The 144,179-nt window shown below is 32.1% G+C and overlaps 9 protein-coding genes and 3 long non-coding RNA genes across 17 annotated transcripts; 4 read left to right on the top strand and 8 right to left on the bottom strand.

The window, feature by feature from the left end:
* Nucleotides 1-15,465: 15,465 nt before the first annotated feature.
* LOC139907146 (uncharacterized) lies at nt 15,466-17,707 on the bottom strand. 2 transcript variants are annotated; one of them, XR_011783547.1, is made up of 3 exons: nt 16,540-17,637; nt 16,347-16,486; nt 15,466-16,283 (listed from the first exon to the last, which is right to left on the bottom strand). It is a non-coding gene; the product is annotated as an uncharacterized lncRNA (long non-coding RNA). The 2 variants fall into 2 exon arrangements; XR_011783546.1 differs by having other exon boundaries at nt 16,347-17,707.
* A 2,548-nt stretch (nt 17,708-20,255) lies between these two features.
* Nucleotides 20,256-22,269, bottom strand: LOC121129501 (uncharacterized). The gene is made up of 3 exons (XM_040725225.2): nt 22,017-22,269; nt 21,136-21,945; nt 20,256-20,972 (listed from the first exon to the last, which is right to left on the bottom strand). Exons 2-3 carry the CDS (start codon nt 21,851-21,853, stop codon nt 20,725-20,727), a joined length of 966 nt encoding a protein of 321 aa, XP_040581159.1. The 5' UTR covers nt 21,854-21,945; nt 22,017-22,269; the 3' UTR covers nt 20,256-20,724.
* Nucleotides 22,270-23,245: 976 nt separating this feature from the next.
* Nucleotides 23,246-25,281, bottom strand: LOC121129395 (protein CLP1 homolog). 4 transcript variants are annotated; one of them, XM_071893296.1, is made up of 4 exons: nt 25,089-25,281; nt 24,829-24,951; nt 23,599-24,624; nt 23,246-23,538 (listed from the first exon to the last, which is right to left on the bottom strand). In XM_071893296.1, the coding sequence occupies exons 3-4, from the start codon at nt 24,529-24,531 to the stop codon at nt 23,323-23,325; spliced, it is 1,149 nt and encodes a 382-aa protein (XP_071749397.1). In that variant the 5' UTR covers nt 24,532-24,624; nt 24,829-24,951; nt 25,089-25,281; the 3' UTR covers nt 23,246-23,322. The 4 variants fall into 4 exon arrangements, with proteins under 4 accessions (XP_071749397.1, XP_040581050.1, XP_040581051.1 ...); XM_040725116.2 differs by having other exon boundaries at nt 23,599-24,660; XM_040725117.2 differs by having other exon boundaries at nt 23,599-24,660; nt 24,772-24,951.
* Nucleotides 25,282-27,635: 2,354 nt separating this feature from the next.
* On the top strand, nt 27,636-28,803 carry mRpS18A (mitochondrial ribosomal protein S18A). The gene is made up of 2 exons (XM_040725417.2): nt 27,636-27,955; nt 28,024-28,803. Exons 1-2 carry the CDS (start codon nt 27,721-27,723, stop codon nt 28,290-28,292), a joined length of 504 nt encoding a protein of 167 aa, XP_040581351.1. The 5' UTR covers nt 27,636-27,720; the 3' UTR covers nt 28,293-28,803.
* Nucleotides 28,571-30,952, bottom strand: Edc3 (Enhancer of mRNA-decapping protein 3). The gene is made up of 4 exons (XM_040725416.2): nt 30,463-30,952; nt 29,792-30,416; nt 29,312-29,529; nt 28,571-29,244 (listed from the first exon to the last, which is right to left on the bottom strand). Exons 1-4 carry the CDS (start codon nt 30,647-30,649, stop codon nt 28,877-28,879), a joined length of 1,398 nt encoding a protein of 465 aa, XP_040581350.1. The 5' UTR covers nt 30,650-30,952; the 3' UTR covers nt 28,571-28,876.
* LOC121129690 (gastrulation defective protein 1 homolog) lies at nt 30,920-33,019 on the top strand. The gene has a single exon (XM_040725415.2). The coding sequence runs from the start codon at nt 31,013-31,015 to the stop codon at nt 32,942-32,944; it is 1,932 nt and encodes a 643-aa protein (XP_040581349.1). The 5' UTR covers nt 30,920-31,012; the 3' UTR covers nt 32,945-33,019.
* Nucleotides 33,020-33,172: 153 nt separating this feature from the next.
* On the top strand, nt 33,173-36,313 carry LOC121129689 (gamma-tubulin complex component 2). Its single transcript, XM_040725414.2, has one exon. It carries the CDS (start codon nt 33,716-33,718, stop codon nt 36,143-36,145), a length of 2,430 nt encoding a protein of 809 aa, XP_040581348.1. The 5' UTR covers nt 33,173-33,715; the 3' UTR covers nt 36,146-36,313.
* A 5,104-nt stretch (nt 36,314-41,417) lies between these two features.
* LOC139907182 (uncharacterized) lies at nt 41,418-42,412 on the bottom strand. The gene is made up of 3 exons (XR_011783623.1): nt 41,831-42,412; nt 41,640-41,779; nt 41,418-41,577 (listed from the first exon to the last, which is right to left on the bottom strand). It is a non-coding gene; the product is annotated as an uncharacterized lncRNA (long non-coding RNA).
* Nucleotides 42,413-46,076: 3,664 nt separating this feature from the next.
* Nucleotides 46,077-47,070, top strand: LOC139907194 (uncharacterized). The gene is made up of 2 exons (XR_011783646.1): nt 46,077-46,538; nt 46,595-47,070. It is a non-coding gene; the product is annotated as an uncharacterized lncRNA (long non-coding RNA).
* A 27,986-nt stretch (nt 47,071-75,056) lies between these two features.
* On the bottom strand, nt 75,057-91,830 carry LOC121129713 (uncharacterized). 2 transcript variants are annotated; one of them, XM_040725432.2, is made up of 8 exons: nt 91,595-91,830; nt 90,689-90,862; nt 90,486-90,629; nt 90,190-90,426; nt 89,626-90,130; nt 82,356-82,584; nt 82,096-82,291; nt 75,057-75,328 (listed from the first exon to the last, which is right to left on the bottom strand). In XM_040725432.2, the coding sequence occupies exons 1-8, from the start codon at nt 91,730-91,732 to the stop codon at nt 75,299-75,301; spliced, it is 1,653 nt and encodes a 550-aa protein (XP_040581366.1). In that variant the 5' UTR covers nt 91,733-91,830; the 3' UTR covers nt 75,057-75,298. The 2 variants fall into 2 exon arrangements, with proteins under 2 accessions (XP_040581366.1, XP_040581367.1); XM_040725433.2 differs by having other exon boundaries at nt 90,199-90,426; nt 91,595-91,829.
* Nucleotides 91,831-118,244: 26,414 nt separating this feature from the next.
* Nucleotides 118,245-119,544, bottom strand: LOC121129654 (uncharacterized). The gene is made up of 2 exons (XM_040725378.2): nt 119,333-119,544; nt 118,245-119,258 (listed from the first exon to the last, which is right to left on the bottom strand). Exons 1-2 carry the CDS (start codon nt 119,336-119,338, stop codon nt 118,380-118,382), a joined length of 885 nt encoding a protein of 294 aa, XP_040581312.1. The 5' UTR covers nt 119,339-119,544; the 3' UTR covers nt 118,245-118,379.
* A 14,417-nt stretch (nt 119,545-133,961) lies between these two features.
* LOC121128847 (THAP domain-containing protein 1-like) lies at nt 133,962-134,378 on the bottom strand. The gene has a single exon (XM_040724448.1). The coding sequence runs from the start codon at nt 134,376-134,378 to the stop codon at nt 133,962-133,964; it is 417 nt and encodes a 138-aa protein (XP_040580382.1).
* Nucleotides 134,379-144,179: the final 9,801 nt, after the last annotated feature.

The raw sequence follows: 144,179 nt of genomic DNA on the forward strand, positions 1-144,179 counted from the left end.
CTGCATACCAAAATGTGTTGCATGGCTTAGTAAGTCTCTTTGTGACCACCCTGTATCGGAACCAATATATTAAAAATTCGAATTAATTGTTTGATAGAGCCCTAAAAATGATCTAAATTGGAGCTGTCTCTCTGGATGAATCCCTTTTTCTATTAATCTCGTTTAGAAATTGACTTTTAACATTGTAGTTGTTCTGTAGAAGTCAAATTGATTTTTTGGTCATTCCTTTCATAAAATTAGAAAAGGAATCCCTTTGAGCCAATTTATCTTTTACAGAATGTACTATTATTTCCTCATCAAACTCAGCCTGAATTATATTTTACTCTATAAGAAACAAAATACGGCAAAACTATTTTCAATCGAATTCCCATTTCAAATTTCAAATGCTAAAAAAAAATAAGGCAAACTCAATGTAATTCGAAAACCTTCTATTGGACATTAAAATCTACAGTTATAAATTAGTCATATTAATAGATTAAAATGAAATGATAGTATCAATTAATGGGTGGTACTGTTGAATTCGTCTTTGGACTGCATTCTTGATCGGGCTTTCTTTCTTACCCTTTCAGTTGTTGTTTTTTTCGAATTGGTCCGGTCTTTTTTAACATTCCTCAGTTTTAAGGAGCGATAAGTTGGTCTTTCATTCATATCGTTGGAGGAATCATTTTATTTCTTCACTCCTACCCAGGATTGAAACAAATAAAAACGAAGAAATGAATTAATGAATAACTACGTTGAAGCCAAAAGGTATCTCGTCTCTTTGAAAGAATTTATGATACCCCTTCAACAGCTGAAATGAAATAGTGACTAATTACAACATTTCATCAGTTGTAGTTACCATAAAAGACGGATCCTAGGAGTGCCAAAATGAACTGCAGTTTTTTTTTTAGAGCGATACAACACCAATATCTTTAAAATTAAATGAATCTATATGAAATATAAGTTGCAAACCTATATAAAATCCTAAATGATACACGACATAATTAGATTTATACAAATTGAGACCAACTCAAATAACATTGAAAATATAAATATATCTTTAGTTATTTTCCTCAAAAGAAAATATACGTTCCACGTTTAACATACATATAGTTCAGAATAGTTATTGGACCATGAATAGCAGACATTATTGTATAAAAATACATAATTTTCAATGGCAATGCAATAAACTTATTGAAACATATGAGTAAGGGTTTTCGTAGGGGAAAGGCTGAAGGGGCTGTAGTTCCCTGGCCAAAATAAGGAATTTTTGTTTCTTAATAGAACATTTAAAATTTGAGTTTTTTTTTCAAGAAATTGAATATTTAAAATTTGAGTTTTTTTTTCAAGAAATTGAATATTTGAAATTTAATTTTTCAAATTTTCTTCCAAAAAAATTAATTTTCTGTAAATAACTATAGATTTTTGAATTTTTCTCCAAAAAATTTAATGAATCAATTTTTTTTTTGCAAATAATTTAATATTAGAAATTATTTTCAAAAAATTTAATTTTATGTGAACAGCTGTGGATTTTTGAATTTTTTTTCTCAAAAATATATTTTTTGTTAAGGGTTATGGATTTTTTGTATAGTCTTGCAGACTCCCCTGACGAGATATGATTGAAATCTTGAAGAATTAAAAGTTATTTGTGCAAGAAAGAGATGGCCTTCTGAAGTTTAAAGATAATAAATATTCTTTATAATGTTGTACCAATGGCTTATGATTAGTTCAACAACAAAAATAGGACACATGCTTCTCCAAAATAGATTCATCATCCGAAGACGAAGTGGGCAGGTTAGTAGTTGCAGTACAGAGTGAAAACCTTTGAGTTTTTTTAAGAAAGGTTTGAACTTTTCTCTTTGCGTTTGTAAGGGTTCCATCGTATAAACAACTATATGTTGTAATAGTCCTTTGTGAAAAATTTGACCAACTGATATCATTGTAAATTGTTGTTTGTTTGGTTGGATATGTTGAAGAGGCAGCCGCATTAAAGGGCTTTAAGTTGGCGCCCTCGCCATCCGGACAAACTTCCTCATGAGATTGGTAGTGATCAATAACAATTTTTGGTATGGGTCTTTTTATTGATGTCTCTGGTTTTACATTTGGATCACATTCTGGAAGCTGTTCACAAATGTTTTCTTTTACAAGGAAAAAGTCATGAAGTACTTTTTTGTGATCTTCTTTTGAGAGCTTTGACTTTCTTCTGTCTTTCTTTACATTACTCTTCAGATGAAAAAAATCATCGAGTGATGGGGGGAGGTTTTTAAATTTTGGAATCAAATTGACTTCCGGTAAGTTTAGGCTAGTCGTCTCATAAGGCGAATGACTTATTTGTCGAAAATTTATATATGCTCTTGTGGGAGTATGATCTATCTTTTTCTCCCCTCCATCCTCCTGAATTTGTTCATTTTGTCCAATTTTCCAATTTTCAGCCTGGTGAACAAGTGTTTCCTTTTTCTTCTCATCTTCAAGTGATGTATTTTTGTCCACTATTGGGATCATCCAATCGAATATTGAGTCTTCCTGAAGTTCAAGTCTCTTTAAACAGTTTCGAAATAAATTTCGCAAGTAGTTGTAGTCTGGGGTTTGAGAAAATTTTAAGGATCGACAATATTGTAGGAAAACAGTGAATTCCCAAGGGAAGTCCTTTCCTAGCTTAACAGTAGAAGTCTCCTCCTTTATAAGCCCGATGATTTGATATTTCTTCGTAATATTTTCCAAAACGATCCCTTGCCAAGGAAGGTTCCCTTTGGTTAAAAAATAGAAAAATACATATGATAAAGACTCCATGTCATCTCGGCGACTTTGTTCCTTTCCATGTTGTGCATTGATACTCATATAACGAACAGTTCCAGTTAATAGTTTATTTTCTGCATAGGCAATATGTCTTTGAGTCTCAGGATCGATATACTTCTTGGCGAGTCCAAAATCAACAATATGTATTTGATTACTCTTAAAATTACAGGATCGACCCACAACAATGTTTTCGGGTTTCACATCTCTATAAATAATGCCATGCGAGTGAATTACCTCCATTCTAGTGATGAGTTGAATACCAATTTGAAGAATGGTTGATAAACTAAAGGATCGGTTGCAGGCTATAAAAAGCTCCTCTAAGTTGGGTCCCAAAAGCTCCATAACAAGTGCATTGTACCTTCCAAAAGATCCGTAGTGGTATATTTTAGGAAAACCTATTTCGTCAATAAGAACTTGATAGAATCGATATTCAAAAAATACATGGGCATTTTGGCTTGTTGATGTTCTAATTTAATGGCCACTGTTTTTTTGTTTGCAATGCAAATACCAAGTCGGATCTGACCAAAAGATCCATTTGCTATTTTTCTCCCAACACAGAATTTATTAAATATAAGTTGCTGAGCGGGGGCTTTCGCAGACTGAGTATTTGCAAGGCTTATAAATTTTCTTACGGCAAATAATTTTTTCCATCGTGTCTTTGGGCTATTTGAAGATTCGTTTTTATCCATCCTTATCACTTATATGCTCTTAGGGTATGTGATACTTCCTCCTACCTTTCATTAATAATTTCCAATAGGATTTTTCATCGATCACTCCTCTCTCTATGTTTTTTTTGTTTTTCTTCTTTTCTCTTCTGCTCTCATCACTTGAATCAAAATATATAACGTTACTTATAGGTAAATCCAAAGCTTTTTAAAGGTAAGAATTAGAAACTTGTTCATCTTTAAAAAAAAAAAAAAAAAAGAAGATGTACTCTGTACATTGTATATCGTTTTACTCTTTATTTTTTACATGTTATCCAGATAGGGATAACTCATTTGCAAATACAAATACAATTATTTGATTTACGGAATTTCTTGAAGAATATCAGTAACCATTTATTTTTTTTTGTACCCAAGTACAACTATATATTTTACTACATATATGGGCAAAACAAAACAAAAAAGAAAATTACATTCTAATTTGAAAAAAAAAAAATATATATATCAATAATTTGGATATAATTATCAGTCAATGTCGTTTCAGTGGATCTGAATTTGTAACAAGATGCTCTGAACTTTTGCACAAATAAAATTAATTTATTTTTGATTAGGCCCTATATAATATTTGATAATATTTTAAAATTCAAATAAAAAACACACAATAAATCATCCTGAAGACATTTATTATATGCTCACGTTCAAATAAAAAATGCATAACCCTTTCCCTTGACGCATTAGAAAAGAAACAAATTCTCTCATCCTCAGTCTTCCAATACGCATTATCCAGAGACAAAGTGTTGATAACTATTTTATATTCCATCCAAAATTGTGAATAATACAACAAACAGTTCTTTATGACTTTCACTATTTCTACTATAGGGAAACATCTACTCCAAACCTAGTTTTCCTCCTGTTGATTTGATTCAAAAACTCCCGTCTTATCCAATCTCAACTAATTAAGATTGTTATTATTAACAATGCTCAAAAAAATTGTAAAAAAAGTACCTTGGTCGGGTTTCTCTTTCTTTTAAAACCTATCTTCTTGTTAAAGATTTGCCCTAAAAATCTACTTTTCTTTTAACCCATTCTCTCATAGTGATCTCGTATGGAATCACAAAATATTTTAAAATGAAGAAATGTTCAGAATTAAAATAATTTATATATATAAAAGCCTACGGACACACCTGCCTAAACTAATCTCTTTTGAAACATACTTTTAATTTTTCGAGCGCTAACTCATGTGTTTCGATTTCTATGTAAATACCTTTTATATTATCAATCGCCTACTATTTACCAATTGGTGATAGATATGACTAAATTATGGTGGTCTTGACGTTGGAATATGTCTTAAATATCAGAGCCAACGGGAGTAAAAATACTTATTAAATTATAAACTGCGAGTCCAAATCGAGTTGCAAGTCTTTGAATATATTTATCGAATTCAAAAGAACCCCGGCATCAAATCCTTTTCCTTGTGAAGATTTCTCATAAAAAAATTATCCATTAAAACAATAAATGATTTAGTGAGATGTATAGGTCACTTGCCCAATACCATGCACTTTAACATAAAAGCGCATGACAATTTCTATATATATATATATATTTTTTTTTTTGTTAAAGCACACGTTTGAATTTGTAAAAAGCAAGATTTAGATTGAGCCAAAGCTTGATTTTTGCACAGGCAATAAGAAACTATTGATTGTGGTGTGTCAATACATATCTTTTTTTTAAATTCAAAATATCAAGTCCCCCAAAAAAAAAAAAAAAAAAAAGAAGCCTAATCATGCGGACGCCCTGGTATAGACATAGGCCATTTTATTATAAATATTATTAAATTTTGGCCATTATATATTGTATAATTAATGGTGAGTTATCCAAATCATTTTAGTCCCTCTATTGATTTGAACTCTTTAAATACGGGACCATACTGTATCAGCTGAATTAAAAAATATCGTACCTACAACAGTATATTTAATTTTTTCCCAGTTTTTAAAATAATAAAAAAAAATTGGAGAAAGGTTTCATTGGTGGGTTAGATAGATACGCAAATATTTTATTTTTGGCGAGGAGTTCCTTCGGTTTAATTACTTTTGACAAGTTTTTTGGATAGTTTTCAGAGAATTTTAGCATATTTCTTCAAAAAATCCCTTATATCCTGAGATAACTTGATTATTTTGTTGTGATCTTTATCTCTGGCTTCATCTATTTTAATCCCATTTTTTTCCTATCCATCCTTTTCTAATATTTCTGACTAAACTGCACCTGTTTCAAATATTCTTTTGTTATATTTATAAAGCATAGTCTCCCAAAAAAATAACCAACGATAATTCTAGACCACCGAATTTTCATGGACAAGTAATGCGTTTCCAAGAGATTTTTCATTTAAATTATTAATGAAGTCTTCTGAAAGGGGGTCAGTTTCAAAACATGTGATTTTTTTTTACTTACTAATATAATATTCTAGAACTTAATGTACTCGTACTTAACAAAAAAAAACCAAACAACTCAAACAAAGAAAGAAAAGAAAACTAAATCCGTAGTTTATTTCTTATACTTTTTATATCGATGAATAACTAGCCTAAAGCACTTTCATAGCAAAGTGATCTCGATGGAAAATATTTATTTAATTAGGCGGGGTAATTCCACGAGGAGTCTTGTGGTTGGGGAATCCTTACAGATTAAAGCCGTGTATCCAGTGGCAGCTGATTTCAAGATAGTCATCAGATGTCTTCCTCAATCACACTATTTTATTTGAGCTGTTCAGCAATAAATGCTAAACAGTTAATGATATCAGCACTAATTGGTTTTTCCTCATCTGAACTCTCCTTCTTGTTGGACGGAATGCCAAATAGCACAAAGGCTTCCCAATATTTTGACTCAATATCTACTGTAAATTTAGAATTAAGTGATATAAATAATTTTATAGTTTTCAGAACTAGGACCACAGACGTTGCAATATAGTGAAATACTAATCAAACTAGTCGATATCGTAAATTGGGAGGTGAACTTTCAAAGAACGCATAATCGTCCTCGCCCATGTTTGAAGACTATATAAGTTCCATATAAAGTCCTTAGCGATAAGATATACATCAAAAGATTTTGAAACTTCAGAATTAGATTTTAGATACGAAGGAATACGATCAAGATGGCATTTTGCTGAATCCTACAGAGTGTAGTAAAATCTTCCAGATTTAGGAATCGATTTGTGTTCTATATGAAGAAAAGTATGAATATCCTCGCGTATGGCAAGGGTTTCCAGCTCTCTTGGTTGTTTTTGTAGTTTCTTAAAGAACGGTTTCTTGTTTTCATTTTGTTGGATGGCATCTATTGTGCTATAAGACAGGCGATTTACTCCATATAAAACTTTGTGTAGCGGCCCAGTCCATGGAATGTATTGCTACTGCATCGTCGAAATAATATGTACCAAACATCAACATTTTATAGATGGATGACTCGGTGATGAATCACTTTCATTCCAATTGAGGTTCGAACATGAGTGCCGCAAAAAAAACAATGGATAAATTTTTGGTAATATATTCGAGAGTAATACTAAGGCTCCTCCTACCAGAGACCAAGGTCTCTTCAGGGCAGGGACGTATCTCTTATCGAACAATGTAACCTTTCTTTAAGAGACTCTTGCCAAATAGAGCGATGGATTAAGAGTTTTTACAAGTCTACTATCTTTTGAAAGATAAATCATAAATCATTTGAGCTTCACGATTAATTTCTCTGGCTAGAACAATAGGCTGGATCATTTGCCGAACGGAAATTTGGCTAAAGGATCATTTGGGACATTTGGCCAAAAATAAAAATATATTTTTCTGAAAAAGAACATTCATTAATTTACCACATATATGGACATGTATAGTATGTAAATGGGCAATACCTACTTATCATACAATCATTTCAAATTGAATTAAAATATACAATCCCTTATATCAATAAATAAAATATCGTTTTTCAGCCAAAATGTCTCAAATTCTCCTTTGGCAAAATGTTTTCGTCCAAAAGCCCACTCACGGATTTATCTCCCATTCATTTCCCAAAATCTTTACGCACTCTCCTACTTTATATCCTCGCATCATTATGGGAGGCACATTTACTTATTTTTCACCTTGATTTATATCCTCGAAAATAGAAAAAAAAATCATCAAAATAGGAGAGTAAAATTTCGATTCTTTTCATTTCTTGTCTGTACGAATTTCCCTTTAGCACCAGTGCAAGGTCATCTACATAAAGATCAATCAAATGCCTTTTACTTCCTAGGGACCAACACCAAAACCTCCATATTTCGGCATAAGTGTACAACTTAATTGTTCCATTGCAACTACAAATAGTAACGGAGATACGAGACACCATTGTCTACAGCTTTTTTATATACTATATGGTTACTATGCAATTTATCAATCACTATAGTTGAAGTTACATTGAATATGACAGCACAGATTGGATTTAAAAAACGTCTTAAAAGATATTTCTTTACAGCACTTAGGATAAAATTATGAATTACAGAGTCAAAAGCCTTGCTAAAGTAAATTGGAATAATTGCTCCAAAAAAATTCTTATTTACGAAATTTATACTTGTCTTAATATTTCGGGAAATACCGGCAGTATATGGTGTTTTTTTTAAATCCTTTTTGTTCGGAAACCAACTTTTTGTGATATACATATAGGGTCGATTTTTTTTTTATAAAACACCCTCTAAAATTATGTATGACTCATTAAACACTGTCAAAGGCCTCCAATGACTAAGTAATGAATCAAAGGATCAGCTTCACTTATAAAATTTATACTTTCTCTCTTAAGATTAGTTTATTTCATGTACTCTTATAATAAGATGATTTTACTGTTTCCGATGATTTGATTTTTTTTCTTCCACTTCTTCCACCACGTTCTCTGAAACAATATTTACATCTTTCCCCCTCAGAATTAATCTCAGTTGCTGCCTTTGAACTTTTATTTTGGATCATGTCAATATGATCATACCATTTTGCAAATCGGCTTGCAAGGTCCCTTGCAATGTGTCCCGTCTTGTAAAATTTAGTACAGGTGATATTTTGCTCTGCATAAGTTGTTCTGGTTTTGAAACCCTTAATGGGGATAAAACCAGGTATTTAATATTCATTCCTCACACCTTTAAGTCTCCCGTTATGGAAGAAAAATTCCCTTAGCAGGTACAACTATCACTCCCACTTCCTTGATGAAGTCTTAAATGGACTAAAATTTAATTTCCTTATTTTCAAATTTATACAGATTTGATAGTTATAACACTTTTTGTTTTTGGTTCAATTACCCGAAGCTACCCCAAGCTATAGTTTCAATAGTTTAAAAAAATTGAATGGGAGTTTCAAATTAAGAAAATTAAATTAAATAGTATTCTTTTATGAATAAATCATCCTTAGAGTGATCAAACTTTGGTTTTAATAATATAGAAAATTGCCCTGGAGAAAATAGCCATTGGGAAAATTTAAAAACAAAATCAGAATACCTCTCCCCAAAGACTTGTTTTGTAAATGGTAGTCCCACCAAGAATGTTAAGAATCACTGCCGCCACTTCACAAAGCATTTAAGCCCCTTCAAAATACTTAAAAAGGAGCCCCGAGCCCATGGATCGTTTAAGACTACGACAGGGACACCATTCAGATTAAAACCACCGCCACCCCTTTACAAAGCAATTAGGGTTCCTCCAAATACTTCAAAATGAACCCCAGATCCATGAGTTGATTAATGCTACAGAAAAACCATTGATCAGGTTAAAAACTACTGCTGCTACTTGACAAAGCATATAGGCCCCTTCTAAATACTCCAAAATAACCCCCAGACCTATACGTTGATGAAGACTACGGTAGGGCCACCAAGCAGGTTAAAAAAACCTGGATACTGCTAAATAAACTCCTGGTCCCTGTAAATTGTGTATATTTTACTTTTTATACGGTTTATAGTAGGTTGGCCAGACTGTCCCAAATATTTTGCACTGGAAATTTTCTCCAGGGTAACTTTCAGTGCACAATTTTTTTTATTACATCTCATTCACTTGGATACTCTAAAGTTACCTTTGAAGCCCCAAATATAAATGTTATCTTTATTCATGGTAGATAAAAGAAAATGTCGTAGGGTCTACATAATGAGTTGTTATCTCCTCCGGATCCACGGATAGGCTTCAATTCCCTTTCTAAAGAAACAAGTTCAATCGATTAATAGAATGATAGACGCCAAGAAAAAGGGATCATTAGCCACCACGTTTTGAGTGATAATAAAAATGATGAGATGCATGTCATTATTTGACCTTTTGTAGTTGAAATTCTGATAACTTTTAAATCCGTTTAATTTAATTTTTATGAATTTCCCCCTGGAAGTGTTATATAATATAACATTATAATTATAATTAAAAAATATCAGAGTTTCATGGATTAAATTATTTTCCTTGTATAATATGAAAAAGATTATAACAAATATTGATTTCGATTTATTTATCATGTATATATACGTGATTACTGATTAGAGAAAAATTATAGCTCCTCTCTTGACATGAAGTTTTATTCATGTAGAATGATAAGATCTATCATAAGACCCTCACAAAAAATAATAAAATAGATAATTAGGACATCATGGGGTGTATTAGGAGATACCATAGGTGGAGACTTGGGCTCTAGATTTGCAACACTACTTGATTTAAGTATCAAAGACTTGCGACTTGATTTGAGCTCGATTCCTAAGATTCGTGAGTCGACTTGTACAGGAAAGCTATTTAATACTGAGCTCAGGAGAAGCCTTTATACTATTAACTCTATACTATAATTATGGACTTGAAGTGAGCTCAAAAGAAATATGAGGGAGTGATAAAAATATTGAAAGTCTTGAATTAGACTTGTGAGCAAATGTTTAAATGAATGAATACTTTTTTATTCGATCTCTATGTACCGAGTGCTCTATTAAAATCTGAACACTATTAAGTTTAAACTTCAACAAGATATAATTTATTAATTAACAATAGACTTTCAACAAAATCTCTTGATCATTAATGTAGCCGCCTGAAGCGGTAATGATGACTTCCAGGCGGCGGAATTCCGGGCAGCTGCTGCAGATGTAGTTTTTTCAGTATTTCCATCCTTGATGATAACAACGTTATTAAAAATAACTTAAATCTAGCAGGCATTTAGGTGAACTCATATTTTGTACAAGCCTGGCTTTACTATACATAGAGATTGTTTTTTTGTAAGAGTGTAAGGAGATGCAGGAGGAAGATAAATGGTATCCTAGAATTAAGACCTATCAGCTACCTGTTTTATGATTTTGGAGGGAGAAGAAAGAGCACACGCATCCACCTTTTTTTCCTTTTCTAATGGGTAAACTTAGTTTTTTCTTTACACAGATCCCCTATTTAATCATTGCTAGATAAAGATTGCAGTGTGCAGTTATATACTCGTAATTTTCGGTTTCCTTTTTTAAAATAACGGTGGATAATATAATTTACATCTATGGCTCTTATACAACTCTATAAGAGGGTAGTTTGAAAAGTTAGTGCAAAGTCCAATAGATGGCACTATTGGCAAGTATTGAGGTTATGTTTAGTTAGTAGCATCTCCTGGAAGAACACAGACCAATTATCAGGCAGATAAGATATTTCATTACTATGACTGCATTGTTATTGTTTAGATCAACAATGTCTTAACATACATACTCGTACACACAGAAAGAAAGACAGACAAAATTTGCATTATTAATACACTTAAATAAAAATTTGCATTTGGATTTTCCTGTCAGAAATCTATTTTTCTTTTTCTTTGCTCTTTATGAGTGTTCTAAACGTTGATTGGTTGAAATCAAAGGATCTCTTGTTAAACGGTGATTAATTACCAATTTTTTAGTTTCTTTTAAGAGAAAAGGTTGCGACATAAAATAAAATGAATGACTTGTAAATTGGCAAAACTTCAGAACACCTTTTTACTCCAATAAAGAACATTTTTTACGCTCTTAGCATTTCATAGAAGACAGTCCAAAAGTCAATTATTATTATTTTTCATAGAACTATGAAACAAAACTTACCTAAATAAGCAACCAAGAAAATACAACTTTATTTTGATTCATTAATGAAGTATTTGAAGTAACCAATTTGATCAAATAATTAATTATAAGGCTTTATAAAACTCTGACATTAATTATGACGTCAATTAAGGGGGAAAATCATTTTTTTACTAATGAGATGATTCATTATTTTGAATAATATATTCTCGGATTAGTATTAGCATATAACTAACCTTTCATTATAACAATATATTATATATTCTTCTGAAAAACATCAAATATATAGTCAATTTTGTAAAAGTAATCATCTTATAATAAATATAGCTAGAGCTGATATATTTGTAATTTGAAAAAACGGACAAGGAGAAGGCGGCAGCGAAATTATGGTACTACAGAATATTAATATCAGCTACCTGTTATATGAATTCTTTGGTGGAACAAGGGTATCCGTAGGGGGTAGGCTGGAGGGGCTGGAGCCCTCCCCAAAATTAAAGAATTTTTGATTTTTAAAGGAAAATTTAATATTATAAATTATAAATATTATTGAAATTTAATATACAAATTGTTTCACAAAAAAGTTTTATTTTTAGTGAATAGTGGCGAAGTGTTGGGCCCCAAGGCAGTTTAAACTCCGCCTCCGCTGCGTTTCTTAGCACCAAAGAACCCGTCTAATGTGATTGATGCTCAGGGAAGTGGTGGCGGATAAATTTAACTTGCCTCGGGGCCCAGCTGTTCACCTACACAACCTGTGGGTCAGGGTGGATTATAGCATATTAGAAGGTTTCTATGTTGCTTGGAAACTCGGCGGCGGTGGATTTCGGACTGCCTTGGGGGCCAGCACTTCACTTGGACAACCTATGGGTCTTTGTGTATTTGGGAATATTTAAAGGGTTCATTGATGCTCAGGGAAGTGGCGTCGAATAAACTTAACTTGCCTCAGTCCCAGCAGTTCACCTACACAACATTTGGGTCAAGGTGTATTATAGTGATGTGTATTTACTATTTACCTATTTAAGAGTAATAAACCACTTATTAATTATAATATAGGCCCAAAAAGGCACAAGGCACTCTAGTGACACACAAAGGAGGATGAGGAATTCCCAAAGGGAAACACGGGAATACTGAATCAAGGATAATAGACACTGATTAGAGGTCTTACTACATTAGTAGAACGAGTTACTTTATTCTAATATATATATTTACAATGTGCATAAAGGAACCAGTAAATAAGTAAGGGTTAGAACGACTACTTAAGTAATACAATATAATCACGACCCCCAATCAACCCGAACGGCGAGGACGGAGTTGATTGATGTGATGTTTTACGATCTTGCCATCAACTTGTACTCTGAATGTACGTTTCCTTTTGTATCCACAATCTTTCCTTCTAGCCATGTCGGTTTTCTATTCCATAAATTCCGGCACCAGAAATTTTTCATCATTGACGTTTTACTATTAGCTTTGATGCACGGCGATTCATGAGGGAGCATTGCGTCAAGTCGAATTCGTATTTTAAAAGAGAACAAAAGCTCAGATGGCGTCTTTCCACACACCAAGGGAGTAGAGCAATACGAGAATAAAAGCTCCTCTAGTGAAAGTCCAGGGGTGTTCTTCACAAGAGACTTGATAATACGAACGGCTCTCTCGGCGGACCATTCGACTGGGGATGGTACGGCGGAGAAAGTGTGTGTTTCAACCCCTATTCCGAAAGTTTCGACTTGAATTGATCATTTGCGAACTGAAATCCGTTGTCTGAGTGAAGAGTATGAGGGCAACCAAAACGGGTAAACCATAGGAATAGTTGTTTAAAGTAGCAAGAGTCGATATATTGTTCATTCTTGCAGCTTCTATCCAGTTGGATTCTGCATCGATCATCACGAAGACATCCTTAAATTGGACTTTGGCATAGTCAACGTGGACTCGCTCCCATTCCTTCGAAGGAGCAAAGAAAACAAATTAAGAAGGTGGATCTCTTCTGACAAGTACGACACGCAGAAACAAAATCTTCAATGTCTTGATCTAAACCAGTCCACCATAGTCTACTACGTGCTAACACTGTCATTTTCACCATTGTAGCATGATTGATGTGGAGTTCTTGAAGGAGTTGGGTACGTAATTTCTTTGGGACAGCGAATCTTATCCCTCTAAAAGAGAAGACCATTCTTCACGGATAGCATGTTACGTTTGGAACGGAACCTCTTATCTTGGAAATACGTCAAATCATCCGACTTATCTGCAGCGATGACTGAGGGAAATACAAGATCTACTACCATTGTAGCATCCAATAGTTCAGACTCTTTCATTATAGAGAATTCAATTGAGTTGCACATCACGAGACAGTGCGTCGGCATTGGATATACGCACAGGTTTGGCATATTTGATGTTGTAATTATAGAGACGGACTGTTCATGATCTTCACCAAGCCAAGATCAACACAAGAACGAAATCCCAATATGGGTTGGTTGAACGCAGTGCAAATGAAGTTTAAATTGCATGACTTCGAGTCATCAAATTTGACATCGAGAGAAAAAGAAAACTTTTTTCGATTGCCTCGATCAGGAACCATAGATAGGGGCACGAGATTTGCATTAGCTCCTAACCCCAGAAGAAATCCAGCTCCCTTCCCATGTATGGTTAAATATATGTGCGGTCGATCGCCTTCATCTTGTTTAGAAAGGCTAAAGACGGTTGAGCAGGAAGGAATAGGAATCCCCTTACAACAGGAAACGAAATGGTTCGTAAAGAAGTAAGGGTTAGAACGACTACTTAAGTAATAAAATATATAACATATAGCATATTAGAAGGGTTCTAATATGGCATGTTTCTTAATCATTCAATAGTTATATCGTCCGAATATAATATATCTTGCAACGAAATTACACGCGATCATATAGTCTTGCAGTGAAATTACTCAGAATCATATTGCTTACAATGATACCACCCACAACGTAATATTTCAAAAATTAAATTTCAAATAATAATTTTTTTTTCAAAAACCACAGCTGTTCACAGAAAAAATAAATTAAAAAAATTTCCTAAATTCCCAACTCTGCACATAAAAGTTAAATTTTTGGGGGGGAAAAATTCAAAAATCTACTCTTGTTCGCAAAAAATCAAATCTTTTGGGGAAAAAAATTGAAAAATTTAGTTAAATTTCAAATATTAAATTTTCTAGTAAAAAGCAAAAATTCCTTAATTTAGGGGGAGGGAGGGTTACCGCCCTTGCAGACACCCCTGAAATGATCAAACTAGGTATAACTCCCAAAATATTGAATTACTAAACCATTTTAGATAACGTTTGAAGTATTAATGTCTTTGTTTTCAATTCTTTCTAGGAACATTTATTTCTACATCTTATACATAATATATTAAGATGAAGCAAAGAAAATGTATTAATAGAGTTCACAAATAAATAAGACATTTTAATTTTACATAGATTCCTAATATATTTAATATTGAAGGCAATATTTATTATAGATTTAAATTTCTTCGTCGTAATACTTACTTCTTAATGTTCATGGATAATTCTTTTGTATATTTTTTGCTTTTCAATGATAAAATTCACATTTCTCAAAAGAAATTTGATTAATATATTAATAATTTAGTTAGTTTAATGCAAGGTTAATAGAAATTCAAGGTTAGACCATCATGTGATCGGGCTTGCTAGAATTTTCAATTTGATGTATCGTTATAGTTGATAATATTGTAGAGAAAACCGCGTGCGAGGAGACAGGGGGGAGAAAGACACATGGTATCATTGTTTAAAATACTGATGTGATTATCACTGATAATCACATCAGTATTTATCAGTTGCCTGCTTTATTATGATTTTTGAGGGTGTAACGAAAGTATTTATTAGCAAAATGTTTAATAAAGATATAATACATATAATTGACTTAGACGATTTTTATCCGTTACAGTAGATTTAGCAACGTCACACTCCATGAAATAGTAATTTATTGTGAACCATATTCTCAGAAAAATAACTAATAAAACGACAAAATAAGAGTATTTCGAAATATATTTGAAGTTCCAAATTTAAAATAGAAGGCTTAAATTAAATATAATCTACATACTAAAAAATAAACCATCATACATTTAAGTTAAATATACAAAATTAAACAATTAGAATCATATAACTAATAATAACAATAAATTATAAATACAGAATATTGAAATAATAGATTGATCCAAATAATATCTTCTTGTTCTAACATCGGAATTCAGTTCAATATGTCATAACTTGAGGTTGCAAAATACAAGCCAGACGTGGAGTTTAATCAAAAAGATCATCACCTTTTTCCTTATGTGCAAGTTGCATATACAATTGTGCACAGGATAGATATATTTCTACCGATGAGATTTTAATAATTATTAATAATAAAGTAAATCATAAAATAATGTTAGATTTCAATCCATATCTTCTTCCAATCTTAGTAAGAACAGCTTTAGAATCCCACTTTCATTTATTTCAAATTTATCTAAAAAAGAAAAGTTAATCCATGCAGTCAAATTTAACTGATAAGACAATTCAGGCAACCATTCTTGACTTATTTTAGTTTTCTAACATGACATCGTAAAGATTTAGAGCAAAAGCTAATTATGTAGTAATGTCCGGCGATATTACTCCTTATTAAGAGCATCAAAAAGATTTTTTTCTCCGCTATTTATGCTTATATAACAACATATATACACAATTGGTAATTATAATGCTACACCCAATGCAACTTCCCCCATTGTTGTGACCATTTAAGCAGTTGTTTTTGCCTTTTATGAGTTTTCCGAACACCACTTTTTGAAGCCTATGATCCATAGCTAATCCTTAAGTTATAAAAAAAGCAATATTTATTGACTATGTTATATTGGAAAACCTAATGATCATACCCAAGTCTTTAAGTGAAGAAACTAGTCTCAGACAAACTAGTTGCGAACCATCCAAAGCTACTACCCCCGTTGTTGTGACCATTTAAGCAGTTGTTTTTACTATTTAATGAGTTGTGTATCATAATTCTTGATATGTTTAGCTAAAATAGAATCATATTTTAGAGTTAGATTTAAAAAAAGATTGAATACTTACTGTTAGATAGTACAAAATTCAGAGTTCAATTTCGAAATTAGTAAATATTTTATACTTTTTACTGATAACTTGATCGTCTTTTGGTGTGAACGACTCAAAACATTTTTATATGTATTTCTATAAATGACATCAGTACCAACATCCTCCATTAATTTAATGATGGCTCCTCGGGAAGGGATAGGTTTACCCGTGTATTTCTCCATAAATTTTTTGAACATAAATGATTAGCAATTGATAAGGTTATATTACATGCAATAAGCATCTTTGTGAGATCAGAGTTAAAGTCTGACTTGATGTATTCACCATTAACTTGATTTTTTAGATGAATATCCATTCTCTTGATATGAGATGAGAATAATGAGTGGCGTGTAATTCTAGATAGGAGACCAAAGGCACATTTATTTCGACAAATCCGACAAACCATCTGTTTCTCATCTGGTAAGTAATTCCCAAATTCCTGGGCCTCCATTTTCAGAAATCCAGACAGAAGGCGACGTTATTTTAGACATTTTATTCAGTTCTCTATCGACTATCACCATCTAATATTATATTAATATTGAAAAATAAAGGCGGGAATGATGACGTTCTTGATTGATAGAAGAAGATGTATATTATTTAATCAATGATGCCAGAAGTATTTCTTCTCTTCTGCTCGCACGCTTTTCTATTCTTACCAAAATTATCACCCTTATGTATCGTACCGACGGCTGGGTAAGATTTTGACAAAAAATGCAACCCCTCATAGTGCATGACGTCACTATTGCTACAATTTTTAATTTAATGTATCATACCGACTGCTGGGAAAGAAAAACAGATTTTGATAAAACACGCAACCACTCATCTACTATGACGTCAATATTAAAAGCGTGGTGGAAGTCAAACATCAGTCGTACAAGTGTTATGGTATAACCTTGTATTTCCATTAACCTTGGTTTAATAAATTTTTTGTTCTCGATTATTGCAACTTCTTTTGTTAAAGGAATTTGTATGGGAAAAGGTTGTGTGAGTTTAAATAATTTTTAAAGTTTGTACTAGGGATAAAATACATTTATAGTAAATTTGTTGTTATACATATATTAATAGAATATCGTGTTATTTATATTATTATTTCTATCTTTAATAAATTACCTTATATACAAATTAATTTCGCATTGTGTCGAATTTTATATCTTTTTCAAATAAAGTACAGGGAAGTCTGTAAAAAGGTGGAAAAGATACTAAAAGACCATTTAATGTAATATGTCCATTATTCATTGTATAAAGAATAACGGAAATATTTAAAAATACTTTTCTTGCCCTGATGTGAATAATTGTATTGCTAAATAAGGATCTAGCTTTTAATAAAATTTATAATAACGTTAACTAAAAATGTAATACATAATGTTCATGGATAAAAATTCCTGTTCATTGTTAAAGACTTGATACTTATGTGGAAGGGAATCTTTAGTAATGATCAGGAATTTTTTTTAAGACAGCAAATATATTTCGACTAAATCTAAAAAAATCCAAAAGCTCTTTGTTTTTAATTGATGGTATTATGATAATTTTTGATAAGTAATTGTAATTGAGTAATTAATCTGTGTGCTTTACAATATCATTAAATTTCCATCGTTGTGAAGAAGAATTTTGCGTTACTTACAAATGATAAAATATTTAACATTATCCAGACAACAAAATAAACCTTGCCAAACTTCATTCAACTTAACAGATGAGTGTACTTCAAATATAGTATTTTTATCATTACATAACAAATATAAACTATTATTTAAACTAATGTAAAAATAGAAGATAATTTTCCAAATGAATATCTATAGTATATATATGATGTTGTAATTTGTTTGGTTATAACATGAAACTATTAAGGTAAGGGATAAATATTATTTAGCATAAGATAAGTAATCGATTAATTAAGATCGTGAGACATTTTTACGAGTCGGATAAATTTATCAATCAATGCTCATTCTAGTAGTCATTTCTTATTTTTTTAGTTATAGGAAAAGAAGGAGACGGCCTCTGTGAGTTGGCACAATATTTTTCTTTCCTTTTCAGGTGTTATACCCCATTTGTAGCGGGCGCGCTTGAGCCTTCTGTTACAGGTTTCTAGTATTATATGCAGTGATGCAAATCCTGTGTATAATGGGGATGTTTAAAAAAAACCCGAAAATCGAAATTGTAACTTAGACCATTTAAAGAATGTTTTGGAGGAGATCAAGTACACTCAGAAGTGACAAGGGAGGAGGAAGTGTAGGAAATAAACAATGATATTTGCAAGAATGAACCCATTGTCGATCTCGAATTCAACTTTGAGTCCAACAAGGACTTACAATTATAACTCTACAACAAATCATCAACGTTGCTCTCCGTCTTTTATCAGTACACACGAACGTTCAATTAGGTTTTGAATATAGTTAAATCTATTTAGGTTCACTACTCAGGTATTAAATAATAATGACTACACCTGAGGAATAGTAGATTAATTCTTCGGATTACCAACACCGACTAAAAAAAAAAAAAAAAACACCTAAAAAAATGACACGATTTGGATCACTAGATATTGAAAAAGAGTATATGCTCAACAAATTATTAAAAATGAAAAAACAATAAATAAAAATGTTAAATTACTTATTCTTTAAAAAAATATAATACCGAAGTACCTATATCTACAATAAAAAGTTAATTAAAAATTGAATTTGAAAAAAATAAAAATATACAAGAATGTAAGGGAGATAAGAGACAATTACACAGGGTGGTTGCAACAAAACCTTTTTCTAGAGCATCAAAACATGCTCATCCACAAAAGTTACAACACAATTGTAACATAAAATGCTGATTAATCTGAATATATACAACTTTATTTTTGAATTTTTTTTAATTCAAAAAATTTAATATTTGACATTTAAATTTTGATTTTTTTTTCCCAAAAAATTTAATTACAATAACCAAGCCGTATTATTTTTCCCTGCTGATTTGTTAGTGTAGAGCAGGGGTCACCAAACTTTTTTTACTGTGGGCCTATGAATTGAAAGAATGACGAGTGCAGGCCGCATAATCATTTTGTTCAATAGTTCAATAGCCAGAACGAAAGCTCGAGAAAAAAGAAGAAAAACTAATTTTAAAAAAATATTAATTTTTTTTATAAAATTAGACTTAGAGTATAAGTTTGAATAGATAGAATAATTTATAATTATTTCATCTCCAATTTGTGGATATTTTAATAGAATATAAAGTCTAAAATTATATCAAATGGTGACTGTTTAATACTATTCCAAAATGTTGGTAAGGTTAATAACCATACAGCTATATCCAAAATAGAGTGACTACTGCCGCTGTTGTATCATTATATTGCGGTAAATATTGTCCCTAGATCTTGGAGGGAAACCTTTTATATATATTTAACTTAAAAAAAGAAATGAAATTTCTACACAATGTTATGAAATGTTCAACTTACCTAACTTTATTTATTTCCGTCTCTACAAAACTCACCATAACTTCTAATAACTAAGTGTTTAGATTTCAGTGTCGCACTTGAAATATTATTATCAAATTCTTAGAAAATTCAATTTAAAAGTGGGGGAAAAACCATATTTTTCCACTTTTGTATACGAAAAAAATATTGGAAAAATACAAAGATAGTTTCTTTTTGAAACCCCATAACGTTGTATTTAAATATTTTTGTATATTGTATCGTTGTTTTCTTAAAAAATTCTACTTAAAAGTGAAAATGAGTTATGAGTGTATTTCTTATTTAAATAAATACCTATTCAAACTACATATTGACTATTACATTTGTTTTGTATAATTTGGTCTTAAATAATGACAAACAATTCATGTCAAACGCGGAATAGAACAAATCTATTTTCATATGGATTTCTGATTTTTTTTCTAACTCAAAAACTTTCGTAACCCTAAAAAAATATTAAAAATGATTCTACATTTTTTTAAATGTGCAACAACACAATTTCCTTTAAAAAAAAACTAACGAAATACTTGTGATAATTGACAGCGGATAGATAGATAATGTACTACTAGAATTAGATAAGAGTCAAAAAGATTTCAAAAAAAAAGTAAAATTTTGTTAATTTTGGGATTTTTTGGTCTATTACTAAAGAGTTAATAAATTAAATAATAAATAAATACAATTTCATAAACATTTATCAAAATTTAATAAATAGCTAAAAATCTTCTTTATATTGTTGAGAAATATTCAGGATCTTTTTTGTGGACTCGAAATTTGTGCATGGTCAGTGAACGTCTTGTTTTACACCTCCGAGAACATTTATCGCATTCAAAACCATCCGTAATAAAATGTTTTGCCTCTACATGGAATTTTGCAACTTGCTTGGATCTGAATGTGAGAGAACATTTGAGACACTTAAATTTCTTATCTTCATCGCGCTTTGAAACAAATTTGAGGAGTTCTTCATCTAATAATTCTGAAAAAAGTTATAAATATTTTAATAAGGGAGCGAATCAATATAATTTTACATAACGCAATGTTGTTGTGTTTTTTTTTTTTTTTATCCTTAGTTTTAGTTGTTTATTTGGAAACAAAGAAATACGAATTGAATTAAGAATTTGATGGTATGTAAGTAATACCATTCATTTTATGGGATGAGTCTGATGCATTCATTAAAGATTCTTCCTCAGTATATTCCGGTTCCATTTCATCATTTTCATCTTCCTCATTAGGCACGTCATTTAATTCTTCCTGAGATGAAACGTGCATCATTGTACTTGATCCTGAAGGCGGAATAACCTCAATGTCAGAATCTTCATCATCAGGCAGCTCAGTAGAAATCCTTTTACTTGGATTGGAGATAGGAGAAGGTTCCTTTTTTAATTTAATAATATTTGAAGCATTCAAAGATCTTTTTGGAGCAGTCGGTTCGAAAATTGGCTCAATTTTTTTAACTTCATTAAATAATGTTGGTTCAGACTTTACTACTTCAGACGAGGATTGATCTTGCATTAAACCGTTAACTTGGAGTTCTTGTGCAAGAGATAAGAATTGATCTAAATCCTCAGGATTCACACGTACTTCTCCACTGTACATAAAACAAAGTACTGATTCTAAATTATTGAAATCTACTCCACGTAGATATAAAAGAGGATGCTGATGAGGCACGGATTTGATCAAGGTTCGAAAAAAGGCGGAACAAGTACTTAGTATTAATTTGTGAGCCTTAATTTGATGGGATCCACATGCCAAGGTAACGTCAAAGAAATCCTTGTCACTTCGTAGTACCGAAAAGCCATGTTTTATACTTGATTCAAACTCGTTCCAACGAAGACAAAGTGTCTCGGTTGAGCCCATTTTCTTCTTTTTTATCAATTGATGATATCGCAAAGAATTCTCGTAGCAATAATGAACGTTCTCAGAGATCGGATAAGTCGAGAATTGTAAAACTAAAAGGCAAAGTCAGAATATAAAGTATAAACTAAGGAAGACTCACAACATTATCATAATAATACTCAACTGCGAGTGCTGTTTACTTTTGTCTCATGCCCAAACCTTTTCTTCTCTCATTCAGTCATGAACGACGTACAAATACCAAACATTTACGTACATTTTCAAACACTAGTATGAAAAAATGATTCCATTATTTATAATGTATCATTTATCCAACAATATTTTTTTAGAATTGAAGATATTTCATGTATATGAAAATAATAGATTGAAGGATGAATAGCCGAATGAATTTATAGGCCCTAAACTAGAGATGTACGTATCGATATCAAAATTTCAGCTAATTCCGATTCCTTATCATATAAAAAGAATTATTTAAACTTATAATGCAATGATATACTTGTTTAATGTTTAACTGTTTATTAATCAGAACTAGACAAGGAATGACATAAAGATATCAATTCTAAAGTTATGTGAGGTTATGTTATTGATCAAACTTTAATCATTTTTATTTTCCTCTATATCGTTCTATCACGACACAATATCGCTTTGAATTGTAAAAATGTCCTAAAAATGTGATTTTTAATACTTTAAAGGCCAACCCTGGATCTGTTAACGGTGTGATCCTCACTTCCTTTTATTGGTTGACCATTTGAAATAATAAGATTTTTTTCTTCTTCTTAATAATGTAAATAAATAAGTAAATACATGTATTGGGGGAATTGGCATTATTGAGCCGATTCCGATACTTCACAGAAAAAGTCAATTGTTGCCGCTTCCAAATGCATCGGTATATCCCTACCTAAACCTATTAATATACTAGAAATTATTGTTTAAAATAGTTTTATCATATCATGAAATTAAAAATACCTTTCTTTGCCAATATGTAATTATAACCAAATAATGCTGAAATATTAATTCCATAATTGATGGAGAATTAATCTAGTTTTGAGTGATAAAATATCATAGTTATGAGAAAATCCGCTAAGAAATTGTCTCTTAATAAGGATTTCATTTTTTATAGGACGATATATAATAATCATTCAATGCATTCGAATAAATTACATTTGAAAAAAAAACCTCATTTTAATAGAAAAATGCAATATGATAAGTGTATATATTTTTAGGATATGTAGACATAATCATTATATGCATATTTATTAACTACCTCTATGCCATTTGTTTGTTAGTAGGATAAATCACATTGAAAGAATATCACAAAAAATAGTAGTAAATATCATGTCTGCTATTCTAACTTTTCTAATTGGGATTCATTTTTTGGAGAAAAACATTTGAATGTGAACTTATGTCAATTTTATTTTTTCATACATTAATATATATTTATGTTCAGAATCGTAATAACAATCAATTAATTATTAATCTGAGTCAATATACTTTATATCTGAGAGAAGAAGAATCGTATTTGGAAGTGGCTTGGGTTGTGGCGATAAAATAGTCAATTTATTTTCATCAACATTCACATTTGTAATGCATATAAGACCGGCAATGTTGGATAAAATAGCATCATCCTCATGGGTTGAAAATGATACAGAAAGAATATGATTTAAAAGATCCTTAGGAGCAAGAGGGACCTAAAAATGAAACGGATACATTTTAAAAAAGATACATGGTAAATATTGAAGTTAATTTACGGGAATGAGCTTGGTTTTATAATTAGGTTCAGGTATTGCGCCAAGAGGTAAGCAACTATTAGGTAGCCTAGGTCCACCTACTCTATAAATTCTATTTTTCAAGTCTGATAGGCTCATATCAAAAGAATGTGGAAATAAATCCAGATAACGACCATAGAAATATCGCTTTATATGCAAATCTCTTCCCTGAATTCTGAAGGATTGACTTCTGTTCACAACTCCTCCTGATTTGGGCTGCAACATGATTTTAACAAAATCTGGCATATCCTTTTTCAAATCATTGTAAACCCTTTCTTGATCTAAAACTGTTATCACATCCACTTCAAAGGCTTTAGCAATATGTTTAATCAAATCATAGCCCTCTCCTCGAATCCAACCACATGTATTGATAATAATTCCAGATGCATCTGCCTTTTTGTTTGAATCAAGTCTTTGTCTTACGACTTGGGATAATTTTGATACTAAAAGTTTGTATAATTTTGTATTTTGCCCGGGAGACTTTTGACCAAAATGATATACCAATGGAGCATTTTGAGAGAAACCATTCTCGTCAATGGATGCTGGACGTTCTACAAGAATGGAGCCGATAGTACCTGGTAATGAAATAGATCCTTGACCAACATCAAGATCTACGTAAATTGGACGTCTCCCCATCCTTACCGCATAATTTAAAAATAGTCGACACAGCGTGGATTTACCAACGTCTGTTGGGCCCACAACCATAAATACTGGACCCCTCTTGCCCTTTCTTTCAGCATCCTTTCGCATTTCTTCAAGAGCAGCATGTGTATTCAAATACATGATCATTGGAGTTTCTTTTGAGGCGTAGGGTGAAGTCTCGAAATTCCCCAAAATCAATACTTGACATCCATGATAGGTGAAAATAGAGAAATTGGTACCAGGCAGGAATTTGTACTTAGTGTTCATCACCATTTCAGTTCCAAATATTTCGGCAGTCCCTGATTTAAGTTCTATCGTGATTGTCTCATTTTTTGGACACTCCACTTCTATTCGTAGTTCTTCATCCTGTTTCAAAGTATACAAGTGCCCGTTAGTCTCCATCTGGAAGAAATTTTTTTAATAAATAAGGATAACTCCGATGATTGAATATATCGAATATTAGCAACAGAGCAAATTTATATTAAACTAATTAATCAACGTATAAAAAATTACAATAAATGATGATATTATTAGCACAATGCAAATAAGTTATTTTTGTAATCAAATTACATTTATAAAGATTAAAGAAACGTTGATAGTTCTCGTATTTTGTATCAAATCAACTATCAAGTGATCAGGCTTCAAATTTTAATGTATAGTCTACTGATAGCAACAACTCGCGTCCAATAAAACCTGCAATTTGAAAAAAAGTAACATAAATATATGCATTTTTAAATTTTTAGACATACTTTATCACACAAAAATGCAAAATATAAACTTGATCACACTTTTTAAAACTAATTAATTTTTAATAGAAATAAAATACTTACCTATTTATTTATATAATAAACTATAATTCCGGCAAGATAATTCCAAACGAATAATAAATGCATATTACATAGCATAATAAACTACTAGTGATACTTAAAAAATTTATTTGCAAGGATGTAATTTTCATTTTTAAATAATAAAAAGTAAAAACTGCTGCAAAAACACATGATGAATTAGAGTTATGTTCCGATCCATTAATTCAAAATTGAGTTCGAACAGAGCCGTTACAACCGTTGTATTCAAAAACAAATATTTTTATGTAGCTCGGTCATAGATATATTAAAGATTTACCATATATATATAATATTGTACTTCCTTTGCCAAAAAAAGGATTCCTAACTTTAAAGGATTAATGTTTTGATCTAAACTTCATTTTGGTAATATTTTTGAATTTAACTTGTAGAAAAATATTGAAATAATATCTGTAACACTCTTAGATTAAGACACTTACTCTACGCAAGTTTTTTTGATCAAAACCTTTTTTATTTCAATTCAAAAATGTTGTCTACGTAGAAGAGATATTAATTATAGCACGTGACTTCATATAGATTCTCTCATGTTGATGAAATAAAAAGGGGTTAATATTGTACAAAGACAATTAGGTATTGCCATTTAATTTATAACCATAAAAATACACTTCTCTCTACATGAGGTTAAGTGATTGAACCTTGGTCCACTCCAGATATTAGTAGAAACAATGAGTTCTAATACTATCTGGATGAGCAAAAGCTCCAATCACGTAACTTGTTTTGGTGAAAAATATCATTTCTGATGAGAAATTCTACTTGGTAAACTTATATAAATTTGTATAATTATAGGACTATAATATTTGCCGTAGTTTAATAGGAAGGATCCAAGAGGGCTACTTTTTATCTTAAAATCAAGTGGTATTTTTAGTTGCTCTTCTATTTTGGGATAATATTTGAAATCCATAAAAATATTTTTGGGTAAAAAATGATGGATTAAGGTAATGCATTCAACTAAAAATGAAACTAGATATATGTTAAAGAGTTTTCTAAAAAAACCTATAATCAGCTAATAATTTAACCTTATGAATTTGCCCTTCAAAAATTAAGTGTCGACTTCAAATCGTGTTTCTACAAGATAATCTTATAAGTTTCATCCATTTAATATAAAATATTATATCCTCCATTGATTTTTGAATAATAATATAATTAATTCATAACGATGATTGTTTATTTATTTCTTAGTTACCAAACAAAAAATAATAGAAAACTTTATACAGACTGTATCGATTGCTCATATCCCCGATTCACGAGTTTACAAGGCTCAAAATAATGTAATTTTAAATAATTACATTTAATTGAGCACTAAGTAAGTAGAATTGCATGTATTTACGCACGAAATTGATTAAATTTGGAATTAGAATAAGATTTATTAAAATATTAGGAAATAGTCTCCCATTATTGTTGCATTAATAATCTATTTAATTCATTGGGATGGACAAGATTCTTATATTTGGTGCCGAAATGGAACCAATTGGGAACATCAGTCAGATTGTATTCATTTCCTATATCCCCACTCATGAGCTTAAAAGGAAGAAAATAATTTAAGGGTTAGTAATTATGTACAGGTAATTCCCATAAAGCAATAATTATGGCTGATGAGTGAGCCAGGAGTCAGCAGAGTTACCTGTATTTATTCAAAGGAGTCGGTTTGAAACACGGAGAATATGTATATTTATCCATGATTTAGAGTTACAAATTTTAAAATAGGATACATATTATACATATTGGGAGCCGGGATCTCTACATGTTTTAAATCCAACCTCAATAAACTATTCGATCATACTTTAGAAATTTAAATTAAATTATCAGTCCTAAAATAATAAATTTCAAAAACAATTTCATTAAAACACATCTCACATCTTCATTTCACATCTAAGAATCAATTATTTTTAATTTATATTTTGGAATAATATTTTGTGATCTTGCTTCCGAATCCAAACATTCGAATTATGCAACTCCAAATCCATTTGACTAATTTTGCAATTACACTTGACTATACCGACTTTATGAATTAATCACATCTGTATTGAAAGACGAATCGAAGAATAATATTTCTTATTAATTAATTATTTGAATGAAACTTATTACATAATGATCTTGTACAGACACAAACGGAAGTTTATACTTTATATTTGAAGGACAAATTTATAGTTTAAATAATTTGTTGAACATTTACGTTAGAAAACCCTTTAGCATAAATCTACTTTTATCTTGAATTGTATACATTTAGTAAAGCTATCATTTTTGCTCAAGAACAATTTTTTTAATTTCAAATATTATCCTTAAATTGAAGATTTGCTTAAAATACAACGTGATGTTGAGATAAAATTACAACTAGGATAATTATATTATAATTGTAAAAAGTTCATATTAGTTCACCAAGTGGAATTTATCAAAAAAGATATGTTTTTCGTCGCAAGGGGTTGCGTGATTTGAGATTGTGCTCCTCCATATAGTATAAAAACTCATTGTTTTTATCTTTAATTACAATGCAAACAAAATATCTCTTTATTTTATCCCATGCAACAGCTGATTTTGGTTTAACAAAAAAAAGGCCAAATATAGGCATCAATTATATATATATAATATTCTAATTATCAGCATGTACTGGAATCGCTTATTATTCCGTAGGAATATCCTCCCTAATCCATCATTCATTCGGGGACTTAAAGAAATCAAAGTATGCAACAACAAAGAGAAGAATACACGAACGATTGAAGGAGTCTTTATGGACTCTTCTCGAAAGGCAAAACTCTTGGAGCTTCCTCAAGCCTGTGGAAATGAGAATTGTCACCCATTTTGTAAATTTTCAGAATCTCATAATGTGAAACATACAGGTATATTCCATTTAAGCTGCCATTAATGAATCAATCAGAGAGCAATTTACTTTATTTTCTCTTTTTAGATGTACTCATACTCAATCAGTTTGTAGACTCGAGGGGTAAAATGTTGAATCGTATAGACACGGGACTTTGTAATAGACAATATTTGCGACTTCTCAAGTTAATTAAAATGTCACAAAAAGCAGGGATCATGGATGACCCAAAGAACTACTATGTTAAAAATGACAATAATCCTTGGGATAAAAACAACACCTACTGGGATGAAAGAACCATCGATATACAGTGGACGGAAAACGAGCGCATTAGAAGAATTAAGGATCTTCAGAAATAATTATTAAAATGATAATATACTCATGGGACAATAATTTATACGTCTATCATCGTTCCACAAAATTATTTTTATATACGTGGTACAAAACGAGTATTCTTATCGTTTTTTATATGATCTGTTTGTATACTGTATGTTACAATTTGCTAATTATATATTAACTTGGATATCCCTCGTGTTTAGCGCAATAGTAACTATATATCATATTTTGTTAACGAGAGTATGTAGAGATGTCCAGCACTGATTTCTCAAAATTTAACTTCAGAACACAAATAACAAACTTAATGATGTTAGATTTATTCAACGATATAGTTCTTCAAAAGTTAAAATTTATCTTATTTTCTATCACATTGTGAAACTAAAAAGAATACAATTTTGAAACTCTACTCTTTCTTCACTTGATAAATTTTGGATGCTCAAAAAAAAAAGAAGAAGGGTATGTCAATATAATGTGTCACAATTATAGTAATACTTTGGGGTGTTTATCATGTCAAAATAAATATATATATATAGATTGTTTGGTTGTTAAAAATTGTGCCAAAGAGGAAGATAAAAAAAAGGAGCATTTAAAAGTAAATGAATTTTCATCATTTCCGATACAATTGAATAGCAGACTTAGCTCCATAGGGAGAGGAAAACTTGATGCCTGCATTTTTAAAAATAAGATCTGGTATTCCAATGTTAACCATGTACAATTTTCCACCTTCTTTATCTAAAAAGGGGAAGGGAAGAAAACCGGGTACGATTGTTATTTTAGATGAGTGTTTGAATGAAGGTCCTCTTTGCTGTTGTGGAGGGGGATCAATGGATACGATTGGAGTTCGGGGATCCACTTTACTGTTGACCCATTGACAGGCTTTTTTATACCATGTTTGATGTTTTTCCTCAGATGAGGTATCAAAGCTTTCTAAAGCATTTATCACAACATCAATTTCTGAATGCTCCTGAGGTAAATCTAGAATTAGGGGATGGAGGATTAAGAAACGAAATGAAAGCGTCCTTAGGAATAATATAAGAGATACCTTTTGTACTTAAAGTGCATTGTTGGTCAAATAGTTCGTATAGTTTTAACTCAGAATTGAAGTTGGGCTGATCCGAATACATGTAAGGTACGTAAACTATTGTCTTGACACCATGTGAACACAGGAGTCGAGCTATTGCTAGTCCATAGCTGCCAATTTTTCCTCTACCACAAAGAATGACTGCAGTAGGGATCTGATGAGTGTTGGAGGGAACTAACCTAGAAGTAGTAAAAGAGTCATGGGTGTCTGTTTTCGATGTGGTCGTTCCAAAAAAAGTGAAAGATAGATAATGAAATGAATGAATGCATCTGTAGGCATTGGCTTAAATATTATCGTCAAGGCATTTTTAAGACGTAACATTCTGAACAATGACATTTTCCTTTTTGACATCATATAAATGAAATAAGACTGCAACTCAAGTCCATTTCAATTGATTTTGAGTCAATTAAATTCTAAAAGTGAATTCAATTCTATGAATACCTGTGAGATGCTCCCAGAGTCTGCAAAACAATGTCTGCAGTTGCTCTCGAAAAGAGTTCGATGATTTTCTCCCAGGATATTTTGAAATTGTCGAGACTCTCATGGAGACGAATTCTATTTTCCAAATTAATGGAAGGGATCATGATGCCAGAGTCAGTTACATATTCGGAAGTTGAGTTTTTGGTTTTAATTATTCGATACTGAGGAGGGGAAGAGGGAAGAACGTTTTCATCATTTCGATACTTCGAAGAATCTCCATTATTGGTTTTAGGGGATGAGCGGAGCTTTTCATCCAATTCATTGAATATCATGCGTTTATCGAATAAAGCGAGATTCTTTTCGAAATCAAATTCTTCATCCATGTCGAAGGAGTTATTCCCAAAGCATTCTTCATCACGAGACTTGCGTAAATTATGGTATCTACTGCTATTATTACTGCCGTTATTATTGATGCTTCGAGCCATGAGATTATCTGCAACAAAACTCCGATGATTACTACTAGTATTATTGTTATTGCGGATAGTTTGTGGAGGCTTTTTCGTCGTGGTGACGGTGACAACGGATTTGGAGAGTTCATCCTTTACGGAACTGTGACTATTGGAGCATTCCGTAGTTGACTTGAGAACTAAAGAGAAAATCAATCATTGGATCCTTATTAGAGCAACACGTACCTTTGATGTTCTTAATATCTTGGGAACGAAGCGTGACATGCGCCTGAGTGGAGGACACTCCATTTTGGAACACGTCCCGAATCGTGATCGTGCTCTCACCCAACTGAATGCTCTTCACAATCCCCTGATAAAATCCAAGAGGCCCACAGTTCAAAGATACCCTTCTACCAATCCAGGCACTGTCCATTTCCTAATAGGCTTATTCTCAATCACAATAGTCAATAGACAATCAAAAAGGATCCAAATCTCAAATCTCAAGATTTAAGCATAAATTGATAATATTTAGTATTTACGTTTCTACGACAGATTAAATTCCCTCCGAGTGGCAGCATTGAACAAGGGAATAATATTGTACAAACTCAATTAAGTTTTGCCTTTTATTTTTAAGTATAGAAATACACTGCCCCCATAGACGAGGCTGAGTGACTAGACCTTATAACACTCCAGGCAGTAGTAGTCCTCACTGGATCATGTTACGTCATTACTCATTAGTATCACAACAAACAAAAAAAGAAGCAAAACATTTTTATTGTTTTCTTAATAAAAAACAATGAATTTAGGGAATTTGAAGAATCTAAAGATTGGGGCTCAGTCAGAGTCCAGCACTATTATTGTCGAGGGATTCGGTAAGTTTGGTGGAGAAGTCTCGAAGGAGAACTTTAAGGATGTTAAAGAGGACGAAAAAGAATCTCCTGCTAAGGAGAGTAAGGAACCTGTTTCATCCGCATCAGAGACTTCGGATTTGGATAAAGCTGTTGAAGAGGCTAGACGCTTAGCTCAGACTCGTAATGCAGAGTCCAATGCCATGTTGGATGCCAAAGGTCAGAAGCTTGTCACAGAAGTGCCTCGTATTTCGGAAAAGGTTAAACTTGATTCCGAGATATTTAAAAAACCCGCCTCCGCCCCTCACCTAGAAACTAAAAAGACAGCAAGAAAACCTGCTACTGAAACCAATGACTCAGATGAAGAGGAAGACAGTGATGAGGATGAAGAAGAGACTCTGGAGTCTAAAATCCCTCGTTCTCATGAAATAATTTTATCCCATGGTGACAAAGCCGTGACGTCCCTCTCAATTGACCCCTCTGGCTCGCGCTGTGTGTCAGGGAGTATTGACTATGAAGTTAAATTCTGGGATTTCGCAGGCATGGACTCATCCCTCAAGAATTTTCGATGTATACGTCCTTGTGAAAGACATATTATCAATAATTTAGAATATTCTTCATCCGGAGATAAAGTTCTTGTTGTAAGTGGTCATTCACAAGCCAAAGTTTTGGATAGAGATGGAAGAGAACTCCTTGAATGTATCAAAGGAGATCCTTATGTCATGGATTCAAGACGAAATAAAGGTCATGTGTCAGCTTTAAGGGGTGGTGCTTGGCATCCAAAGATAAAAGATGAGTTTCTAACCTGCTCTGAAGATGCATCACTTCGAATATGGCGCACTGAAGATAAAGGAAGGAATTCAAGACATGTTATTAAAGTTAAAGCAACTTCCGGACTTAAATGTATTCCATCAGCCTGTGGTTATTCCAGAGATGGTCTTCTTGTCCTAGCTGGATGTATGGACGGATCGCTGCAACTATGGGATCACAGGAAAAATTTTGTCAATGTTGCCATGTGTCGCCGTGCCTGCCATGAAAAAGGTGCAACTATTTCCAGTGTCGTTTTTGGTTATGATAATCATCATCTTGCGTCAAGATCAAGTGATTCTACGCTTAAACTTTGGGATATTCGTGCATTCAAAGAACCCGTGCATGTTGCAAAAAATCTTTATAATCGTTTTGATAATACAGATTGCTGTTTTTCACCCAACGATAGAATTATTGCGACGGGTTGTTCCATAGCACAAGAAGGTTCCTCTGGGAAATTGCACTTCTTCGAAAGAGACTCTTTTAATGAAATATGTGTTATGGATTTGGGGAAGACTCATGTTATTCGATCAAATTGGCATCCCAAACTTAATCAAATCATTGTGGGATGTGGCGACGGTAATGTAAGAGTATTTTATGATCCAGATCGATCTATTAATGGGGCAAAGCTTTGTGTTGTAAAAAAGAAGTCATCTGCCAATGCTAGATCTGCTGCATTTGTAGAAGATCAGCAAATCATTACCCCTTATGCTCTTCCTTTGTTCCGACAAGAGAGACAAAAATCCACAAGAAAACAAGCAGAAAAGGCTCGTAAAGATCCTGTCAAGTCCAGACGTCCTGATTTACCTTTAGGAATGAAAGGTACTGGAGGTAGAGTCACGTCTGGAGGAAGTACGCTTCACTCTTGGATGGCAAAACAGATTTCCGTAAAAAATAAAGATGATCATATTGACCCGAGAGAACGAATTCTTAGGCATGCTAAGGAAAGTGAGGATAATCCATATTGGATCTCTCCAGCTTATACAAAGACTCAACCCAACCCCATTTTTCGAGAAGAAGATCAAGATGAAGATCCTCCAGAAAAAAAAACCAAGACAGAAACATTTGGTTAAATTTTGTGTTTTTTTTTAAATATATGACAGAATAGATTTATTATAACAAATTAAAAAATACATACATACACCTACAAGTTCGAGTACGGCTTAATTTTTTGGGTTTATGATATATATTTTTTAAATGAGACCCAAAAAGGCGATGAGGCAAAAAGTAATTCTAGCAGTTGTACCTAAAATATGGGGTGAGTACATTATTTTATGATCGGAATGTTTTTGTGAAACATTATCCATTTAAATTTACTTTAAAAAAAATATTACAATGATCTTTGATGAGATATTTCATGTTAGAGATGAATGATGAACGGTACTTTTAATGGAAGTAGTGGAGTTTATTGAATATATTATCCTTATCAGCTACAAAAAAAAGTCATAATTAGATGCGAATACTTAAAATAAATTATTTGAAAGCAAGATAAGACAATGATATTTTGATAATAGAGGAGTGAAGTCTCAGTGGCAATAGAATATTGTTTAATTTATGAAATATGTAGAGGCAGCAAGAGCCTGCTCTGAGAATGAAGTTCCCTCCAAGAGAAGAATGACGTCATGACTCATGTTCAACATTGTTTGGTTTTCATGAACTGCAGATTGACACTGAGCTAGTTTACTTGGAGCCACGGCACTGTGGACAATACTCCACGGTCGTACAAACAGCAGTGAGCACACACGTCTGACGGTTAGAGGCTGGAACTGTATTGTTTTCTTTGTAAATCGGCGTGTCCCAGGGTTGAACACTGTTGGAAGTAAGAAGAGTCTATATTTACAAATATGGATCCTATCGCAGATTTATGTTCTTTGTTGCATCGCCTACCTCAGGACCTCGCCGCTGAGTACATTGAGGATTTAGAGAATTGTAATGAATTTGGGAATTTAGGAAGGATCATGAAGGATATTCTGCACTACTCTTCTTCTCCAAGTGAGTTTCTGAACCGATTCAATGAATTGACACGGGGCTCATCAACAAGTGAAAATGTGGTTTTGTTACAAATCCTGAGGAACCTCCGTCATTTCTCGAGTTCTCCAACAGCTTCCTTCAAGAGTTCCACCAAGTCGGATTTGAAAGTATTAAAAGAAAGACTGGAACAGCAATTCAACGCCTCTCATCTCCATAAATCCGATCTTGGAAGTGAGAAATGCCAGAAATTCTTTAGTGGGAGACCTCACCTCACTCATGACTTTGTGCCCTCCAATACCTCCGATTCTCTTAGTTTTGGCTCATTGAGTTCTATTCCTATTGAATCTCAAGATAATGCCATAGTAAAAGATTTACTTTGTTGTTTAGTAGGCATTCCAGGAATTCACATCGTTCCTAAATTCCATCCAAGAAATGGACGTGTTGAATTCTTTAGCATAAATGAATCATGTGATACAACATTGAGGGAGCTCGTGAATCGAATCACTCCATTGTGTCTTCATTATTCAACAGTGGTTAGATTTGCTGAAAATAAGTCTACGGCTAACTCTGGAAGAGTGAATCAAGCCCTCAGTGGTGCCATTAATTCCTTTCTCAAAGATTATTATATATTTATAGCCCAATTGGAATCACAAGTGGATTTAACACTCAATAAACTTTGGTTTCACCTCCAGTCTACGATGCAAACGCTCTCCACACTAGCTGAGGTATGTGATATGATTGAAAGTTCAAATGCAAGAGGGGGTAAAACTCTATCACTTCTTCACGAACAAGTTGTCATTCACAATGGTCGTGGGGATGCCTTGAAAAACATAGGAGAATTCTTGGTTGAACGAGCCTCTAAGCCCTTTTTCGAAACATTGAGTCTGTGGATACAAAAAGGAATTATTTCAGATCCAGGCAAGGATTTTTTTGTTGAAGATAATGAAGTTATTGAGCGATTAATGCTTCCATTAGAATACTCGGATGATTATTGGGAAAAAAGATATTCCTTAAACGTAAATTATGCTCCTAATTTCCTTCATCAGCACATAGATAAAATACTTAGAACTGGAAAGTATCTTAATGTCATTCAACAGTGTGACCGCACAACTCAATGGCCGGAAAAAATTAAGACCATCGAATATAGAAGTAGCCCCGAATACTATATTACACCTTTAGAATCGGCGTATGCATTTGCTTCTAAAACTTTACTAGACTTACTCGTCAAAGATCGAGATCTTATTGGGCATTTGCGGTCAGTCAAGCATTATTTTCTACTCGATCAAGGGGACTTCATCGTTCAATTTATGGATTTATGTGAAGACGAGCTCCTTCAAAATGTAAATCAAGTTGAACCAGCCAGACTTGAGTCTCTGTTGGAACTTGCTCTCCGAACTTCTGGTGCTAATGCTGATCCATACAAGGATAATGTGGTGATTGAGCTGCTTCCTTATGATCTTATTTATCAAATGTGTCGCATATTATCAATTGACACAGAGTCCGAAATTGAATTCAAGGAGCCAGTGCCAACAGAGGAATTAACGGGATTAGAAGCATTTGCATTTGGGTACGATGTACAATGGCCAATTTCCTTAGTTTTAAATCGAAAGTCTTTAGCATGCTATCAAATGCTTTTGAGGCATATTTTCTATTGTAAGCATGTAGAAAGGCAATTATGTAATGTCTGGGTTCTAACCAAAGTTACTAAAGAACTCCCTGTCGAGGAATTTACAATCTATGGCCCCTGCTTTGCACTTAAGCAAAAAATGCTGAATTTCTTGCAAAATTTAGAATATTACATGACGTTTGAAGTCCTGGAACCCAATTGGGAAGATCTCATTTCCAAGATAAAAAGTGGAAAAGTGACCAACGTCGATCAAGTCCTTCAGATTCATTCAGACTTCCTCACTACGTGTCTAAACGATTGTCTGTTATCAAGTCCTACTCTTTTAACAACCATTAAGAAATTGCTCGGAATTTGTGTATCATTTTCCAAATTTATGAATGCCATTTCCGATCCAGAGGATTTGGAAGTAGATGTTCGAAATTTTGAAGATGATGTCAATAAATTCGACTTGGGATTTACTTCTATGCTCCTCTCCTTACTCGATAAAATTGCCCATATTGGACGTAAAAACTATAATGAGCGAATTTTAAACAATATCTTATATCGGTTGGACTTTAATGGCTTTTACTCAAATGCACTTAATCGTTTTGGTTCAGAAAATTCTACTAGTACGCTGGCAGACTCAAATCTATGCTTAAGCAACGATCACTATGATATGAAAAGACATGATACTTGAAGATGTCCATTAATTATTATTTATTTATTCTTTATGCCGACTAGGTTTCGAAACTAATAGTTATTAACGTTATTAATAATAATTCTTATAATCTAAATTATTAATTAAAAAAAGATGAAAAATAAATCATTTGAGCCGTACTTAATATAAATAAATTATTACCCTTTATTTTCTATCTGTGTTTTTTTAATTTATAAATTGTTATCGTATGGTTATCAATTATCATTAGTATTGGAGCTTAATCTCTAAAACTTCGACTGCTCCGAGACCATTATAACTTTTGCAATACCGAACTAATTTGTTCCCATTTCGAAAAAACATTCTATTCTTCTTCTAGCTGAGTGTCCGCTCTTGCTCTTGAGCCCATTAGTTTCTAAATAGTTATTCTTTTTATAAAGTCACGTTCACTATATATATATAGATGGCCCGTCAAAATAAAAGCAAGCTAGAAAGAATTTTCTCAAAATTGACTGTGGGTTTTATTTATATTTATTGACAAATTATCGTCAATTTCTATCAACAAGTTATTCATATTAACTCTTTGAGTGTGCTGCAAATTGTACTTAAAGTGGCCTAAATTGATTGTCATAATGAAGGAGTGAAAAATTGATGGATTTTATTTGAAAGGCCATATCGGGGCCAAATAAGTCTTTTAAATCAAATTTTTTGATATTTTAACTCATACCACAAATTTGAATACAAAGCCTATAATTTATTTTAATATGTCTATGAAATATTGGGGTTTGTGTATATATGATGTAAAAATAACTTTGGGATTTTTTTCCTTTTCTTGATTTTTGTTCAAGATTGTTGACGCACCAAATATACACATCCCTTTTCTTTATTAATATAAGGCCCTGAGCTTTAGCTACACATGTGTCCTCCGCAGTTAGAGAGGCAGACAAAATTTGCTTAATTTTAATATAGATGACATTAGAATTAAAGATATAACCCTTGTTATAGGTTTTCCCTAAAAATATTTATATTTGCGTTCTGTAAATACCAATGATTATAATTGCCAAAGAGGAAACTTTCCTCTAACCTCAACTTTTTGACTGATTAGGGTTCCCTTGTTTAAAAATAAAATCATGCTTTATAAGCTATCACTGATGCCAAATCATTATCAACTCAAAAAAAGTTAATGAAATGCATGATATCAATTTTGTTTTTTATTTATTTTTATTATTATGAAAAACTCGATTTAAATCAGCCGATCCAACGATAAAGGTTTCTTAAGACTAAGTTTTTTCAAGGGAGAAAACAGGGTTCTTTATTAAAAATTGTACTTACCTTTGGAAAAAGTATTCATATAACGACCCCTTAGAAACAATACAAAATGAACGCCGTTCATTTTTTTCCCGAAAAAAAAAAAAAAGTTAATAAAATGGGTTTTTTTTTTTTTTTTCATATATCATTCATTTTTCTGTTCAATCTCCAAGCTTGCATATAAATAGTTATTGTGAACTGTTTAGGGATTATATGTTTTTAAAAATAACTTCGTAACTTTTGTTTACCCCTATTTGAATATTCAAATCCAAACTTATTGAGTCGGAAATCCTCTTTTAAACAGCTAAATTGAACCGTCGCCATGTTGGAATACCAACCTTTTAATATTTACGTCAGTATATCTCTTAAAATATACTTACTCAAGGCATCACATTTGGTTCTGTTAGCGAGATAATTACATTTAACTCTACATATTATATTCAAGGTAACTGACAAATTAAGATACTATTGTTAATTTATATTTTTCACATAATCGTTTTATGTTTATTACATATTCTAAATATTACAATTTATTGCCAATGACCGCTTCAGTACATCACTTAATATTGGGAGACTGGTTTCAGTTGACACATTAGAATTTAGTTGGCTAAAAAGAATCATGAAAAGGGAAGACGTTTGGGCAAATATAATCAAATACGCGTTTGAAAATCAACTGGATATGGATTATCAGACAGAATATTTTCTGGACTGAATCAAGTTTTTAAAGTAATAAAGACCGTGTGTAATTATTGGTAAAGAATGACAATTTTTTGGGTAAATTTCCATCGTTGTTACTCTTATTGCCTTAGGTCCTTATGAACAACTCAACTATAGCGCTTGCCTTGGAACTGTCGATCAGTAATATAAAGAACATGACCTAACATCAACAGGAGAGCTGAAAAGATTCACAGGAAATAGCTCGGGTTCTTCATGCAGGGATCACTTCCTTGACTTGTGCTGCTAATTTCGTACAACAAGGCCCACTAATCCCATTCTTTATAGGAATTATTTCAGTGGAAAGCAAGAAAGAAAAAAAAATAATGACCAAGTTTTTTAGTGGCAATGCGTTGGTAGAACCTTAATATGGAAGAAGAAGCAGTTAACCCTAAAATAATTCACTCCAAAACCTTTACTATATGGTCACATAAGTGGTTTTAGTACAAGTTAGCGACATCCTCGAATAAAACGGATTATGAATGTTTTTTCTGCAAAGAAGCTATGGAATCTCCGTTCCATTTGTTTTATTCTTGTGATCGAGTGAGACCTCTAATATCTACGGTGGAGAGTATCATGACTGATATGTTTGGTATAAGTCTGAAGGCGTCAGATTGGCTCATTGCTTTTACAATGAGAGGAGAAAATGACTTTAAAATAGAGGCGATAATAGCAGAGACTATCACGATAATGTATGCATGCAAATCAAAAAGGATTCCTCTTCCTGTAGGTTTGAACACGACAATCGTGAGATATATGGACTCAAGTGACATTTAAACTATATTAGATTTAATATTTTTATTGTATAAAAGGGGACTTCTCCCCATTTTTTAAGAACTCCGAAATATTTCATGCGTTTTTAAATAACTGGAGAAACTTCCATTCTTTATTAATTTATTTTTAGTAATTTTAAACAACTGTAAAGTTCTATGCATTTTTCCGATTATATAATTTAAAAAAAAAAAAAGAATCTCCCAAGGTTAATAGAAATACAAGGTTACACTGTACATAAGTCATAACGCTTTTCCCAATTATGTTTGACTTCCACCACGCTTTTTAATAGTGACGTCAAAGAGTATATATTATTACAATTAATAATATAATTTCTAGTATTACATTGTGTTAATATATCCTTGTTATTCTCTATGACGTCAGAATATCTCTGTCTTACTCAGTACGGTACATAAACTTGAAAATTCTAGCAAGCCATAAAGCCGATTACATGGTGATTTAACCTTGTATTTCTATTAGAATTCGATCTTCCTTTACTCAAGGACAACTAGAAGGTCCTAGCTTCTACCACATTATATCTCAATGTATTAAATTAATTTTGCCAACATTAACATTCCGATTCCTTGATAGATTTTGAATATCTTTAATTAGTGTTTCTAATGGATATAGGTGAAAATTAAATTCATTTACACTTTTAATCCATTTTATTCTATAAATTCAAAAAAATGATAATAATAATTTATAAATAAATAAGTAAAGTATTTTAGCTGTGTTACAATTATGATGTACAGAAAAGGCAAGAACTTATCTGGTAGTTGGGCAAATAAGTCAATCATAAAAACGTCAGTTTATCTCTTAAGTACTACCTAAAGCTTTATACCTAGTAGCGAAACGAGGACCCACGTGCTCAATAGTTGAAAAATGTCTTGAGTGTAGAGAAACTTTATTTCTCCGATAGAAATACTGTTTAGTTATTATTTGGAGATATAATTAGGAGTTATGATTATCTAATGCATTTTAATTTTTAGAAGATGCTCATTCGAGTTCTGGAAGGCGGACTTAACGTAGCTAGTGAAGATTTTTATAATATGGAGTTTTCTTAACCCACTAATTTGTTTATTCGAGTTCAAAGATGATTATGTTTATTCCGCATTATTTTTTCATATATCATTAAAGTGAAATATATATTTTATAATTAAACTATGGAGCCCATGGCCCCACTTCTGACAATAATTGATCTTAAATTATACATTTACTATCAGGGGCGTCCGTAAGATTTTTTTTTTTTGGGGGGTGGGAGGCTTGGTTTTTTCTTCATAACAAAAGACATTTTTAGAAAACAACTCCTTAAATTGATTTTTTTTTTTTTATGGGGGTTGTAATTTTTTTTCATAAAAGTGATTTTTTTAAATTTCTCCATGTGGACACACCCCTGACTATTCTAATAAAAATTAATAAATCATAAATGTATAATTGAAAAAAACTCGAGCCTCTTCTATTTGTTAAGAAATTCAAAAAAGGAAAAATCAAAGTATAAAATAATTTCTTCTTTTCCCACAGCAATTTTAGAGTGTGAGTGAGGCATGCTTATAGTTGATAATATTGTAGAGAAAAACGCGTGCGAGGAGACAGGGGGGAGAAAGACACATGGCATCATTGTTTAAAATACTGATGTGATTATCACTGATAATCACATCAGTATTTATCAGTTGCCTGCTTTATTATGATTTTTGAGGGTGTAACGAAAGTATTTATTAGCAAAATGTTTAATAAAGATATAATACATATAATTGACTTAGACGATTTTTATCCATTACAGTAGATTTGGAAACGTCACACTCCATGAAATAGTAATTTATTGTGAACCATATTCTCAGAAGAATAACTAATAAAACGACAAAATAAGAGTATTTCGAAATATATTTGAAGTTCCAAATTTAAAATAGAAGGCTTAAATTAAATATAATCTACATACTAAAAAATAAACCATCATACATTTAAGTTAAATATACAAAATTAAACAATTAGAATCATATAACTAATAATAACAATAAATTATAAATACAGAATATTGAAATAATAGATTGATCCAAATAATATCTTCTTGTTCTAACATCGGAATTCAGTTCAATATGTCATAACTTGAGGTTGCAAAATACAAGCCAGACGTGGAGTTTAATCAAAAGATCATCACCCTTTTTCCTTATGTGCAAGTTGCATATACAATTGTGCACAGGATAGATATATTTCTACCGATGAGGTTTTAATAATTATTAATAATAAAGTAAATCATAAAATAATGTTGATTTCAATCCATATCTTCTTCCAATCTTAGTAAGAACAGCTTTTAGAATCCCACTTTCATTTATTTCATATTTATCTAAAAAAGAAAAGTTAATCCATGCAGTCAAATTTAACTGATAAGACAATTCAGGCAACCATTCTTGACTTATTGTAGTTTTCTAACATGACATCGTAAAGATTTAGAGCAAAAGCTAATTATGTAGTAATGTCCGGCGATATTACTCCCTATTAAGAGCATCAAAAAAGATTTTCTCTCCGCTATTTATGCTTATATAACAACATATATACACAATTGGTAATTATAATGCTACACCCAATGCAACTACCCCCGTTGTTGTGACCATTTAAGCAGTTGTTTTTCCCTTTTATGAGTTTTCTGAACACCATTTCTTGGAGCCTATCAACCATAGCTAAGCCTTAAGTGATAAAGAAGTAATATTTATTGACTATGTAATATTGGAAAACCTAATGATCATACCCAAGTCTTAAAGTGAAGAAACTAGTCTCAGACAAACTAGTTACGAACCATCCAAAGCTACTACCCCCGTTGTTGTGACCATTTAAGCAGTTGTTTTTACTATTTAATGAGTTGTGTATCATAATTCTTGATATGTTTAGCTAAAATAGAATCATATTTTAGGGTTAGATTTAAAAAAAAAAATTACTTACTGTTAGATAGTACAAAATTCAGAGTTTCATTTCGAAATTAGTAAATATTTTATACTTTTACTGATAACTTGATCGTCATTTGGTGTGGACGACTCAAAACATTTTTATATGTATTTCTATAAATGACATCAGTAGCAACATCCTCCATTAATTTAATGATGGTTCCTCGGGAAGGGATAGGTTTACTCGTGTATTTCTCCATAAATTTTTTGAACATAGATGATTAGCAATGTATAAGGTTATATTACATGCAATAAGCATCTTTGTGAGATCAGAGTTTAAGTCTGACTTGATGTATTCATCATTAACTTGATTTTTTAGATGAATATCCATTCTCTTGATATGAGATGAGAATAATGAGTGGCGTGTAATTCTAGATAGGAGACCAAAGGCACATTTATTTCGACAAATCATCTGTTTCTCATCTGGTAAGTAATTCCCAAATTCCTGGGCCTCCATTTTCAGAAATCCAGACAGAAGGCGACGTTATTTTAGGCATTTTATTCAGTTCTCTATCGACTATCACCATCTCATATTATATTAATATTGAATAATAAAGGCGGAAACGATGACGTTCTTGATTGATAGAAGAAGATGTATATTATTTAATCAATGATGCCATAAGTATTTCTTCTTTTCACCTCGCACGCTTTTCTATTCTTACCAAAATTATCACCCTTAGGCATGCTTCATCAATCAGTATAACTCTCTTTATTACATCCCAGCCTACGTCAATAGTAAGAAAAATGCCAGAGTGACGTCATATAAAAAGCGACATCTTCCGAAAAAGTGTTAAAACGCAAGACTATTGTATCTCCTCAGGCTAACGGTTGCGTTTCGCTACTTGATTTAAAGCTTTAGTACTACCATCCTATCACTCATATTATTTCTCCAAAAAAAAATTAATGAATTACATATATGTGTATATATTTCATAGTATTACAATCCTACATAGTATTTTATTCAATACTGCATTATTATAATATTACTTTGCATCATTTTAATAAAAGCGTTGCTACAAATTTTGATACATTGTACATTTTAAAATTTATTCATAGAAATAATAAGATGGCCAATATATATATAGGCAAAACACGCTAGTACAAATAGTCTATGACGTCACTATTGCTAGAATTAACAATTTTATGTATCGTACCGGCTGTTGGGCAGGAATAACAAATTTTGACAAAACACACAACCACTCGTCTGCTTTGACGTCAATATTAAAAGCGTGGTGGAACTCAAACATCAGTCGTACAAGGGTTATGAGTGACCAGGGCCGTACGTCAGTATTGCGCTTTGTCCGCTTCAGCGGACCAAAAAAAAAAAACCTTACTCAACCGTCCACCAATCATATAGGTATGTAAATATAGATGAATTAAGTCATAATTAATTATTAAAATCTATTATATATATGTAACTTATGACCAACTCATAATAGTACTGAGTCATTATAATAAAATTACATATTTGTAGCACGTCCACCCAAAAGGAAGGTAGATAATTTTTCTCAAAATTGAACATGGAATACATTTTCCAACAAATTATAGTTCATTTAAATGAAAAAATGATTCTGATTAATCCTTTGGAGGCACCACAAATTGTACTTAAAGTAGCCAAAATTCACCGGCACATTTATAAAATTAGTAAATTATATCTCTAAGACAATATTGGGGCCAAATTAAGTCAGATAGATAAAACGGAGGTTTTAAACTACAGTTAAAACTCTCGGGTATCTCAATTCATCGCAGAAATTTGAATTCAAATCCTGTAATTTACCGTAATATCTCTTTCAAATATTGCCTGTCATTTTATAAATATAAATGATTGAACCTTTGAGTATATAACGCGTTTTCCGCTTCCCGTGATACATTTCTGATAATTAATAAATTACTGCAATTATTTCAAGAGTACTTTACAGCCAAAAATAAAAAACAAAGACTCACACAACATTTTTAGTATGGATTTAAAGTACTTCATATTGAGTGGATATTTGAGTTAGATATTACGTTTAACGTTACTGGTTGCAAATGTGAAGTACTTTACAGCAAAAAAAAAAAAAAAAGACGTACACAACATTTTTCGTATGGAGTACTCTTGAAATATTTAAGAGCGTGAGAATTTTTTTCATTGAATATAAGATAAATTAAATTATTACTGCTTAAAAGGGACATAAATAATAGTTATGTACTTTTTAGAGTGGATTGTTGCAGTAATTTATTAATTATCAGAAATGTATCACGGGAAGCAGAAAACGCATTTTAACAGAGAGTTGGTGATTTGTTCTATCTGTCAGAAGGAAATACAGAAGGACAACTTTAATGATCACAAAGTTAAACTCCATAAGAATGACCTCAGCTGCAAGTATCAAGTGAAAATTGATCATAAGAAGCAGAAAACATTGAACTTTGCTGTCAAGAAAACTTCCTCTGCTACATCCTCATCCTCAGTCACTGCCTCCTCCTGTCCCAATGACCCTGCTCCAGTTGAGACCTTACTGCCTGAACCAAGATCTGAAAAGTCCGTTTCTGCTGAAGAGAAAGTTACTGCAGACACAGAAAATAATGGCGACTCATCAAATTACCCCAGCGGACGGATTTCTCATGGAATAAGACTTCCTAATCTCGATATCGGACCAATCTTCTCTCCCGAGCAGCTCTCTGTAGTCAACAACAACAATATTCCCTCTGCAGAGGACTCTGAGACTAGCGACAATGTCCAGGGAGGTGAGAAGAGCAAGACTGAGGAGATGGAGTTTGTGGACGGAGGCCCAGAGTACCCTGTCGTCTTCACAAGCCAGCTGGGTGACCCGATACTTACCGGGCAGGAGCCAAAGCGGAAGGACATCCAGACCAGAACCAGAGTGGAGACTGAGGGGGAAACAGTGCCTAAAGTCGAGAGAGATCATCTTCTACAGCCCAAGTTACAAACATACAGTCCTCAGATAGATGACAAATACTCCAGAGACTTTCAATATGATTGGTTCCGTAAGTTCCCGTAGCTAGAATATGACGAGGTTGAAAAGTCAGCCAAGTGTTTCGCCTGTTCCAAATTTTCCATTTCCAACCTTGGGAAATTTGAGTTCAAAACATGGAAAAACAGTTCCTCGTTGAAAGTTCATTCTAACAACAAAAACACAAACTGTCGATGGAAAAGTGGATCAATTTCCTCACATCAAAGAGAAAGAATACCTCGGTTCTCGGCCATGTTCAGTCTCAACATGCTGAGGAAGTCGTGAAGTGGCGAGCTTATTTAAGGTATCTTTTCCAAACTGTTGGGTTCCTCGCAAAGCAAGGATTGGCTTTTAGGGGCGATTCCGAAACAAGAGAAAAGTTGACGGAATCTAATGAAAACAATCGAGGAAACTTCTTGGAGCTTTTGTCCCTGCGTTCACACAACAATCATATTCTCAAAGATAAACTGGAGGCCGAAGTCAAAAAATTTGGTTCAGCTGGGGCAGGTTTTGCCAAATGTACTTCACCTGACATCCAAAATGAGCTGATAGAGATTATAGCATCCAAAGTGACGGAAAATATAATTGAAGATGTCAAGACTTGTGCCGCCCATGATGACTACTGGTTCTCTGTGATTGTTGATGAGACATCAGATATGTCAAACACGGAGCAGTTCAGTCTGTCACTGGGATATCTGACGAGTGAAGGCATCAAGAAAGAGAGCTTCCTCAAGTTTGTAAAAGTTACCCAGACTGACGGCAAATATTTGTTTGAGAAGCTTCACGAGGCTGTCAAGGATCTCGGTTTTAACCCCGCCCGCACTGTCTCCCTGGCTGCAGACAGTGCCTCCAACATATCCGGCATCAAGAAGGGTCTTGCCGCCAGGTGGAAGGAAGCAGCCCCACTGTGTGTCTACATCCGCTGCTACGCCCATGTCCTAAATCTTGTAGTAAAGGATCTTCTCTCAGATATAACCCTGTTGAGAAATACAATGGGGACAGTACAAATTTTATACAACTTCATTGAAGGGTCACCAAAGAGGTCAGCAATCTACAAGTCGGTGAAGATAACAAGTAAAGATGAGGAGCATGCCAAGGTGATGACCCTGAAGAACCAGTCTGCTACCCGCTGGAGTCTCCGCTACGATGCTGTACACGCTGTATTTCTAGGGATGGTCAGAATCATGAAGATCCTCATAATAATGAGAAAAGATAAAGATACATTGTCGAGTTCAACAGCATCTTTAGTCACGAATTTGTTTTCGGCATTGAATTGAAGAACTCAGACACACATCTAGCTTGTCAGATGAACTTCAAGGTAGAAAGGTTGACCTAACAAAGGCCCGGAAACACGTCAACCTAGTGATTAGGACTCTTGAAGATCTTAAGAATGAGAAAATCTTTGAATCAATCTGGAAACTTGCTGAGTTGAAGTCGTCTGAGATGAAATCAGTATTTGACCAGGAGGACTCAATTGATTCGGAATTCAAGGAGGCGAAGATTCCAAGGAGAATAAAGTGGAAAGGAACAACTGAATCCTACTTCTGTGAAACACATTTCGATGTTGCAATCAATAAGATTGTATTAGAGCTTGAGAGCAGATTTGCCACCGACGATACAAACATCACAATGGATCTCATTGCAATCGTCAATGACAATAAAGTGGAGACTTGTGTCATTGAGCGTGTCGCCAAGCACTACAGACTTGAACTCGAGCAGCTCCAGTCAGACCATGCAATCTTCCAGCAATTCAAGGTTAATATTATGATGTTTCATTTTGCATTATATGTTTAAAATTTATGTTTCTCTAGGCAGATATTGACACAGAAGACATGGTTTCGTCACAAATTGCTGCGGAGTTAATAAGCTCGGGAGTGTTCCGCCTGATGCCGGAGCTATACAAGGTGATCGTTATCCTGGCCTCAATGCCCATCAGCAGCTGTGAGGCGGAGCGGTCATTCTCCTGTCTCAGAAGGCTCAAGAACCACATGAGGACCACCATGAACCAGGAGAGGCTCTCCTCCCTCACCCTCTTGAACATGGACAGGGTGATGGTGGACAAGGTGCTCCATGAAGACATGGACAGTTTGATTGACACCTTTGCGTCAAGGAAAGAGAGGAAAAACTTCTTCTTCTAATCATCATAAAGAACACATGCATTTTTTTTCTTCATTTTTTCAAACACATCACCACGTATACATGCGAGTTAAGAACATCAAGACTTGTGAACATAATTTATTTTCTGTCGATGTAACCGTTTCATGGTATATTATAATCTCGTTCATTATCTTCATCCGTTATTATTTTAAAAATATTTAAGGAGGTTTAAATTGTTTGAATTTTCTCGCATTCTTGCACCCTGCATTTTATACTCCTTCCTTTATGAATAGGTCGGCATTGACTTTCCGTCTAGAGTTTTTCCTTTTCATTTTATTGTTCCCAATGTTTGCTTGAAGAAAATAATGGTCAGACAGTCCATTGGACGATATTCTTGCAAGATTTAATCTATGCTGTAGCATTTGCCCTGTTTAAATATCCCACGTTCACCACTGAAAATCAACCGTTCACCCTTGTAAAGCGGACCGAAAAATCTTCCTGACATACGGCACTGTGAGTGTCTTAGGGTATAAAATTGTATTTCTATTAACCTTGGGTAGCCTCTAGTTTCTCTACCGTATCTACTTATACTATTAACGAGATTAAATACACCCTCCCATTTGCCAACTCAAAAAAAAAAAAAAAAAAAATACGGGGATCCAAAAAATGCTAACGGTTATCAACACTGGTTTAAACGTAAGCCGTTGTTGAAATCGACATCGGAGTAATTTCTGCCTATGTATTTCCACGATATGGAGTGAGATTCGAGTTTATTTCCTTCCCCCTATGACAACTCGTAGCCAATGTAATGAAACGTCGGAGCAGCTTAGTTGCTCTCCTCGAAAACATTCTTGCAATTGTCTTTGTCAGGTTTATATTCTCATCTTTAGTTTTTTATTTATTTATTTAAATAGCGAAAAATCTTACGATTTAGAACCATAGTCATCGTTCTTCACATTATATGATATTATTTGTGTGAAAGCAGAACCAAGTTGTTTCAATCCCTTCTTAATATGCTTTTTAGCGAAGAAATACATCTTACATCTTTATAGAATCGTTATACTTAATTAGTTATATGCAATGGAATATTTTCCATGTCTTGACATTTTAATTATGTGATGCTACATACGGATTTAAAAGTTTTTAATTGTTGTTTGTATCTAATTAATATTTTTATCCTTCTCTCATATTGTACATTCATAGACTACTAGCTACAGATAATGTGTAGTTTATCATACATCATTCCTATTCCAAACATTTATCCAATTAAGAAATCTTATTATCTTATGGTTAACTTTAAATTGTATTTTATACCTATCAAACATAAGTTGCCTAGTGGAGTATATTTATTATACACACAAAACATGCTTCACCATGTCGAACTATAGTATAAGAATAGATTTTATAACGAATATACATAAATTAATTATCTATCATGAGGAATATTCAGATACAATTTGAAAAGACCAATATCACATACCTACAATCAATCCCGTTTGTTAATTGTAATAAATACAATTACAAAAAAGTTAGAACAATGCACTTTGCTAAAATGGGATAACTCTTAATTCCAAAAGTGTGGCTATGAGATTTTTCTCATACAAATAGTCTACCTTGTATAAATGATTACATACATTTTGAATAAGGGAGAGGGAGTCATTAACAAACCATGTGGTTCTATTTTTCACATAATTCTGAACCTCAACCATGTATAAATACCCTTTTCTTAAATCCCTTCCCAGAGCACGTGTTTTTGTAACCCCCAAAAAAAAAAAAGCATATATATTTATTTATGTTGCAGTTAAAGTAAAAAATCTGTTAATATGCTTAATAACTGAACAAGACCATTAATGTGCATAATAACTAAAAACGATAGTTAATGTGCAAAATCAGGGAAATTATGAATTTCACATTATCTTCCGAGACCCTTTCCAGAGACACAAGTTGATGCTGGGCTAACAGGATACACAGCATGTCCACAGGGCTTGATTAAGAGTAAGTACCCTTCGTCAATACATGTTTTACAATCAGGGACGTCATCCATAGTAACTCCGATTGATATCCCGGCCCAAGGGATCTGTTGTATGCCAACGCAACTAACAAACGGGTCTGAACCCACCGCCAACTCATGTAATATCATCAGAGACGCTATCCACTATAACCTCGGCTGATATCCTTGTCCACAGTTTTTTTTTTTTTTGCAAGCTAACACGACTAAAAAACGGGTTTAAACCCACTACCAACTCATATAATATCATCAGAGACGCTATCCACTATAACCTCGGTTGATATCCCGTTAAAACAATTCCAATGAAGAAGCTGTGGATGATGGATGAGAAACTAAGTCTTTTAATTGGTTATTCTATCTTTTTATGGAACTCCTTAGTTCTTCTAGGAGTAGACTAGATTATGATTCCGAAGAAGAATTCCGGCAGTTTCGAGAAATTTATCCTAAGAGTAAACAATTATACGTTAGTTAGGCAAGTTATTGTAATAAGTTACGAATCGTCTTACGTTAAATAATTTCAATTTTTAAAGTTCGAAACTTCTGAATACCCTTCAATATATGAATATAGTAAGGCTTTATCTATTTTTTGGTCATTTATATAGATACAATCATGCATAGTTTAAAATCAAATCCTGAAGTAATGAGGCTGAATGACCCTGGTATGACCAAAAAAGATCCATAATTTATCATGAAAGGACATTTTATGCTAATAATCGACATGTATCAAATATAACTATATTAATAATAGACACAAACTAATGGAACAATGCTTCACCAATCCTTTAATAATTAATCAATACAAAGGAAATTCATCTTATATCAAAAGAATACTTATTATACATCAGAATGTTATCAAAGATTTACAAAAATTGAAATATCATCTGGCGATGAAGGAAATTACCACCAATGTTCCTTGACTTGCTATGTTGGTCATTGAGTATCTTCTTGAGTCACAATGCAACATATATCTTCATTTTATTTCTTCTATAGTTAATGTGCTTCTCCCTTAATTTGTTTCCTAATCTCAATTTAATACTTTCTTGACGCTGGTGCAATTTCTCCATAATTTCCTATCGCACTGTTCCTCTTCCTGCCCAAATAAAGGCGTCGTAGTCATGAAGGGTCAATCTTACAAGTTTTATCATGTGAGGTGGGTCCAAAATTATACTCACAGGACGATTGGCATGAGGGTAAGGACATTCATTTTTTATTTCACAGAGATGACTTGGCTTTAGGTTTGCTCCTAAGTCATTGAAGATGCTGATGTTGTGCTGTGTAACGTCCATAGTAACTGTCCAAATGACAACTCTAGCTCTCAAGGCCATTCCTGATAAGTCCAGCTTGAATAGGATATTTTGTTCAACGAACAAAAAAGTAGCCAACAGGCAATTTCCAGTAACCCTTCAACCCGACCAACATGAAGACGAGAGCTTCCTTTGTAGCTGTTTCAACTTCTCCGAAATCTTGAGAGCCATAGACAACTATGCCAAAAGTTATCTTCAAATTTGTGTCGAATTCCACAAGTTCCTTAAGAGACATCCCATCTATAATAAGAGCAGCATCCTTATAGAAGCCTTGTCATCTTCCTTCCTAAATTTTTTTAATTCTTCGAAATCTTCAGCTTGAAAACCAGGGAGACACGAGATTGAGCCTAACCAAGTTCTGAGAGATGATGATGATGGTAGTGCAAATGTTTTACTCAAGAATTCATAAGCTCGAAGAGAATGAAAATGCAAGTGTAGGCAAATTCCTTTACTTCCTCTGAATAACTTGCAGCATTTGACTTCTTTTTGAGTAGTGCCTTCACGAAATCCAATTCTCCTCCATCAAACTTCTCTAGGCTTGCAGGAGCTTCCATGTTGATCAAACTTGCTTCTCTCAAATCATCAATTATGTCTATAAGCTTATTGTTCTTCTAAGATGCTCTATCTGCCCGTTTTCTAAAACATTTCAATGCTTCATTGTAACATTTCAACCCTGCACTCCAGCTTTTCATTTTTTTTTCTCAGGAAATCCTTTTCATTTAGGTATGCCTACTCATGGTCACTTACAATATAAGACTCGTTATTGTTCTTTTTCGTATGCTTTGTGACATCTTCACATCACTTGCAGCCTCTTTAATCCTGTTTGTTCCTGCAAAAAAAAAAAAAAAAAAGAACATATCTATCATAATCCAAAATGCATCACAATGTGGATGTTAAATGAAAGTTGAATGCTTCGTTTTATTGTTTTAATTCAAACATACATACCTGGGACTGGAAAAATATTTCTGATCAATTAGAGGAAGGATACATTTGGAAGTAAAATGATTATTGAACAAGCACCATTAAATCTTGCAACAAATGATATATATTTGCACCCGTGCGCGGAAAACTGCCCGTGGAAGATTACCCTGGAGAAAATTGCCTGTATTTTGTTCAAACTTCACGTTGAATAATAACACATTATAAGTTACCCTCAAGTGCGAGAAAAATTATTGCACTATAGGATGAGTACGGTGGAGGAATAAATAGCTTGGATCCTCTTAAAATATGGTTGAATACCATCTGCCCGGGGGTAGTGTGGGATTGCTCAAAATTACCTCCCATTCCTCCAATACATCCAAGGAACCCCTCTAATAACAAAAAAAAAAAAACAATAGTTCCCAGCCCTTGGGTTGCTCGGTGTACTCAGGTCTACCACTGGATCCTTAAAACCACCACCAATACATCTAAGGAACCCCTCTTCCTTGGCTGTATGTGATGCTTTGGCGGTGGGTTTTATCTATTCCACACTACTCCCAGGAACCCGACCAACTAGAGGGCGTTGAACTAGTTTGTGGTGTTAGAGGGGTCCCTTGGATTTATTGGCAGTGGTTTTTAGCAATCCTACACTACCTCCGGGACACTGGCCAATCTTCTGAGGGTGGAGAGTATTCAACCATATTTTAAGAGGACTGAAGCTTTTTGTCCCCATCCCCTCCTATGCAAGGAAGTTTGAACCAAAACGGGCAATTTTCATTATTCATGAAGTTTCCATCATCAATTTTCTCCAGGGCAATCTTCCAAGGACAATTTTCCCCAGGGCAGTTTTCCTAGTACCATTTGGGCCAAATTGATTTTCCATTTATGCAAAAAATTGGACGTAATATCAGTGTGGTGTTGATGAGATGCCTCCATCTAATAAGACTCCTGAAGATCTTGTCAACTTCAATTTTACTAATTTACATACTTTTAGTATGTTTAAAACCCCCAATACTGAATAAAATATTTCTAAAATATTGATATGTTGATATGAAATAGCAAAATTTATCAATGAATTATGATCAATAAAAAACAAAACTAATTAATTTAAGCTATTCTTATAAAAGTGTATTTTTCTTTAAAAACAAATTCCTCAATTTTGATATTTTGGGTGCTTATTTTTCAAAATGTTAGTGCTCTTTTTTTGATCATTTTGGCCAAAAAAATCACTCAAAGATCCCAAGTCCGGTAATAAGTAATAAACAAAAGTTTTCAGTTTTGTTATCAAATCAAAAACTTGGGGAACACTCTCCCTATTAAAAATTATGCAACCATATTATATGAATTTATAGATATAATATGAAAAAGCTCCTTAACAACAAAAAAAAAATTGTATACCTCAACTATAGTTCTTTATAATTTATTAAATATTTATAAAAAATAAGAGGAATGTACTGCATTATACGGGATCAGAAAAATTCCAAATATTGCACTATGGGTTATCCGCGGTGTTTGAAACCAGCGGGGACCTCTTGTAATTAATTAAATCCAAATGTTTTGCAGGTTATCAACATACTCTTTTTTTAAATATATCCTCGCCGGAAGTCCTGCATTTTTTACATCTTTAGTTGTTGTATCACCATAAAACAAATCTACGTATTTATTGTCCTATTTTTTTTTCTATTACTCATAATTAGTGAATAGTGTATTATTCTCAAGGGGATGAACTGGGGGGCTACATCTCCCCCCCCATGAAGGAATCGTTGTTTTTTACTATTAAATTTAATTTTAAATTTTTTTTTTTAAATGTAATATTTGAAAGAAAAAAAAATTCAAAATTTTTATATTTAAACTTTAATTTTTGGAAAAAAATATAAGTTTTTCTCAACAGCTGTGGATTTTTTTTTCTAAAAAGTTTAATAATTGAAATTATTAAATTAAAAAAAAAGTTAATTTTTCATGAACAACTATGGAGTTCAATTTTTTTTTTTTTTTGCAAAAAATTTAATTTTTGGAAATAAGGATGGACTTTTGAGTTTTTTTTTCCAAAAAAAAATTATTTTTTTGTGTATATCTGTAGATTTTTGAAAAAAAAATCCTACAAATTTAATATTTTAAATTTAATTTTTAATATTGTTTTTCCCAAAATATCTAATTTTTTTTTCAAAAAAATCCAAAAACCAAGATGGACGAACAGCCCTGAATCTATAGAACAAAACAGATCTATCTTTTTAAACATAGTAAACTTCAGTCAACATTTACTTTTAAATAAATATAAAAGGGACGTATATAATTAATTGTATAACTACCAGTTAATTTCTGAGCATTTTTCTTCTTGTTAGAAAGGTTGAGAGATACAAAAAACCCTTTTGATGTCACTCATAATATACATGAATTACACAAAACTACATTGAAATGAGTTATATGTATATGTATGTAATTGCTTTTCCTCCCACTTTCATGACTAAACATTATCATTGTAATAGATTCTTGATTTTTACAGCAATTCTATATTTACCAACAAAGTAATGTGTGATATATATGTATATGCGATCCCCTTGAGGTATAATGTTGATTTATCGATAAACATTGAGTATTTATTAAATGTATAAACATGACATCAATGTAGAGTTACTCCATGATATAACTAATTTGTTGGTCCATACTAGTGTTGTTTTCAGTCTAAAATCCTGGACCGAATAGTTTCGGTCCTTTAAATAAACTCGGTCTGGATGAGTTGTTGATGACGTCATGTGTGTTTTAAAATTGTGAACATCGGAACAATAATATGATATGAAGTTAAATATATTAGATAAGTCATATTTGTACAAATCATAAATCAGGAAAAGGAAGATGATAGATAGAGAAAGAAAGAATCGCTCTTGATTGAATTTCGGTATACGGTCTCAGATTTCAGACTGGATTAAAATATTTGTCGAGAAAAAATCCTTAAAGACCGAACCGGATCTTCTTTTTTTTTTTCCTTGCACTGACTCTGGATTATGTGTATTTTTCATTTAATTATCTTCTATTTCTTTACTCTAATTAATCCTTTGGAGGAACAGAAAATTACACATTAAGCTTACAAATGGTCTCTGTCATGATAAAAGAAAAATAATAAGATATACAAGTGTTGTCTGAAAAGTTACTGAATTCAACGTGAAGATGGCAGCACTCGTAAATAAAAGTTAGTCACATCCTAGGTTAATATAAATGTAAGGTTATGCCATAATGTAATCGCTCTTGCCATAATTTTCCATTTGATGCATCGAGTATAATAGCGGTACTCTAACAGCAACAGTCAAGGAAGTTGATTGGCTTACAAAATCAAAGACTGGATAGAAAATTAAATATGAAGATCTATTTGAGAAAAAATCAAAGAGTGGATAGGAAATCAAATAAAGATTTATGTCTGACAATGGTTGGCAAAAGTCCTTATACTGCAAGTCCGAGTCGAGTCTAAAGTTTTCGCTCACCAATCCAAGTGAATTAATATATTTTAATCGAGTCCAGCTCAACTCCTGAGAAGAAAAAAAATACTATTTATGAGTACCTGAAGTTATATCCAGTGAAATGAATTTCGAGCCCAAGTCAAGATTTGAGTTTTTTATTATGTGGTTAAGTCATGTTGTAAGTCTATAAAACAGAGAATCGTGTCAAAGTCTCCACTTTTGGTTTGAGCTGTATGTACAGTATTAAAAAAATCCTGAATACTTTAAAAAATGAGCGAAACTGGATGCGGAGAATCAAATTAAATTTGATATCGGAAGATGTCAACTTGAATTATCTGGTTTTTCATTTAGCTAACGAGGACGGAGAGATGCTTTGGAGTAACTTGATATTTCATTCTGATGTTTCAGAGGTGCTATTTGCTTATATATATTTTAAACTCCAATATCGAAAGAAATCAAAATACTTGTTTTGGAACTACATATATTTGTGTATATGAAATCTTGATAAGAACAATAATTTATCATGTACAATGAACAAAAATTGAACTATTTTATATTTTCCTAGATATTTAAATCATATCATAATTTATAGCTGTACCTGTAATTGTCGTAATTTTTGAATGAAAAATAATTAACCACAGTAAAAGTCAAACATACTAAGTAAATATATATATATATTTTTACGTTAAAATGATTTTTATTATTTAGATATTCATTGTCACTCTCAATCTTAGGTTTAAAAAAGTCTTATTAATTTCGAATCAAATAATTGAAGAATTGTTGGAATCCTCATGATTACTTTCCTGATGCACTCCATCTTCCTACATTATAAAATTGTATGCATAGTGTGGAAATTAAAAATAACGACGAGCTCAATGTTTGCTAATATTATAATATCAAAACAAGTGATCGAATATACTTAAATAAACTAATTTGTAATTAACCACAACCCATGGATTCTAAAATAAATAATTATAATTTTAACTTATTGAAAGGAAATATAGGTTAAATAAATAAAATTAATTGAATTTCAATATACAAAAATAAATTTAAAAGGACCATCTGGATATCATCATATATATATTAAATATTCCCATTCTATGACAAAAAATATAATCGTAAAATTGATAAGAAGTATGAATCAAGAGTAAGAATTTCAAAATTGCTTAGAAATTTAAAATAAATGATTGAAACATACATAGTTGCTTCAATTGCACAAGAGATCAGAGGTCTCTGATAAACATAGTATCTATATTTCTATAAATTGTAGGAAGAGAAATTCTTGATAGATGTTGGTTTCAGTTGTCGTTTCCATTATTTAGCTATAAAGTAATTATTCCTCAATAAAATTATCTTGACTTATTCGTAATTCAGCCTTTGGTCGGTAAAGAGACAGATTACGAGGGTTGAACTTCTTTAACATTACCATCTAAATAAAGATAAGAGTCTGACAAAACTCTTTCCGTCAGCCTCTTTTTTATTTTGTAATAGCCTATCTTTAAATTCAGGTACAGTTAACCATTTTACATTGAAACACTACATAGATAACTTTCTTTTCATTGACAAATTATGTTTCCTCAGTCATACTATTTAGGATTAATTATTGCATAAAATAATTGTAAAAAATTTAGTTGAATATTTATTAGTTTAACCAGAAGAATGACAAGCAATGAGAGATTAGGTAGAATAATAACAGTAGCTCAACCACTAAAAGTTTGAAACGTGTGGCGCCAATCTGTGGATACCTGTGCCCTATACCGGGTTGTCCATTGAAATCATAACACTTACTAATTCAATAATCAATTAAGGTTGAGTGATGGAAATTAATTCATTTTTCGACAAATTAAAGTATAATAAAATAATTACAGAACAAAACAAACCTGAGCTCTCTAGCTTACCTACAATTTGAGAAAATAGTACTTGAACGTGATCTACGAATTTCCATTTGCACACTCCATGCAGTTGGGCGTCTCCAGGACCCATGTTTACCTCGTCAGCAACCCTGAAACGTTGGAAAGGAAGAAGTCCTCTGGACCCGGAGGAGTTAAAGAAAATAGCCCAGGCCAATCTTCTCAAATCCATGAGGGTTCATGTAAGAGGTATCAAGGTTTGTCTACAGACTGTCCAGAGAACTATCAAAAAAGGTGGGTGAAAAGACCCTTGTGAGGATAGAGAGGCCACTTTTGACAACTGTAATGAAATAAATCCATCTCTCCCATTGCAAGACTCATTTAAATTAGTTTTGAATGAGTATTTTGAACTCTTTTTGAAGCCTTTGCTCCCTTTCAGGCCTGGTGCCAACCCAATCGACATGTACACATTTTGTGTACATGTCGAGGAAAGCCCTGCAGTGTCTGTCATCCAAACACCGAGGCCCTCTAAGCTACTTTCACACAGCACTGGGACACCATGACAGAGAACTACATCTTTCGCGGGGTCAGGCCATCCACAGCCTGGAAGCCATCATTGCCGCTAAGGGCAGGTACATTAATGATTGAGAGAACCAAGATACACATGTATTTTTAGTATTAACTTTGTTGAAGTTTATAATTTAAAGTGTTCAGATTTTAATGGACCACTTGGTAGTTTGAAAACGTTTCATTGAAAGTTCATTGAAATGTATTCAAAACATTATTAGACATTCAAGTTTGAAAGGGTTTTAAACTTGTAAATATGGACTTCAAAGACAATGCCTAGGTCAAATGGAGTACTTGTAATAATGTAATATTTTCATATACATACGTAATCAGTGTAACTTTATCTGAATAATGAAGGGAACATTAAAAAAAAGATTAAATTATTTAATAAATTTATTCGGTAATATTATTACTTGAATTAAATATAGTTCTTGATAAATGTACATTGTACATATAGGGCATCTTTCAATTTTATATGTACTCAATTACAATAGTTCAAATAATTATTTGAAAGTCTATGGAGATTAGAATTACATGAATGAAATTGATAGTGAAAACTTAAAATTATTATTTATATTTACTTTATAAATCTTTATTAAAAATTGATCCTCGTCATTGGAAATAGGTTTACATAAAAGATGGATTCATCTTTAAAGAAGGAAAAACAAAGTGATGACAAGCTACAGAGAAAGCAGTATACTTTTCAGCAAATAGAAAAATGATTATATAATTCACAATTTCAGGCTCACTCAACAACTTAGGCTAGATGGGTTATCTGATTATAGATTCTTCAAGAACAACTTAATTACTAGTTCAACCCCAAGGTTAATGGAAATACAGGGTTAAAACATCATGTAATCGGACTTGCTAGAATTTTCAATCTGATTTATTGTACCGACTCCTTGTCAAAACAAGCAGATTTTGACAAAACACGCAACCTTTCGATAAACTATGATGTCAATATTAAAGGCGTGATGGAAAATTTTCAAACATCAGTCGTAAACTATGTGTTATGGAAGTCAAACATCAGTCGTACACGTGTTATGCTATAACATTGTACTTCTATCAACCTTGGTTCACACCTAAGTACTCCCTCCTTAAAGAAGCTTTTCGTAGTTGTATACATTGAAGTGTTTTAGTCATTTGTCTGTGAAGTACTTTGGTAACGCCAAATTTTTCTTCAATAACTATTTTTAGAAAAGTTTTTTTATTTATTAGTACAGCATGCATGAAGTTGATACAAGCTTGCTATATACCATTTGAATTTTATCATCCCATGCCAACATTATAAATTTCAAATGCCCACAGTTATACTACACATAAATAAATAATTACAATTTAATTTTAATAGAACAAAATAAAATGATGGCATCAATTAATAGTAGTGATAATTAATTAGAATGACCAACTTTTCATTAAATAATGAACTTTAGAACGAATAAATTAAAACTTGTAAAATTTGACTGTACAAGTTACAACTTTTACAGACAAATTGCAATGATAATTTTTTTTTTTTTTGGTGGTGGGGGGGATTAATAACTCCCGTAAGGGTTTAGTGACACCCCTGGCAAGGTCACATAGGGGGTAGTTACCCTGATATCGATCCTCAATTGTAATTGTACTCCAAGAACTTATACTAATAACTCCCAACCAAACCAAATTTTTACTCTCCTTCTTTCATGAGCCCCCCCACCAGTGGCATTAGGTACTTTTGTCTAGAATTATTTTGCCTCAGGACATTTCTCCTTATTATTTATTTAAATATTGATAGAATTAAGCCCAAAATGTGAGGAAAGATATAAAGAAAAAAAAAAATTCACTACGTAATGAGTTCGAACCCTTGACGAAATAGTTAAGAAAAATACAAATAAAAAATAAGACAATGATTCGAACGGATGAATTACTAATCACTACTCCGCTATTGATTATTATAAATAAGGGTGATAATTTTGGTAAGAATAGAAAAGCGTGCGAAGAGAAGAGAAGAAATACTTATGGCATCATTGATTAAATAATATACATCTTCTTCTATCAATCAAGAACGTTATCATTCCCGTCTTTATTATTCAATATTAATATAATATTAGACGGTGATAGTCGATAGAGAACTGAATAAAATGCCTAAAATAACGTCGCCTTCTGTCTGGATTTCTGAAAATGGAGGCCCAGGAATTTGAAAATTACTTACCGGATGAGCAACAGATGGTTTGTCGATATAAATGTGCCTTTAGTCTCCTATCTAGAATTACACGCCACTCATTTTCCTCATCTCATTTCAAGAGCATGGATATTCATCTAAAAAATCAAGTAAATGATGAATACATCAAGTCAAACTTTAACTCTGATCTCACAAAGATGCTTATTGAATGTAATATAACCTAATCCATTGCTAATCATCTATGTTCAAAAAATTTATGGAGAAATACACGGGTAAACCTACCCCTTACCGAGGAACCATCATTAAATTAATGGAGGATGTTGGTACTGATGTCATTTATAGAAATACATATAAAAATGTTTTGAGTCATCCACACCAAATGACGATCAAGTTATCAGTAAAAAGTATAAAATATTTACTAATTTCGAAATGGAACTCTGAATTTTGTACTATCTAACAGTAAGTATTCAATTTTTTTTAAATCTAACCCTAAAATATGATTCTATTTTAGCTAAACGTATCAATAGTTATGATACACAACTCATTAAATAAAAAAAAACTGCATAAATTGTCACAACAACGGGGGTAGTAGCTTTGGATGGTTCGCAACTAGTTTCTCTGAGACTAGTTTCTTCATTTAAAGACTTGGGTATGATTATTAGGTTTTCTAATATTACATAATCAATAAATATTACCTTTTTTATCACTTAAGGCTTAGGCATGGTTGATAGGGTCCAAGAAATGGTGTTCATAAAACTCATAAAAGGCAAAAACAACTGCTTAAATGGTCACAAGAACGGGGGTAGTTACATTGGGCGTAGCATTATAATTAGCAATTGTGTATATCCTTCATGATAATAGTATGTTGTTATATAAGCATAAATAACGGGGAAAGTATCTTTTTTTGATGCTCTTAATAAGGAGTAATATCGCCGGACATTACTACATAATTAGCTTTTGCTCTAAATCTTTAAGATGGATTTATTTCTAAAAATTTTTGATTAGTATATTTATTGTCTAATTTTATGATTTTGACATTTACTTTATTAACGCGTTTTTCTCTACAATATTATCAACTTTAATTATAAGACATGATGGATGATTACTCTTAGAAAATACTCATGGATTGACAAACAAGCCTACTACGAGGAAAGATAATAATTCCAGTAGTAAACAATCATTTAACGCTTTCCATACACATTCAAGGGCGTCCGCGGGATTATATTTTGCCTCCACGGCGTAATTTTGATCGAATGACTTTTTTTATTTAGAAAAGAAATCATAAAAACAAAAATCCTTGAGTGGACGCTCCTGATATTACATATTTTGATTAAAAAATTCAAAGGTAACATTAATTTCAACCAAAGAAACAAAAAAACAATCACGACGTATAAACCTCATTTATTCATATTTAAAGGCGAAATATCCTTGAGGCAAAATAGTTTAAGCCAAAAGTACCAGGCACCCACACTTGTAATTGCTTTAATCTGAGATTTTCCTTCTCAAAGAACATCTAAATAATTAGGAAAACAGTTTTAGAAAATAAAAAAGTTACGACTACAAAAAGTAGCTCTCGCTTCCTAGGACATACTATACAAAACTATTCAATTCTATGGAGAGAAGATAAATATTTTGTATATAAAATAAGTGCGACATAACAAATTATATTCATTTATTTACTAATTAATGTTCATAAAGACATACAAGTAGATAGATATGTGGATAGACAGAGTACTTTTTATTTTATAACTACATAAGTTGATAAAATAGTTAGATACAGCTGTAGAAACTACACGTATAATATGTACGTACATTTAGATTGATTTCATTTCATTTTATTTTTAATTTAACTTTTCTTTTTTCTTTTTTAAAACATAGAATAATTAATTTGAAAAAGTCCACGTATTGTTTTAATTCAGTTAAATTAATTAGTTTGTTCTATTATTATCTTTATTTTTTGATTATTATTCTCAATCTAAATGTAATCACTTTTTTTATCATGTCAAAGAATTAGAATTAATTAAATTTATACAAAGGGTTATGGTACATATAGCATATACGCACATAATAGCTATGAATGATACCGAGGTAAATTTTGAGTAGGGAAGACAGTTGCACAACCATCCTCAACCATAAAAAAAACTACAATATGTACAATTAGCTTGATGACAATAACATGTTCAATATGTAAAAATAAAAGTAAAGAAAACGAAACAATTCGAAGAATTTTTAGGATTATTAGATCAGCTGCGATAACTTATGATTGAACCGGACAAGCGCAATACTGTCTCAAAGTATATACTCACACCTTTACAACGCCTTATCGTATGATCCAATGAGACCAATAATGAACAAAGTATTCTTCGATAAAAAGAAGGCGGGAAATTCGAAATTACATTTTCCTCCAATGTTGTTTTGATGTTTTCCAAGTCAAACCAGCTCCGAGTAATTGATCCAAATGACTCAAAAGTGTTGAAACTTTCTCCATCTTCCCTAAATATATAATACATTCTATTATTTGTAATAGTAGGTACACTGTGAGTTCTTTCAATTGAGAATAAAGATATTCGTGAATACAATCCTAGAGTGTGAATCTATGTGAAAGAAAGAAAGAAATACATAAGTAACATAGACATACTCTGTAGTACATATTATGTATATAATTCCCAGGAGAGCCTTTCAAATATACACTATTACATGGTCGAATCGTTGTATTTATATATAATCATAGAACGATAGTACGTACATAACGTGATCCCTTTGCTTCATAAAATAGTAGAAGTATTAGATGTTGAATAGATGGAAAAGCAAATTATTATGTTTCATATGTATCCGAAATAAATAGTCATTTCCTTGGCTCATTGATTAAAGTAAATACATACTAAATACGTTTTTAAAATTGAAGACATAAGAATTTCTTTGTTTTTGTAATTAAAGGTTTGCATTACAATATAAATTTCTGAAATAGTCATTTATTTTGTTATTTGACAAAAAAAGATACTTTTTTTGTGTGTGTGTAAAGTTTTTTGAAGGCTTAGTATTCAAATGAGTTCAAAGAACTTCATTTTGTCACATTATATATCAATTGACAATGATTTTGATTAAAAAACTATTAAAAAACTTCAAAATATACTTTTTTTTACATATTTAATGCTCCTAAGGCATATATCCGAAAATTTAAAACCCCAAGAGTGAGATAGCCTAGTGAACAACGCGCATGGGAGAAATTAAATATAGCCATGTAGTATGTACATATATTGACTTCAATGTCCCAGGTCAGATGTTTACTTATACTTAATCAGTGCAAGTCCATCTGACCATTATATAAATAAAAAAACAAATAAAATCCATATTTATACTCTTGACGCCCAAAAGCATGTTAAAAGTGCGAAATGCTTTATTGAACAGGTGTAATATTTAACAATGTTATTTTAGCTGTAAACTGTTGTTTTTCTCTACGTTTAACCCAACTCTACCTATAACAAACCAACATTTATTATTTAATTATAACTCCTCTTTTAATTTAGGAACTATTTATTATAGATTGGGGATCTTTCACGAATGTATGGGTAAGAATAACAAAAAAAATTGTGTTTTCTTAAATAATCAATTATTTAAATTTAGCAGTATTTACTGTCTCATCCTTGAATTATCATAGTCATACTGTACAGAATCCTGGTTCGATATTGTGTCGTCACAGTCACAATAACACCTCATATAACCTGAATGTATCTCAAATAACTATTTTTTATTACAATCATGAAGAAGTTGGTGTAGATAACGCGATGTGTAAGATACTTAAAATACACTAAAAAGGAATAATGATTTATAGAAATCAAGAAAGACAGGTTTCCTTTTAGGTGTTTATTGAAGAAATAAAATAAACAGTAGGTCTTTTAGCTGTTCCAAAATACAGAAATGGAAAAACTCCGTCAAAACATTGTTGCGCGCATCAAAGCCGGTGACAATCCCTCGGTGATTGCACGTAATTTAGGGATAAGTAGGACCACTGTATACAACGCCAAGAAGCTCAACAACAAACCCGAATCCTTCGTCGATCGTTGCAGGTCGGAAAGACCAAAATCGGTCCGCACAAAAAAGCTTCATAAGGAGTGTGAAGGCAAAAATAGACGCGAACTTTTGTGACAACATCTGCCAAATGGCCAGGGACCTCAGGGCTCACAAAAAAGGCTGTGCAGAGCATTTGTCAAGGAGGAATCGTGTCTCAAGTTTAAGGCTGTCACAAAAGTTTAGTGTTTGACGACTTTACACAGACAAAAGAGGCTGGAACAACCGCGGAACTTCCTTTGTAAATTGAAGAAACCCAATAAGAAAGTCCTCATTTTTTCGGATGAAAAATTAATCACAGTCAACCCAGTCAGCAACTCCCGCAGCGTTTGGTACATTACCAAGACCCCGAAAGAAAAAGTAAAAATAAGTAAAATTCAAGGGGGGTTCGAAACACCCACCCAATGCCATGATGTTTGGTGTCAATTTTTCAGACGGTTCGGCTTTTCCACCGGTGTGGATCAAAGAGACCTTGAACGACAATGAAAATAAAATTATCATGGCCAAGGAGGGGTTTCCCATCCTCAACACAACCTACGGTATTGAAAATTGGGTAGGAACACAGGACAGTGCCATACATCCAAGGTCTCCCAAAAGTATTTGAAAATAAAGTAGGGGGAAATTGATTTTGGTCCAAGGAGATGTGACTGCCCAACTCTTCCACTACTACGTGTGGTGCATCGTAGAGAGAAAGGCCAATACCCACTACGGCAGCAGCGTGGAGGTCATGAAGGCTAATGTGGAGGAGGAATGGGCCAACATTCCGGCAGACACCTTCAGGAATGTGTGTAGTAAGTTTTGAACCCACTTGGAGCTCTGTACTGTGGCAGAGAATGGAATTTTTGAAAAATATTATATATTAAAATATATCCTTCATCTCTTTTTTAAGAATTTTTTTGTATCATTAATATTAGGCCTCGATTTCTCTTTCTTTATAATAAAGTGAAACGTGTACATGGACTTATGAAGTATACAGTAGGCTAGACATGGCGTGCCACTGTTTTCGGTCTTTCTACAATGTAAAGAATAATTGAGAGGGTTCTTCATTAGTGATGGGGCTATTCCAAAAAAAAAAAAAAAACCTAATGTCGATTCTTTAATATTTAAAATAATAGTTAAAAATACTATCTTGCTATTAGGGGCATTCACAAGATAATATGGGCTTAGGGGTATGGGATTTGGCTTTGTTTTTGGAATTTTTTTTCAAATATTTAATTTGATATTTAAATTTTTTCAAAAATCCACAGCCATTGCAAAAATTACATTTTTTAGAAAAAAAAAAATTCAAAAAGCCTTCCCTATTCTCCATAATTTTTTTTTTTGGAAATAAATTTCAAAAATCCACAGCTATTGACAAAAACTTAAATTTTTTGCGGAAAAAAAATAATTCAAAAAGCCATCCTTATTCTCAAATAATTATTTTTTTTTCAAATAAATTTCAAAAATCCATAGCTATTGACATAAACTTAAATTTTTTGAAAAAAAAACCAAAAATCTAAAGCTATTCACAAAAAATTCCCAAAATCTACTGATGTTTACAAAAAATAAAGATGTTTGGAAAAAAATTTGAAAAATACATAATTACTCAAAGAAAATTAATTTTTTTGGAAAAAAATTTGAAAAATTAAATAAAATTTCAAATATGAAATTCTAGAAAAAATAATTCAAATATTAAATTTTAGAAAAATAATTCAAATATTAAATTTTAAAAAAAAAGTTCACATGTGAAATTTGAAAAATTAAAAAAAAAATTTAAAAAAAAAATATTAAATTTTAGAAAAAAAAAAGTTCACATGTGAAATTTAAAAAAAAAAATTAAAATATTAAATTTTAGTAAAAAAATAATAAATACTCAATTTTCTAATAAAAAGCAGAAATTCCTTCATTTGGGGAGGGGGAGCTATTTTTTCCTAATTTAGAAAAGTAAAAATTAATTAAATACTGGTAATAAAGTTAATAAAAAGAATCGGAATTGTAAATTAAACAATACTTTTCCGATTCCGATCCCCTAAAAAACACCCGATTATTGATTCCGATTGCCATTAATCTTCCCATGACTGTTCGTAATAGTCTAAAACACAGTCTTTCATGAAGGTATTAGCAAATGAGAAAATCGCCTAAACATGCTTTTCAAAAATTACAGTGATTATATTGAAAAAAAACAACTACTTAAACTTCATGTCTGTATGTATTTAAATTAATAAATTAGTTATCAAATACCACTCATAATGAGCTTTGTTACCATTGTACAAGTTAAATATTTTATCTATCCCAAGTCATATTCTCTAAAGACAGCAAGGTTATATTGCTTCTAGAAGTTTAATGATAATGACATTGTATGTTATATATTAATGTATTTCGTGCTTTCTAAATGACCTCAGACGTGAATAAATTTACTACATTCTCGTAGTATTTCCTTGAACCCTACATTTATTCCTCAATTCCCAAGAATGACTGGTCAAATTCCCATTAATAAATATATCTATTAAGAAAAAAAGGGTTTCTGTTTGATAAATTTATTCCATAATCTCTCATCAACATCGTCTAGAGTCTCTTGGGATCTTATTAACAACAACTCTCAATATCATTATACTTACGGGTATATATTTTCTATGATAAAGTGTGTAATTCCACTTTTTAATGAAGAAGAGTGGGGTCATAAATTTATCAGAGCTATTGTGTGGTCAATGGACCTAAAAAAAGAGAAAGAAAATCCTCATGAAATCCTTTTGAAGAGTTGCATGGTGGTCGCTTCCAACTCTAAAATAATTTATTTTTTTGTCAGTCATCGATTTTTTACTTATATTAGTGTTCTAAATGTTGATTGGTTAAGCATGAGTTAGGTGTTGGTAGGCTGTTAACAATTCCTTTCTATTAAAGGAAGAATTGTCCCACCGTTAGAAATAATTGACTGACTTAATTTGGAGACTTTTTTCCTCTACTTTTTGGGAAAAAGATTGAGAGATGGGATAGAGATTGCTATGAGGTTAATTAAACCCATGGTTGAGCTTGGAGTTGAATAATATATGACCTTAACACGTGCTATATTTTTTTTAGTTTACAATCTGAAGACTATTTATTTTTATTTTTCAATGCTGTTATCATAATTCTTTAATTCAAGGAGAGATAACCTCGAACTATAAAGTAATCATTTGTGCGTTTGCTCAGAATTGACGGATAATAACACTTACAGGGTGCGTGGACAAAATCTGCCACATTTTAAAAACAACATTACTCCATCAGCTGATGTCTGATTCGTCTGTTTTTGGAGTTAAAATTTTTCCCGGGTCATAGGCTTCAGTTATTATTCGACACTTGTAGCGATAGCATCATTTTAAGTGCCCAAGAAAAGTCAGTATGTTCAATGAGAGAGATCGTAGGTGCGCTGCTAATCAGATTATGCTTAGTGATCACATGAAATTAAGCAATGCTGACATCTTTGGCCTTCTGTCAATGCCAGTTAGAACGGTCAGAAGTACCAGGAAGCAGCTGGAGGAGTCATCGGACCCGATGGACGTTTTTGACACGAAGAAGAAGGAGGAGGAGAGCACCAGGATTGTCCGGGACGTCACCTTCATCAACAAGGTCAGGGACATCATCCATGAGGACCCCCAGCGTTCCATGAGAGCCATCGCAAGTCTGTTGTTAGGGACAGGCCATGGATGTGGCAGCAGGACTCGGCTCCGGCCCACAAAGCTAAGGGGACGCAAGAATGGCTGAAAAGTAATACTTTTGCGTTCGTACCCTTTTCCTCTTGGCCTCCCGCATCACCGGATTTTAACCCGTTGGACTACTTTTTCTGGAGGAAAGCAAGCTTCGCATACAAGATATGCTGAGCCTTTGTAATAGTTCGATTAATAATCTTCTCGTTTTTCCAGAGTAAAATCATCCTTCTTCATGTTATAAAAATCAAAATGTTCCTTTAAAAGTTTGCCGATGGTGTTATAAATTGGAAGGAGCGTATCGCATTCAAATAGAAAATGATCGCTCGTCTCGTCTTTGGTCCGACAAAAGCCACATATTCTTTTATCTCCGTAAAAAAAAAACCGTTGCTCTTACTTCTAGAGTACCAAATAGTATTATATAATTTAGCCATTTTTCTGATGATGATAGTAAGTAATTTTTTTATAAAACTTATGATTTTCTGTAATGGGTAATTTATTGCCCTTCTCTCCAGGTATTTAAAAAAAACTCCCATGTCGGAGTTTGACTGGATTTTCTAAGATCTGACATACTAAGAAAAATCAATGGAAGACGTATTGGTAATGTAGGTCTGGGAACTGGTACATAACTTCGGAAAGCTAACTTGTACTGTTCGAAGGCCATTTTATTTATCAGCTCAACTGTATTTGCCGTTTCGCCAGCATAATCGACTCCACTTGTTTGGGCCTTTATATAACTGAGAGAACCTCTGGTAGGAATTTCCCCCCTAAGAGACTTCTCAAAAGAGCAGAAGATATCCACGACCCCCTTTGAAAGTATTTTCATCTTTTCCAAATATGTTGTCAACTTTTCCAGAACCCTTCCAAGACCTTTATAGGGCTCACTCTTGTTCTTGTTATCCTAAAACATTGAGAGATGAGAATTCCAGAATTGTTCCTCCATCCTAGGATTCTAGGAGATTATGAATTATCTTCGCCGATATATTTCTTTTCTTATTGAATTTTAAAAACGTCATCTTCATTATGAGAATCTGTATGGCAATTTCTTCATCATAGGGAGTTACTCATAAAAGGTGAAGAATCATAAATCAAAAATAGATTCGTTTTTAAATTTCATAAAATCCAAAGCAGCTCACAAAAAATTTCAAAAATTATGTTTCTAATATCAAAAATTTTGAAAAAAAATTTCAAAAATATAAAGCTCACAAAAAATTAAATTTTTTGAAAAAAAAAAAATAGAAAACTAAATTGAATTTCAAATATTAAATTTCCCCCTTTTTTAGGGGTGGGGGGTACACCCCCTCCAGCCATCGCCTGCGGATGCCACTCTTATGTCTTGCTAGATATAATAGAGTGGGGTTTCTGTTTATTTTCTTCCTCTCATAGCTGCTTGCAAGCTAATCTAATAAGACTTAATAACAGCTGAGATACACTCCTCCAAAACTTTCTTCAAATTGACAAATTGAGTTACTATGGGATTTTTCGGTTTCTTTTATTTTTACACGCAAGCAGGTCATATTTCATACAACTCTATTCATACTAATATTTAATTGTATATAATTATGAAGAAATTATTTAAAAGTAATTGTAACGTCATATGAAACTGCATTATTATATAATGTATTTTAAATAGCCAATGAAGATCAGAAAAATATGTGATCACATATAAAATATTATTATATTTTTCAAATTTTCAAAAAAATTGGCATTTGGGCATTAAAAAAAATTCATTATTTGAACACGGCGTAATTGTACTAACATAAAATTGTAGAATGTATTTTTTTTATCGGTATATTATTCTACTTCTCTTCCCCTTGATCCCTGATCCTTTTATTAGTTGATCTCAGATGAGCTCCTGTTAAGCTGTGAACTGTTTCTGATTTTTAAATGATGAATAGTAAAATAGTTGAAAATAATTGGCTAATAAATAGTGTTGGATCGGTCCTAGGACTGATGCCCTAATCAGTCTTTTTTCCGCGCCCCTTTCGATTTTTTTACCATGCAACGGTTCTCAGTACCTAACTATATTTTTAGCTATTCTTGACTCATAGCTAAGATTAAATAATATAAAAAACGAAGAAAGTCATAAATAATAGCTAAAACGTATAATAACAATTTCTAGCCACAAACTTCCTACTTTAAACTTCAGCTATCTTGTCTCTTGAAAGAGGTTATGTTGAACAACTGAAAGAAAATAGTTATTAACTATGTCTTTTCAGCTGTAAAAGTTGCAATAAAAGACCGATAAGGACCAGTCCTAGGAATTGGCAGGTAGACTGCAGCCCTTTTAGTTTTTTTCTAGACCAACCCAACAATACTAATAACCAATAACCGACTTTATGGATCCTCTTGGTGGAAGGCTTGCGAAACACAAATTAGATGATCTTTAGAATCAAAGAATAATGATGACAGCTTTAGAAAATAAAAACACTGAGGTGAAAATTGTCAAAATCCTCGTGAGCATTAATTTGAAAAAAATTACGTACTGGTTAAATCTTTAAAACAAAGTATCTAAACGCGTCTCTTAGCTTAAGGAGATACTTGATCTTTTTCCCATGCAAGATTTCACCTTTTATTATACCACAGATGACGTCACTTTATCATTTCCCCTTATGCCGTATGCAAAATTTTCATTCCTTTGCAGAGTTGATATTGTTAATTCAGTTAACCTTTGAATTTATGAAGAATCAATAGTTTAGTAATTTTCAATGCTCCTAGCGAACAAAAAAAAAGTGTATCCAACACTTCTGCCTTAGACAAGTACTTCCCAGGTTGTCTACGTTTCCCTACTTTGTTTTAAGGCTTTGATGCTGGTAAAATGCAAGATATTAATCTTTTAATTAATTATTTATCCCTATTTAACAAATTCAAACGTATTAAAGAGGAAGGAATACTATTTTTTTAGTGATCTCTGTCAGCAGATACGTCATTTATCAAAGACAATATACTTTTCTTGATGATTTACACTTAAGATAATTTGGACAATTTTCACATCTCTATTGATTAGATTGCAAATACAAAAAGTCTTGCACTCGCCTAAGGTCCTATTTTTTTTATAACTCCAAGCATATTGATATCTACTTGCCTGTGCTAAAACGCTGAGTAAAAAACTACGAACTCAATGTTTACAATTAAATGCTTAACACATAAAAAAATAAAAGTACAAATAATAGACAGTTTATTCTTAAATAAGACTTGTATATAACTGCAAAAAAACTAGGCTAGCATATAGGTAACATTGCTTTTTTCTCTACTTATATTTAGCACGCTATATGCCAACGAAAGTTTTGCTGACAAAGGTTAACCTATAGTGTTACTCCAATGAATTGAAAATTTACATTGAATTCTTTAGTTAGAATACCATTTATATACTAATCCTTGGTATGATATATATGACCTGTTTTTTTTCAAAATTTATAGGATGTGATTGGCCTTTATTCTGGCATTGATATTTAACCTGTAGAACAACTCTTCAAAATTTGATGAGGATTGGATAATATCTTGTGTTGGCACATTTGAACTATTTTCATTTTATTGCACTACAATAAAAAATTAATATTATGTTCAATAAATCTGTATAGTTTATATTTTCTTCCAATATAAGTTTTGATCTCATAGAGTTAGACACCATCCTTAATTATCCAATTGATTTTTTTGTTGGTTTGGTAAGCAAATTATCGACTGCTTGTGGTATGTTTTGAAAGTTTTTCTCATTTTTGATATCCCTGCAAGGTCATTGCCAAGCTTCATTCCCCTCACTGTAGTATCATTTACAACATAGGGTTTTCACAATTGATTTTATATTAAATATAGCTACAGTTTGATTTCCATTTAGATTCAGGTATATTTAAAAAATCAGAGCTGATATTTAATATTCAAAATAATGCACAACTATCTGGCCCAATGCATTTTGACAAATCAGTGGTACTTTCTTTAGGCTTATGTGGGAATTTTGGTTTTCTAAATCCAGTTTTATGTCTATTTCATCAGTTCAATGGCTTCCTATTTCGAAGATTTTGCTCCTAATCCTCATTTTCGCCGCTTCATCGATTGACTCACTAAACAATGCTGATGACACTAATTATTCTTTCAAACACCCTATATGCAGCCCCATTGCTTTCATAGCAGCTCCTGGGAAGGTAAGCTGTACATTTTTATATTCCGGGACAGTATAAAAATAATTTAAATAATTGTTAGGAACAGAAGTTTAGGCAGGTTATCCGGTAAAAATATAACAACATACAAAGAAATGTAAAAATTGTAATTTTTCCAATGGTCTATGGTAACAAACTGTTCCCGTAGGGAATGAATTTGTTTGACCTGATGGTAGTATCATTTTAATTTAGTATAAAATTTTCGCTACCCATCGATCATTGTGAAGAACTCTATTCTTTGATTTTTCTATTTTGAGTTTCAGAGGTACTTTGCAAGTATGATGAGTCTAAATCTTGCTTGCAAAGTGAAACTATCTTATGTTTCTTTTCTTTTTCCATTTCTCTTCTTATTCCAGGTATTGAAATTCAATCCGGTTTTTTTGGTAAATTAATATTTCAAAACTTTCTTAAAATCTTCCAAGTAAAGAAACTTTCCTGGAAACTTCTAATTTTTTTTTGCAATACTAGTCACTGTTTCTATACGATGTTTGTAGGCTTGAGCATAACTTAAATTATTTTTTTACGTTAGCTTTGCTTACTTTGATTAATGTTGCCTTTATTTCCGTCAATGTTGTGAGTGAAACATTATTCCAGACGTCAGACTCAACAACGTGTATATTCATGACGCCAGAAAAATATCTAATATTTTGTACAAATTTTAGCTATTTGTCATAGGTAAACGTTTTATTTGTCTTCATATTTTAAACAATATTATGATCTTCCTACGACTCTTCAGCATAATTTCCTCGGCATTTCTGGGGAAGAGTTGCCTGATTTCTTTTAGTTCTTCATGTAAACGCACATCCTTTTTGTGAACTTATCTTCTAGCAATAGGAATTTTAGAAGAATTTCTGTAGTTATTCTCATGGAAATATATAATTTTTTCTGCCAATTATTTTTTTTAGTGATGTTTGGTGTTGATGCTTTATTATAGGAACGTTGAATCTGATTCGTAACACACTGCGCAACTTCATATTTATCTTTTTCGTTACCTATAGGACAATTATCCGTGTGTGTGTACGTTCGAGCCCCTGTGATTCTTAGAGAAAGAAATATACTCTATGTATATGGATTTCACCAAAAAGTTCCTAGTTTAGATGGAGTAAATGCAATACTATAATGTTTATTATACTTAACCATTGCAACTCCATCTAACCAATTAAATATTTATTAGTTTTAAGACGTTTAAGGTTAGCTAAATAACTTTACTAAACTTCTTTTATGACTTGGTAATTTTGATCCCTCTTAGATATAATTATGCTCTTCACTAGGACACTTAAATAATTAAAAATTGTGACTTAAGCACTACGGATTTACAATTTGACCTATCTGATTATTAGTTTTTTTATTGAAAAAAAGATGACAAATACACAACGAAAACAAAGGAATTTTTTGAGTAATAACACTGATCGAGAATAAGAATGATCCTCACTCAATATTTGCCTATAGGGCATGAGCAAACTAAAATATATATATTATCCGCATGGTGGTGTGACTTTCTGTAGGCGGGGTTAATATAAGCATAGACTGCTTGAGGGTGCTGGTGTCCCCTCTATGTGATTATGGGTATTATCATTGAAGAAGTTGTATTATTTTGAGGCAAAATGGCGCCTTCTCCTGGGGGTCTGGAGGATTATATTTTTTAGAAGGGATTTTTTTTTTCCAAAAAAATTCCAAAAAATAAAAAATTTTGATAAAAATTGAAAAATAAAAAATTTTTACAAAATTTTTTCCCAAAAATCCTTAGCTGTTTGCAAAAATTATTTTTTGTGAAAAAATTTTAAATGTTAATTTTTTTTGAAAAAAATGTTAAAAATTAAATTTCATAAATGATTATTTCTTGAAAAAAATTTGGACAAAAAAATTTCAAAATTTATTTTTTTTGCAAAAAAATTTCAAAAATCCTAAGCTATTTACAAAAGATTAAATTTTTTGGAAAAATATTTGAAAAATTAAACTTTTAAGAAAAAAAAGTTGAAAAATTAAATTAAATTTCTTGAATAAAAATTTAAAAAATTAAATTTTCACTTAAAAATCTAAAATTTATTAATTTGGGAGACAGGGCTACGGCCTCTCCAGCCTCATTATTATATCGCACAACCTCTCCTTCGGAAAAATATAGAAAAAAGGATCATTTGGTAGTTGGCCAATTCTCTTCCAACTATGGAATTATTATTGAATAATAGTTGATAATTACAGCCTAATAATAACTCATTCTTATCCAATTAATCAATGATAACAACACTGATTGGAAGAAAAGAAGACAAAACACCGGTGTTAGACAACCAAATATTGTGTACCTTTTTGTGTTTATTAGCATGGTAACGCCGTGTAAAATAACTACACAAAGTAACTGTGTATGTAGATGTGGCTCCAAGTACTCATCAAGATAAACAGAGATGCTACGTTCGACATAAATAATATCTTTTTTTTAATATAACTTAAGCAATACTATTAGGATTTTAAGATCCGAAATATCCCTCGGATTTTTTTTAATGATCCGTAGAAGTTCCTGTACACGAAGGCGATTTTGGTCTTAGATATTTTTGTGTATGTAATAGTAGTTCACGTATACCTTATCCAGATACTTCGGATCCGGCTCTTAGACCCGTCCTATCTCTACTCCTGGCTCATATTAGAATTAAGTATTTTGAACTAACTATGATAGGTTGAATATGAATTTAATCTTTTTAATCTGTGAATAACCCATTACTATTAATTGATGAGTAGATCTAGGATAAAGGTTGATAAGAATTGTCGAACGTCCCACGGATTCAAGGCTTTCTCTGTTTGAAAGAAAAATTGAGAGATTAAAAAAAAAAGATCATAATGTGTAGGGTTATTATTACGATTTAATAATATCAACTATACATGACATATATACAAAATAAAAAGTTCGTGATTTCCAAGTTTTTGTTTTGTTTATTTTGACAAAGGTGATGATTGATTACAGGGTAATATCTTTTTATTCCTCTTATGTTTGATGGATGTAGAAGGATTGTCTTTTGAATCACATGCTGTCAATTAATTAATTAATATGTATGTAGTTTTGATTCTATGCACATTATAATTGTGAGTGTGTAATAGTCGCTAGGACATATTTATTAGTAATATACCGCCAGCTAAATTTTGCTGCTTCAGTATTTTCAAGTTTCTAAAAAAATAAAAAAAAACACTCGAGGAATTACGAACTATACTCGTTACTTGTTTGAATATTTGTTACTTTCATGAGCTTTAGACTTACAATTTTTTCTTGCCGATAATCTGGGGTAAAAAAGAGAAAAAACTGACTCCAGCAAACACTTTTTGCCCACTAAAGAATTCGTCAGTCAAACAAATCATATTATATATACATAAGTCATAGGATTATATAAAATTTGCCTTTTAAAAATTATTTTTCCCTTCTCTAATCCGTAATAATAAGATTCAAATTCTTAACCAGCTCGGATGAAGCAGCTTTCTTTGTCTTGTAGGCGCGAAACTTTTTGAATTCGAATAAAAAAAAATACGTTTTGAGAGTTTAAATGCTTTAATATTCTCAAAAAAAAACTTTTTAACAAGTTAGTTGTGAATATATTTGCATTATAGACAAGTGAGCCGAATTTTTTGTGTTTTTTTGTATACTTCATAAAAATCGAGTATTCATTGATGAGTTTTCCTCGTGACACATAACTAATGTTTATTATGTCCTAAAGGTATGCAATATTTGAGAGATTTTTTTTTAGTTTTGCTTTCTTGATTAACTGTGGTTTTTGCGGGTCCCCCTACCTTTCTTTTCACTTAATACGTTATACTGTACATAGCTTACAACCAAACTTTCTTTTCTCTTCTTACAGTAGATACAAAAAAGAAACATATCTTATTGAGCAAAAGACAAAAACACTTCTTTCTAGCAATACCTACAACTTTCATAAAGTTTTTCTTAAATATGTATGTATGTTGCGACAAAGCCCTAAAAGATTCTAAAAACTCTGATTAAAGCCATATAAGGATTGGTATATTCATAAGATAGTTGTAAATAATAATTAAATTAGAAATTGTCAAAATTTGAATAGATTTATTGATAAATAACTTTAATATGTTTCTATATATGTATAACAGCTTATTCTTATATTTATGTTTATATATTATATTGAATAAAGAAAGACTCTACGCGGAACGCTTTCCCGATTTATTTTCTATTTTTTTTACAAACATCTAAATCTTGTACATACATACACACAGACGCGTAATGAGGGTGACACCGGTAACCATAGGAGGATGACGTCACAGGAACATTATTTGATTATTTTTTGCACGGAGAAATCCTGAAAAGTAAATAATAGTATTGTTTGTAACATAATATATTAAAAGAAGACATTCAAATATTATTTGTATGTATATTAGGACGGTTCGTTTTTCAAGTTTTTTCGAATTTTGATTATGGCTAATGCAAAATAGTTGTGTTATAGTATAAAAATTACTAATGCAAAATATCATTGTCCTACGAGGTCATCTTTAGGTGGCACATCTCGATCAAATTATCAAAGTGAAGAAAAACTCTCTTCTTTGTAAATATAGATATTAAAAATACATTTTTAGATTCTATATAAAATATTTTTGAGCTAAAAAAAAGTGTTTATAAAGTTGTTTTTTTCTAATATTGTAAAAAAAAAAAAAAGTTGGGGAAAATTTAATGAACCGCTTATTCCCCTCATCATTTTTTTTTTACATTTTCAGAAAGGAAAAATCAAATTTTTTAATGTTATTCTGTCTTTTTGCTCCAAAGGGTAGCTTTCGATAAAAAATTTAATAATATTTTTTATAGGCTAGAATAGTGTCTTCCATAAATAATAAATGCAAAGATAATGAATAATGCAGTATTTGTATATTTATTGAACAATGAAATTTTGTCTATTTTCATACTTTGAACGAGATGTGCTACCTAAAAATGACCCTATAGGTCAGTGAAATTTTGTATAGGTTATTTTTTTTCAATATCACAATTTTCCAGCATTATCTGTAATCGAGATTCGAAAAAAAGTTGAAACAAACCGTCCTAATGTATATGTTGAGTACAATTGGCAATGGTTGTACAATTTGCAACTTGTATAAGTAAATTGAACAAGTTTAATTTCTTTGTCTAAAAATGCATTATATAATTAAAACAATGCTCATTCTTATTAACTGATAATATCATTTTATTTTGAATAAGAAATGCCACAAAACGATGCATTTTGGATGTATGATTATATATTTTCAATTTTGGGAACATTTTATAATATAAATGTTTGCACAAAATGAAATAGTTTAGAGCAGTGGTCCCAGCGTGGGGCGCACGCCCCACCAGTGGGACATGGCAATGTTTTGGTGGGGTATGCGCAGGACGAGTTTTTCTTTTAGATTACTATACTAAACCTCATAAATAAATAAACAGACAAAAACGATAATGTGAATTTTAGTATTGATTATCATGTTTATCAGAGAAAAGTTCCAATGGCTTCAATAAATTTCGGTGCAGTTATTGGGCTAATATATTTATCTACGTAATATTTATTTAATTGCTACATAATTTTACTCTGCGGTGACGTCATCACTAGGACAACATACTATATACAAAGTGTAAAACATTCCGGGAAACATCATAATCAGAGTTTTTGTATTATTCAATTATAACTATGAATAGGCTACCTTGTTAATTAATTAATAATTTTATTTCTTTTAGTAACAAACCCTATGCATAAAATGAGTAGTGCAAGTAAAAAAAAAGTTTGTCAAATATTCAGAATAATATTCAAAATTTGGATTCATCCCTGCTATACATGATGAACAGTCACCTTTCTGCCTCTTATGCCAACAATGTTTTGACCAACGAATCAATGAAAACAGGTCGTCTTGAGTTGCATTTGAAGGCGAAACATAGTTGATATGTAAACTCAGATTTAAACTACTTTAAGTCTTTTAAAAGAGAAGTTCACAAAGAGATCGACAATAAAGTATCTGTTTACTAAACAAACTGTTTGCGTCGGTCGTACTCTTGAGCCTAGTTATGGAATATCTTTACTCATTGCTAAATGTGGAAAAAATCATACAATAGGAGAGGATTGAATAAAACCATCAATATCAGTATTTCTCAAAACAGTCATGTAAAAATATGACAACGTTGTTAAAGCCATGCCACTCAGTAACAATACTGTTACTAGAAGAATAGATGAAATGGGCGAAGATATTGAAACACAACTTGTCGAAAAGTTAAAATCTAGATATTTCTCACTGCAAATGGATGAATCTACCCTGAGAGACAGTGAAGTTGCTTTGTTAGCATATACAAGATATATTGATAAAGTTGAATTTGCTGAAGAAGTGCTATTCTGCAAATCATTAGAAATCCCCACTTCTGCTGCGGATATATATGGTAAACTAACTAAATACTTACACGTCAATAATATACCTATGGAAAACATAATATATTGTGCGGCAGATGGTGCTCCTGTTATGATGTGCAAGGAAAAGGCTGCCTTAAATTGATGAAAGATGAGAATCCAGGAATGATTCTTGTGCAACTGTGCTATTCATAGAGAGAACTTAGTGTCCAAAAATATTACTCCTTCTCTTAATGAGGTACTACGCTCAGTTATAAAGTGTATTAATGCTATCAAAGCTAATGCAAAATGTGAGCGTCTATTCAAGAAGGAAAATAAAAATGCAGACTATGTGAGACTTTTACTTCACACTGATGTAAGGTGGCTTTCAAAGGGGAATTGCTTGAAAAGATTCATGGTTTTATATGATATTCTTAGTGCCTTTTTATGAATATATAATATAATATATATATATAAAATATATAATATTTTTAGTGAATATATCTGATGGCTCGATGCAGTACCAAGAAGAACTCTCGGAAATGCAGAATGACGAGTCAGTTAAAGCTATATTTAATATAAAAGGAGAGATGACACTTTCTGATGAGACAGAAACCAAATACCCACATTCAACCAACTTTGCAAGAAAATTGTTGTTACCCTTTCCATCTTCATATTTAGCTGAATGTGGCTTTAGTGCTGTCAGTGATTTGCTATTGAAAAAAAGAAATCAATTGGATATCACTAAACGAGGAGACTTGAGAATTAAGTTGACTAAATTGGAGCCTGATATAAAATCGTAGGTATGATGCACAAGGATCTCACTAACCTACATCTTTAGGTGTGCTCAATTTTTATTTTTTATTAGTTCAATAATTAAAATAATCAAAGCAGTACAGAATAAATTTCAGTCAAATATTTCTACTTCTGATTTCAGTTCTTTATTATATGTTTGGAATCTTTATTTATTTAACTGTTCTATTGTTTTATATTTTTCTCTTCATGGATGCTATGTTCTTTGGAATTTTCTTTAGGGACAAGTTAATGGTTTTTAAGCTTCCTTACCGTGAATAACAGTTAATTTTTAAACACCGTAAATCAAATATCCCGAGGCATCAACATTTCAGAAATGCATTGGTGGGGCATGAGTTAAAATCGGTTGGGAACCACTGGTTTAGAGGGTTATTTTTTCAAAGACAATATTCTCCTTAACTTTTTTGGTTTTACATGTACAAAAAAAAAACTTACTTTACTACTTTTCCTCGTAAAATTAGTGCAAACAGTTTTTTTTTACCTTTTTTTTTTGTAAATTTCGATTTTTACAAAAATAAAAGATGGACTTCTCATCTGGACAAATTTGTTATTCGTAGCTTATAAACATTTTTTTTGTTTTTTTAAATTCTTAATAATACATTTCATATATAATACAGGTGCTATATTGTAATTAAGGATGGGGTTTTTGTATGAGGGTAAGCAGAAGGGGAGAGCAAGACATATGGTACACCTGCTTTAAGACCCTTGTTAATGTCAGCTTCCTGTTTTATGATTTTATGAAAATGAATTACTGTTATAAGGACCTTCTACATTTTCAATAGCATTAGTACAGGGATAATATTATAATTACATTTAAATTCAAATGTATATATATTATTCTATTATGCTATTTTAAATCAATTTTCATCAAATATTTGTGTTGAGACTCGGAACAAGACGGAATTAATGTTTTTTCCGGTTCCGTCTTAACTGATTTTTTAATCTACAGATTTGCACCGATATTTCCGACCGGGCTGCTATTTCAGAGAGTAAACTGAAATTTATTCATTTTCAAATAGTGGACTGATTTTTTAGGTCTTCTTAAGGATCCTAAGAAGGAGAGTGATTCGAGCTAAATCCATGTTTATCCATATTGTCGTTGGGGAGGGAATGGAGTTGACATAAAAAAAAGATCAAAAAAATAAAATATATATGGGAACATATCAATTTAAAGAGAACAGCTGTGGATTTTTGGAAAAAATTTAAAAAAAAATTATTTTTTTCTTAAATTCCAAAAATTCCCCCCCCCTCCCCTTCAAAAAATATATACCTATATATATATAATCCTGCAAACGCTATTGATGATGAAATAATACTTCACAGTTGGGAGGATGAATTGGCTATCTACTAACAACAGATTTTGTGCATTTTTTTCTGTTTTTTTAGAGGAAAGGTTGAGGGATTCAATAAAGGAAATAATATATTTATAAAGTTGTAAAAATATATGTAGTACATAAATATTACGACACCACAAGAAGGGTAATTAATCATTTTTACACAAACCTACATACATACGCCCGTGTATGTATATAAAAGGTGACTTGCTCCCATAGAAACTTATATTTTTTCACCCCGCTTGGCAATAATATTTAATCGTCATTAAGTGAGACAAATTGATTAGTTTGAACACGAAAGAAAACTTCAAACTTGCCTTTCATTTCTACATATGAATGTACTTATATATTTACATATGTTATTTAGTTCCGTTCCTCCAACCCTGCTGGGCCCACACCTCCTTTTCACACAAACGCCCTTTAGAGTCATTTAATGATAACTGTATAAATAAATAATATGTCATTACTTAAGCTCTCCAATGTTTGAATAAATATTGCATTTGTTCATATTGAAGGATGATCTTTTGATTTGGGAGTATTGAAGAGGTTCTTAATACAGTGGCGTCAGCAGAAGGTGGGCTGGAGGGTTTGTACCCTCTTCCATATCCAAATTTCCTAAAGAACTAATTATCCAAACTTTTCTTAAAAAGTTTAATTTTTTGTGAAAAGCTATGGATTTCTAAATTTTTTTCCCCAAAAAATTTAATTTTTTTGTGAGCAAATGGGAATTTTTTTAGAAAACATGATTTTAATTGTAAGGATTTTTTAAATTTTTTTCCAAAAATTTTTTTAATTGTAAGAATTTTTTAAATTTTTTTCCAAAAATTTAATATTTGAAATTTATTTTCCAAAAATTTAATATTTGAAATTTATTTTCCAAAAATTTAATATTTGAAATTTCATTGTTGAAATTTTTTTACAAAATTAGAAATTTAATTTTTTGAAAAAAATTTTCAATTTTGGATTTTCGAAATTTTTTTTCAAAAAAAAAAAAATTATGGGCACTTGAATTTTTTTTCCCAAAAAAATTAATTTTTTTAAAACAATTATGGATTTTTCCAATTTTTGTGAATAACTATGGATGTTTGAAATTTTTTTCAAAATTTTTTAACTTTTATATTTTTGTTTCAAAAATCAAACTTCCCCATAGATTATCATCCAGAAAGGGCCCCTGTTATATAATTATGGATAAAAATATTTTTGTTTCACGGGTATGTTAAAAAAAAAAATCGAAAATGAACGTGATCCTCCATGATGACTTGAAGAATGTGGTTAAAACATCAGCTTAGCTGTCATGACGTTTCATTAAATTAGCTGTGAGTAGGAATGACTCGTATATAGATCCTCAAATCTCCTCCAACTCCAACAAAGATTAAGACTTATAACTCCTCATTGTTGATCTCCGTCATTCATGAGCAAACAAATTCATAGTTACACTTTATAATTTATGCGTAAAATATGTTCTCTCCTCAAGAATGTAATAATAATGAGTACAGCTTTAGAAAATACAAAATCATATATTCAGGTAGTAAATACAAAAAGCTGGTCACTCTTCCATTTTAGTATTACTAGCCGAGCTCCGCCAGCTAATGGGTCTGTGGGCCGTTACACTTTTACATGGTTTCGTCAAGAATAAGATGTTTCATAAAGCTTCTACATTTTTTGTTATTAATTGTTTGCCAAAATTATAAAAAGTGAGGTCATTCAAAAAGTTATATTTTAGTGTAATTACGGCAATATTACTACTACCTAAGCAAAGAGTGGATATTTCGCGAAAAAAAAGAAAAGAAAAACAAAGGTATTAGTTTATAAGACCCAAAATAAGCTCACAAATATGAAATTTTAAATTCTAGAAATTGTGTGCTCAACATTTGCCTATTTTTAATAGTGTATTGAGCAATGTTGATTTGTTGCAAACGAATTAAATCTCATTAAGATGACCACTAACAGGACATATATAACCATAATAGGTTCAATAAATATATCATTGTGCTCAAAACTATAAAAAATAAGTGGCAAACGAATACCAAGCGTCAATACTTTTCCGAATATCTTTGCCTCAACGACAATTTTGGTCCACAGAGGCGTTGAGTATACTTCAATAATACCCAATAACTAACTACGTAATTTCCATGAATTAATTCTTTTATATGAAAAACTAAGCAAGGTTGATAGAAACACAAGTGGATACCGTAAGGCGTGTACGACTGAAGTTTGTCTTCCACCACGCCTTTTAATATTGACGTCATAGTGTATGAGTGGTTGTGTTTTTTGTCAAAATCTGTCTTTCATGCCGAGCAGTCAGTACCATACATCAAATTGAAAATTCTAGCAATAGTGACGTCATAAATTAGGATTGGTTGCGTGTTTTGTCTAAATATGTTTGTCTTGTCCAGCGGTCGGTATGATACATCAAATTAAAAATTCTAGCAAGCCCGATTGTATGATGGTCTAACCTTGTATTTCTATTAACCTTGTAATCAAGGTCAATTGTAGCCCAAGAAATCAACTCTAAGCTAACTGCAACATTTCCCCATTTAGTTTATAGCTTTGGCGCAGTCAAGGATCCTGAAAGAGGGAACTTACATGCGGTTCATCCAGTTTTTCCTTTTTAATTTTCTCATCCGCTGTCGTTTCTACGTCAATCACCTCTTCTACTCCTTCATTCCGATCATCCTCTTTATCCACGGTGGTAGAAACCTCACAGGTTTCATTATTGTTATTATTATTTGTAGAGGAAGATGCAGTATGTAAGGGTTTAAAGGCAGACATACGGTTTGCACTGAGGATATATAAGTAAGAAATATCCATGTGGAACAAATAATTAAAAACACTCTGATACTTACCATAGAAGTGGATTATTATCCATAAAACTCCTTCGCGTCTCAATCCAATGCATGAAATCCAAACCAGACCCTGGACGGAGTGGAGCCTTTAATAGATTTTCCGCATGGTAGAGGGATTTTGGAGGAAAAAAAGAAGAGGCTCGTCGAGAATGCTCTTCCAGGGATTTTTTGATTGTAGGGATCGACTCTCTCGTCTCGGTTTCGAGATCAATGTTTGAGTGTTTGAGTCCTGTTGGAAAAATAGTAAGGAATGCATGTTAATAGTTAATACAAAAATAAAGAAAATTATAAAATATGCCCATTATTTATCAAGTATACAATCTACAAATAAAACAACACAATATTTCTTTCAATTATAGGGTTAGTATTCACATTTTTTGTATGAGTTGAGATATCAACTATACTTTATAACCTACATTTTATTTATGTGACTTAATTGGTCCCCAATATGAGTTGAGGCTTGTTTTCAGTTTAGACATACATAGTACAAATGTTTCGTATAAAGAGAGTCTCAGCTAAAAATGTATTAGTCGAGGGGGCATTGGCATAATAAAGTTTGGAAAACCCTTGGTTAAAAAATATTATATTCATCATATTATAGGGCCTTGACTAGCTTAGTAGCAAACCTAGATTTCTTCTGTGTTTTATTTACATAAAATGATGTAGATGGAATATTTAAAGCTTATAAATTTACCAAATCATATAACAAACGAAAGAAAGTCCAAGAACCAAGACTGATAAGCAATATATTGGAGTCTCGACTTGACTTTGTCGGTTCCGGTTCTAGCAGTTCAAAAGCCGGAACCAGTAGACCGATAAGGGGACAACCTTGCCCAAGAGTATCACAAAACTACCCGATTTGCTACTAGATTTTACCAAATTTGGCGGCACCTGCCCTTTTTTTCAATTAATGGCTAGATTTTTTGTATGAACTCTGTGTCATACCATGAATACCATGGCAGAAGTCAAAGAGAGCCCATTCTGGACTCAAAAGTATCAACAATCACGTATGAAGTTTTATAAGAGTTTTCTTAATGACCTCAAACATTATAGCTACAGAAATGATTTTACAAAACAAAATGAATGATTATATAAGATATTTTAGGAAGGTGGATCGTTTCGTGATTGCCTGTTCTCGAAATGGGTGCCTAAATTTGAAAGGTTGGAAACCACTGCTCTACATAAATTTCATCCTTACAAGTTATACTTAATCGGAACAACTGCATCGAACAATTAAATCAACAATAAATAAATAAATTATGCATTTTATGCCAGATGTATTCGATAATCATTAATTCGTTCCCAATTTTTTTGCAGGGGCGTCCGAAGGGGGAGGCTGGAGGGGATGAAAGGGCTATGGATTTTTAAAATTTTTATATTTGAAATTTTTTTTGGGGAAAATATTATACTTGAAATTTAAATTTTAAAATTATTTTTCCAAAAAATACAATTTTCATTTTTTTTTTCAGAAAAATTTAATATTTGTAATTTAATTAAATTTTTAGAATTTAATTATTTCTAAAAATTTAATTGTCTATAAATAGGTATGTATTTTTTTTTTTGAGAAAACTTCCAAAAACTTTGACCTCCCCCACCTAAAACAAAATATATATATATAATCCTGCAGACGCCCCTGTTTTGTGTTGAGGGGCCACATATTAAGGTATTAGACCAAGTTCAAAGAAATGACTCTCTCCAATTGAGGAAAACAAGAAACAAAAGCAGGGGGGATTGATTAATTCACCCGTAATTACACGAAACATGAAACCCTTTTCTTGATCCTTTGGGAATTTGAATCCCATATTTAAAAAAGAACATATAAATAAATAAAGTAAAAAGAAATCTCCTTCACGGGCTGAGTCGAGTCTATCTAAATTATATGTTGTGCAGTCAATAATAATCATAACATGTGGTAAGGGAGAAAATAATATTCCTTCTTATTTATTTATTTATTCCTTAGTTACATACTAACTCACTCCTGCTTTGCAAACTGAAGTAAATACAGCACAAGACCGAAAAATAAATAAAAGGACTACATACTCCAACTGTAGTGTAAATAAATAAGGAAAACTTCATCAATTATGAAATTTCATGTTCATTTGCTTACATTTCCTTACTTCGTCTTTATTTTTTCAAGCAAGAAACTATGAGTAAACAACATTGGTTTATATTTATTATTTTTTCTATAAAAGACTAGAGTAATTTAAAAGGTATGTAGTTCTTTTAAACGCTCGCAATTTTCTCGTGCCTCATCCTACTCCCCCCAACAACCCGGTTTTAATACAAACACACACTAATGTCTTGTACGAATATCACTCTATCAGGTCAATGTCTCATTTTGGTTCCTCACGACAACATAGCCCCGTCTTTTTTTAATCAGGAACAAAAAGGTAGTGCACTTTTGTGTATTTTATCCAATTTAAAATCGTAAAATAGACAACACATTTTTGGCTACAGCGGTCAGGTGCACTGCACGATTTGCCCAAAGTTCAGAAAACGTGACGAAAAAGAAAGTGAGAACTCAATGACAATGATTTCTCGGAAGGCTTGTGACTTGAAAGCAGCCAAAATCCTACGAAGTCCTGCTTAGTTAAGGAAATTAAAGAAAAAAAATTTAAAGGATCCAGCCCAACGATGCATGTGATCGCTGACAACATTGACGTAGGACTGTCCTTCGTCTCATCAATGAAGACTTTCGGTACTACAGCTATGCACGTCCCAAGAGACAGGTTCTAACCCTGTGAAACAGAGAGAAAAATGTAACCCCAACCAAGGCTTCGATAAAGCTAAAACAGAAACCTCTCGTTAAAATTTTTGTCTGGTTCTTCCCAGAGGATATAAAACTAAATCAAATCCAGAAGCATAACTCAAGATACAATAGGGTATTGTTAAAAAGTCCTTATAACGTCACTAGGATTATGAAGACCAAGTATCCAGAGCAAGTTATGATTTCTGGCGTTTTTAGCTGCAAAGGTCACGTTATGCTGACCTTCATCTTCAAGCATGGCCTGAAGGTAAACGCCAATGTCTACATCAGTCTCCTGGGAACCAACGTCTTTCCCTGAATACGCAGTATTATGAAAGACCAACTTTGGATCTGGCAGCAAGACGTGTCATAGTCACACCAGCAAAATAACAGTCCATTTTCTTGATTCTGAGAATTTGATGTACGTCCAAACGAGTTCTTGGCCTCCTAACTTGCTCAAAATTGAAACTTTTAGACAATTTTGTCTGAGGCAATGTTGAACAGGCTCCCAACGAAGATCCCCAAACCACCACAAAATCCCTGAGAGCTGGGATAAGATGAGCATCCTGGACATTATCTAGTGGGACGGTCAAGGAGGCAGTTGGACGTTGACAGAGAGATTCTGAACGTGTTATCCAAGCTAACTACGATTGTATTGATTTAATGTCAAATTTATGTTATAATGTTGATTTTTGTGAGAATTTTAATAAAATCGGTTAAAAAATATAAATACAGTAGCGGGGTTTTTTTCTCACCTTGCAAACGTTTAGATGAACCACCATTTATATTTATATATACCTATATGACTTATACAAAGCTATAATTATTAATCAAGAAAAAGTTGTAATGTCAATTAAAAGAACTTTTAATTCACAAACCACACAGGCTATTGATTACACATTGACAACATTCTCTCTCTATATATTATATATGGAATGTAATCATAATTATAATCAGAGTGATTTATTTATTTATAGGTCTATTGGGGAAGAGGGACAAAGGAAGGTTTGTCTTAACCTCTCACTATTTTGAAATACTTAACGGCGTTACCCTGCTAACACAGAACTATACTTTATATTTTGTTATCGCTGTTTCTCTTTCACATCTACTAACTAGTGCTCTGAATGTCCATTGCTTGAATTAGAATGAGCTCTTTTTATTCTGTGAACAATTCCCAACAATTACACTGTTCAACAGCAAAAATGGTAAAAAACAAGTATATGCCCTATTTTATTAGAGTTTGATCCTCTGATTCCAAATATGACCTTATTTTTTCTCTCATAGCCTTGTGGCCTTCAGAAAAAGGCCAAACATTTTTTGTATCTTTGTCTAATTTTAAGGTTTAAAGGTGTTTTAAGCCCTCGGTGTTTTAAAGCTGAATGTTAAAAAATCCCAAAAACATTTTTTAAATGTCTGCATCATACCTTTAACTCGAGTTATCTTTTTTTTAAAGTGGAAAATAGCTGCTTTTTGTTGAGTGGATCATAGCTTTAAGACGATTAAATTCAAAAAGCTTAAAGTATTTCATTTCATAGTTGAAAGTATGAACTTTAATTTTAAGAAAAAGAGCCTTTCCAAAAACGTTCTATATCGTTGTCAATTTAAGATAAGGCAACGATTGTATTTCAAGGAAAAAACTCATTCTTGAATTGATCTCATAATAAAAGTCCATAAGTAGTCGTATGCCCCAGCTAGAAGAGATAGAAACAAAGACAGAGAAGAAGAAAAGAGAGAGAGAAAAAGAAAAAGGATTTGCTCCGAGGACTCCCTTGAATGTCTGTTTTTTGGAATCCCTTACTCACTATACTCCTTACTCGTGTATGCAACGAGTCCTCTTGTGTCGATGAAGCTTGATATAATTTGTTTATACAGTTTGAGACATGAAGCTTAATGTTATAAAAAATTGTATAATATATCTTTTCTTTTTCTCTCTCTTTGTTTCTATATCATTTCTTTTTCTCTCTTTGTTTCTATCTCTTTTAGTTGGGGCATACGAATATTTATGGACTTTTGTTATTAAATCAATTCAAAAATGAGTTATATCCTTGAAATATTAAAAAATGCTGTTCTTGTGCATAAAAAAGTGTGATTTTGTTGGATAGTGTTATTAAAAAGAATTTCATAGTTGGAAAGAATTGACTAACTACAAACTGATTTTGTGACTTTTTTTCTGTTTCTTTTCGGAGGAAAGGTTATGTGATACAATAATGGTAACAAAATGACATATCTTTGTAGATATGTTGTGTTCAAATTGTAAACTGTCCAAATTACAATCATAGCATTTTGAGACACATGATTTTTCCAAAGAAAGTTACTTACTCGATTTGAAAGGTATTAATTATATTGTTCAGAAAAGCTATTAATTAAAAATATTTATTTTTGTGAAAGTTATGCAACTCTTAGAAAAATTAAACTATTAAAAAACTCGTGATTCGAAATATTTATTGTTTATATTTAAGTGTATTCGTATGAATTGATAGAGTAGAGTCTTAATTAGAAGCTATAGAAGATGACCACATATCACAATTTCTTCTAGAATTGAATTTAATATGAGTTTCATTTAACAGATTTACATCATCTGAATGTTACAACTCCCTTTTTTTTTACTTCCCAAATCATATCTCAGGCGTCATGAGCTGTCCCAAAAACTTGCTCTGTATATCCAGCTTAACCAGCATTGATTTCTTTAGTTTTCATCACCTCAAGAAATGGAACGGTGTGGGCAAACAGTTCATGAGCTGTAGATGTTACTCTGGTATCCAATGTTGGTTAAGATTTGGTTAAGTTTTGGATGCCCTCTATGTAGTTTGCTTTTAATTCAAATCCAATGCAAGTATAATTCACAAGTTTGAAAGTATTGAATGAATAAATAATATTTGAAAAATGCCATTAAATTTGATATTCTTTAAGCAGTTGCCTTAGTACTATAATATTGTTAATCAAAATATTTCATTAATTACCATGCCAAAGTATTCTTCTCTTTTTAAATTCAACTTTTTTTGGGGCAATCGAAAAACGAAACTATTTAATTTTGATTTCAAATCGTCATATATATGTCAAAATTAGCACATCATCCCTTTCAAAAACACACATAGGATCGATAATACTTTTCCAAGATTGATTATTCTCTTTTTACCCCCATGCTAACTCCTGTTTGAATTGGCTTTTCAAGATCAAATGAATGAAGCAGAGTTTTTATATTAGAGTAAGATTCATTAACCTTCGCTACTATGCCAAAATTTTAATCTATTAATGCCACCATCTTTGTATATATTTCCACATACTCTTTTAAGATAGCTCTAGTTTGTTTTAGATTTTGCAGGAGATGAAAGCTCATCTTGGACTTTTTCTGGGGTCATAGTTATTTTAAAAGACCCTTTAGGAATTTATCCACCTTTATCCAACACAAATCCAATAATATATTGTCTTCTTGAACAACAGTCTCTTTTTTCAAACAAATGATCAAAAAAAGCACAAACATATGTGAAGGAAAAATCTCTATTTTGTTGGCTCTGAGTTCATTCAGTGGTAATGTAAGAGGCCATCTCTATGGAACAATTGTAAAGATTTGTTAGCTTCTCTTAATTTTGTCATAGTATCTGATTCAATAGAATTTCTGTTAAAAAATTCCTATCAAAGTTGAGATTGTAAAACTGATTGTAGTGGCTCCTTTAGCAGGTTCGGCTTTACCTGACTAAACCTACTAACTACAATTTTATCTGAAACTTTTTCATAAGAATTTAAAATGACTGGAACTTTTTTTGGCCTTTTACCATCTCTGAGGGTGAGTGATGCCACAACCTATCACCTCTTAACTCTGTATGGAGAGGAGAAATGGGCTTAATCTTCTCTCCACAAAGAAGAGAAATATAACTCTAAAAGTTTCACGATGATTCATAGTTACTAAATAACTATCAAATTTTAAATATTTCAAATCACGAGTTTTTTAATAATTTAACTTTTGTTTAAGTTTGATAACTTTTGCAAGAATTGTGATAACTCAAATTATTACGGTTAAATATTTTTGATTAATATTTTTTCTGAATGATCTAATTAAGGCCTTTTAAATGGCATACGTCCCTTTTTGGAACAAACATATGTCTGAAATATCCCTCCGAAGGGGCGTGTTGTGAGAAAGAGTAAAAGAGTAATTTTTGAACTTTGTTTTATGAAAATTACAAATTGAGAAGTAATCTGGGATAGCACGTTATGTAGTTCAAATGTTCACAGTTATATTACTCGTAAATATGTAATTTTAATATATATCGAAATGAAATTATTCTACGAAGTAATATTTGGTAATTAAAATGACTGATGTTATGATAGTTGTAAGACCTTTTAATAGAATGAACTTGAAACTGTTACAAGTTTGAACTCGTACGAAATTGCAACTCTTACATAACATATATCTGCCTTAGAATAAAAATCTTTAAATGTTGAATTGAATTTTTGAAATTGAACGAGGTAGGCATTCATATATTAAGACAGCGATAAATATATTAATATATTTAGATTTGTACATACCTAAATGCTGAAGTGAAGGAAGGATCGAAGAAGAAGTTGCAGAGCGTTTGATGCTGTTATTTGATTCTCCTCCGTGGGGCAGTGGTGGAGGATGTGGCCATAGAAAGGGATAACTAAAAGGAAAAGTGGGCGGGGGTGGCCAGAAATAGTCGGGAAGAGATCCTCCAGAATTTGGCTCTTGGAGTGATGAAGGAGGCTGAATGGATTTGATTGGAATATTTCCTACCTTACAGGAAGGCTCAGCAAGGTTTATTGGAGAAGATGAGGTTTTGAGATTATTGCTAATATTCTTCCGCTTCCTTCCGCACGAGGAGGAGGGTGGTGTGACCTCTTCTCCAGAGTCAAATTTTATATATTTATTCTCGTTATTATTATTTGTGCTACTGCTTAAGGACTCTGGGTCCTGAGAGGAGGAAAATTGTACGCTGTTCCCAGAAGAGGACATTCTTTTACGCGTCCCACCATTGAACATGGCCTTAATGTCCTCCCATGCATATACCACTTCCTAAAAGATAATAATACAGCCTCATTCACTATGTGTATTTAAAAATTTAGAATATTTACTTCTCTTACGTCTGGTGGATCTCCAAGGAGCTTTGTGTGCCGTCTCCAGGAATTGAAATTAGCGGCATCTGGCTGCACGTATTTATCACTATCAGAGACACGATGAGAGTGAAATACAAATTTGTTGGGTGAGAAGAAGATGGAGCAGTAATGACACTTGATGCATTTGGCTCTTGAGGAGTTGTAGCGGGAGGGCACAAACTGTCCACGGCAGCCCCATGCACATTCATGGTAGACCTGGAAAGTGGAGAATAATTAGTGTCAACACTTTCTTTTGTTTTAAGTGGTGTTCTTACTTCAAATGCAAAGTTATCAGGCAATTTGGGAGGGGAATTGTCACCCAGGAAGCTTTTGCAAAGTCTCTCTGCCTCTCTTTTCGTTATCATACCACATCTTCTTGAGGAAATCGGCATGGCTCCAGCTCTTCTCAATATCTCCAACTATTGAATGATTTTTTTAATGCTCTAAGAACACATCATTTGAATACAAGAACATATACCTGAACAGGGGTGCATTGAACACATGTAATCCCGAGAGCCACTCGGCGATTGTGAATCTCATTATAGGAATAGTCTTTGAGAAGGGTATTGGAGATCTGCGCTAAACAGAGTCGTTCCTTTCCTTCCATTATGAGGGAGACAATTCGAATGCCATGAAGTACAACGAAATTTACCTAAGGTTATGCCATTTATTCATAAATGTAAATTCAGTAAGACTATGTATGTGTGTATATATGTATAATCAAAAATATTCAACTTAACGCTTCAAAGAAGCCCATTGAGAAACGAAGATAGCAAGGGAAATATTCATGAATTTCATTATTTTCTTCCCTCCTAGTTGCCAATTACCTAATATGTACGTATCCAGCAAACTTAATTTATTCCATGATTTAAAATAAATTGTATCTATGTATGTAAACAAAATTGATCTCAATATATTTTGTCTTCCTTCTATGTACCAATTCAATTTCCATAATAATTAAGTAAATAAAAACTTTTCAAATTGCATTTTCTCGAGTTAAATTTTTATTATTAGGTACAAAAGTAAATATATGTGCATATAAACATACATATGACAAGGCAATAGTCATCTGTCAATGTGAGAATTGCATGATATGATTGTATACATGTATAAATTTAATGACGTTTTTTTTTTTTAAAGAAAAGCTATGAGGACTCTTTCCCAATTCTGCATTTGAAAAAAAAAAAAAAAAAACCCTCATTGAGTTGTGCAAATATGATTTATGGACTTTTTGCTTTGAAGAAAATATTTGTAGGATTTTGACAATTTTCATATGAAATTTTTAAATTTAATTAACGTTTAATTTCTTTGTCAAATGTATGGTATTCCAAAAATTAGTAATACAAATATATGTTTGTATAATATCAATGCATGCAACACATACCTGATTGGGCTTGAGGAGCAGGGTTTTGCTTTTGGAGTTTGAACTTTTATAGAGAGGATAGGGATATGTGATTTCAGGGGTGAGAGGCCGAATGGGATACGACGTTTCTTCTTCGGGGAATAGATCCTTTAGATCCATTGTGTGGAGTCTTTCTGGCGTTGGTTTGATTTAAAGGAGGAAATGTTGCCTTTGATTTAGAAGTAGCACTGACTCCGTGTCTAATTCTTTAGAGACTGATAGGGGGAACAAACGGAATGAAAAAGGTTTCTTCTTTTTCTCTCTCTTTTTTTTATCGTTGCGGAAAGAAGGGCTTTCTAAAATAAATAAAAAACATCAGAAAGAGGAGGAATAGTGAGAAAAGCGTCGACTGTCGATAGGCTTTCTATTTGTCGGGATTGGGTGCGGTGGAGAGAATGAAGGGGCCAACCAGAGGACTTGAATGCTTTATGCGGAACAATCTTTTTTTTTCTCTTTCTTTAGATACTTTTTAGAAGGAAACTGGTTTTTTGGATAATTTTTTAAAGGCAAAGATTTTTTAAATAATCAAGAAGATATGAAATCTGAAAAGGAACCATATTGTGCCAAATTTTTCTAATAGAAGAATGATCAACATATTATTATTATTGCTCAACCATGAAACAACGCCTACACAACAGATGGACAGGATCAGATCATATCTATTTTGTCAAGTAGTTTTATGTATACATATATATATAAATTTTCAATAGAGAAATAATGGATTTGAAAAGCATTTAATATTAATTCTTTATCCATTGTTCAATTTCAACTTTTTTATATATATATTATTTTCCTTCTCAAAGATGGATTCATTTGTGTATGATTATTTTGCTGACCCAGGCTTTTTTTCTCATTTCTTCAATGGTTCCTTCAAACACATTTCTATTTTTATTTAATCCTTTTTCTGTTTTCTTTTCAAAATAAAATGAGCCCATCGATACATTACTTTTAATTAGATCAACTCTTAAATTCACGGATATTAAATATCCGTACCTACCTATAAAAATAACTCAACTATACTTAGAATTTTTGTCTATGAAGCAAAAAATATAAAAGGTAAAAAAAAGATAAATAAATCTATAGACAAAGTTTATAGTAATCATAGTACAAACATTTCTTGTTTCTATTGATCCGTAATCTCTTTTTTTCTTCAGCTTATTCTTTTAAGTAATTATAAAAAAAAATTCAAAGCAGGAGAAGAAAAGTAAAAAGACAATGGGAAAATGGTGATGTAATGAAAAGAAGATATTTTTTTTACATTGAATGAATGTATTTCCCGTTCTGACAGATTTATTATTTTAATTACAAAGTCTCTTTTCTTCTACATATGTATTCTATAGGTAGGTAAATACCAAATATGTTTTTGGGCAGAATATGACTACATTAATATAAAGTTAGGGCAAATTGAAAATTTGACGGCAGTGAGTTTTGTGTAATGGTGACAAAAACTTCAAAATTAAAATATTTTTGCCAAAAATATTTTAATTTGATAGCAAATTCCTCCAGAACACACAAAATTCGTCCTCTCCGGTGATAAAACACAGTTAAAGGTTATGAAATATTGACTTAAATAATTGTTTTGATATTGATGGTTGGGTTGCTTGAGTGAACGACGACAAGAAGGATGCCAGCATAATAAATAGGTATGTATTGGTCCTTAAAATGGGATTTAAAATCCCGTCAGTCCAGTTTTTCATGTTACTGGTCCTTGAAAAACGTTCCAGGCATCAGGGCGGTATGTGGGGGGCAAAAAAGAGTTTAGAAGAACTGAAAAGACTCACGAGTCTTGCAACGGAGGAGATGGGTTTTTTTTTTTCATTACTGGTGTCAAAAGTGTGCACTCCACCCTCACAAGGCTCTTTCCACCTATTTTTTTATAGTTCTCTGGACAATCTGGTGTGAAACCCCAAGATATCTTGCATGGGTCTTCGTGGACTTGAAGGGATTGATCTGGGCTGATTTCTTTAACTCATCCAGGTCCAGTTTGGCCTTTTTGACAGAGCACTTCTTCCTCTCCAACGTTTTGGACTTGCTGTAGATGTTGGTTCTGGAGACACCCAACTGCTTGGAAGGTGCGAATGGAAATCCGTCGGTCACGTTCAAGTGTCATTTTTTTTTACTTGTACGTAAGTTGGAGAGCTCAATTTTGTTTTGTTTTATAATTAAATGCTTATGCTTTAATATATGGAAAAATGGAATAAATTTCTATCACTCAACCTTAATTAATTATTGAATTAGTAAGTGTTCAGATTTCAATGGGCCACCAGGTATTTTTCCATTATTCATAATTTATGCCTAATTAAAGTGCAAACTAGGCTTATTAAAGTGCTAAAATATTGATTTAATATTACAGTACTGGTAGATATCTATGATGAAATTATTTATAAAACTTTGTCTTTTGAACGGATACTGTGTCTGATTCGAACGCGTCCTTAAAAATATAAGATGGGATTTGAAAGAACATCCAAATTTTGGAACTAATATGTTTTGAATAATAAGACAATGATTTCAAGCTGTAGGATTCGCCCATAGGGGAAGTGTGAATTTTTTATTCCAACAAGTAGCTTTAATTCCAAAATTCTTACTCTATTAAAAAATGAGGGAAGAGGGAGGGTCCCATTAGACGACCCATTTCAGTGTCCTTCTCTGAGGAAAGGACGTTGTCCTTCAAGATTTATCGTTTCATGGACTATCCTACCTTCGATACAGTGAAGTCGTCCCTTCCCCTTAGCAGAGAAACACCTCCCATGCTTGATGGCAGATATGGTTTTCTTTTGGGAGTATACTCAACATTCCCCCCTCCAAAAATTTTAATTTGTTCTTATAATGTCTCTTACTATTAAAATAAACCTGTCATGAAAATTACAGTTCTTTCATTTCTTCATCAGTTTGGAAACTTACGAAATCAGTACGGAATCAAATCCTTATTTTCTCCACTGTATATAGATGTTATCTACAAGTTGTAGTTGCAATTTGTTTTCCTTAAAATTCCGTATTTTATTTAATTACTAAAGTAACCTATAGCTTAGAAGTATTAGTTAAATTTAAACGCCTGTAAAACATGATTTTGTGTGTCGAAATCGTTCCCAAAACTTTTGTAAGCTGGTTAATATTCCGTAATGTCTATATTTAAGGATTTTGGAAGTTGAAAGAAAATATATGATTGCCGTATTCTAGGAAATTGATATTACAAGTCCAATATTCATCATTTTACTGACTCCAAATAAGAAAAAAGTTTGAGCTGCAATAAGTCCTTGACAACTCAAAATTTAAGAAACTTTAAAAAAATTAAAAGTATTGTACTGGATTATTACTACGGGTGTATCGATACATTGGAATCGGCTCAATAATGATAATTCACCTATACCTATGGATAATTATTTATGTAGATAATATGACTTATTTGATCTCATTTTTGGAGACAAAATTGAAGTTACAATTAAAAGAAAAAAAAATTAGGTAGACTAGACCAGGGATTCTCAAACTTTTATTAGTGATGTACCACTTGTAAAATATTTATTTAACCCAATTACCCCCTTAATAGCAAAAAAACATTTTTAGCTTCACAATAATTATCAGTTTTTTTTTTTTTTTTGTGAATAGCTAAGTATTTTTGAATTTTTTTTCAAAAATTTAAATTTCTGTGAATATATCTGGTTTTTTAGTTGTTGTTTTTTTTCGAAAATACTTAATATTTTCAAATTTTTAACTAATTTACTGAATCCATTAAGTATCCTTTTCACTAAATATTTATTTTTTGCATGTATGTTGAACAATATTGTTTATAACAGAACTGAATTTGAATCCATATTTTCTGAGTCACATTCAAACATCGTTATTCGTCTGGGTCCATTAAAAAAGACGCGAGTCCAGACTCCAGCACTGGGTTATACATATTACAAACCCTAGGGCAATCTTATACAACTCACTTAGGAACATGAGACAGTTCAAGACCATTTGATCTCATGTGGGTAGAACCAGAAAAATAATAGAAAATACCTTTTTGTTAGTGTCGCAAGTATTTTTTTAGCAGTGAGGCAGTTTAAATTAGATCAGAGGCCAAGGGGCGAGGAGGTTGATTTTAAATATCTAAGAAAGGAGGGGCATCAAACTCCAATATATGCCCCAACTGGAAATTAATTGATTTCTGAGCAAGGAAATTAATTAATTTTTTAAAATTTAAATTTGGTATCAACTATTTATGATTTTTAAATTTATGTTTTTTTGTTATCAGTAATTAATAAAAAGTTAAACATTAATAAAAGTCAATGATTTAGTTATTTGCTTACGAAATTCATTTATACATAATAAGGAATGGAAGCGAAATTGTCCATAAAGATGGTATTCGAATTGGAACCGGAATCAGCCAAAAATTTGGTATTGGTAAATCCTTAATTATTAAAAAACAGTCTTACGGTTTCACTAAGAAATATTTAGAAATACAAATTAGTTACTACTCAAATATATAGCATTGACTCTCTACAAATATATATTTTATATCCTTCATTGAAGTAGAAAGAAATCACTCATATATATTTTGACTGTTTTTAAAAAATATTCATATTTAAAAAAAATTTATTGAGCATAACATAATTACTAGCTAAAAATTAATCTATACATGAGTAGTTAATAAGAATATGATGAATATGTTATACTTCCTTCTAGAATAAATATTGTATTTTAATTCAAAATATTATCAATTGACATAAAATATCATTTAAAGAACAGTTTTAGATGGAACTATCAAAAAATTTAATTCATTCATTCCCAAGAATGGAGAAAAAAAGTACAAGAAAAATTAATCGACGTTACAAATCTTTATATTAATATACAAAACAGTTTTAATTTTATATTATAATAATATCTATTTTTTAATTTTTAACTAATTCGAAAGTTGTGTTGTTATAAAAATATTCAAATTGTTAGACGCATGGTTGTTATACTTATTGAAAAAGAAGTAACAATTTTCAAGGATGACATAAAATATATTTATGACAGCTTATGTGCAATTCTACAAAATTTATTTCTTCAAAAAGTTCATTTGACTTCTTGCATTTTCAGAAAAACAAATATTTCTAACAAAAGTAGTGAATTTCACTTAGAAAAACATACAAAAACCTACATGAAATTTGTATTTAAAAAAATTTCTTGTTAAATCTTTAACACCATTTAGTAATGATTCAGTACTATACTTTTAATTTTACTATTACAAATTCCTCAAATTTTGAGTTGTCGTCGACTTATTGTAGCTCAAGCTTTTTCTCTTAGAGCCAAATGAAATAATTTAAAAAAAAAAAATGATTGATTTTCTAAGAAAAAAAAGTTTAATAAATTTTCTTTTGACTCTCAAAATCATTAAATATAGACATAAAAGAATATTAAACAGCTTTCAAAAAATTTGGGGACGATTTTGCACACAAAAAAATCATATTTTTACATGTGTGGTCATAAAAATAAATAATAATATTTCTTTTATAAATCAGCATTCACAGAACTTGTGGCCACTTAGGCGAAGGGAAGATCATCTTAAAACCCTTAAGCATAAATAATATACAACGATGGTATAAATGACGTTACAGAAGGAACATTAGGTACAAATTTGAAAAAATAGGAAAATAAGGTAAAAAACTTTAAAAAAAGGGCACTTGAAATTGTTAATTATTCCTGTCTCTTTTAAAGAAAAGGTCAGGGAAGTGCCCACTTTTTTTTCTAAAGAAGTAAATAAAGTTAAATTTATTTATCGTTGTTGTGTGTGTGGGGGGAATTAACAATAAACAGAGTTGTTGTAGGTTAAGGAAAATAACCACGTGTAAAAAATCACTTGTTTCATGAATACCTCTATTTAAAAGTGATATGACGAGCTAAGCCGGCTGGTTCTGCTAGTATATTATATTTAAAAGCGAATAAATATGTATTGTTGATTGGAGTAATACTTAATTTTACTCAACTAATTATTCCCCTTCTAAATTTGCTTGAACTTTTTTAGTTGATGATGGATTTTTTAGCTAGAGTGTTGTTATTGCCTGAAAAATGTATTTTTCAATTTGTTCTATATTAGTATTACCAAATGGATTAATGTTTGTTTCCTTATGTGTCGGATATTATATGTAAATACATTTAGTGTTAATAATATAAACACAATATTTACAAGGGACCGCACACATTGTTAAAGCCTCAATCTTTCAAACATATGACGAGGGTGGTCTGAAAAGTACTCGATCTAACAAAGATACAATACATTTTTTCCTTATTTTTTATTTTATTTTTCAACGTAGTCTCTTTTTAACTCCACACACTTCTCCCAATGATGTTCCATCTCTGTAAAGCGTGCAAATAGTACTCGGTGTGCAAAATTATTGTTCATAAGACAATTTTTGTTTATGGCTCAAAAACTCTTAGTTGGATTAACTTAGACACGTCAAATTTTAACTTTATATGTCTGCTATTGCTTGACTCTATTTAAAGGTTACACTTTCTAAAGCAAATATTTAATGACAGCTCGACCCTCAATTTTGTCCATTTTAAAAAAAAGACACTCACAAACTTAAAAGCTGTAACTTAACAACTGCTTGTCCAAAATGGCTGAAACTTTGGTTTAGTAACTATCAACAGATGGTAGATATATATGACTAGCTTTTATTTACAATTGCTGCCATCTTTATGAGAAGGTTGCAGAAGGTTTTCAGACCACACTCGTACACATGTATTTATTATGGGGATGAAGTAATTGACTTCTTTACAAATAACATCTCTGAAAAAATTAAAATTTATTCAAAAAAATTCAAAAACAGATAGTTATTCACAAAAAAATTGATTTTTTTGGAAAAAAATTTAATATTTAATAGGTATATCAATTTTGAAATTTTGTTCCAAAAAAAAAATTGAATTTCTTTTTTTTTAATCCACTGTTATTAGCAAGAAATTAAATTTCCAGAAAATAACATTTCATAAAAAGTTCATAACTTTAAAAGTTAAATTTTTTGGAAATAATTTCAAAAATTTGTTACAAACAATATCTCTACCGTTGTGTGCTGTGCACTCATCTACATATTATATGAATTACACGCCAAACCCCACAACATCGTGCAACGACCCCATGCGTCGAGGCCTTTTTTTAATTTTTATCCATCTTTAAAAATAAAAATAACGATAAGTATGACTCCAGTAATTTATGCGTATGAGTTCAGGCATCCCAATGACCTTTGTATTATCATATAATGTTATAGATCCTTACCAATCCTTTTTTGTTTTACATACTTATTTTTTCCCTTCCTGTTCTTTCAACTCCTTTCCGTAGTTACCTGCATACATAGATGTAATAATTATATATTTTTATTTTCATCTCATCTTTTCGTGCCGAAGGAAAGAACAAACTGCAACAATAAGATTAATCCAATGAGGAAACGAATCTTTAATAATAAAAATGTAATTTGTTAACACGGCAATCAATTAATACACTCTTTTTTTTCTCTCTCTTTAAAAAAAAGTTAAGTTAAGATGAAAATGATCTCTATTCCATTCATATCAAGTTGTTTTAGTAGGTGAACAAAGGGAACAAAACACTTAAGAATTTTTAGACTTAAAAAAAAAAAAAAAAAAAAAAAAAAAAATTTAGAATCCCGAGCTATTTTATTAGTGAATAATTGAAATTTTTGGGAAAAAATTCATAAATCCACAGCTGTTCATAATTGAAATGACAAATATTATTAAACTTTTTTCCAAAAAAAATTCTAAACCCCACTGCTAATCACAAGAAATTCAACTTTGGAAAAAAAAATTTGCTATTCACAAAAAATTATTTTTTTTGGGAAAAAAATTGAAAAATTCATAGCAGTTCACAAAAAAATACATTTTTGGAACAAAATTTTAAAATTGATGCGTCAAATAATACATATGTATATATATATACTTTCTCCAAAAATCAACTTCTATTCACAAGAAATTTAATTTTAAATATTATATTTTTTTGAAAAAAATGTCACAAATCCACAGCTGTTCACGATTTTTTTTTTTTTCCGACATATTTATCAATTACTTATACTGTCGACAATAAATTTTATATATTTTATGAATCAATATGTAATTTATACTACAAGTTCAACCCCACCAGCAGGGCCATGGGAAGGGGGTGTATGACCCCTCACTTCTTTGCAATTTAGATTGTAAGGATAATATTTATTAGAAATAACTAATAGTAATGCATAAATTATTTTTTGGCTTAGGGATAGGCTCAAAAATAATGTATATATATATATCGAGTTCCTGACGACGGTCATGAACCCACAACAGATATATCTGACAAAACAGTTTAAATAATATATTACCAATATTTTAGTCCTGATTTGAACTATAAATCATGGAATCAATTCATATCAATTTGAACAGAATTTAGTTTGAGGTTTACCCTTGTGCTATGATTATGAACTTTTATAATTTTTATTTGATCATTTTACTCAAAATAGGTATATGCGTGACCTAATAAGTTTTGCTTACATTGTCATTTGAGGGACTCGATTTTCTCAAAAATTGAAAGTTTAATTAGACGTATATTTAATATAAATGTTTGATACAATAAATTACTACTTAAAATAATGGAACTTTATCTTGATTTGAAAACAATAGATCCTTGAGATAAACTAGATATTTCCCAGTCTCTCAATTAATTCAAACAGAAGTGTAAAAATAATTATTTTTCTCAAACTAACTGATTGATTATGTCAACAGAGGACATATGTATTTATGTCTTTGGATTTGTAGATTTTAATATGATCGGAAGATTGATCATATCTAACCAAATTAAGCTCAAAAATGTATGAAATGATTTCTTAGACGAACTATTGTGAGTATCATTAAATACAATTTTAAAGTTCCTTTTATGATGATTGTCATACGAAGTTGAAACTATAATGAGATGCCTACATTTGTTTGATAATGTTATCTTTTTACTTTTGTAATAAAATTTACTTGTGACACTTGGTTCGATTTGGAGGCCGATAGAGTGTTTCTGACCTTTTGAGTATACAAATGGTTTCTTGGGTAGCAATATTGATCATTTCTTATGTAACACTTGAGAAAACGAACTTTAATGAAACTTTTGAAATTTATCAACATAAACTTTTTATAATTGGAAAATCTGAATCCCTTTAAAAATAGAGAATGTCGTTAAAAAAAGTCATTTTCAAATGGCTATATACATAGGTTAAAAAAACACCTTTTAAAGATTGAAATTTTACAAAAATAATTTCTTAATCTAAATACAACAAAAAATCGAATTAACATGTCAACCTAGAACTCAAACGCTAAAATAAAAATATAGAAAAAGTTGACCTTTCAATATGACCTTAAAACTATATTTTATTAAATTAAAGTATTAGATAATTATTACTTAAATCATAAAAAGGCTTTAATCATCACAACATTTAATCTAAAATCCTTTTTTTTTTGCACCTGAAAAAAAACAAAAACCACAACTGCAATTTTCACAAATTTCTTTATTCGTCCATATCTTTTTTGAGTTTGAATAAAAATTTAGAAAACGTTGTTATTCGTAAAAGTTTTTTTTGTTTTTTTTTGAGACGACAATGACTTTTTTATGAATAACACAACCCCGGCCCCTATCTAGTCTCCTTGAGCTTCAAAAACATTTTTGTGTTTGGGCAAAGAATAAGCCCCAATTATATAACCCCCTCAAAAATCTGCACCCCGTCTCAGATAGACCATGTTCAAAAGGGGCACCCATGAAAATTTTCAGCCTCCTAGGGCCAACAGTAGCCCGCCATATAGGACACACAAACTCTATTATACGAGTATATATACAGATAAAAAAATGATTTACGGGTAAAGGATCAATGATATTGTAGTTACGAAATACATATTCCTGAAGGTTTACTTCTGGACTGTTTTATAGTACCTGAGAAAGATACTGATTTTGGAAGATATTGTAAAAATATAACTATTTGTATAGGGATTTTCATCTCCTATTAATTTTATTTCATTCAAACTATCACTGTTTTTCTTCCATATCAATTTGTTTCTATGTGGTTTTTTTTTTTTTTGTTATTTGTAAAGCCATTAGATGAAGTTTAATAATTCATTTATTATAGAAAACTTGTTAATTTTATTTAATAAATATACGAGTATATCAATTCTAAGCCTTCTACATGATTTTCGTCAGTAAACACAGTTTATACTGTAAACATGAGGGTGAAACAATCGTTTAAATAAATCAGTTTTTTATTTGATCATTAAACTGGAACTTATAAACGTCATTTGCAGCAAGGATGATGGAAGGGACTTGAATAAATATGCAGCTGTGGGCAAGTGAAAGGCATTAGTACAGAAATGACAAATTCGGACATTGGTATTGAAGGATATTTGATATTTTATGAATATAAACAAGAAAATAACCTTCAACGCGTTTTGACATAAAAATCTGTAAAATATCGAATAAAATGACTTTTTCAAATTATCGAGTCGAATCAAGATACAGGATTATTACTAAATTAAGCATTATAAATATATATTTCAATAGTATATCTACACATAAGAGTATTTTAGTCCTAAACTTATTACTTATAAAGGTCATTTACAGCAAAGATGATAGAAATTAAATAACAAGCTGTGAGCAGGTGATGGCTGTACATAGGTATATGTAATATATTTATAAATCAATGGTATAATTCATTTAAAAGACTGGGAAGTTACATACATCATACTTAGTTCACAATTTTTCTCATGAGATCAATTATAGCCGTCTATGGTTGTAATAGCACATATGAAAATAATAATGAAAACATTTAAAGACAAAAAGGTGAAAATATATCATATTTATGTATGTAGACGTTGATTGTACACTTATGGCTAAACATAAATCATGGAAGTTATGTGTTTGATATGATGAAGATGATTATACACTTAGTTAGTTGGATGGGTGTGTTCTTTATTCTTCATACTTCACTTATAAAGGTTCACATTTATCATACATAATACGAATGTGGTGAAATGTTACATTATATTATTCTCTTATTGTTTTGTTTCTTCGACGTGAGGTTAATGCGTGAAATTATAACCTTTTTACTCCTTGGAAATATTTGCGCTTCTCATTTAATAACATAATATTAATAACGATATGGGAATATTTGATATATGGAATAGTATTTCTTTAGGACGGCGGATTTAACAAGAGATGACTCCCATCAAGTGTCCCTGGCACACTTTGTTTTTATTTTTCTTCTAAAATCTTGACTAATTTTTGATGTATGTAATGATAAGAGAGGTTTTAGTTGAATTTTTATTTTTCAATATATTCTCCTTGTAAATCTACACACTTCTCCCAGCGATGCACCCATCTCATTAACCTGTCCAAATTGTTCTCGCTGTTTTTTTCTGCAATGTAATTCTTCACGATTTTTTTTTGTTTTACGGCCTGAATTAAATTTTAAGTGAAAATATTTGTATTTTCTTCTTCTTCTTTTTTTGACATTCTTCAAAAAGATACATCTATTAAAATCAAAATTCTCTGTTGGTGCCGTAGATGGGACTAAAAAGTCCCGCATATAAAATTGTTGCATTTGTCTTAATCTCAACCTACAATGTGTTTTAGTGACATAAATGGATACTTTCAAAAACCTACATGATTGCTTACTTAGCGTACCATAAATTTTGTTCCTTCAGTAAAATGAAATGGATGTCAAGGAGAACTGAAATGTACGTAAAATCACCGCCAAAGTTTTTGTTTTGAATGAAGTGTGATGCTATTTTCTGATGCAACACTAAATTAAAACGTAAACAGAACCTCTTTTCTAACAGCCTCGTTATCTTTCTAAGGTTTACTTCTTTATTTATTCTTGATATGTGTATTTTTTTATAGTACGTCGAATTAGTCACAAACGGGCATAAAGGGTTGATAACTGATTGTAGTACCCAATATAGCTGTAAAAACGATGTGAAAACTTAAATATCTGACATAGAGTTGCTCTTTTTTGCATATAGCTCACTATATGCTGACTAACCTTTAGCTGTGAAGTATTCATGGAAAATATTATCGTTGACTTACCAGAGAAGAAAACTAGTGACGTCCCAATAAAAATGCTTTGAATTACTATAACACAGTATCATAATCGCCTGTGTCACTTCCCGAGTGGAAGTCCTTAACTCTGCGGTGGAGAAGGTGTGAGCTGACATGGCGGAGGAATACATTAACTTGTAATTTTTGGGTCGAGCTTCGATGGAGGCTTGAAGTAGCCACTTTTAGATTTAATCCTTTATATAAAGTTAAATGAATAAATAAAGAATGATTGTCTTACCAACAGTACTTTTTGAAAATCTTGATAAAGTTGAACTGAGAAAATTTGATCACGATTATCAGGGATATAATGTATAATCTATGGGTAATAACTTTAAATTGGAGATTGTACAAGACGTCTGTAAATGGCCATTTTTCTATAACAATAAAAAGTTGAATGATTTGGGCCCCATCAATATGTAATGTTATTTTTTAACACCCTTTAAAAGTGTTCAAGACGACCTTAATGCAAAAAAACAAAATTTCATGAGATATTGTTGAGTATACGAGTCTGTAGGGTAGTGATGGTAAAATTAATCAGAATCGGAGAATCGGGTGTTATTTCTGGAAACGGAATCAGGATCAACATCGAGCAAATAATGTTTGTTTAATTTGTAATTATAGTTCCTATTTATTACTATTCTAAATTATGATTTTTTTTAAATAGCCCCCCCCCCCTATTAAGGAATTTTTGTTTGTTAATAGAAAATATAATATTTGACATTTTTTTCATAAGACTTAATATTTTAAATTTTATTTAATATTTTTCAAAGTTCTCTCCAAAATGTAATATTGAATTTTTTAAATTTTATATTTGAAATTTAATTCAAAAAATTCAAAAGCCAAGTCCCCATAAATATAATCCTGTGGATGGCCTTAATAGCATAATTGTTTTTTTAACTATTATTTAAAATATTAAAGCATGGACATAGCTAATTTTTACCGGAATTGTATCGGAGTCGGCATCAGGATTTTTTTTGGAATCGACCAATCTCTAGACTAAATTATAACTATAATTTATTTTTTATTCAAGTAAAATTTTGAGCACATTCTATATTCTTCTATTTAACCTTTGTTTATTTATAAAATGTGCCCGGTTCTTTGACTGTGGGGTGGATTATAATAAATAAATAATGGTTGTTTGAAAATTTATTAATAAATATTAATTTCTTTTTTAATTTAAGAAAAAAAATATTGATTCGTTAAAAAAAATTCGAAAAAAATGTCATCTTAAACGAACATTAAATCCTATTTATAACTCTGGTATGACTTCAAGGGCCATGGCTTCCCCTAATAGAATTTGGAGTCCCCTCCTTGGATATAGGTCTGATTAACTAAAGGTGCCTACTTAAAACCTTTGTAGAAACTCGTTCAAATACCGTTTTTTTAGTCGCCCATTAGTAATTTTTGTATACCGATTTGGACCAATATTTCGGTCCAGGCCTAAAAATAATCGTTTTCACATCATGCAACATTTTTGTCGTCATAAATATTTTGATTTGATTTGAATCTCAACCTAAGGACCGATTTTCTCCCCGATCCGAAGCAATGCAAAACATTTAAATATACATGACGTTATTACAGATGTTCACAATTTTGAAATAGACATGATTTTAGTAACAATTCATCTATAGAATCGGCCTTGCTCAATTTTTAGATGAGAACGATCCAGACAGATTCTTCTATGAGTTCTATTAGTGGACTGAATTAGTTTAGTCTACTAAACACTATAATGATCTCAGACCGGTTTTAGACACAAAACCAACAATAGTACTTACAAAAAGAGGTATGTATTTATGACGATTGCAACAGTTTAAAACAATTTACTTCTAGAATGGAAATTTTTTATATATTTTTGAATGGGAAAATAAAAATAGAGTGGAAGAAGTAAGAAGTGAAATTTGTACCAACTATAGAACGGTTTTTATAAGAGAGAGAGAGAGGAAAAAGGGATGAGTTTATTATAAGCTTATGACTGTAATGAATCCCTCTTTAGTCAGAATTCTCTCGCCTTCAGACAATAGAATATACACTCATACGTAGTCTTACACATTATTACGAGTATAATATATACAATGTATATAAATAAAGAAGGAGATTGGAAAGAAGAGAAGGAAAAATGTGTGTACATACATTTGTCTACAAAATAGGTACACAGATTGAATGATTAAAGTTGTATTATAATGCTGTTATTATATAAATTGAGATGTTGTCATTCAGGAAGGTAGGTAGATGTAGCAAAAGAAAGATTACGACAAAAAGAAAACACAAATAAAAATGCAGGAACTTGTTTTTGTTGCTTCCAATACAAGTGACATACGCAAATCCAAGTCAAATATTGCTTAGTTGAAATATTTTAAAGGCTGAACACGTTAAATTGCTGTCAAACATAGAATCAAAAATTTAACCTGATATTTATTTAAGTTCACCTTATTCGATTACAAGTCAAGTCAGAATCCTCATGCCCCAAATTCATGACCTGGTTCACATTACAAGTCAATTCTGAGTTCCCTTGGTTTCGACCCAGACTCGAGAACTACAACTCTGAGGGGATAAAATATTATCTACAAATTTATTTAGTTTTGATTGAAACTGAGTAAAAAAAACAAACAGATATTTTCCTGCCCTGAACAAGAAGAAAAAAAGGCCATGAAGTATATACATTTTTATATATTTTGAATCCTGTAGAAATTATATAAGTTAAAAATCCCAAAATCTGGGTAAATGTAAATTTCTCACAAAATATACGTGTTAAAATGAAAGCTATTCAAAAACAACTCTTAATCCAGAGACCAAATGACTGTGAAGGACGAGTCCACATGGCTCCAAATTGGAGAATAAACTTGAATCCAGACTCAAGTACTACAACTATCACTTAACCGTGGATTGGCCCAATTAAGAATTTTATAGAAACTGGGGTGAAAGAAGTATCCGGACAATATTTTCAAGTCACTTTAAATAATATTAGATGTCATTTTAACCCAAAATTTATACATATGAAGTTTAAATAGAACAATTAGCTGTTGTATCATTCAACATATTCACCCTCGGCATTGATCACAAACTGTAAAAGGGACATATAGGTAGGAGCAGGTCTTTATTACATCTTTTTTGTTGCAGCAAGGCATGTTCCTCTTCACAGACAGCTTCAGGGATCTCAAGAAGCTATGGGGAGTTTCGTTTACATTCCTTCTCATCTGAGCACAATTAGAAATCCCCTGGGTTAAGGTCAGGGATGTTGGAAAGTCCATACATCAGCTTTGAAAATGACATTTAACTGGGTGTCGAGATAATGCATGACAGTTTTGGCAACATCACAAGGGGCTGAGTCTTGAATCCACATGAATCTTGTATCAGAAGGATATGTGACTTCCAGCCATGACATCACAACATTCTTAAGATGTTCCAAGTACACTGAGGAGATCAATTTGCTACCCTTGTCAAAAATGTGAGCCAGCATGACATTCCCATCACTGATGATCAAGCCAAACATCATTATCTTGGACGGGAACTTGGTCTTCATCACATAAGGAACATTACCTCTGTCCTCTACCAGCAAGTGGTGGTTCTTTGGGTTGTGGGCAACGTCCAAGGTGAAGTTTGACTAACCACTGAATAGCTATATAATGTCTGGATTTGATTTACATACATACTTGCCGGCCGGATTTTCTTGCCTCTTTGCAATCTGATGGCCTTCATCTTCGTGCTAATAAGGGAACGCCTTCTCCTGATGTAGGACTTCAAGCCAAGTTCATCCTGGATGACCCTCACCACTGTCCTCCTATTGATAGATCTCCTGCGACCATAAGAAGCCATTGAGAAGCCAGGATTTGCTTAGATGGGCCTCTTAGGCCTAGCCACTGTTGGGCTTTGTGTGAATCACATGAAGAAGCTTTTCAGTCGCTGGGATACGTCATAGACGGTGGGTGATCCTGATATATTTTGTGACTTTTATGATTGCCATATCCTCGTTACGGATCTCTAAAAATTATCCAATGACTTTACGTTTGTCCTCTTGCTGTTTCATGCTGAAAGTGGACAGATTCAGTATAACAAAAAAAGTCGTTTTCTATCGTTTTCTATGGGCAGTACTTTCAGATTAAGTTAGATCTTAGCAAGATAAATGCAGTACATTTAAAAAAAAAAACAATTAGAAATATGTCCGGATACTACTTCCCACCCGTGTATACTAAAATTACAGTGATCATGACCTATTTTTTCTGACCAATTAACTTTTAAAAAAGTGTCAACATAGTATTACTGTCAACAATGATAGGAAGGTATTATTTGGACTCAAAGCACGTATAATTAATTTGAGAGCTGCTACTGGATTACATATATCACATTGATTTAATCCACTGTTATTATATTATTTTTCTACCAACATGTTCATCATCCTTCTCTTTCAATCCTTTTGGGCTGAAGCTATTATGACAATATCAATTTTCTGCTGAATAACCTCATTTATTCTTTGGACAAACCACTTATGTATAACAACCGTCTCCAGTTGAATTATATTCTCTTCTTTTCTTTTTTAATCCTTACTCAAAACGAAAGGGAAAAAAAAGTATAAACATATGTTAGCTCATTAATCTGATATCTTCTTGAATTAATACCTAATTCTAGGATCTTCCATGTATGTATGTACAATATTGTTCATACGTAAATGAGTTGGGGGAGGGGAGAGAAAATGGCGGACATTGTTGGAGTCATTATATACGGGGTGGTCATAAATATGAGACCCACACAAAAAATTAAATAGAATATGGTTTGGATTAGAATATGTATTAATACTCTTTTACATGTTTAATAATGTATCATTCAATATATTTGTCTGCTCTTGTTCTGAACAACTTGACAGAGACGTTTCATCACTGACTTGTACCTAGTATAATAGCTACAAATATACGGCCTCCGAGATCATAGGGTTCTTACTGATCCTGGAAACTACACTTTCCTTCCACTCGACTATTAAAATAAAGTGTATTTGTACGTTTGAAAAACAGTAACAGGGATCACTGTGTTTAGTGTTCCCTGATGTATATTATCTATACATTTTTGATCGAAGATATAAAAATTAAGTCGTATTAATGAAATACTGTAGGCATTCGCTTGTAGCATCGGATATGTAGCACTGTTTCTTGTAGCATCGGATATGTAGCACTGTTTCTTGTAGCATCGGATATGTAGCACTGTTTCTGGTTTTTTTTTCGTGAGTGCTCTCTTTTATATATCATAGTTCATATGCATTTACAGTATCTGTTAAGATTTGAATCAAATATAAACGCTGGTATGTAAAAATGAATTAAATTTTGCAGGCGTTTTGTTGTTGCCTACGGGGAACACGGGCTAGTTTATTTTTGTTAGTGTGCGCTCTAGAGACTAAAGTACTCATCAATCATCCGATCATATTAAAAAATAATTATCAAACTCAAATTATGTATTGAGTAGTTACTTGTGAGTGTGCTCATAAAAAACAGAGAGTAACACAGAGGATTTCTTCCAGATTTATCTTCTATATTGCTAAAGTAAATTTGTCTTTTAGCTGACACCAGGGCAATGCCGGATACAACTGCTTGTATCATGTATTGTCGATTCAAAAGTGACTTTTTAGCATTCTTACACCTCATTTGCAGTATTCTTTTTGATAAAATGCTGTCGCAATACTTCTGACCAGGCCATTTTTAGGTGATACTTGATCAAAGCCCCTGCACTGGATATAATTTTATAAAAAAAAATTAAGCATATACACAAAATTGAAAAAAAAAATGTTTTTGTTTCTTCTAAGAAAGAGTTCATTTTGAATTTTAAAGAAGTAAAGAGAGAAAAGGAGCCGCATTTTTATTTTTACCCAGGACCAGCCACACTACAACCAGTCGTGCTTTTGACGTTTGTAACACATAGAATCAGTGACGGAAATCCTCCAAAAATTTTGGTTTGCCCAGTTTTTTTTTTTTTGTCTTTAAATTGGTAATCTTAATAATGAATTCTCTTTTCCTTAACATTTGTCATTGTTATTTAATTTCTGAGCAGTGAGCATCCTTTTCTAAATAGATTTAAATTATATTTAAAACCTGATTGAACATGATTGTCTTCTTATAAAAGACCTTTAGAATTCACTGCAGTGTTATAATAGTATGTCCTTGTTAGACTTGGAGTAGAATTGGGGATCGACATCGGATTAATTCTAGCAAATGTCCTTGTTCATATCCTTTTCTCTTTCCTCGCTTGTCACAGCTGATTGAAGCTGATCTAATGAAACGCCACGGACATTATTCTTTCTCTTCTCCAACACATTCCTCAAATTGTCAGGCTCATCATGTTAATTGTTGGTTTCTTTTTTGTTTTAACTTGCTCATTGTTCATAGGATTGTCATCACTAGATATAATAGTAGAAACCTGTGAGGCAAAAGCTCAAGCACACCTGCTAAAAATGCGGTAGAAGAACTGAGAAATCCCCAGAATCACATAACATAAGTTTAACCGCACATTGTCATATTTTTATGAAACAAAAAAGTATTTATTAGATTCCAATAGTCAAACATATCCCTATATTAATAAAATCAGGCATGATAAAATCATAAATCACAGTTTTTATGAAATTATTTAATTCCAAAAATAAGCCTATCACAGTTTTTTTAGGTATAGCTTAAATATTTGACTTTTTGAATATAATAAATGGGTGTTGTTTTTTACACAAATATGACAAATGGTTGACAAATGGCCTTATGCTCTGTCTTTGTTGTCATTTCGCTGTAATTTTGTTCTTCTGCCCCATTTTGAGCCCTCGTTTCCAGGTTTTCAGTATTATCTGAGATATAGATAACAAAATATTCTTAATTAAATAAAGTTAAACTTAATTTTGGACCACCTTGTAGAATATAGAGGGTCAGTACTGAGTATTATAAATCGTGTATACTTAAACAAATATATACATATATAGAATAAAAGTTTGTTAAATTTCTTTCATTTTGAAAATGCAAAAAAGAAAAAAAAAATCTCATGAGAAATGAAAATTTAAATTTATATTAAACAAAAAAAAACTTTGAATTTTATTTGTGTTTAACTTTGTAGTTAATTTATTTCCTTTTAAATCTAATTATCTAATTCAAATGAGATCCATTGTATTTTGCTCCCAAAAAGGAGAAAGAGAGAGGGGGGTATAAAGTATGTAAAAGCTTGACTTGAGTAATGTAAATATTTGATTGTGTCTAAAATAACATAAGCTTGAGTTTTAATTAAATAATTCCAATTAAATATTATCAAATAAATGTATGAATTGCTGATATGTAATCGGGAAAAAAAGGAGAGTAAAAGGTTGAGTGATTATGTTTTGATTTAATTCACACAAAAATAATTAAAATATTTGCCTCGCAACCTCATTAAATGAAACGAGAGCAACTTAAGAAAAGGTCTGGAAACAGATGACTGATGTTGACTGCACACCGATAATTATTTCACCTTCATTGCCTCTAATATTTTAAACCTTATAAAAGGGGCATTCAGTGATAGTTAGTATCAAGTATTCCTTGATATTATATGTTTCTTTCCAAAGATGAGTGTAACAATCCAAGGTGTTTGCATCAGGAATCTACTCACGTACTTGGATAAACCAAATGATCATATAGTACGGCTTTATTTCATCTTTACTAAAAAAATATGTTTCCTTAAATACAGTCAAATCCGGATAACGGAAACGTGTATTTTTTCAAATGAAAAGTTCACTATATCCAAATTTTTCTTATGCCCGAAGTAATTAATAATCCACAATTTTTGGTTATTTATCTCAATAAATAATTTTGAAGCTCCCTCATTTGGAGGCTACCAGTATTTGGGAGAACGTGAACTATCAGCGTAAGTTGATTCCATCTGGATTTGACTGTCTCTACAAATATCAAAAATGAATCCCGATCAAAGTTCTGTTAAAGTTGGAAAATCACTTTTTATTGCGGTACATGCCTTGTACTTAAATTGATATAAAATATATAACTGATCGATTATGCCTCTTTTAAGATGGCTGACATATATAATGATGACATAAGGAAGTATTATAAAATTTTCAAATGATAATTCTGGGGAGAGAGCACATGGCGTTACCTCCTTTACACAACAACGATGATTTTTCCCCCTTATTTTCCCCTTATCACAAGTCCTTCACGCAACCTTTTCTCCAAAAAGAAAAAGAAGAAAGGGCCGAAATCATGCCGTAGTTAGCCCAAAAAAGTCAATCAAAACAACTGTTTTTATTTCTTAAGGAATCCCAGACTATCATTATCATATTACTTATCCACAAATTTTAAAATGAATTACATCTATATGTTTAATAATATTAAAATCCTATTTTGTTCAATACTGAATTACCGAGTGGTCCATATAAATCTGAACACTTTGAATTTTAAACCTCAACAAGATATAATTTATTAATAAACAGTTGATTTTCAACTAGATTCAATGCTAGAAACAGATGTGTGGCTGAGCTTCCTTAATTATTAATGTAGCCCCACTTAGAGGCAGAAGACCTGGTACACACTACGGATGTAGTCCTTTGTTATAGCATACCGGTGCTGGCCGATAGTGGCTTTGAGGGCCTCGTTGTTTGGATGAAGGACACTGAAGGCCTCCCCTTTGACATGGATCCAAAAGGTGTAGTGTTGGGGTTGGCACCACGGCTTTGGGCGGGGGGCAAAAATGTCAAAAAAGAGTTCAAAAGAACCTTGCAACAGAAGAGATTGGGTTCTTTCATTGCTGATGTCAAAAGTGGCCTCTTCACCCTTACAAGACTCTCTTCAACCCCTTATTTTATAGCTCTCTAGACAGTCAAATGTGAACCCTGAGATCCCTTGCATGGGCCCTCATGGACTTGATGGGATTGGCGTGGGCTGTTTTCTTTAACTTCTCCATGTCCAGTTTGGCCTTTTTGCAATAGCCTTCTTTCTCTTCTTCCTTGACGGCGTAGATGGTGGTCCTGAAGACGCCCATCTGCTTGAAGTGCGTGAATGGAAAGAACTTCGATCACGTTCAATTATCATTTTGCGAATTATACGTAAGCTAGAAAGCTCAAGATTGTTTTGTTTTGTAACTCATTCCTTATGCTTAAATAATATTGAAATATAATTAATTTTAATCACTCAGCTTTCATTAATTATTGAATTTGTAAGGGTTCAAATTTGAATGGACCGCCCAGTGTATTATTATTTTGTAATATTTTATTAAAAGCTTTGTTATACATTTGTTTTAGATGCAATTTCCAAAATGTCTTCATAGCAATAATAAAATGGCCAATAAATATATAAAGGGTATTTCAATAAAGACGCTTACATTTTACGTTGATAGATTTCGAAAACGACGTCATATTTGTTATTGTTTCTTTGACAGCTGTGCTCAGAAATAATTGTAGTTTCATCATGGAGCAGTACACACTCGAGCAACACTTGCAAATTATTAAAATTTATTACAAAAGTGGTGAGTCTTTGATCCAAACTTTAAGAGCTTTAACGCCAATTTATGGTCAACGTAATCGACCTGCAAAATCAACAACTCAACGTTTGGTGAAAAAATTTGAGTTCACAAACACGTCACATAATGTTCCTGTGCCAGTGAGACAAAGAAATGCACGAAGTGTAAAAAATATTGCTGCCGCAAGTGCATCAATTCAAGATGACCCAAATTTGTCTCTTATGCGCCGTTCTCAATCGTTGGGCATCTCTGTGACATCGTTGTGGCGAATTTTGCGAAAAGATTTTGGCCTACACCCGTATAAGATCAAGTTGACACAAGAACTGAAGCCGCTTGACCACTTCAAACGTCAGGAATTCGTAAAATGGGCTGAAGGAAAATGCGAAAATGATCCTGATTTTCAAAGTAAAATCATTTTCAGCGATGAGGCACATTTTGTGCTCAATGGCTTTTTTTTAACAAGCAAAATATGCGCTATTGGGCCGGAAACCCCCCACTCGTGATGCATGAGGCGCCATTACATCCCCAAAAATTACTGTTTAGTGTGGATTGCATGCTGGCGGTGTCATTGGGCCGTATTTTTTCGTCGACAATGACAATTGCCACGTTACTTTGAATGGATATCGTTACCGTACCATGATAACCGATTTTTTTGGCCTGAATTGGAAGATATGGACTTGGACTATATGTGGTTTCAACAAGACACTTTACACACACCAAATGTTACAATCGATTTATTGAAGAATAAGTTTGGTGAGTTTCTTATCTCCAGAAATGGACCAGTCAATTGTCCGCCTCGCTCGTACGATTTAACGCCTCTACACTATTTTCTTTGGGGTCACGTGAAAGCCTTGGTCTAGACCAATAATACTTCGACGTTAGAAGAGCTCAGAACAAATATTCAACGCGATATTGCTGCAGTTTCAGCCAATTTATGCGGAAAAGTAGTCGAAAATTGGGTTCAACGATTGGACTTCGTAAAACGTGCACGTGGTGGTCATTCAAACGACATCGAATTTCATTCATAAATTAAATTGAATGCATTTTGTCGGCAAATAAAGAAATTCTCGATATCTCAAACCGCTTTCGTTTTATTTAAAAAAATGTGAGCGCTGTTAATGAAAAACCCTTTATATATACATATATGCACGGCAAAGGAAGAACAACAAATTATATTCCTGTCCTTTTGGAAACGGAGCATAAATATTGGATAACTTATGACTTCGTGTATTAATCAGAAATAATAAATTATGAAATAACCATGACGTATGAAGTCAAAGGAGGGAATCGACAGCTGTCTACGTAATACAGAGAGTATTTTTTTGTTAGTGAAGTAACACCGTGATCAGTTTTCCTTACGTTGATTAGTTGAATTTGAAGTAGCTTTTGTTAAACTGTGAACAATTCCCAAGAGTTATTACCTGATAATTCCATAGTTGAGAAAAATTGATCAATTACAAGACACTGATTTTCGGCTCTTTCTGTTGTTTTTTTTAAAGTTTTTTTATATATGAAAGGTTGCGAGAAATCTTAAAAGTATCAAGAAAGGTTCAATTATCTTCCCGCGTTTATATTTAAAAATAATAATTGGCAGAAAAGAATTTTGATAGATATATGAATTATATTAGGTGTATGTATAAATTTCCGTCTATTATATAACAATATAAAATCAGGGAAGGAAAGAAAACCAAAAAGGAAAAAAGAAAAGGGAATAGAAAATGGAGAGGAGGAGAAATGAATGAGATTCATCCCAAGGGAGCAACTAAAAAAAATATATTCCTCTGCACAGGGAGAAGAAAAAAATTGGATTTAACTTATTGTAGAGCGAGTATGATATTATATCAGAACTATGTACGTATGTATTTGTGATGTTTTGTCAAATTGATTCAAGGGATGCTTTCATTTTATCAAACAAACTCCAATGCATAACTAATCATTATTTTATTGGCATTATTATTTTATTTTTTGTTCTCACTCTCACATAATGACAAGTTTATTGTATGATTATTACTCTTATTACTATGAAGATTGTTATTTTGAACGCGTACCAAGTTTATGTAATCGAATTTTGATTATAGAGTTTGAAAACTTTTATGGAATATAATATTATATATTTCATATTATGTACCTATATAGAAAACATGATATTACTCTTGATGAAAATATGAAGAAGTAAAAAAAATCTGTAATAAAATTGTTTAACAAGATTTTAAATCAATATTGTAACTCTTGATTTTTTTTTTTTACAAAAGAAAACTATATAAAAGTACGTTCCACAAACTACTTTATTAAATCAATTGGTGAAACAAATATCACGTGATCGACATTTTTCAAAATGATAAGCTTTTTGTGCATTAGGTTATGTTTTTGATTCTGCTAATCTGTTGGTCACGAGCCTCACGGCAAAAGTGTAGGATCGATTTTGATCTAACTTGGTACGAAGATTATATATAGTCAAATTAAGAAACTATTTAATTTTGAGATGTAAAGATCAAGTTCAAAGTAGTACAAACCCCTAAAAATACATAATTGCCAATAACTTTGGAACATATTAAGGTACAGAGCTCTAATAGGCGTCATTATGTAGGTTGGATAAAGATACTTCTTTATCCAACCTCAATAAAAAAGGTTAAAGTAAAAACTAGATAATTCATTTTGTCAAAAATGAGCAAAGGAGGAAATTTTCGCAGAACCGAAGGCCCATGCTAGTTAACTATGAATGCACACTTTTAGCAGAATGTACAAGGTTTATTCTGCAAAATGAAGAAAAAGTTACATTTATCCAAGATTAATAAATTTACAAGATATTGTCATCATGTAATCGGGATTGCCAAAATTTTCAAGTTGATGTATCGTAACGACTGCTGTCAAAACAGACATATATGTCGTCATTGAGTATAACAATCAAGGAAGGCAAAATATAGCAACTCTTGGTATTAGTTATATTCTATGACAACACTATTAAAAGAGCGGTGGAAGTCAACCATCAGTCGGAAACGTGTTATGGTATAACCTTGCATTTATCATGAGGGGAAAATGACAGAAAATGATGTAGTGACGTCATCTATATTATAGTACCGATGACATCTTACGTGTCAAAAAAGATTCCATATGGACAATGAATCTACTCAATCTAACAGGCGCATTTAGACTCTTAGTTTATAGATTTCAGTTCCCAATGTTGGAATAATAATGTACACTTTGAATGATCCTATTGACAGGCCCGTGACTAATGTGTTGGGGGGAGGGGGGGATTATTTTAAATATTTTGTGTAAAAGACAGCGAGTATAACATATCTTTCACTAAAAAAATTGTAATAAAACTCATCCCTCCTCTTAAGAAAAATCCTTCTAACATCCTTGTTTTATCATCAGGTGATCATTTTTACCTATGTAATAAAGCAACTTACTGTTCTCTTTCACTTCTTATCCGGAACGTATGGGGACTTTTCTTATAAATGCATGGTATGTGGGTTAATTTGATTTTCATTCGACTTTTAAAAATAGTCAAATTAAAAACAAGGAAAGAGTAATTCAAAATATAAGATCAAAAATTAACAAAAAATTTTAGGTATTCTTAAATTAAATTTTTTAATGTCAACAAATTAAACATCCCACAATTATACGCTAAATTTACCCAGTTATTTAGGTCTAAAGATCCAAACCGACCCTGATCCAAGAAAGTGTGGTTCTGTCCTTTCTTTAGTCAAGTCCAATCTTAGGACCGATCTTATCAGTCCTTGGGACCAGTCCTTAAGACTCTCGGCCTTTCACAATGTCAGTAAGAGAACTGATTAAAAAAAGAAGAAATATAGTTGATTAACGTCTTCAAGGACCGAAATTTATAAGTTTTAGAACTGATATGAATAATGAACTGGACGGGACCGTGAGTGAACTGGAATTAACTGCAGTCTTTAGTCCTAAATAAGTACCCTTGCAACACTATCCTACATATGTGATATATTTTGACTTATTTTTAACGAGAAAAAAAATTCATTCTCTGCAAAATTCATCCCCGGACATTTAATTACCAATTTGAAGGGAGAATTAATGGAATTTACTTCTACCTTCTAAGGTATCAATGAACACAAATATCGACAGATTCCATTCCTACTAACTATTAAATACTTATTATGACGTCATTTCTAATCTATTTACAACATAAGACTGGGTTGCCCATAAATCATATCCGTCTCACATCTATCAGTAGTTATCTCCAGTTCTGAATGATCAGAGCTCTCGTTACGCAAAAACTACTATTTGTTACTAAATATAAACTGTATGACGTCACTAAATATACATCTTCAAAACGGCAATGACATTTCTGTATACGAATTTTGCAGGGATTGAATTTACTGGGAATGAAAAGACAAGGAATGAATTTGCCTCACACCTAAAAAAATTACTTATTCAAAAATCTTTCAAATTCCATATCCAATTAGAGTAGTAATACTGGAAGCAATTATTACGAATAATTCGTAATTCGTTTTTTCGAATCAACTCTGGTTTTGAGAATTTTTAATCTCAAACTTTTTAGTATTTTATACTCTGTTTGAATCAACTTTTAAGTAAGAAAAAAAAAGAGTAATTTATATGAAAATTATTTTATACATTCTAAAATTTTATGTAAATTCCAAATATGTGCTTATATTTAATTTATACTCATTTAATTTTTATAAAAACCATTTTAAAGGTTAAAAAAACTACTTCACTTTACGGGTTTTTTTTTAAAGAAATACAATCGCGGTTTTTCATTTTTTTTTTTTACTCCAAAATAGTTCCTTTAACGTATAAGGGGATTTTAGGGGTTCATTCGATGGGAACAACTCAAGAAAAGTTCTTCTTCTTTTTTTTTTCTTGTAAATACTATGTACAAACACAGACTTAGTTTGGTAATTTTCTTTGAATGCTAACTTTACCAACTGTCATCCGATCATTTACGTACAAACATACAAATATATATGGTATGGTATGGTACATTAAATGTTAAATTATTCTAGATCTACTGCATAGGTACAAAGACTTGAAACTAAGCAATTTTTTTTTTAAAAGTGATAATGTGACTAATCCAATTATTAATATTAATATATGGAATCTGAAACAATGCATGAGTAATAGGTTATTTGTCGATTGCAAAATCTATTTCAATATCTTTAAATAAATGAATAAATAAATAATAAGTATATAGAGGATGGCAGCTGGGTCAGCTGAGCTGAGGCCCTAACTCTCTCTTTCTCCCCAATAAATTTAATAATGATAGGCTGGAGCATGTTGATAGCCATAGGAAGGAGCAGGATGTCCATATGCGGGATTATGATGAGGTCCATAGATTGGCCCAGTATTGTGGTGAGGTCCATGAGCACCACGGTGTCCATGATGAGGAGCTACAATATGCCCAAGAGGACCATGATGGCCATGAGCATGAGCTAATCCGTAACTAGCTGGAGCAGCCACGTGGTCCAAATGAGAGAAGCCATGATGAGCGAGAGGACTGGCATGATGGGGAAGAGGACTGGTATGATGGGCAATAGGGCCAGCATGATGGGCAATAGGGCCAGCATGATGGGCAAGATGACCGGCATGATGGGCAAAATGACCGGCATGATGGGCGAGAGGACCGGCATGATGGACATTTGATTTATGATGGCCGTAAGGCACATCGTGATAATCTCCATAAATTGGAGCTGGGTGGTGAACAAAGGGTCCTGGATGATGAGGGGCGGGTGCTGGATGATGAGGAACAATAGGAGCTGGATGAGGTACGATGGGAGCTGGATGATGAGGTGCAGGATGTGGAGCAGGAGCGGAATGAGGATAGGCTGGTCCATCATAGTGAGCTTCTCCGGAGTAAGTTACATCAGCGACGAATCCATTGTAATCGTCAGCGTGATAGGTGACGGTTTGTAGACGACCATCCGGTAATTGAACATGATATTCCCCACTAGTGTTGCCATAGCCGTCACTGTCCTCTGAAGCTCCAAAATTTGTTCCAGCATAGTCATCATGCACTGCGTAGCCATAGTTGTAAACAGCAGGTTTAGCTCCATATAGAGCTCCTGGTTCGTGATATCCGGGAACATCTGCGGATACCAATGCGATAAAAGCAACAGCAAGTAATGCAATGATCTGTAAAGCAAAAAAAAAAAAAAAATCCAATTTTTAGATTTTGGATTTAAAAGGTGTTTTTATAAATCTCTTACTTTCATGTTTGTTTATTTATTTGGTGGTTTGTTTCTGAACTGAGCTGAGAACTCGTTGTGATGAGGAGATGTAGACTAAGCACCAATATTTATAGTAGAAAATATTTTGCAGGATTCATTCTTGTTGCCTTCGTCTCATCTTCATGTAAAGGGTGTTGTTCAAGATTCTTTTTAATCTATGTACGTACGCAACAACAACTACAACAGTTGGTACGCAAGGGGCGTGTTTGTATTGACATTTCCTTGACTGTAATTAAACCCCATGTTAATAGGATTACATAGACACGTTACATTATTATTAACATTTAAATAAGAAATAAAAGTGTTAAAGATATATTCAGGAGTAGTTATTAAATGTTTACTATTTAGATCAATAAATACTTTGGGTTTGTTTGTTAGTTGTTACAAAAGAATGGAGTCATCTTGAGTTTTCCAGTCCAACATGAGGGGCTTTTGCAGGGAGTCGGCTGGAGGGATATCCCCTCCAAAAAAAAAAAAAAAAAAAATGAAAAATGATTGTTCGTCTTTCAACCAAAATATGAAGCAGAGCAAAAAATTCATATCTGATTTTTTTTTTCTTAAATATAATTTTTTGTGTCCTTTTTGCCGACAAGTTTAAAATTTAATTTTTGAATTTTTTTCCCCAAACAAAATTTTTTTTTGTGAATAGCTATGGATTTTTGAAATTATTTCCCCCAAAAATTTAATATTATAAATTTTAATTTTTCTGTAAATAGCTATGGGTTTTGAAATTTTTTTCCGAAAAATTTAATTTTTTTGTGAATAGCTCTAAATTTTTTAATTTTTTTTCCATAATAATTAAAATTTAATTTTTGAAACTTTTTCTTCAAAAATTTAATTTTCTATGGATTTTTGAAATTTTTTTTGAAAAACTAATAATTAAAAATTCATTTTTTGTGAATAGCTATGAATTTTTTATTTATTTTTTTCATTAAAAACTAAATTTTTATGAATAGCTATCGATTTTTTGATTTTTTTCAAAAGAAAATACAAAAAACCTATCCTTCTCCAAAAAATATAATCCCGCGGACGCCCTTGAACATTTTGGAGAAATAAACGACTTCTTCTTTGGGGAATTTTCGTCAATGTTAACTTTCCGTATTAAAAGAATACCTCGGAAAAATCACGTAGAAAATTAAGTGAACCTATAATAACAAAGTCTCATAAAATGTTGTATGTTGTAGGAACATGCGTAGAAGCTACACTCAAAGGTGTCACAATTTATGGAAAATAAACATAAGATATTAAAGGAAGTATTTATACATTGATTGTATGGAGGTAGGGTGTATGCATTTTTTGAAGGTTAAGATTCATCTGCATAATTCACATAAAAATGACCCAATGACTAATTATAAATCAAACAGTTTTAAAAGGGTTAAATAGAGGCATTTTATAAGGCGGAGATTGTAAGTAGGTGTAATTTGACAAATTTGTTGAAAAAGTTTTTGTCATTTTTTTCATAATTGGCCGAATTAGTAAGTGCCTGGATTATATATTTGGGTTGGTTTTCGGGGTTTTTTTTTAATCCAAAAATTAAACTTTATTAAAAATTTCAAAAATTCATTGCTAATCAAAAGAAATTAAATTTTTTTTTTAAATTTCAAAAATTAAGTTTAATATCAAAATAATTCAAAAATCCATAGTTTTACTCAGAAAATTAACAAAAATTTAAAAACTATATATTAAATATTAAGTTTTTTGAAAAAAAAAATCCAAAATTCATAGCTATTCACAAAAAATGAAATATTCTGGGGAAAAAATTCTAGTAAAAAGCAAAAAAAAGCTTTATTCTTTTTTGGGGGCTACAACCCTACCAGCCCACCACCTGCGGACGCCCCTGTGCTGTGTCAGTCCTTATTTAGGTACGAGGAATCCGATTCAATACATTCTGGCCTCATCCAATTCGGTCCAATCCCACTTGTCAGTCCTTAAAGAAGGTAAAACCGATCCGGCATGACGTCATTGAGGGTGATTTTCTTTTTCTTAATTACTCCATTATATAATGTAACAAATTATATAAAGAAATAAAAGTATAATATTTTCGCTTTATATTGAAATATAATACAATTTTTTTTCAAGATATGAGCAATGCCCTTAATACATATCTCATATATCTTATTTACTTTAATAAACCATAGGAATTTTAGGAGAAATTCCAAGGACCACAGTTAAAGAGCAGTCCCAAGGACCAAATGAATTAATAACCGATAATACCAGATGGTACTAGACAGGACCGAATAAATAATGTCCGACACTACACATTTTCGGTATTCCGAATTTTGCCTATAAATCTTAGTAAAACTGTAGACAGTTCATGACCATATGATCTCATGCCGGCCGAACCAGTAAAATGATCGTAAATGTCATATTGGCAGTGTCGCAAGTATTATTTTTAATAGTGAGGTATTTGAAAATAAATGAGAGGGGCAAGGAGGCTGACTTTAAATATCTAAGAAAGGATGGGTGTCAAATTCCCTAATATGAGATAACAATAAATTAATTGACTCCTGAGCACGGAGAGTAATTAACTTTTTTAAATTTATTTTTATTTACAACTAATTATCATTGATAAATTTATGCATTTTTTTCCTATCCGTAATTAATAAAAAGTAAAACATCAAAAAAAATAAACAATTTAGTTATTTGTTGATGAAATTCCTTTATACATAATAAGGTATCGGAATCGTCCATAAAAATGGTATCAGAATCGTCACTTTCTTTAAATTTAGTACCGGTACATCCCTTCTCTTAATATAATTAATCGACAAGAAATTGATGTAACTATGATTTATAAATTTTGTGGTTAGGGACGTGACTAGGTGCCGATTTTTGAAAATAAAATTTTATAAAACTGACAAAAGACAAAATTTGACAAATATTATTACTATTTTTAATAAAATTAGTGATTAGTGTTGACGTTTCATGCGGATATCCATGACAACACGATTTAGCATAATTGTTCTTTGGGACGGTTTTTGCGTTTGATTGGGAGGCGTTTTTAAGATTTTAGACAGGAATGGACGAGACGTTAAAATTTTGAGACCGCATATCCATATAGTCAATGGTCTTTGACAGAAAACATTATCTAAATGTCTTCAAAACATAACACCCACCCCCTTCATAGACTCTAGCCCTGGTCTGTCATTATCTATTCGGCATAGTCTCGTCTAATCGTAAAATCGGTCTTATCAGTCCTTGGGACCGATCCTTAAGACCGTTGGTCCTTCGGACTGTCATTGCTAGAACTGATAAAAAATAGATAAAGTTGGGTGGTGTCGTCAAGGAACGAAATTTATAAGTTTGAAGACAGTAAGGTAGTCTGCAGAGGAAGGAATTTTTGTATTGGACTAGAAAAACTTTGGAAGAAAAAAATTTAATGCATAAACAGAGGTTACATTTTAAAAAAAATAATAATAATAATATATATATATAATCCTGCGGACGCCTCTGGACAGATATGCAGGACTGAACTAGACCAACGCAACACTGGTCACTCCTAGTTAAGAACCAGTCTTCAAAATAATATTGCAGCCTATTTTGACAATATATATATTCAGCAGAAAAACATGAAAAAATATGATGTTTTTTTTTAATTAAAAAAATCAATTAAGTACAAATTCAATTTACTTTTTAATCAATATGTAAAATTTACTAAAAAATTGAGAAAATGTAATTTTTCATACTTTATATTAATACCACATCATAGTCACATAATAACAAGGTAGATGGGATCTAGATATTTCACTTCTTACAAAATAAATAGGTATTTGAACACAATAGTTTTGTACATATTGACTTGAGCACTTTTTCTCCCTTCCTAATAGCCTAATAATACATTATAGAAACGCAGGCATTATAATCTCTGTAATTATAGATGAATGAATAATATGATTGTATGTACTTTTTCTAAGAGGTAAACAGTTTCCTTATTGTTGAATTGGATTTAAAAGGTGAAAGAAAAGATATCAGAAATGTATGTACGTTATTTGCATATTTTGAGTATTTCCTAAAATTTGCATTTGGTACTCCAATGTTAAATGATTCATTTACCCATAAACGCCTTGCTCTTTTGTATAAACAAAAATACAATCTCTCTAGCTGTTTTTGTCGTCACTTGACTCTTTCTTATTTGAGCAAAAGACTACATACGTATTAAAAATAAGTCAAAAATGAACTCATACCTTAACAGTAAATACCTATGCCTAAAGAGTGATGTTAGAAAAAGAAAAAACTCAATATAGGGTCATACTAAGTATAATCAATCAAAAAAAGAACATTTTTTACCGCACCATCTACGTGTTTTTTTTTTAAATTTACCATATATTTTACGTAAAAACTCAATAATATAAAATATCAGCCTTGGTTGTCCTTCGATTCAGGATTTAGAGGGTTCTAAAGTGTGGGCATTGACACCGCCTACCCTATTTTTAAATCGCTGTATTTTGAATGTTTTCATCTACTTAAAAAACATTCATTAGATAATTGTTTGATCCGATAGTTGTATTTTATTGTAGAAGCCATTAAAATGAGTTTTTAACTCGAAGGTCACGAGATCAATATTTTGACATCAAAAAAATGAAATATGGCCATTTTCAATTTCACTCAAATTTTTATATTTTGATATAACAAGATTTTACAGATGCATTTGATTCCCTTGAAGAGTGCAGATGAAAATGAGTGCTTAGGTAGAGCATATTTGTGAATATTAGAGTCATTTCAAGAAAAGAGCAATCAATCAAAAACAGCAACATCTTTTATTATTTTTTTTCAAATTTGACACATATTTTAATATTAGATAAAAACTCAAAAATCCAAAATTTCAGCCTTTTTCCCGTCTGGTTCAGGATTGAGAGGCTTCTAAAGTTTGGCATCGACACAACCTTCCCTATTTTTAAATCGCAATATTTTGAATGTTTTAAAAACGATTTGATACATAAATTGCTTGGAATGACCTTATAGCGATAAGAAAAGGAAAAACGGTCTCCCTCCGCTTCTCCTCGCGTTCTTACAAAAATTCAATCTCCAGTTATTATAGATAAGTAGAGTTGACATTTTTGTAATGAAAAAACTAAGTTTAGCAATTAGAAATGGAAAAACGGTTTTTGTGTGTATTTTTTTCCTCCCATTATTTAATCATTTGTGCCTGTGTTAACATCTCCCTCTAAAAGAAGAATTCTCGCCTATCTTTGATGTAATTTGATTAAAAAATTTATTAATATATATATTTAAATATAATAATAATATTTTCTCTGCACTAATGCTATTTTAAATGTAGCAGGTTTTACTCAGCAGTAATTTATTTTCTCCCTCAATAATCATAAAACATGCAGCAGATATTAACAAGGTTCTTAATTCAAGTGCGCCATATGTCTGGATCTAGCCTTTTCCTTACGCTTTTACAAAAAAAAAAAAAAAAACATCTTTACCTTATGCCATTCAAAAATTCCTACCTTACCATGCGAAAACTTCACATAACAACCATATGTTTTTGTCAAATTTTTCCTTTTCTTTTTTAAAGTCGACGTTCTGAGTGTACAAAAAAGCTTTCATACTTACTTACTCAGGAGTCAGATATCTTTATCCAAATTGCATACAGTTCTATATTATATTTAATTGTCATTTCCTGAATGTTCTATGTACTTGATTTCTTCATGTCAATGTTCTGATTGATTGGTTGAATTCGAATTGCCTTTTGTTAAAGTGTAAACAATTTCCAGCATTGATTAAATAATAATTGTTAGTATTGTATCGGTATTTAAAATAGTAATAAAAAAAGACCCTCCGAATTGTTCCGTCCCTATTTTTACATGGGAACAATTATAAGGTTAAAATTTTTACAATTGAAAGGAAGCCAAGTATTTAATTTATCATTGACTGATCTCAGTTCTTATCTGGATCATCGGATTTTAGAAAAATCTACGTTTAAGGTAATTCGACACTATTATCGTTCAGAATCATTTTTCACAATCTTTTACTGGGTCGTCGAAAAAAGATCCCCATTTGGTGCATCTATGTCTATTTACTTATATACAAATATATTATGTGGAATAGATTCGGGTTGAGGTCATGACTCTGGGGGACCAAATGTCATTAGCCCAGTAAACAACGTTCTTGGGGAGATTCTTGCCGAGGAATTTTTGAACGGCTTTGGCTGTATCCGTGGGGACCCCGTCCTTCTGGAATACGACAAACCCCTCCTCAGAGTTTTTTGGCCCTCTCAAGCCTCTTGTCTCGCTGTTTTGTGACAATAAGGGCCTTTCAACTCTTCTGAGGGCATTGCCGACTATTTTTTTTTCTTTCCGGAGGATAAGGTCAACCTTGGCACCCCCAGATACTCTGTAATGGATGTCATCGTAGAATTCGGCCTCCTTGTACCTCACCCGATCCACTTTCTGTTTTCTCCCACTTGCACTGCGTCACTATAGGTCTTGGCCAGCTTCCATGCGCTTTTTAACGTTGTAGACGGTCTTGTGGTAGCACTTAAGCTGTTCGGCGATATCCTAGATGGAGACGTGTGCGTTGAGGAGAGAGGAGATCTTTTCTCGTCGGAACTCCATTGTGAAAAAAAAACTCGTACTAACGTAATGGACAAAAAATCTATTCAGAATCCTCGGAACTTTCTTTAAAAATCCACAAAACCTCTTTACTTAATCTACAACCCCAGATATAATGCCACAAAACTGTGGGGATTTTTTTTTCGACAACCCGGTATGTTGAAAAATGATGAAAAAGAACACACTTCTTTAGACCCTTATAACTTATTCATCATTGATATTTATAAAGAATATCACAGCGTATATTATAGAAAAATATTCCCACATTTAATTTTTTTAAAAGACCTTTTTAAAAAATATGCATATCTAAGGACTTTTTTTCGATTTGGTAGTATTTGAGCGAACCTATTTTTTATGGGTGTTTACTAGTGAATAGAAAAGATTATGTTAAGATTGTTTACGATTTCAATATCATGATAATGACGTCATACCTCATAATAAATAATAATAATATCATAATACCGTGCTTCGTACAAATTCAAATAAAGTAACTACTAATTATATTTGAAATAATTAGATTCCCTTCTCATCGTCAATGGATCGCTTCATCGTTTCGATCCTTGAATCTCCTTTCCAAAGAAGGATACCAGTCTACTCTGTTATGAAGTTTGGTAGTTTTCCTCGGAGGAATGTTCATCCTGTCATCCCTCGTGGAATACAGATTCAAATATCTTTTGAGATGGATGATCAAGTTAGAAGTATCTTCCTTAGATTCGTTCTTTGTAAATAAATACAATTTTGCCCCTCTAGAACAAATTTCAAACTCTTACGATGAGAAAGGTTTTTACATGTGACAGCTTTTGTGTCTGATTCGGACGCTTTCTTACGATTTACAGGGGAGTCCGCCGGATTATATATGTATATATATATTTATTAATACATTTTGGGGTGGGGAGGGGGGAATTGGTTTTTGGAACCAGCAGATTTTGGGCCTTTTTTCGCTTCTTTCTATTTTGAATGTCAGGCTTGGAGATACAATAAAGGGTAGGACGTGATGTGTATACATATAATTTACATTTATAGATACGAGTATTTCCAATGTTATTTATCTTAGATATGAAATGAAAACTTCCTATTTTTCGATAGATGATACATCTTTATAAAAATGATAAAAGTTCTACACGAGTGTACCCAACAAATGATCTTACATAGTACATTCCTATTCTTAATATAAAAATCAAATACAAAGTGAATAAACGCCGCTGCAATGGGTTTTTGATTATGCAAACAAAATATTGAATGTATGTAGGGTTCAAAAGTCAAGTAGGAAGTCTTTACGAGACTCATTTTATTCAATATTAATATTGTGCTATTTAATGATACTGAGCATTGCCTGAATGGTTCCTCGCTTTCAATGACAGAAACATCTAGGAAGAGAGAGGGGGTGTATTTCTGTAAATGTCTTTTACCTTTGAGTTTCATATTTGAAGGATCATCGTCTTTTCTTTAGTTGATATTTTCGAGTAGAGTTCCTTGTTCTAATAGATCCAAATACTTATATAGACACCAAAGTTGTGCCCTTATCGGTTTAGCTGTTCTGGTGGTTACGGTTCTTGAACCACTAGAACTAGAAACGACAAAGTCGAACCGAAGCTGCAATATATTGCTTATCGGTCTCAGTTATAAAATAAATTAGCCTTAGTCTATTTTCTGAGTTTTTTTTTTTGTGCAATTGAAGCATTTTCCAATGATTTTTTTGCATCGATAGGGTGATATAGTTGTATCTGAGTTTCAAATAGGTAAGGCCTTCTTATGGATATAAAAAAGGGATTTTAGGCACGAGTCAGTTTAAATAAAAGAGGGAAGGGGTGGGCTAGATTATGGATCCAGGTCCAAAACTTAGCTTTTGGGCCCTATAAGATTATTAAGCCAGGCTTTTCCAAACTTTAATGTGCCCCCCTACACTAATACATGTTTAGCTGAGGACCCCTTTATACGAAACATTTGTACTATATATGTGTAGACTGAAAGCAATCCTCAATTCTCCATCATCCTGAGACCCCCCCCGCTTCCCACCTAGCCTTTCATCACGGGCTCCACATTGAACCCCATTTTCTTATGCAACCTAATTTTTGGGGGCCCTACTGGAACTTGGGGCACCACGAACTCTGTCAATAAGGTAGCTGCGATCTTATTTGTATCGTAATGTCATTTCCTGGGCCTGAATTTTGTAGCGACTTCCCTTATTTTAAGTCCCTGTTAGGAAACTGAACCGTTAGGAACCGAGTCCGAAGACCGGAACCAAGACCGATAATGCTGAGTTGAGACTGAAACCGGTGAAATGAAAAACCGGGACCGATAGAACCCCCGAACCTGAACCGGACACAACCTTGTTAGACCCTCGAAAATATAACTCACTTATATTATCAATACGGATTTACAACTGCTTATAAAAGCAGATATTTTTGTCAAATATTTCCCAAAACTCTTGAAGGCTGTTTAATATTCTTTGATGTCTAAAAACTATCTATATTGAAAGCTTAAAAAAAAAAAAAAAATATCAGGCCGTTTAGAGGAAATTGATATTTTATGTCGAATTTTCCATTTTTTTATTGGCTCAATAAAAATATGTTTGAAGTTCAATAAGTCCTCAACAATTCAAATTTAGATAAATATTTTCGAAATTAATAGTATAGTGCAGTATTATTTCTAACTGATTATAACTTTTTAATAAAAAATCTTTAGAAATGTAAATGTATCTAAGGTTTTATATGTATTTTCCAGGTGAAATTAGGTATTTTTGTTGAAAAGTAATTTTTTTATAATGAACAAAGTAGTCAAATGAACTTTTTTTTAATAAGTTTTATAGAATTACACATAATTTGTCATTAATATGTTTATGTTATCCTTTTAATTTTTATGACATTTAATGTTGTAACTTCTTTAACTCGAATAATTTATACATATATTTGATGTATATGCAATACAAATAATACTATTTAAATGAACAATTCTTCGTCGTTGAAATAGATACAGATTTAACAAATTAATTTTCTAAATATGGTAAACATTATATATAGAAAAACATAGTTTTTTTGGAATCAAACCAAAATATACCATCTCTTTTTAATTTTTTGAAAAGTAATTTGATGATGCTTTTCTCAAATTTTAACGGCTCTTTTTATGGCTTGAGTGTATGAGGAATATTTGTCTGAAATAATAGCTTTTCATTTTTACTACAGTTATCAATTTACTTATATGATAAAGATTTTGTAATGGCTATAGCCACCTCTACTTTAGCCAAGTCAATAATTTAATCATATTAACTACCATTACCATTCTACCAAGGTATCTTAAACAATACAGGGCACAATTGTGAAAGACTTGCTCGTGGATATCGAATTCTTACCCATGTCGTTTTTCGAATCTCAGGACTATCATTACCAATCAGACTAAGAAGAACAAATTCAGGACTAGAAAATAGGCATTTTTTTATATTATTTTTTTTAAAGAAGATTTACACAATTTACCAGAAAAGTAAAGTTATCAGAAAGATTTCCTTCAGAACATACTGTCGTAGAATCCTATTTGCAAAACTAAGTCGTCTTGTATATTTTCTTGATTTTTAAAAGCAATATCAACGAATACATGCCCTTCCAATATAACATTGTGGATTAAATTTAACTATTTATGACCTGAACTCAATTCGTTATTACTATTTCATTTGTAGTTTCCTTTGACACTCTGAATATTTATGTACACGACTTTTTCTTAACCTTGATACCTATATAAATATCAAATATCTTTAAAAACAACATACCAAAGAAGAAACAAGATAAGTCATGTATTTTCACTATATTTTTCTCTCTTTAGGTATTGTGAGGGTAATACAAATCTGTAAAATGAAGTTTATTTGTCTATACTAGAGATTTTTAAATGGGGCTACGTATACTTCTGGGATATGGGAAGAAACACAATATAATAGGTGAGATGTACAAAAAAACAACATTTTCTTACAACAAAAATATGTTTGATCTAGGTAGGAAATATGTGGTTGAAAACATATTTTAATAATATAGTAATTTATTCACAGTTAAGTATGATTTTTTCGAATTACCATTCACTATATGCTAAAAAGTGAGGTATTATAAAAAAATTATGAGACATTGGTATTTCAATCCCATATCCGCAGCTAAAAATGTTTTCTTATCCATCTGAAATTTGCCATCTATACTTATTTTTATGCATAACATTTGAATATTTGATTTTTGGCTCTACTCAAAAATATACCTAACCGAGATACAAGAAATTGTTTTTTTTTTTTCAGCATAGTTTCCTTGTAACTCTACACGCTTCTTCCAACCACGTTCCCATTCCCTGTAATCCGTCCCAATAGTACTCGGCGTTTTTCTCCTGCAAAATCCATGACTATCCCAAAAGACAGTCACCATCACTTTCCCACTCAAAATCAAAAGCAACCATTTTTTGATTTTTTTGGCGTCATTACCCAAATTGTAGTCCAATGTATTTTTGCCTCTGGCTTATATTGGTGTATCCAAGTCAATTTTGTCCATTTTCAAAAAAAAACACTCACATCATCTCACTCAACCGACTGTTACCTAACAACTGCGCCTCTAAAATGGCTGAAACTTTGGTGAGTTATTGTCAACAGATGCTAAATAGATGTGACTAGTTTTTATTTACGAGTGCTGCCATCTTCACGTTGAGCCCGGGTACTTTTCAGACCACCCTCGTATCCATTTTTTCCCATATTTAACCCATACTATTATTTTGTCTTAATGTCATAGTCTATGACTTATGCAATCATCTTGTAAGTAAGTAAATTAATTACACTGTATATATACTTAGTTAAAAACGGATTATTTTCTCAGGAATTGATATATTATAGAAATATATTTCAATTTAAAAAAAAAAAATAATAACAGAGACTTTTGTACAATGTACATCAAATAATGCTTCTTCGTGAGGGAAAAAACGTCAAATATGCCTTTTTTAATCTCTTAATACGTCTTAAATATAATCGTGTAATACGTCTTATGATTTGCCTACGAACAGAAATTAAAGGATATCTCAATTATATATCGTTGGTTACACATTAATTTGTGCCAAATTAAATTCAGAAAAAGTTGAGATATGAGCTATATATACTTAAGTCAAAGTAAAAACAGCTGAAACTCTTGGATAAAGTGGTTTTTTTTTTTTTTTTGATTTTATGCAATTAAGCTATTTATTTAGAGGAATATTTTTGTATGACTTTTTATTTTAAATTTGACAATAAAAAAAAATTACAAAAAGATAATATAACTTTAATAAAAATGCCAAATTTTAAATTTTTGCATTCTGTCAATACAAAATATTTTATGTAGTCACAGTAAAATTCTATAAAAGAAGAACCAAGTGGTTTATGAATTAACTCTAAGTTATTTAAATAAAAAAGCAAATACTGTCTAAATTAATTAATTTTAAGTTTATATTAGGAATTAAATTTTTGAAATTAAGCTGCTGGCGCCCCTGATATTCACCATTGCATAGATGGATACTAAATAAATTCTTTTTAAACAATATTTTTAGTACTTCGACCGTGCCTTAAGATTTAAACCACTTTTTTGTATCAACTTATGAGAATATAACATATAACTCTCCATTATTTATTTTATTTTTCATCTGACCCGTTGAGCTTTAGCAATAAACACTTGCAGCTACATTCTTATTTTTTAGATCAAGTAGTCACACAGTTTGAAGATGTCAAATGCAAGCTTCAAACTGAGGCATCTGCAGAATACTATTATAATTATATAATAATCGGCTTAGGTATATATAACTCCCTAAGAATCTAACATAGTATTAAAATAATTTATGTGTGATGTACGTCCAGCTTAGAGCAACAATGATAAAAACGCATTTATTTCAAAAACAGAGACAGATATAGACTTTAAACACAAACTAAAAATTGTTCTAAATTTTGAGTTACGTACGTGAGACTATGTTTAATTCTGATCAGACCAAATTCCTGAGATATGACGGGCAAGTTTGATTTCTCGCAAATATAATGATTTTTTTCATAAAACAAGATCAGGTATTGACCGAAAATGCGCCAAAAAAAATCAAAAAAAAAAAATATTGTACTAATTGAACGTATTTTAAATACGAATTTTTAGGTATATATCTTCAATCTTCATTATGGTTGAAGAAGGAACATTGTAAGTTGGCAATGACAATAAATATAAATGACAAGGTCAAACATTTGAAAAAATTGCTTTATATTTACTAAAATCAGTATTTTCACATGGTCAATTATATGTTAAATTTTAAGAGTGTCAAAAGGGGGTGCAAGTTTGATTATATTTACATCAAATGGACAGAAAACAACAAAAAATGTTTTATACAAGGAGATTTTTGCAATAGAAAGTTACCTATTATATAATTATAGTTTAGAGTAGATTGTTTTAGTTTGCAAGCTTAATATCTTTTTAATTGGCTATCCTTAAGATAGCCAATTCGTGCTAGTATTTTTTAAATATTTTACATTAGTAAACAATTGATCGACCTCCATAATAGCTGGATGCTCAACCTATATAATAAAAAAGAAACTCACCCTTCAGCTGTCGTCAGCCATTTTATGTATTCATCTATGTATATTAATATATCTATCTATAAAAAGATTATACATATATAAACTTCATTTTGATCCTAAGTGTTTTTATCAAGTATAATTATAATTTTGTTTTAAGGACTTTTATAGAGGTTATTTAAAGCTTTTGAATTACTGATTCTTAAAAAGGATTTGCTTTAAAAGGGACTTCCAGATAAAATCTGTTTTGAATTGTTCCGAGATGTTTTTTGCTTCATGATGCAAACGAGTTTTAGAGTAAACGAATATAATATATTTTATATATACATTTCTCTGTTTCTTTGCATATTTATATTAAGTCTTTTGATGGAAACAAAAGACCACAATTAGATTTTCTTGCTATCAAAGAATAATTATGGCTGTCCGTTAACTAGCTGTAAAGAGATTCCAAGCTCTTAGGACATACTAAATGCCTGAAGACTGATTTGATAACATATCCACCAATACAAACAACAACACATTATTTAAATTGAGAAAGGTTTGGGATGAAAGGAGGCACATCGACGAAGTTATGGTCACTAATTAGTAAATGTTTTTCATCTAGGCCATATTTCCTGATCAATGACAAATCTTCATCATCAAGGAATTAGAAACCTTCTAATGGTTTCCTCTTGTTCTTTGAGGTAGTGAAGGGCGCCACTGTATCAACCAACCATGTACAATTACCACCGCTGTCAGAGATATGATGCCTAACTAATAGGCGCTTATAAATGGAGGAAAATATGGGACATGTTGGATTATTATTACTTCCCAAATGAGACTTTATGGCACAAAAGAATAACTTTATATGATCCTGAAAAGGAACTATTTTAAAGTAGAATACCCATACACTAGGTAATATGTATAAATATCTACCTGAGATAGTTTGTAAATTTAAAAGATATTTCATCCTTTTAGATTTAACTAGAGAGTCAAATATTCTGCAAATTGAAGTAATTGATGCCATGAATCCAAGAAAAGCAGTTCTTTTAAGCGTTTTGACCAAAGGTTTACCAAATTCATCCTTCAATTAAGAAATATGTAAGAACATACCTTGAGCGATTGGTTTCCAATAGTCTTCCTCAGAGGATATTTGAATCCTTTTGCCAATGGATTTCTGCTCGGGCACTATCTACATTAGAATACCAGTTTTTTAATTGCACTGAGGCATGGTACGCAAAATTCGAATGTTTTCCTTACATAACTATATGCTTCAGTGGAGTAAAATGGCAATGTCAAAGCGAACGCTCGAAGCTCAGAGGAGTAGCTGATATGACTTCCCTTTCCATTATTTCCGAGTTGTCTCCTCTTCAAAGGATTTTTAAGTACGTCCGACATTGTTTCAAGAATATATATCACCTCTTTTGACATCAACCTCTTGGACTTCAATTCATTGACTACGTCAACTAAGGTTGATAACTTCTTACCTAACTTATTATTTTTTCCATCTGGTCGTTGAAAGGTAAGAAATCATATATCCTTGCTATTGGAGTTTCTTTTTGATGTTTTGAGCTGATGAAAGACCGTAGGAATGATCCAACTCTACATTATTTTGAGCTTGCAATAACCTAATATCTAGCGCTGGCTCAGAAGACGTTTTTATAACTTTGGGGGATGAGGAGTGTCTCTCCATGGGGGACTTGCGTTTTAAATTGGTTCTAGCTTCATCTTCTTGAAGATGAGGCGAAAATGTTTTGAATATCGTAGGGAAAGCGTTTTCTCTTAACCTTATAACATCCAAAGTTCTGTTAAAACACTCAGGATCAAAATGTTGGGAACAAATCCTTGAATGCTCCTTTGGAGTAAAGTTCTTCAACTTGAGGTTCCTTACCCATTGCCTGCACCTCTCTGAATCCTTTGCAAATCGATGAAATGAAAATTCACTCTGAGCAACACTCATTTGTTCTTGCTCCCAAATACAACACAAAAATGATTTGCAATTTCACTTCAAAGCTTAGCTATGAATAGCTTAGGAATACATAAAATGGCTGCCGACAGCTTAAGGGTGAGTCTCCTTTTTATTATATAGGTTGTGCATCCCGTTATTATATAGGTCGGTGAAACAATTGAATTTGACGTAAAAGTTTTTAATACTCGTATAATATAGGTGTAATCTAGAGCATTTGAATATAATATTTCACTACTTTCTACATACTGCAGTCCTATACAGTTCAGCTTTGTTCTGGTCCAGTTCAGTCATACTTATCAGATCTAAAACTTATAAAGTTAGACGTGAGTCTACTTTATTTCTTCTTTTTTATCAGTTCTAGTAATGACAGTTCGAAGAATCGACAGTCTTAAAGACCGGTCCTAAGACAGACTGAACTAGACCGAATAAATAATGAATGACACAACTCTTTTAATAAATCAAAAACCTTTTTGGACTCAAAGTAGAATTGAGCATCGAAATAGGACTAATTCCTGTATTTAACATTTCAGATACAGAATGATATTTGTGTTCATATTTTTCATCTCATAGCTGATTGCAGCTAATTTAATAAGACAACCTAACAGCTAAGCTGTTCCCCTCCAAACATTCTTCAAATTTTTAAGGTAACAACATTATTTTTCGGGTTTTTTTTAGTTTTTTTACATACAAATGGATAGTATTATTTTCATCTTTGGCTTTAATCAGAGATTAAACCAACTTTTTTTATTCTGTATCAGTCCCATTGTCTAGGTGATTCCATATCCGTCCTTCCATAAAATTTTCTAAGATTATGGTTCCATACCACGTACAGGGTGTCCACGATAAATTGGAACTACTTTAAACTTCATCCAGATCCATAATGTGGATATTCGGGGTTAAATCATACTAATATAAAATGTTGCGTGAACAATACACTATCACTTCCACCACAATTGTTTTGACAACAAACAATAGTCATCCTGGAACAAGCAAGGAGAGACACCATCCTCGAATTGGCTCGCGCAGGACACAAGCCCTCTGCTATCTACAAGCTTCTTAACTAGCCCAAGACCACGGTGCACCGGGTATTCAATGCCTGGGAGGTTGAGGGGAAGGTCTGCCGCAAGGTCCACAACATGAGAAGTGACCAAATCCGCACTCCCCGCTTCCTTGAAGCCCTCCGGAAGTCCATCAAGGCTTCGCCGGGGACTTCCCTGTCCAGGTTGGCCAAGAACCGTGGAGTGAGCAAGCAACTGGTCTCCAAGACTGTGAATGAGGCCCTCGGGTACAGGCCATACCGAATGGCCAAACAACACATCCTCACGGCATCCATGAAGGCCACCAGGCTCACCAACGGTAAGCGTCTCGTCAATGACCTGAAGAGCCATGGAGGAAGAATCATCTTCTTCTCCGACGAGAAGAACTGGACTGTTGACAGAAGCTACAACGTCCAGAATGACAGGCGGCTTGCCAAGGAGAGAGAAGAGGTACCTGCAGTCTTCACCACAAAGTTCCCGGCCTCTGTGATGACCCTGGGTGTCATCTGCAGCACGGTGAGGTGATGACTCCTTTTTTCTTCAATCCCAAGGAAAGGGTTAACGCAATAAGGTACTGCGAAGTCATGGAGGAGTTTGTCATCCCCTGGATGAAGGATACAGCCACTGGGAGGGAGTTCATATTCCAACAAGACTCAGCGCCTGCACACATCGCCATGAGGACCACTAACCTCTTCAACACCCACGACATCACTTCCTGGGATCGCAACACCTGGCCCTCCAACTCACCCGACCTCAATCCGTGTGATTACTACTGGTAGGGGAAGTTGGAGAGGGAGGTGTGCAAGGTCAGCCACAAGAGCATCGCAGCCCTGAAGGGCTCCATTACGAGGGAGTGGAATACTGTTGATTCCGTGGAAGTCATCAGGGCATGCAAATCCTTTGGGGCAGGATGGAGAAGATGGGGGCTGCTGAGGGAGGATATGTTGAATAAATTTATTGTTTAATATCATGTCTAACTTTTTCATATTAACAAATACACTCCAAATTCCGTTTTTATCAAGCAGGTTGAATTTTAAGATAGTTCCAATTTATCGTGGACACCCTGTATATCCCTATCTCCGTACCGTGCCAAATTATTTATTACGAATCAAAGATATTCTAGTAATAAATATTCAAAAAGACCTCAAATAAGGAGTTTACTAACAAAAGAAATAATAAATAAAATTATAAATTGATAATTATTAATATAATTACTTAATAATAATAGTAAACAAAATATTAATAAAACATAACATTAAATAGATATATTAAAATACGAAATAATAAATACAGAAATGAAATACAGAATCCTTCCTCATCCTATTTCAAAAGGTTGTCCAAGTTCAACCATCCCCCCCTTCCCCTCATAAAGACTAAATTTTTAAACTTGTGTGAGGCAAGAGAAGACCTTTTTTTTTTTTTTGTGAAACTAGGTGTATATTAGAATAATAACAAGGGGATTTATGTGCAAATTTTGAGGCTGGTAGATCCATTTTTTAATCAAACTATATAACTAGCATGGTCCCATCATGAATGAGTCAAGGGAAATATATTAATCAACATAAAATAACTGAGCTACAAAGTTTTTAATCTGACCAGATTTGGATGAAATCCTTATCGTATGTCCTAACCATTTTTTGGTTCCGTACAAGAACAAAGGTACGCATTTGATAGGAACTTACTCGTCTCTGGCTTTACAGAGGCGTCCGGAGATGTGGGCTGGAGGGGCTGTAGCTCCCCCCCAATTAAGGATTTTTGCTTTTTAATAGATTTTTTTATCCCCATTCGGGCAAATTATTCAGCAGACAAAAAAATTAATATTTGAAACTTTTTTACAAAAAAAAAATTAAATTTTGTGAAAAACTATGGATTTTTGGAATTTTTTTCCAAAAGATTTAATATTCCCAATTTAATTTTGGAATTTTTGTATTCCAAAAAATTAAAAATCCAAATACCAAGCACCTCCCGCCAAAAAAAAAATATATATATATAATCCTGTAGACGCCCCTGCCTTAATGCTTGAATTATAAATGAATTCAAGGAAAAATAAGTACACCGACTACTTAAGTACATAAGATGAACATATGTAAACAACCTCGCTATTCAAATTATTATTATTCATTTTGTTAATAGCAGCATATCTATGCATATACAATATATAATAAATTATGCTCTAACATGACCTTTTGTTACCTACCTAAAAGTATAAAATGTACAATTATGCAGGGAGGGGCTTCAATAAATATATTACAAACATACATACTTAATGTTCGAATATTTACAATATGTCATTGATGATTGGAAATGTACATACATTCGATAAAGTAATATAAAACTTGACATTCTCGCTAACATAATTATGGTTGTGAAGATGATATTCCATGGATGATATTAATATAATTAGTAATAACTGAGCATACATACACAATGAAAAATGAGGGGTACAGGGTGCAAACAATGATAGCTTCCTTTTTTCTTAAGCTTTAAGCCAAGGTTAAGAAACAAGACCGTCATCCTGATGAATTACAATAGTCTTGCGTTTTAACCCTTTTTCGTGGGATGTCGCTTTTCATATGACGTCACTCTGTCTTTTTCCTACTACACGGCGTTATCTCGCTAACACAAAAATACCGCCATGTATTTTGTTGTCAGCTATCGATTTCATCTTCTCCCTTGATACGTCATGAACATTTCAAAATTTATTATTTTTCATAAATACAGGAAGTAATAAGTTATTCTACACTTATTCTCCGTTTTCCAAAACAACAGGAATACAATTTCTTTTTGATCCCTTGTCATTTATAATATATATATATTTGCCATTTTATTATTTCTACGAAGAAATTTTGGCTATTTCTTCATATAATTAATATAATAACTGCTCTTGACTACTCCTGTAATAAAATATTACTAAGCAATATTATATTGTTCTTGAACCCCTAGAAACATGAACCGACAAAGTCAAACCGAGACAACAATATATTGATTATTAGTCTCTATTTTCTACATAATTTGATGTAAATGAAACGGTACGTCGTTACTTTTATTGTATCACGCAACCTTTACTCCAAAAAGAAACAGAAAAACTCCAGATTCGCAGCTTGTCGGGCCCCTATAATATGATAAATATAATATTTCTTAAGCCTGGGTTTCCCAAACTTTACTATACCAAAGCCCCCCTACACTAATAGATTTTTAGCTGAGGCCCCTTTTATACGAAACATTTGTACTACGCACTTAACGTATAAGGTATCTGCGGGCCTATTTTTATCTATTATCATTTCCTGGGCCCAAATTTTCTAGTGACGCACTTTGATTTAAGTGCATGTTACCAAGCTGAGCCGGTGTAAAAAGGAACCGAGACCATAGACCGGAAAAGAGATCGATAAAGCTGAACCGAGACCGAACCCGCTGAAATGGCAAAAACGAGAGCGGGACCGATAGAACCGCTGAACCTGAACCGGGCACAACCTTGCTCATAAATTATAACTAGTAATGTCCAAATAATGCATAAAAATGTATCTAAATAGTAATTAAACTTTCTCAATGAAGCAGGTCCTTGTTCCATTGAATTATCATCTGATCTATATTAATCATTAAGAGTAATAATTATGCACCTTGTTCCATCGGGGTATATCTTAAAACTGTACACACCTTATTATTACTTTACACGATCATCTTGTATGACATATATATATAATCGGTACACATAGTAACAATATAATAATATCTACAAGTATGAACTACATCAATATTCAGGGTGCAGTTTTACAATTAAGAATTTTTTAAACCGGTTTTCCTTGGGAACCCTTAGTCGTATAGCTTTAAACCCCAGTTTATCTGATTCAACAGACTATTTTGTATTTGTTATGTTTACAAACCGTTGAAATATCCTCCGAGTACGCCCGTCGTCCAGCGATCATTTTCACCCTCTGTTCACCGTGCTCCCAAAGAGATCATCGACTATCTCAAGTTTTCCTCTGCCACCGTGTACAAAGTCGCAAATGAGTTCAAGGAGTCGGGAGGTTTGGGAACACCAGCAAGGAAGAAGGCAGATCGATTTGTGTACAAAATTGGCTTTCGGACAATTTGGAGATGTTCTGATCTAAGGAAGTGTGGCTCCCTAGCTCCCCGGACTGCAATCCTTTGGACTATTTCGTTTGGGTCGTCTTGGAGAGGGAGACCAACAAGCTAGCTCACAACAATTTGGCTTATCTGAGAGCCTCCATTATTGAGGCTGTGAACAATATGAATAAAGATTACCTGATCAAGGCGTGCAGCAGGCTCCGTGCCAGGTTGGAGGCCGTGGTTGAAGCTGAGGGTGCTTGGATTGAATGATTAGGTTCATGGAGGCATGGGTATATATATTTATAGATATCTGTAAATATCTCTACTAATGTAAGAAATAAAAAGGTTTATGCCCTGTCTCGAAAATTCTTAATTGTAAGACCGCACGCTGTATAACAACATCCATTGTCTTTCCACAAAATGTCTTTAAAAAATTAATTATGTCAAATTTATACTAATTTTTACACAAAAAAAAATCTTATTTTAAAGTTTGACAACAGCCATAACATTTTACATAAAATATTTTATAATCTGACAAAAAATATTTTGCCAGGTGGGAGGGGGAGTTAGTCACATACCCTTTACTGAATGAATTGTTTTATACTTTAAAAAATAAAATTATAATGATAAAATCTTCTCATTATCTTACACTGATCATCCTATGTATCATGACTCATGAGTGTTGTGTCTGTTCATTATCGGTCTGAGTCGACCACGTGATCAACTCACTCAGTGATCCAAAAAAAATTACTAATAATAAAAAGCATAGTCATGTGACTCGGTTCTTTTTCAATCTGCTGACTGAAGATGTCGACCACAAAAGAATAAGGTTTTAAAATCATACAACCGACCCGTAGGGGCATAGGAATGTTCTATTCGGAAATAGGAACCAAAAAAATTATATTCATTCATGTATATTATTCTAAAAAAGGTGTATGACGTCCTAAGTTTTATTTTTCTAATTTTTATCGGTCTAGATCGGGATCCATCGACTCACTCAGATTAGACCGATGGATAATCGGTCCAGTTCATTCAGTCCAGACCGACCCAACACTACTTCTCATATCTCGTCCTCCTATACATGCTACATTTGCGACTCCCTTCCGCACGGGGTGACCCACTCAAAATCTGACGTAAAATTCAAATCCTTTATGGATGAATTTTATAAATTAACGGAGTCTGTCGATCTAGAACTGGCTATTCCGATGGCATCCAGAAAGTAAGCACTTGGAAGTAGTGCCACACAAAAATTTCAGATTGTCTTCTAGACCCATTATGGGGGCTATGAGGAGATAAGTGATATTTCTTGATTAGTTAACTACGATCCTTGCCTCTGCCGATCTTTTTGATGAAAAGCAAGCAAGGAAGGAAAACAATATATATATTTTTTTTAAGCCATGGGCATTTGATTAAAGGAATTGGATAATTTCTATGTTTCCTTCATGGAATACTTCCCTTCTGTAGAAGAGTATGTTATTTACTCGGTCCAATGTCTAAAAAGAATGGAAAAGCTCTTTAAGTACGCTAGAAACATCAATCCTGGAGGACGAATCACTAGGCTCGGCTCCAAGCCATATTATATTTGGTCCTTCTTCAATCAAGATGATGTTTGACAATGTTCGGAATGACTGAGCATTGTCTAATGGAAGGGCTCAGGGTATCGAAAGATACCTTTTCCCTAGACAACGGTTAGTATACATTCGAACCCTAACCCTTCCATAGGGTCAACACTTCGCCTAAGAATTTTATGGGAGCTCCAAGACGTCATGAAAGGCCTCCAAGACAAGGATACAGAAGTACACCTCCGTGAATTATTCCTCATATAGGAATATTTTTGATTTTGAGACTTTAGATAAAGAAATTCAAAAACTTTCAAATTTGAATACAATTGTGAATTGTTCCTCCCACCCTCCCTTTTACCTAGTTGAAGTTACGGCTATCAGCAGAAAGAGGATGAGAAATGAGAAGTAACACATGTTGTAGATGTAGTGAGACTCAGGGTGACCAGATTCTTTTTGTAATGTTTTGGTGTCTGTTTCTAAAGTAGCTAGGGTAGAACAGAATTACAAATCTATAGCTACACTTTTAGTAAAATATGACATAAATACAAAAGATATAGTTAATGTCTACTATTTATGTTAATCTGCATCTCAGTTGTTCTTCATCTTTAAGGAATAAATGGCTACGTTCCACAAAGAGGGATTTTGTTCACCTTCTTGTATATATTATGAACCATAACAATATAATTACTTTAAAGAATATCTTGTACTGGAGTTTTAGCGTGCAAATCCGTCTCTTCTCAGTCTCCAAGCTATAATATATAATAATTATTAGTTCTTTTCTTGTGATTAAAAGGATTGAATTTCAAGTTTACACTTACGCTGTCTCCAATTTCGAGATTGAATATGACGTCCAGGCAAAATTGTACACTACACCCTTTAAATTATATGTACCGAATTCGGTACATCCAGTAGTAATATGTTTATTTGAAATCCCATTGATGAAATAAAATAGGCTTACAAGTGAATAACCCACTTAAAATAATTTAAACCACAGTTTCAAATTTAAAAAAAGTTGTGATTAAAAAATGTTCTTTATTAATGTTTATATAACATAATTATATTTCAATAAAGTTGTACATTAAAATTATAATGTATGCGTCATATGTCCTTGTACACTTTTTACTTTATTAGAAAGAAAGAGAAATCTAGGCTTAATATTAATTATACTAAAAAAATAATTGAAAAGGAGATGAAGGATATTTTAAATTCTATTATTTTTCAAAAAATTCACCCTCTGCCACAATACAGAGCTCCAAGCGGATCGAAACTTACGACAAACTTTCCTGAGGGTGTGTGCCGGAATGTTGGCCCATTCCTCCTCCACTTTGGCCTTCATGCCCTCCACGCTGCTGCAGTAGTGGGCGTTAGGCTTTCCTCTCTACGGCGGCCGCAAGTAGTAATCAAGTGGGCTCAGTTTGGAGGAGTTGGGCGGCCACATCTCCTTGGACCGAAATCCATTCGCCCCTATTTTGTTTTCAAATTTAAATGACTAGAATGTGTTGCACGGTGCTCTGTCTTGTGTTCCTACCAAATTTTCATGCAAGAGGTTGAGTTGAGGGCGGGAAACACCTTCTTGGCCATGATAATTTTATATTCATTGGCCTTCAAGATCTCTTTTATCCACACCGGGGGAATCTTGGTGAATTTTACCTGGGGAGGGGCGTCTTTTGGGGTCTCGGCGATGTACCAAACGCTGCAGGAGTTGCTGACTGGGTTGACTGTGAAAAAATTTTCATCAGAAAAAAGGCGGACTTTCCTATTGGGGTTCTTCAATTTATTAAGTAGTTTTTTTGTTCGTTCCTTCCTCTTTTGTCTGAGTAAAGCAATCAAATCCTGAACCTTTGTGAAAGCCCTAGACTTGAGGCCCTAATCCTCCTTAACGATGCACCAGACAGCCGTTTCGTGAATTCTGAGGTCCCTGGCCATTTAACAGATGTTGTTACAAATGTTCGCGTCCATCTTTGCCTTCACACTCCTTATTAGGCTTTCTGTGCGGACCAATTTTGATTTTGGTTTCGTTGTAGAGCTTCTTGGAGTTGTATACAGTGGTCCAACGGATCCCAAAGTTACGTGCAATAACGGAGGGATTGTCACCGGCTTTGATGCATGCAACGATTTTTGACGAAATTTTTCAATTTCTGAATTTTGGAACTCCTGAAAGACCTATGGTTAATTTTATTTCTTCAATAAACAGCCAAAAGGAAACCGGTATTTTGTTATTTCTCCCTTTTTATGAAGTATTCGCGAAATTTAAGCGTTATTACCTGTATTAAAAGTGTACAAGGGCTTATGACGCATACGGTATATCCAAACATATAGGATTAGAAAATGTTCTTGATGATTTTTTGTAATATATACTGCAATGCTAATTTTCTACTTGAAAAACTTTGTATTGCGTTCTGTGATACATACAAGTATATAGTATACTTTTATATAGTTTGTATTATACATTTAATGTATATTTAAAAATATATATTAAATAATGCATGTTGTTTAATTCTAAATATCAGTCCGTGTCCTGGTTTTGGAAATGTATAGATATTATGTCCATAAAACTATCTTAGGAACATGATTTTTTAAATGGATCTTCAAACTTTAACAATTATACCTTTTAAAAAAAGAAGTTAGCAATTTATGAGAAGTCAATTGTGAGAAAATGGCAAAAGAAGGTCATATTTAAAAAAAAAAGACATATTACTAAATTTTATTTATTATACCAATTTTGTTCGATAAATAAGTTAAATTTTGTGGTCTCGAATCCTCCTTATTTTGAAAATGATTTTTTTTTTCAAGAAGTGAAAATGACTATGGGATGAATTGGCTAAATATAGGTCTATTTCAAGTCTTTTTCTCCTTCGGAGAAAGAGAATTTCAGAGCTACAACAAAGATTTTTTTTTCTTTTTATTTAAATAATTTAAATCTAGAAACATCATATAAGTTTTTTGGCGACCACAATAAATGTATCTGCCGAGGAAATTTTTTTGATATAGATATTAATTAAGATATTAAGCGCACGCTAAAAAATGAGTTCTTTATAGACATACAAACTTGCCTTTATTAATGTAGAAATTTTATTGCTTAAATATTAATCATTAAGTATACAACGCGCTCACGGGAAATTATT

Source organism: Lepeophtheirus salmonis, chromosome 14 (assembly GCF_016086655.4).
Source record: "Lepeophtheirus salmonis chromosome 14, UVic_Lsal_1.4, whole genome shotgun sequence".
Taxonomy (NCBI): Eukaryota; Metazoa; Arthropoda; class Copepoda; order Siphonostomatoida; family Caligidae; genus Lepeophtheirus; species Lepeophtheirus salmonis.

What these genes read in the sequence shown, in the direction of transcription:
- LOC121129501 (XM_040725225.2), bottom strand. Translation starts at nt 21,853, where the DNA reads ATGGGCTCAACCGAGACACTTTGTCTTCGTTGGAACGAGTTTGAATCA. An exon ending in CTCATCCCATAAAATGAATG is followed by an intron (nt 20,973 to 21,135) that starts GTATTACTTACA and finishes AACTTTTTTCAG; the next exon opens with AATTATTAGATGAAGAACTC.
- LOC121129713 (XM_040725432.2), bottom strand. Translation starts at nt 91,732, where the DNA reads ATGGATCTAAAGGATCTATTCCCCGAAGAAGAAACGTCGTATCCCATT. An exon ending in TTCAATGCACCCCTGTTCAG is followed by an intron (nt 90,630 to 90,688) that starts GTATATGTTCTT and finishes ATCATTCAATAG; the next exon opens with TTGGAGATATTGAGAAGAGC. An exon ending in ATCCACCAGACGTAAGAGAA is followed by an intron (nt 90,131 to 90,189) that starts GTAAATATTCTA and finishes ATTATCTTTTAG; the next exon opens with GAAGTGGTATATGCATGGGA.
- Edc3 (XM_040725416.2), bottom strand. Translation starts at nt 30,649, where the DNA reads ATGGACAGTGCCTGGATTGGTAGAAGGGTATCTTTGAACTGTGGGCCT. An exon ending in AGATATTAAGAACATCAAAG is followed by an intron (nt 30,417 to 30,462) that starts GTACGTGTTGCT and finishes TTTTCTCTTTAG; the next exon opens with TTCTCAAGTCAACTACGGAA. An exon ending in ATGCACTTTAAGTACAAAAG is followed by an intron (nt 29,245 to 29,311) that starts GTATCTCTTATA and finishes CCCTAATTCTAG; the next exon opens with ATTTACCTCAGGAGCATTCA.
- LOC121129395 (XM_040725116.2), bottom strand. Translation starts at nt 24,660, where the DNA reads ATGGAGACTAACGGGCACTTGTATACTTTGAAACAGGATGAAGAACTA. An exon ending in ATAAAACCAAGCTCATTCCC is followed by an intron (nt 23,539 to 23,598) that starts GTAAATTAACTT and finishes TTTCATTTTTAG; the next exon opens with GTCCCTCTTGCTCCTAAGGA.
- LOC121129690 (XM_040725415.2), top strand. Translation starts at nt 31,013, where the DNA reads ATGAATTTAGGGAATTTGAAGAATCTAAAGATTGGGGCTCAGTCAGAG.
- LOC121128847 (XM_040724448.1), bottom strand. Translation starts at nt 134,378, where the DNA reads ATGAGTGTTGCTCAGAGTGAATTTTCATTTCATCGATTTGCAAAGGAT.
- LOC121129689 (XM_040725414.2), top strand. Translation starts at nt 33,716, where the DNA reads ATGGATCCTATCGCAGATTTATGTTCTTTGTTGCATCGCCTACCTCAG.
- mRpS18A (XM_040725417.2), top strand. Translation starts at nt 27,721, where the DNA reads ATGTACTGGAATCGCTTATTATTCCGTAGGAATATCCTCCCTAATCCA. An exon ending in TCATAATGTGAAACATACAG is followed by an intron (nt 27,956 to 28,023) that starts GTATATTCCATT and finishes TTCTCTTTTTAG; the next exon opens with ATGTACTCATACTCAATCAG.